This window comes from Bombina bombina, chromosome 1, assembly GCF_027579735.1.
Source record: "Bombina bombina isolate aBomBom1 chromosome 1, aBomBom1.pri, whole genome shotgun sequence".
Classification (NCBI taxonomy): Eukaryota; Metazoa; Chordata; class Amphibia; order Anura; family Bombinatoridae; genus Bombina; species Bombina bombina.
Genome location: NC_069499.1, coordinates 1526802494 through 1526946672, shown reverse-complemented (window position 1 = coordinate 1526946672; position 144179 = coordinate 1526802494).

Here is a 144179-nt window from a genome sequence, read left to right as displayed (position 1 = left end):
ATGAAAAATCTCTGTGACGCAACCCCATTGATGTATATGGGGAAAAAAGTTACGTTTAAATCTAACACCCTAACATAAACCCCAAGTCTAAACATCCCTAATCTGCCGCCCACGACATCACCGCCACCTAAATAAAGTTATTAACCCCTAATTTGCTGCTCCCGACATCGTTGCCACTAATAAAAGTAATTAACCCCTATTCCACTACTCCCCGACATCACCGCCACTATAATAAAGCTATTAACACCTAAACCTCCGGCCTCCCACATCTCCGCAACTAAATAAACCTATTAATCCCTAAACCTCCGGCCTCCCACATCTCCGCCACTAAATAAACCTATTAACCCCTAAACCTCCGGCCTTCCACATCTCCGCCACTAAATAAACCTATTAACCCCTAAATCTCCGGCCTCCCACATCTCCGTCACTAAATAAACCTATTAACCCCATAACCTCTGGCCTCCCACATCTCTGCCACTAAATAAACCTATTAACCCCTAAACTATCACCCCCCCACATCGCAAACACTAAATAAAACTATTACCCCTAAACCTAACACCCCACAAAATTTAAATTAAAATTACAATATAACTATATTTAAATATATAAAAACTACAAGAAAAATAAAAAAATCTAAAATTACAAAAAATAATAAACACTAAATTATGAAAAATAAAAAAAAAATAAGCTTACAAAAAATAATAAACAAAATTATAAAAAAATGGCAGTGGGAATCTGCAGGGGGCGGCATTGCACAAGCAGTTCACAATAACAGCTAGTGCAATGATAAATGCTGATTGGCTAAAATGCAAGTCTGTCAAAATAACTGAAATAAGGGGGCAGTCTGCAGAGGCTTAGATACAATGTATTTACAGAGGTAAAACTTGTATTATTATAACTGTGTTGGTTATGCAAAACTGGGGAATGGGTAATTAAGGAATTATCTATCTTTTAAAACAACAAAAATTCTGGTGTTGACTGTCACTTTAAGCTGTTATTAGAGTACATGAGACGTTTATTGCTCACTGGCTGAGAACAACAACTCTCATTGATCTGTATAGGAATTTGAGATCTATATTCATTGTAATTCTTCGTGCTCAAGGCTTAGGGCAGAGGATGACAATGTGCTCTACTCTACACTGTGGGCTAGATTACGAGTTAGCGATAATGCATGCAAGCAAAAAGGGGCTTTATGGCGATGCTTTGCTCGCGTGGAAGTAGTGAACATATTAAACGTTGAAAGTTAATAGGCTTGCTTGAGTGTAATTTAATTCAACAGTGCAATTTCAGAACTCTGGTTAACTGTTAAGCTTGACTAAAAAGTTGCACAAAACACATAAAAATTATATTTAATTACAGTTACACTCATAATAAAAATATGTACTAAAAATTATTAAAAAAAATTGCAATAAAAAGTTATAAGATATCATAAGTATAAGGTCTCAGATGTTAGAATCAAAAGGCATGCAAAAGGGCTTTAACATAGAGAAACATACATATACATGTCTAAATATGTATATGTGTATATACAGTATATATATATATATATATATATATATATATATTTATGTGTATATACAGTATATATATATATATATATATATATATATATATATATATATATATATATATATATATATATATATATATATACAAAGTCATAGATAGGATAGCACAATCTTACTAAGGTAATGCCACGGTGCTCTGCTAATATCATAACAATTCTCTCCAAAAAGCAGGCAGCTCACTGGTCTTTGCAATAAAACTTAGTATTTATTGTTTCAGTTTAAAAAACAAACGTTTCGGCACTGCATTGTGCCTTTGTCAATGTTATACAAAAAAGTACAAGGACAGAGTGCACCCAAGTACCCAGTGAACAAACATTTAAAACAAACCCCCTTAAATAGAGGGAGACAACTTAACCCCACTTAGCCTTTACCGCCATATCGTTCGCATGATCATCCAATTAGCTAGTCCCTACGTGATGACGCATAGCACGGCGTTGTTATGACAACGTCCAAAGCGTTACATCAGTGGATAGGCCAGATATTGGGAGATCACCAGGAGGCAGTCTGCGCATGTTCAGAACCATAAAGTATTCATGAAGCGCAGCGGTTGCTCTGGGCAACCAGTGTAAACCTGTCAACTTAGCGGGCAAGAACCGCTCTAGGTGTCTCATATTATGTGGCTACGGCGGGGACCAAAGAAATGTGTGATCTTGTCAGACTTACAAACCGCACAACACACATGATATTTAATATATCAAATAAAAGTACATATAAATAAGGAGACATATACTTAGGTCTGTTATGATGCTGAGATGCAAGTCTGAAAGATATGTCTAAGCAGCGATGTGAACTTATTCTATATCAAAGGATTATATGCAAAAAAATATATAAAAAAAAATATGTAAAAATATATGTAAAAAGGTATATGCAGAGCAAACGACATGGTAGTGTATGTATTAGATAGACCTTATCCCTGATGTTCATTGAACATAATGTGGTATGTATCACTAAACCGGTACCACTAATTGATCTAAATATACATCAAACCCATGGAGCATGGTAGCAACCATAACAGTGAAACTTCCATAGACCCAAGCTATGTGGACATAGGCATCGGTGTTAATAGAAAGGGCTGAAATCCAAAGTAGTATTGAGTCCCTTTGGGGTCATAGTGCCCAATTTATGAATCCACCTGCTCTCGCATTGGAGTAATTTTTTACCCCTGTCACCACCCCTTGGATTTGGTGGGACATGATCAATCAGCATTGATCTAATACTTGACACTGGGTGTTTGAAGTTTGCACAGTGGCGTGCCACCGGTTGGTCCGAGTCACCATCTTTCAGGGCTTCCCGTATGGCGTGGCGATGATTTGCCATCCTGTCGCGGAAGGAAGTTATTGTTTTTCCAATGTAAATAAGTGAACATGGACAAGACAACATGTAGATCACATAGGTACTAGTACAACTGAGGCGATGGTTTATTTTAAACCTTTGGTTTTTGTGGGGGTGTTGGAAAGTCTCCCCTTTGCACATGCTGTTACATGTTGTACAGCTCCCACAAGGGAAGCAACCTTTTTTAGATGTCTTGAGCCATGTTTCCTTTTTGTAGTAGTTTACAGGATCTGCTTTAACCAAGATGTCCCTCAGGTTCCTTGCTCTGCGATAGACCACCCTTGGAGCGTTCATCTTCTGAAAAGGTAACATGGGATCTGTCCCCACCACTGGCCAATGGCGACGTGCTGCATTGGATAAGCGTTCACAACCAGGTGTGTACGTGGTGATCAAGTTCAGTTGTTCAGACTGATCCCTTTTAGGAACCCTGATATCTTGTAAAGTGTCCGTGCATAACAACTTCTCCTGTATATCACAGATGTCTGTCATGGGATAACCCCTATTATTCAATTTCAAGCCCATTTCTTTTACTTGGGTAACTTGTGAATGTCTTTCACTGTTGTTTCTCAGTGCTCTAGTGAGCTGGGAGGTGAGAATACCCTTTTTCTGGTGTCCAGGGTGAAAGCTGCTGGCGTGCAACAAAGAGTTGCGATCCGTGGGCTTAGAGTACAATTTAGTACCAAATCGCCAGCCATCAGCATCATTCACCTTGAACAGATTGAGATCCAGAAAATGAACATTGTCTGTACTGAATTCCAGCTTAAAACGAATAGGGCTAGCCATGAGGTTCAAGTGTGACACCCACTCACGCAAAGACACTTCATCGCCTCTCCATATCAGGAGAACATCATCGATGTAGCGGGTATAAAAAGTCACCAATGGATGTTCAAAAGGCTTCATGAGCTCCTGTTCATACCATGACATATAAATATTTGCGTAAGTGGGTGCCACATTAGACCCCATGGCTGTGCCAGCTATCTGAAGGTAGTAGCAGTCCTCAAATTTGAAATAATTCTTCTCCAGGCAAATAGTCAATAATTCACACAGGAACTCAATAGGGGGACCACTGTAGTGAATGTTGTTAGTCACCATGGACCTGACCGCCTCCACCCCCCCGACATGGGGGATCACCGTGTAGAGGCTATCTACGTCCATGGTGACCAGGATGTCATCCTGTCTAAGATCAACAAAATCAGTGAGTCTCCTCAAAAGGCAAGGTGAATCTTGTAAATAAGCCTTTGTGTTTTTGACAATATCCTGTAGGAAAGAGTCAACAAATATGGCAATGTTGGTTAATACCGAACCCCGGGCAGACACAATGGGTCTGCCTGGGGGGTTCACTAGAGTTTTGTGAACTTTAGGCAGTAAATATAGTACAGGGACTATAGGATGTTCAGTGGTTAAGAACAGCAGTTCTTTTTCAGTGATGAAACCAGCCTCTAAGCTACATTGTAAAAAAGTATCAATTGCCTTTTTGTACATTTGTGTTGGATTCCCTCTCAATTTTACATAGGTTTCAGAGTCCGCCAATTGTCTTAAGGCTTCACTGCGATAGTCAGTGTAATCAAGAACAACAATAGATCTTCCCTTATCCGCAGGGTGCACAATGACAGTTCTATCATTGCTCAACTCAGTAAGTGCTTGTCTTTCAGCAGTGCTGAGATTAGGGTAGGAAGCAATCTGGGACTCATCATTGATATTATGAGTGAGTAACCTAGTGTAGTTCCTAATTGAGGGGTGAGTGTTTGGTGGTTCAAAAGATGACTTTTTCTTGTGTAAATCTGGTGTGTATGCCTGCTCTCTGAAGTGATCCCTTAGCTTAAGTTGTCGCTGAAACCTATGGATATCAACCAATCTCTCAAAAGGATCAGTGTGGGGAGTTGGGACAAAAGATAGGCCGTGATTCAATAGAGAAATCTCAGCCTCACTAAGTGGTCTACTGCTGAGACATATCTTTCAGACTTGCATCTCAGCATCATAACAGACCTAAGTATATGACTCCTCATTTATATGTACTTTTATTTGATATATTAAATATCATGTGTGTTGTGCGGTTTGTAAGTCTGACAAGATCACACATTTCTTTGGTCCCCGCCGTAGCCACATAATATGAGACACCTAGAGCGGTTCTTGCCCGCTAAGTTGACAGGTTTACACTGGTTGCCCAGAGCAACCGCTGCGCTTCATGAATACTTTATGGTTCTGAACATGCGCAGACTGCCTCCTGGTGATCTCCCAATATCTGGCCTATCCACTGATGTAACGCTTTGGACGTTGTCATAACAACGCCGTGCTATGCGTCATCACGCTAGGCACGGCTAGCGTGCCAGCGTGACGTAGGGACTAGCTAATTGGATAATCATGCGAACGATATGGCGGTAAAGGCTAAGTGGGGTTAAGTTGTCTCCCTCTATTTAAGGGGGTTTGTTTTAAATGTTTGTTCACTGATCCGGGGTACTTGGGTGCACTCTGTCCTTGTACTTTTTTGTATAACATTGACAAAGGCACAATGCAGTGCCGAAACGTTTGTTTTTTAAACTGAAACAATAAATACTAAGTTTTATTGCAAAGACCAGTGAGCTGCCTGCTTTTTGGAGAGAATATATATATATATATATATATATACTATGTGTACAGATGTATTTATATGTGTGAGTATATATGTATTTACAGATATATATGCTGTATACACATGTAGATATATATATATATATATATATATATATATATATATATATATATGTTATGGGTAAAGTAAGATATCCAGGTAATCCTAGGATTACCTGGGTAAAACGGACATTACTCAAGAGTCTGTGGGTAAAGGCCGATGTACTGTAATTCCCCCATCTACACTATTTTTTTTGCCTATGCCTAGGGGGTTGAAGGTGCTCCACCTATCCTCTGGCATTCACCCCAAGTGAACTATGGGCAATGAGGTCTCCCCCCTTGAACCCCCCAGATGGAGGCAAAAAAGATAGTGAAGATGGGGGAATTACAGTGCGTCATAAATATGTTTGATGCAGTACCTCGATTAGTCTGAGGGGATTTATGATTTTAATTGTGACACATTGTTGTCTGAAATTCCTGGGCATGCATCCTTTTGTTTATATATATATTTATATATACATACATATAAACACATAAATACATATGTACACACATATAGACATATATATGTGTGTATATACTAAATATATAAATATATATAACTAAACATAAAACTTTGCATTGTAATCCCAAATATGCTGTATTGATTCTTTATTTAATACGTAGTGGGATGTGTTTGCTAAATTGAGTAATCTCAAATAAATAGTTTATCAAATAAATTAAAGAGATGTAAAACCCCAATTTTTTCAATTATGATTCAGATAGAGCATTTGATTTTAAACAACTTTCTAATTTATTTTTTATCAATTTTTCTTCGTTCTAATTGTATCTTTGGTTGAAAACCAGGGATTTGGCCCATTACTGGAGCACCGTATTCATTGCAAGAATGTTATCGATTTGCAAGAGCACTAGGTGGCAGCACTATTTCCTGTCATGTAGTACTAATGTTATCCATTTGCAAGAGCACTAGGTGGCAGCACTATTTCCTGTCATGTAGTACTAATGTTATACATTTGCAAGAGCACTAGATGGCAGCACTATTTCCTGTCATGTAGTACTAATGTTATCCATTTGCAAGAGCACTAGGTGGCAGCACTATTTCCTGTCATGTAGTACTAATGTTATACATTTGCAAGAGCACTAGATGGCAGCACTATTTCCTGTCATGTTGTACTAATGTTATACATTTGCAAGAGCACTAGATGGCAGCACTATTTCCTGTCATGTAGTACTAATGTTATCCATTTGCAAGAGCACTAGGTGGCAGCACTATTTCCTGTCATGTAGTACTAATGTTATACATTTGCAAGAGCACTAAATGGCAGCACTATTTCCTGTCATGTAGTACTAATGTTATACATTTGCAAGAGCACTAGATGGCAGCACTATTTCCTGTCATGTAGTACTAATGTTATCCATTTGCAAGAGCACTAGGTGGCAGCACTATTTCCTGTCATGTAGTACTGATGTTATACATTTGCAAGAGCACTAGGTGGCAGCACTATTTCCTGTCATGTAGTACTAATGCTATACATTTGCAAGAGCACTAGATGGCAGCACTATTTCCTGTCATGTAGTACTAATGTTATACATTTGCAAGAGCACTAGATGGCAGCACTATTTCCTGTCATGTAGTACTAATGTTATACATTTGCAAGAGCACTAGATGGCAGCACTATTTCCTGTCATGTAGTACTAATGTTATCCATTTGCAAGAGCACTAGGTGGCAGCACTATTTCCTGTCATGTAGTACTAATGCTATACATTTGCAAGAGCACTAGATGGCAGCACTATTTCCTGTCATGTAGTACTAATGTTATACATTTGCAAGAGCACTAGATGGCAGCACTATTTCCTGTCATGTAGTACTAATGTTATACATTTGCAAGAGCACTAGGTGGCAGCACTATTTCCTGTCATGTAGTACTAATGTTATACATTTGGAAGAGCACTAGATGGCAGCACTATTTCCTGTCATGTAGTACTAATGTTATCCATTTGTAAGAGCACTAGGTGGCAGCACTATTTCCTGTCATGTAGTACTAATGTTATACATTTGCAAGAGCACTAGGTGGCAGCACTATTTCCTGTCATGTAGTACTAATGTTATACATTAGCAAGAGCACTAGATGGCAGCACTATTTCCTGTCATGTAGTACTAATGTTATACATTTGCAAGAGCACTAGAGGGCAGCACTATTTCCTGTCATGTAGTAATAATGTTATACATTAGCAAGAGCACTAGATGGAAGCACTATTTCCTGTCATGTAGTACTAATGTTATACATTAGCAAGAGCACTAGATGGCAGCACTATTTCCTGTCATGTAGTACTAATGTTATACATTTGCAAGAGCACTAGGTGGCAGCACTATTTCCTGTCATGTAGTACTAATGTTATACATTTGCAAGAGCACTAGATGGCAGCACTATTTATTGTCATGTAGTACTAATGTTATACATTTGCAAGAGCACTAGGTGGCAGCACTATTTCCTGTCATGTAGTACTAATGTTATCCATTTGCAAGAGCACTAGGTGGCAGCACTATTTCCTGTCATGTAGTACTAATGTTATACATTTGCAAGAGCACTAGATGGCAGCACTATTTCCTGTCATGTAGTACTAATGTTATACATTTGCAAGAGCACTAGGTGGCAGCACTATTTCCTGTCATGTAGTACTAATGTTATACATTTGCAAGAGCACTAGATGGCAGCACTATTTCCTGTCATGTAGTACTAATGTTATACATTTGCAAGAGCACTAGATGGCAGCACTATTTCCTGTCATGTAGTACTAATGTTATACATTTGCAAGAGCACTAGATGGCAGCACTATTTCCTGTCATGTAGTACTAATGTTATACATTTGCAAGAGCACTAGATGGCAGCACTATTTCCTGTCATGTAGTACTAATGTTATCCATTTGCAAGAGCACTAGGTGGCAGCACTATTTCCTGTCATGTAGTACTAATGTTATACATTTGCAAGAGCACTAGATGGCAGCACTATTTCCTGTCATGTAGTACTAATGTTATACATTTGCAAGAGCACTAGATGGCAGCACTATTTCCTGTCACGTAGTACTAATGTTATACATTTGCAAGAGCACTAGGTGGCAGAACTATTTCCTGTCACGTAGTACTAATGTTATACATTAGCAAGAGCACTAGGTGGCAGCACTATTTCCTGTCATGTAGTACTAATGTTATACATTTGCAAGAGCACTAGATGGCAGCATTATTTCCTGTCATGTAGTACTAATGTTATCCATTTGCAAGAGCACTAGGTGGCAGCACTATTTCCTGTCATGTAGTACTAATGTTATCCATTTGCAAGAGCACTAGGTGGCAGCACTATTTCCTGTCATGTAGTACTAATGTTATACATTTGCAAGAGCACTAGATGGCAGCACTATTTCCTGTCATGTAGTACTAATGTTATACATTTGCAAGAGCACTAGGTGGCAGCACTATTTCCTGTCATGTAGTACTAATGTTATACATTTGCAAGAGCACTAGGTGGCAGCACTATTTCCTGTCATGTAGTACTAATGTTATACATTTGCAAGAGCACTAGATGGCAGCACTATTTCCTGTCATGTAGTACTAATGTTATCCATTTGCAAGAGCACTAGGTGGCAGCACTATTTCCTGTCATGTAGTACTAATGTTATACATTTGCAAGAGCACTAGATGGCAGCACTATTTCCTGTCATGTAGTACTAATGTTATACATTTGCAAGAGCACTAGATGGCAGCACTATTTCCTGTCATGTAGTACTAATGTTATACATTTGCAAGAGCACTAGATGGCAGCACTATTTCCTGTCATGTAGTACTAATGTTATACATTTGCAAGAGCACTAGGTGGCAGCACTATTTCCTGTCATGTAGTACTAATGTTATACATTTGCAAGAGCACTAGATGGCAGCACTATTTCCTGTCATGTAGTACTAATGTTATACATTTGCAAGAGCACTAGATGGCAGCACTATTTCCTGTCATGTAGTACTAATGTTATACATTTGCAAGAGCACTAGGTGGCAGAACTATTTCCTGTCATGTAGTACTAATGTTATACATTAGCAAGAGCACTAGGTGGCAGCACTATTTCCTGTCATGTAGTACTAATGTTATACATTTGCAAGAGCACTAGATGGCAGCATTATTTCCTGTCATGTAGTACTAATGTTATCCATTTGCAAGAGCACTAGGTGGCAGCACTATTTCCTGTCATGTAGTACTAATGTTATACATTTGCAAGAGCACTAGGTGGCAGCACTATTTCCTGTCATGTAGTGCTCCAGATGCCTACCTAGGAATCTCTTCAACACAGAATATTATGGGAACAAAGCAAATTTGATAATAGAAGTAAATTAAAAAGGATTTTTAAAATGGTATACTGTGGGGCCTATTTATGAAATGTCTGTCCGACATGATCTGATCAGCGGATCATGTCCAACAGACATCGCTGAATGCAGAGAGCAATACGCTCTCCGCATTCACATTGCACCAGCAGCTCTTGTGAACTGCTGGTTCAACGCCGCCCCCTGCAGATTTGCGGCCAATTGGCTGCTAGCAGGGGATGTCAATCAACCCGATCGTATTCGATCGGGTTGATTTCACACGATCTCTGTCCGCCTCCTCAGTGCAGGCGTACAGGTTATGGAGCAGCGGTATTTAGACTGCTGCTTCATAACTGGTGTTTCTGGCGAGTCTGAAGACTCGCCAGAAACAAGGCTCTTCAAGCTCCAGTAAAAACTGTGTGGACACCAACTTCCAATAAAAATTGCTTTCTAATGAAATTAAATAACATAAGACACATTATAATGGGGGAAAATACATAACTTGTAAATTGAAGAATTTATAAATATTTGGACTTAATCACAGCAGTGAGTTGGGAGTTTAGCTTCATCATTACCAATCGAGCCTCATCTATCTCGTAACTATAACTTTTCTCCCCATAAATCTTCTTTAAATATACCAGCATCACAAAAACACCTTTGAAATATTATTAAACAAGCAAAATAAAAGGTAAAAAAGTCCACTTTACCATATGCACTCAAGAAAGAAAACAAAAATTAAAAATGTTAAAGAAAAATAAAAACAAGAAAACCTTGTCAGCTTTAAAATAGAGAGATGGGATGATGAGACGACAGACGGGCAAACAATTCTTTACACTTTAATACTTAAAAGACATGAAACCCAACATTGTTCTTTCACATTTCAGATTAAGCAACCTTCCAATTTACTTCTTTTATCACATTTGCTTGATTCTCTTCCTATTCTTTGTTAAAGGAGAAGCAACACTCTACTCTGAGTTTGCTGAACATATTGAGTAAGCAAATAAGAAGAGGCATATATTTGCAGACACCAGTCGGCAGCTAGATCCCAGTTGTGAACCGTTGTTGCTGAGCCTACCTAGGTATGCTCTCCACCAAAGGATACCAATTAAACAAAGAATGTTTGATTACAAAAGAAAATTAGAAAGTTGTTAAAAATTGTATGTTCTATCTTAATAATGAAAGATGCTTTTTGAGTTTAATGTTCTTTTAAATAAGGTTTAAGCAAAAAACCCTGGCCATGCCTGTAGAACTCCAAGGAACACCCAAGACCAGCCCTTTATAAGGTTTCTGAGATGGTTCTTCCCAGTGAAACTAAGTTACACTAATATAACATACATGCAAATATTACAGCATTTAGAAAACCTGTTGAGTGTGTTTTCCAATGGTGGTGGCTGTAATTATGGCTTTTCTGGAACGCTAGCGGTTCTCCAAGCACTAATACAGTAATCAAAAATATAGGGGGAGTGAGCATCAATTCATTTTGTACATGGTCTCACATTAAAGGGATATGAAAATCAAAATTTAAACTTTCATGGCTCAGACAAATAAAGTGATTATACATTTAATTCTGTTATCAAATTCATTTTCTTCCTTTTGTGTACTTTGTTGAAAAGCATAGCAAGGCAGGCTCAGGAGCAGCAATTAGCTACAGGGAGCTAGCTGGTGATTGGTAGACTATTTTCTTTTTCCACTTTTATTTCCTTTAAAGGGACAGTCTAGTCAAAATTAAACTTTCATGATTCAGATAGGGCATGTCATTTTAAACAACTTTCCAATTTACTTTTATCATCAAATGTGCTTTGTTCTCTTGGTATTCTTTGTTGAAAGCTAAACCTAGGTAGTCTCATATGCTGATTTATAAGACCTTGAAAGCCACATGTTGACAGTTTTTCACACCTAGACAGCACTTGTCCATGTGTGCCATATAGATAACATTGTGCTCACGCCCTTGGGGTCACTTATGAGAGGGCACTGATTGGCTAAAATGCAAGTCTGTCAAAAGAACTGAAATAAGGGGGCAGTCTACAGAAGCTTAGTTACAAGGTAATCAGAGAGATAAAAAGTATATTAATATAACTGTGTTGGTTATGCAAAACTGGGGAATGGGTAATAAAGGTATCTATTTTTCAGAACAATAACAATTCTGGAGGCCCATTGGCAGCCAAATGCATGTTTATTAATTTATACTTAATGATTTGCATTGTGTTGAAGGTGCTAAAGTATTTGAAAGTGTACTGCCCCTTAGGTACATTTATACCTTATTTATAAATATATCATAATAAATCTCGACATATAGTTTAAATATGTGTGAAAAAAATATCTTCTTTTAAATATAGCTATGTGGTGTCAAGAGATTTATCATACATCTATAGAGACTGATTAACTTTTACTAAGAATAAAGCTGAAGTCCCTTTTTTATCATCAGGAATTGTCCCTTCAAAATGAAACAAGTTGCAGTAAAAATAGATATAACTCAAGAAAGCACAAGAAAAATATCATTGCTTTTTGCAATTCTCTTCTGCTCTCAAAGGGCTGCATGTGGGCTACACATAAATTATTTATGTCGAGAAGGCTGTGTAGGTGTTTGACTTTTTACAATAACTGATACACAAACAATACTGGAAATCTAAAATTGCTATGTATCTTATATCTGCTGAAGTTGAAATTCATCTAAAAAAAGGATATAGCCATATGTATGAATGTTGATAAGGAAAAATAAACATTTATTTAAATAAAGCATAGATACCAGAAACTGAAAGCTGGGTGGGGGGGGGGGGGGGTATAGTGAATTTTATCCTTCAGTATATAGATAAAAATGTGTTTTTTATGTATACATGAAATATACATCTCAATGGCAACCTCCTCAAAATAATGCATGAAAGAATAAAAAGCAAACACATGCACTGCTTACCCAGGACCTCTTTATTTAGTAATTCAGGTTCAAAAGGTTATGACCCAAAGATAGATTTATTCTACAGTTTCTATAATATAAGCATTTAAAGGGATAGTAGCGCTTGCTGATTGGTTGCTATATTTAGAAACCATACAAATGAAAATTAATAAAATTACACTTTATTTAACATATATGCAAAAAAGACATCACCATAGATAAGGTGCTGCAGCCAATTGGACGGAATGGGTATAGTTACTTCCAACCTCCTTAAACAAAAATTGGCTGTCTAGCATCTATCTATACTTAAAAAAGATGCTATAGTAGGCTTATTAGAAAAATGGGAAATTCACTTCCAAATTCTATAAATCATCAGCCATACAATATAACATCAGAAGTTAAAAATGGGCTTGTGGGCCTGGTATAGCGTGGGGCAGCTAATTGGATAATAGGTTAGGAAAAAGGCTAATAGCAGGATTAGGAGAAATCATACCTCAACAACTCGCACCAGTATTCACACTGTCTGCAAAATAAGCTATGCGCTCAAAGGTGGCGTCCTGCCTGCGTACTGCTCTGATCAAACAGAATCAGACGATTTCTGGCTATTTTCCCTAAATTCAAGATATATAGACAGTGGATTGTGGCTAAGTGATCTCTAGGTATCAGTATTGAAATGTATATCCCTGTCTGTGTAAGATACTGTGCTGACATTCAATGCAATCGGTAATTAAGTGTTACTATGTTGCTATGCAACGAGTGACTATGTTGCAAATTGTAAGTGGAAAATGTGCAAAACAAGAGTAAGCTCTCTGATCTAGCCCCTTAATAAGGACTCAAGAAATACCAAATGGTCTTAGCATAAATAGTATCTTAAGCGGATATCAGTATAATAAGACCGCTCGTGTAAACTGTATGATTGTTTGACAAACACGCTGTTGCCAGGCTCCGCCCACAGACGCGTTTCCGTCACTGTAACGTGATTTCGTCAGGGCATAGGGCCAGCCCAGCGTTAGACTACGCTCTTTATGCCTGATAGTCGTCATAGTAACGTTTTAGTTATTCCATGAATGTTTTGCGGAAGTGTAACTACCGCTTTGGCCTCAGTAGATGTTAGTTTTGGATGTCAGCGATTTCCACTAGAATTATTCACAGAGTATTGCCATAAATAATAAAGTATTATATTCAGAATGGCTACGGAGTATTAAGTTGCACTTTATACTATGATGTTACCTGCCTATGTATAGGGAAAATCATTTGATAACTCTCCAGATCATATTAAATACTAATCACTGCAGCATTAAGTGATATTAACTGTACATATACAATGATAATCACCAGAGCGAGGCAACTTATTTCTTAAAAAAGTGACTAATGGCACTAAATATTGTACCATATAGGTAAATGCCAAAATGTCAATAGGCAAATATATTATATATTAGCATGTAATGTGCACATTCTATTTATTCATGATCTAGGTATAGAGAATAATCATTTGCTCCTTATTTGCTTGGATTTTTTAAGCCGGTATTCCACCCAGGAGAAACGGTGTATAGCAATATAGCTCTCCCTATATTAGTGATTATTTTCAAAAGCATTATATGTATTTTATATTATAGGATGGTCACTAATCCAGCATGTGAAACACATCCCACCAGAGTTCTACTGTATCTATAAAATTGGTTAGATAGTTAAGACATGGGGGGGGGGCTATTTTTCCTTAGTGACCGGCCTGCTATTTTGCTTGTGCTTAGCAGTATAACTATATGATTAGTGAGTGTGAATTACCTTGATAATTCTACTTATGAATAAATGTTAGATGATCGTATATGTCTAAAAAGGACACATTATATGCTATTGCCTCATATGGCGCAATACTGAGCCATATACTTCAATATGAGGTTATCCAAATATCTGAAATTGGGAACCCTGTATACGCATTTATTGTGTTTATACTTAAGGGATAGTGAACATCATTTGTGAAAATTCATACACAAGTATATCCAAAAGCAATGGAGATGGAAGATATTATAGCTCTCCTTGCTTTGTGGTTCGTCTAATGTATACTAGATTTTCCTGGATAATGTGTGTCTTCACTAAAGGACAGTTATGTTTTTATTATCTACACATAGCGTCCCCACACTATTCTTATAAATCTATAGAGTCTCTTATATAGTACCAAATAGGAGGATATGTCTCAAGGTCAGCGATATCGGGGGCGGTAGATTAGAGGTTAATAACTTTATTTATGTGTCAGCGATGTTGGGGGCGGTGGATTAAGGGTGTTTAGACTTGAGGTTTATGTTAGGGTGTTTTTCCCCATAGACATGAATGGGAAGATTTTTCATTCTGCACTTCAGGTGTTAGTTTTTTTTCTAACACTCTTTACCCATTGATGCCTATAGGGGAAAGCGTGCACGAGCACATCAAAGCAGATCTTGGATTTTGTGCGGTATGGAGCTTAATGCCACCATATCGCACGCACAAGGAGGCTTTTCAGTAACGTGTTATGGCAGCACTATGGAGAGTGAAATAACGCAACTTTTTGGTATTAGTTTTGCACCCTGTTTAGTGCGAAACTCGTAAACTACCTGTATGACAATAAAAAAGCCCCCCCAAAATAAAAAAAACTAATCTAATGCTAAACTACCAATAGCCCTTAAAAGAGCTTTTTGTATGGCATTGCCCTAAGTTAAACAGCTCTTTTGCATTTAAAAAAAATTCTAAGTACCCCCCTAACAGTAAAACCCACCACCCACTAAACCCCCCAAAATAAATAAACCTAACACTAAAATAATGTGGGCATTTGTATGGTCATTCAGGGCATTTAGCTCTTTTACTGCCCTTTAAAGGGCATTCAGCTCTTTTACAATTGCCCATTAAAACCCCAATCTAAAAAAAAAAATTAAATTTAAAATTTAAAAAATCCTAACTCTAACCCCGAAATAGGTACTCACCGTTCCTGAAGTCCGGCGGAGAAGGTCCTGTTCCAGGCAGTGAAGTCTTCTTCCAAGCGTCTGACATCTTCTTGCAAGCGGGGAGCACTTCCTTCTTCATCGAGGGCCAAGCTGGCATGGAGCGGAAATGAGAGGGGAGCAGGATCGGCGACCGCAGAGCCATGGACGTGGAGGATCATCTTCGTACGATCGCTGCCGTACACTAAATAGTGAATTCAAGGTACACGTTTAAATATGGTGCCCCTTGTATTCCTATTGTCTGATTTGATTCTTCAAATTAAAATCAACCAATAGGATGAGAGCTACTGAAATCCTATTGGTTGTTGAAAGCAATGCCCTACAAAAGGCCCATTTAAGGGCTATTGGCATCTTAGTATTAGATTAGGGGGTGTTTTTATTTTATGGGGGGTATTTTCATAGGGATTAGGTTTAATCTTTTTATTTTTGATTTATTATTTTATTTAATGTTAGACTTTTTTTAATTTTTGTAATCTTAGATTAATTTAATTTTTTATTTTTAAGTAATGTTAGCTTTTTTATTTTAATTGTAACTTAGTATTTTTTAATTTAGGTAATTAGGGTTAATTTAGGGGATGTTAGGTTAGGGGGCTTGGTAATTTAATTAGTCATTTGTGTTGTGGGGGTTTGGTGGATTAGGGGTTAATATATTTATTAGGATTATTGCGTTGTGTGGGTTAATGGTAGATTATGGGTCAATAGTTTTATTCGGGTTATTGCGATGTGGGTTAATGGCGAAATAGGGGTTAATACATTTATTAGGTTTATTGCAATGTGGGTTAATGGCGGATTTGGGGTTTAATATAATTTATAAGATATTGTGGTGGGGGTCGGCGGTTGACAGGTAGATAGATATTGCGCATGCGTTAGGTGTTAGTTAATATTTTCAGGCAGTTTCAGCGTAAGATTTGCTGTGCCTGCCTATGTGTGGCGAGTTGAAAATGAAGTCAAATATCTAAATTTTCACCAGGTAAATCCATGCGCTAAATATGTGATACCGATTTGCGACGCAGTTCTATGTTTGCTTATGGGAGTAAAAATTGTAGGCGACAGGTGAAATATACACGCCACATTTATATACGACGCCGTATATGTGATTACCATGTTCATATGGCCTATACTGCGATCCATTCCGCATTCATAGACCTGTAGTTATGAATTTTGCAAAACAAAAAAGCTTCACAAAATCCATTTTAAATATGTTACAAAGTACACTAACACCCATAAACTACACTATTAACCCTTAAACCATTCCCCAGCATCACAACTAATAAAGAAAGCTGTTAACCCCTAAACTCCCGCCCCCCACATCGCGACTACTAAAACAACTATTAACCCCTAAACCGCCATCCCCCCACATCGCTACTACTAAAATAAACCTATTAACCCCTAAACTGCCATCCCCCCACATCACTACTACTAAAATAAACATATTAACCCCTAAACTGCCATCCCCCCACTTTGTGACTACCTAAATTAAACTATTAACCCCTAAACCACCATCCCCACATTACGACTACCTAAATTAAACTTTTAACCCCTAAACCCCTACCCCCCACATAGCGACTACCTAAATTAAACTATTAACCCCTAAACCGCCATCACCCACATTGCAGCTAACTAAATTAAACTATTACGCCCTAAACCGTGAACCCCCCACATCGCTACTACTAAAATAAACCTATTAACCCCTAACTTGCCATCCACCCACAACACTACTACAAAAATAAACATATTAACCCTACCCTCCACATCACTACTACTAAAATAAATCTATTAACCTCTAAACCACCCCCCACATTGTGACTACCTAAATTAAACTATTAACCCCTAAACCTAACACCTCCTAAATTAAAGTTACAATATACTAACTACCTTAAAATAAATAAAAACTTACCTCTAAAAAAAAATAAAACTTAAGCTTAAACTATAAAATAAACTAACATTACAAAAAAGAAAATTGCTACAATTACAAAAAATAAAAACCTAACATTACAGAAAATACCAAATGAAATTATCCAAATAAAAAAAAAAGTTATTCCTAATCTAATACCCCCTTAAAACAAAAAAGCCACCCAAAAAATAAAAAATAAACTAATCTAACAATAAACTACCAATAGCCCTTCAAAGGGTCTTTTGTAGGGCATTGCCCTAAAGAAATCAGCTCTTAAAAAAAAAAAATACAAAGTCCCCTCAAAAATGACAACCTCCCACCAACCCAACCACCCAAAATAAAAAGCACCTAACTAAAACAAAAAACAAATCTAACCATTGCCCATTTGTATGGGCATTGCCCTTAAAAGGGCAAACAGCTCTTTTACTGCCCATAAAAAAGCCCTAATCTAAAAAAAAAAATATACCACAAAAACCAAACCCTAACACTAACCCCAAAATAGATACTCACCATTACTGAAGTTCGGACCTGTGTGAAAGGTCTTCATCCAGGCAGATCCATCTTCTTCCATTGTGGGACCATCTTCTTTCTTCTTGCCAGAGGTGCGGAGCGGTCTTCTGAGGGGCGGATCCAGAGTGGTGGTCCTCGTCAGTTGGTGGTGTTTATTAGTGACATGGAAGGTCCTCTTCATGCCATTATCCGTCGCACACAGAAGACTGAATGCAAGGTTCTCCTTCTATATTGGGGTACCCTTGCATTCCTATTGGCTGTAAAATTCACATCAGCCAATAGGATGAAAGCTGATTTGTAATTGTAGCAATTTTTTGGTAATGTTAGTTTTTTTTTATTTAAATGAAATGTTATTTTTTTTTGTTTTTTTTTAGTTTAAGCTTAGGTTTTATTTTTTTCACAGGTAAGTTTTTATATATTTTAAGGTGTTTAGTATACTGTAACTTTAATTAAAACTTAGGGGGTGTTAGGTTTAGGGGTTAATAGTTTAATTTAGGTAGTCGCAATGTGGAGGGATGGCGGTTTAGGGGTTAATAGGTTTATTTTAGTAGTAGCGATGTGGGGGGATGGTGGTTTAGGGGTTAATCAGTTTATTTTAGTAGTCGCAGTGTGGGGGGAAGGCTATTTTGGGGTTAATAGGTTTATTTAGTGCTGGTGACGTGAGGGGACGGCAGTTTAGGGGTTATTAGACACTGGCCTAGATTTAGAGTTGGGCGGTAGCCGTGAAAACCAGCGTTAGAGGCTCCTAACGCTGGTTTTTAACGCCCTCAGGTATTTGGAGTCAGTGATTAAAGGGTCTAACGCTCACTTTCCAGCCGCGACTTTTCCATACCGCAGATCCCCTTACGTCAATTGCGTATCCTATCTTTTCAATGGGATCTTTCTAACTCCGGTATTTAGAGTCGTGGCTGGAGTGAGAGTTAGAACTCTAACGACAAAACTCCAGCCGCAGAAAAAAGTCAGTAGTTAAGAGCTTTCTGGGCTAACGCCGGTTCATAAAGCTCTTAACTACTGTGCTCTAAAGTACACTAACACCCATAAACTACCTATGTACCGCTAAACCGAGGTCCCCCCACATCGCCGCCACTCGATTAAATTTTTTTAACCCCTAATCTGCCGACCACCACCTACGTTATACTTATGTACCCCTAATCTGCTGCTCCTAACCCCGCCGTCCCCTATATTATATTTATTAACCCCTAACCTGCCCCCCACAACGTCCCCGCCAGCTACCTACAATAATTAACCCCTAATCTGCTGACCGCAAAGCGCCGCCAGCTAAATTATCCCTATGTAACCCCTAATCTGCTGCCCCTAACACCGCCGACCCCTATATTATATTTATTAACCCCTAATCTGCCCCCCCAACGTCGCCGCCACCTACCTACACTTATTAACCCCTAATCTGCCGAGCGGACCACACCGCTACTATAATAAAGTTATTAACCCCTAATCCGCCTCCCTCCCGCCTCACTAACCCTATAATAAATAGTATTAACCCCTAATCTGCCCTCCCTAACATCGCCGACACCTAACTTCAAACATTAACCCCTAATCTACCGACCGGAGCTCACCGCTATTCTAATAAATTTTTTTATCCCCTAAAGCTAAGTCTAACCCTAACACTAACACCCCCCTAAGTTAAATATAATTTAAATCTAAAGAAAAAAATTAACTCTTATTATATAAATTATTCCTATTTAAAGCTAAATACTTACCTGTAAAATAAACCCTAATATAGCTACAATATAAATTATAATTACATTGTAGCTATTTTAGGATTAATATTTATTTTACAGGCAACTTTGTAATTATTTTAACCAGGTACAATAGCTATTAAATAGTTAAGAACTATTTAATAGTTACCTAGTTAAAATAATAACAAAATTACCTGTAAAATAAATCCTAACCTAAGTTACAATTAAACCTAACACTACACTATCAATAAATAAATTAAATACAATTCCTACAAATAAATAAAATTAAATAAACTAACTAAAGTAAAAAATAAAAAAGAACTAAGTTACAAAAAATAAAAAAAATATTTACAAACATTAGAAAAATATTACAACAATTTTAAACTAATTACACCTACTCTAAGCCCCCTAATAAAATAACAAAGCCCCCCAAAATAAAAAAATGCCCTACCCTATTCTAAATTACAAAACTTCAAAGCTCTTTTACCTTACCAGCCCTTAAAACGGCCCTTTGCGGGGCATGCCCCGAAAAATTCAGCTCTTTTGCCTGTAAAAAAAAACATACAATACCCCCCCCCAACATTACAACCCACCACCCACATACCCCTAATCTAACCCAAACCCCCCTTAAATAAACCTAACACTAAGCCCCTGAAGATCTTCCTACCTTGTCTTCACCTCGCCGGGTTCACCGATCGATCCAGAAGAGCTCCTCCGATGTCTTGATCCAAGCCCAAGCGGGGGGCTGAAGATGTCCATGATCCGACTGAAGTCTTCATCCAAGCGGGAGCTGAAGAGGTCCATGATCCGGCTGAAGTCTTCATCCAAGCGGGAGCTGAAGAGGTCCATGAACCGGCTGAAGTCTTCTATCAAGCGGCATCTTCAATCTTCTTTCTTCCGGATCCATGTTCATCCCGCCGACGTGGAACATCCATCTTCACCGACGACTTCCCGACGAATGACGGTTCCTTTAAGGGACGTCATCCAAGATGGCATCCCTCGAATTCCGATTGGCTGATAGGATTCTATCAGCCAATCGGAATTAAGGTAGGAATATTCTGATTGGCTGATGGAATCAGCCAATCAGAATCAAGTTCAATCCGATTGGCTGATCCAATCAGCCAATCAGATTGAGCTCGCATTCTATTGGCTGATCGGAACAGCCAATAGAATGCGAGCTCAATCTGATTGGCTGATTGGATCAGCCAATCGGATTGAATTTGATTCTGATTGGCTGATTCCATCAGCCAATCAGAATATTCCTACCTTAATTCCGATTGGCTGATAGAATCCTATCAGCCAATCGGAATTTGAGGGATGCCATCTTGGATGACGTCCCTTAAAGGAACCGTCATTCGTCGGGAAGTCGTTGGTGAAGATGGATGTTCCGCGTCGGCGGGATGAACATGGATCCGGAAGAAAGAAGATTGAAGATGCCGCTTGATAGAAGACTTCAGCCGGTTCATGGACCTCTTCAGCTCCCGCTTGGATGAAGACTTCAGCCGGATCATGGACCTCGTCAGCTCCCGCTTGGATGAAGACTTCAGTCGGATCATGGACATCTTCAGCCCCCCGCTTGGGTTTGGATCAAGACATCGGAGGAGCTCTTCTGGATCGATCGGTGAACCCGGCGAGGTGAAGACAAGGTAGGAAGATCTTCAGGGGCTTAGTGTTAGGTTTATTTAAGGGGGGTTTGGGTTAGATTAGGGGTATGTGGGTGGTGGGTTGTAATGTTGGGGGGGTATTGTATGTTTTTTTTACAGGCAAAAGAGCTGAATTTTTGGGGGCATGTCCCACAAAGGGCCCTTTTAAGGGCTGGTAAGGTAAAAGAGCTTTGAACTTTTGTAATTTAGAATAGGGTAGGGCATTTTTTTCATTTTGGGGGGCTTTGTTATTTTATTAGGGGGCTTAGAGTAGGTGTAATTAGTTTAAAATTGTTGTAATATTTTTCTAATGTTTGTAAATATTTTTTTATTTTTTGTAACTTAGTTCTTTTTTATTTTTTGTACTTTAGTTAGTTTATTTAATTTTATTTATTTGTAGGAATTGTATTTAATTTATTTATTGATAGTGTAGTGTTAGGTTTAATTGTAGATAATTGTAGGTATTTTATTTAATTAATTTATTGATAGTGTAGTGTTAGGTCTAATTGTAACTTAGGTTAGGATTTATTTTACAGGTAATTTTGTTATTATTTTAACTAGGTAACTATTAAATAGTTCTTAACTATTTAATAGCTATTGTACCTGGTTAAAATAATTACAAAGTTGCCTGTAAAATAAATATTAATCCTAAAATAGCTATAATGTAATTATAATTTATATTGTAGCTATATTAGGGTTTATTTTACAGGTAAGTATTTAGCTTTAAATAGGAATAAGTTATTTAATAAGAGTTAATTTATTTCGTTAGAATAAAATTATATTTAATTTAGGGGGGTGTTAGGGTTAGGGTTAGAATTAGCTTTAGGGGTTAAAAAATGTATTAGAGTAGTGGTGAGCTCCGATCGGCAGATTAGGGGTTAATACTTGAAGTTAGGTGTCGGCAATGTTAGGGAGGGCAGATTAGGGGTTAATACTATTTCTTATAGGGTTATTGAGGCGGATTAGAGGTTAATACATTTATTATAGTAGCTCTCAGGTCCGTTCGGCAGATTAGGGGTTAATAAGTGTAGTTAGGTGGAGGCGACGTTGGGGGCGGCAGATTAGAGGTTAATAAATATAATATAGGGGTCGGCGGTGTTAGGGGCAGCAGATTAGGGGTACATAGGGATAATGTAAGTAGCGGCGGTTTACGGAGCGGCAGATTAGGGGTTAAAAAAAATATGCAGGTGTCAGCGATAGCGGGGTCAGCAGATTAGGGGTCAATAAGTGTAAGGTTAGGGGTGTTTAGACTCGGGGTACATTTTAGGGTGTTAGGTGCTGACGTAGGAAGTGTTTCCCCATAAGAAACAATGGGGTTGCGTTAGGAGCTGAACGTGGCTTTTTTGCAGGTGTTAGGTTTTTATTCAGCTCAAACAGCCCCATTGCTTCCTATGGGGGAATCGTGCACGAGTACGTTTTTGAGGCTGGCCGCGTCCGTAAGCACCGCTGGTATCTAGAGTTGCAGTGGCGTTAAATTATGCTCTACGTTCTCTTTTTGGAGCCTAACGCACTGAAAACCCTGCCATTCTGTAAACTCTAAATACCAGCGGTATTTAAATGGTGCGGGGGAAAAAAAGCATGAGTAGCTAACGCACCCCCTTGGCCACAAAACTCTAAATCTAGGCGTAGGGGTTTAAGTTAGGGTGTTATGTTTTTGTAAAACTTTCTTTTTTCCATAGACTTCAATGGGGACTGACAAAATGCAGTAGCGATTTCGCAATCGCAGGTGTTTTTTCCAACATTTTTTCCCTATTGATCTCTATGGGGGAAAACGTGCACAAACACGCCAAGTCAGAACTTGGATTTTGTGCGGTATATGGCTTACCGCACAACAAAAGAAAGTTTTAGGGTGACTTGTAATACCGGCAGTATGGAAATAGCGATACGGACCCTTTCCACGCGGTGTGTACTCTACGGCTATTCTGTAGAAATGCCATTTTACAATCCTGTCCTTTTTATTTTAAGACTGCATTTTATAATGACAGAAAAAGTCAGAACCATCACTTTATTAAGAAAAGTTCAACATTTTATTAGTACATAATTAAAATCCAAGACATCACCGTTTTCAGCTCAACTTCAGCTGCTCATCCAACGTGTTTCCTGCCTATTAAGCGCTTTGTCAGGAATACACAACTGTGTCCCTATGATTCTTAAATAGTCTACACAATTAACTCTTAATAGACATTATATTAACTCTTTAAATTTTAATGGTTTATAATCATACATTAATGACACCATAAGACTTACATTCTGTTGCTAAACATAATATTAAAAGTATCAACAAAATATAAAAACATGAAGTACTTATGTCCTTATACCAATAATAAGTAGTAAAGAATTTAGTCATATTTTTATATATATATATATATATATATATATATATATATATATATATATATATATATATATATATAGATAGATGGATAGATGTGATAAATCAAACATTTAATGAGATCTGCATGAATATCAGAAAACAAAAAACTATGAACGCTACCTCTAGAAATGACATTTGACAATCCTATTCTTTTTATTTTATACTTGCATCTTTGTGATTGTAAGTTACCGTCATTTTACCTTCTTAGGGCTACTTTACAAGTTGTGTGCTAGTGTACACTACGGAAATAGCGAGTGTATTACAAGTTGCATTTTACATAAACACAACATAAATACATTTAAAAATACAACTATGCTCATATAAACACTATCTGATAAAAATATTCAAATAAATCTTAAAAACAAAGTTATAAGGGTTCAAAGGCATATAGTATTTGACAAGGTGTTTGACTGCAAAGTTCTATAATGTGTGTGTATATATATATATATATATATATATATATATATATATACAGTATATATAGATACTGTATATATATATATATATATATATATATATATATATACATAGTATCTCACAAAAGTGAGTGCACCCCTCACATTTTTGTAAATACTTTAGTATATCTTTTCATGTGACAACACTGAAGAAATTACACTTTGCTACAATGTAAAGTAGTGAGTGTACAGCCTGTATAACAGTGTAAATTTGTTGTCCCCTCAAAATAACTCAACACACAGCCATTAATGTCTAAACCGTTGGCAACAAAATTGAGTACACCTCGAAGTGGAAATGTCCAAATTGGGCCCAAAATGTCAATATTTTGTGTGGCCACCATTATTGTCCAGCACTGCCTTAACCCTCTTGGGCATGGAGTTCACCAGAGCTTCACAGGTTGCCACTGGAATCCTCTTCCACTCCTCCATGACAACATCATGGAGCTGGTGGATGTTAGAGACCTTGCACTCCCCCACCTTCCGTTTGAGAATGCCCCACAGATGCTCAATAGGGTTTAGGTCTGAAGACAAGCTTGGCTAGTCCATCACCTTTACCCTCAGCCTCTTTAGCAAGGCGGTGTTCGTCTTGGAGGTGTGTTTGGGGTTGTTATCATGTTAGAATACTGCCCTGCGGCCCAGTCTCCGAATGGAGGGGATCATGCTCTGCTTCAGTATGTCACAGTACATGTTGGCATTCATGGTTCCATCAATGAACTGTAGTTTCCCTGCTGGCAGCACTCATGCAGGCCCAGATCATGACACTCCCACCACCATGCTTGACTGTAAGCTAGACACACTTGTCTTTGTACTCCTCACCTGGTTGCCACCACACACACTTGACACCATCTGAATCAAATAAGTTTATCTTGGTCTCATCGGACTACGGGACATGGTTCCAGTAATCCATGTCCTTAGTCTGCTTGTCTTCAGCAAACTGTTTGCAGGCTTTTTTGTGCATCATCTTTAGAAGAGGGTTCCTTCTGGGACGACAGCCATGCAGACCAATTTGATGCAGTGTGCGGCATATGGTATGAACACTGACAGGCTGACCCCCACCCCTTCAACCTCTGCAGCAATGCTGGCAGCACTCATATGTCTATTTCCCAAAGACAACCTCTGGACATGACGCTGATCATGTGCACTCAACTTCTTTCATTGACCATGGCGAGGCCTATTCTGAATGGAACCTGTCCTGTGAAACCACTGTATGGTCTTACCCACTGTGCTGCAGCTCAGTTTCAGGGTCTTGGCCATCTTCTTATAGCCTAGGCCATCTTTATGTAGAGCAACAATTGTTTTTTTCAGATCCTCAGAGAGTTATTTGCCATGAGGTGCCATGTTGAACTTCAAGTGACCATATGAGAGAGTGTGAGAGCGATAACACCAAATTTAACACACCTGCTCCCCATTCACACCTGAGACATTGTAACGCTAATGAGTCACATGACACAATTGGGCCAAATTTTGACATTTCCACTTAGGGGTGTACACACTTTTATTGCCAACTGTTTAGACAGCAATGGCTGTGTGTTGAGTTATTTTGAGGGGACAGCAAATTTATAGTTATACAGCCTGTACACTCACTACTTGACATTGTAGCAAAGTGTCATTTCTTCAGTGTTGTCACATGAAAAGATATAATAAAATATTTACAAAAATGTGAGGGGTGTACTCACTTTCATGAGATACTGTATATATATATATATATATATATATATATATATATATATATATATATATGTATATATATATATATATATATATATATATATATATATATATATATATATATATATATACAGGTAGCCCTCAGTTTACGCCGGGGTTAGGTTCCAGAAGGAATGGTTGTAAATCGAAACCGTTGTAAATTGAAACCCAGTTTATAATGTAAGTCAATGGGAAGTGAGGGAGTTAGGTTCCAGGCCCCTCTCAAAATTGTCATAAGTAACACCTAATACATTATTTTTAAAGCTTTGACATGACGACTTTAAGTGCTAAACATCATTATAAACTTAATAAAATAATCACACAACACAGAATATATCATTAAACTAAGTTAAATTAACAAAAACATTTGCTAAACAACATTATAAGCCTAATGACATAATCACACAACACAGACTTCACTTGCCTTTTTCTGCAAACAGTTCTTTCTATGCATTCCAATCTGGACTGATTTATAGACAGGAAGATCTTGTTCCTTTGAAATCTGCTTGATAGCTCAGGTCTGGTTAAACTGATTAATTTCAGCTTGCTTGGCTTTGCTACAACACAAGCGGACAGCTCCACCTACTGGCTATTTTAATAAATGTACTGCTTCTCAATGCTTTTCAATAGCAGTCACATGACTGGAAAAAAAGGTTGTTATTCTGAAACGGTGTAAATTGAACCGTTGTAAAACGAGGGCCACCTGTATATATATATATATATATATATATATATATATATATATATATGGCAACAGAAAGAGATGTTCACAGTCAGTCAGAGAAATGAATCAACTGAAAGACTTACCAGCGCTACCTCAAAATAAAAGTAAACCACAAACTACCCTATAATATTCTCACAGAAATATCTCTGACAGGTAGTTTAATATTTATATTTAGCTGCCAGTCCAGATAATAGAACACAAATAAGTCCCTCAGGCTTATTTTCAAGGATAGATACAAAAAATGGCCTGGATGGCGCTTATATACAAATATAATTAAAATTGGGCAAATAGAATAGATATTAATAAGAATGATGAAAAAATAAACTTTAAATTATAGTTGCATAGCCTAGATATGTATACATATATTAGAACAATACACAATTCATATGTATTACAACAGAAAAAAGTCCATGTGAAATATAAGATGATGTGAACAGGTGTGGGATCTTCTCCTATATATCCCCCACTCAGATGTGCACTTACTTAAGAAACCCTCAATCATATGAGGTAAGGATGATTGTGTCAGCGAAAGAGAGTGGCACCTCCTGGAGTATGGAAACTGGATCACCGGAGCTGTGTCTCCCCCTGATGTTAGTTGTAGTAGATTCTGTGTTAGCACCTAGTTGTCTGTCTTGCTTTACAGCTTGTGTGCAGGTTTGGATAAAACTCCCAGTCCTGGGTCGCTGGCATGTGACAGGAAGATGAAGATGATGTTGATGTAGCAGGAAGGTCAGATTGGACAGCAGCTACAGTTGCACCCGGTGTAAATATAAGCTCCCTCTAAAGCTTCTGGAGACTGTAAGGCTGCAGCAAATATGGCCTCCGGTCTCTAATTTTTGCAAAAATGTCTGCCAACTTCAAATCTGGACAGCAAAATAAGTTGCAGCTGACAGGACTGACAACTCTGGTGTGAGGAAATACCAATCACTGGGAGGCTGGTGGCATCTCCGGGAGAAGATAATCACTCCCTAGCTGAACTCCTGTCTTCCTCTCTTTCCTTCCTGCCAATTCCTAGGAAGGACAGAGGGCAGATTCACATATTGGATTGCTTTATATATATATATATATATGTGTGTGTGTGTGTGTGTGTGTGTATATAATAAAAATTACATTGTTCTGTAAGTAAAGAACATTAGATTATGAGCTATTCATAGCTCCTGTCGGGTTAATGTGCAAGCTATAGGTGTGATATTTGGTTAGCATGCATCAGGTTTCACTTATGTGCAAACTTTTTACATTTAACTTACAATAAGAGCGTGACCCAACGAGCGTAAAAAACTTAGTTTACCCTTGAATGAAAACGCTAAATTGTCTGGAGTCTACTCCAGAATTTTTTTTTGTTTTTAGAAAGATAGATAATCCCTTTATTACCCATTCTACAGTTTTGCATAACCAATAAGATTATATTAATACACTTTTTACCTACGTGATTACTTTGTATTTAAGCCTCCACAGACTACCCTCTTATTTCAGTTCTTTTGAAAGACTTGCATTTTAGCCAATCAGTGTTGACTCATCAATAACTCCACGGGACTTAGCACAGTGTTATCTATATTGTACACATATACAGCGGGGCAAAAAAGTATTTAGTCACCCACCAATTGTGCAAGTTCTCCCACTTAAGAAGATGAGAGAGGCCTGTAATTTTTATCATAGGTATACCTCAACTATGAGAGACAAAATGTGGAAACAAATCCAGACAATCACATTTTCTGATTTTGGAAGAATTTATTTGCAAATTATGGTGGAAAATAAGTATTTGGTCAATATCAAAAGTTAATCTCAATACTTTGTTATATATCCTTTGTTGGCAATGACAGAGGTCAAACGTTTTCTGTTTTGGGGCTGTTGCTGGGCAACACGGACTTTCAACTCCCTCCAAAGTTTTTCTATAGGGTTGAGATCTGGAGACTGGCTAGGCCAATCCAGGACCTTGAAATGCTTCTTACGAAGCCACTCCTTCGTTGCCCGGGCAGTGTGTTTGGGATCATTGTCATGCTGAAAGACCCAGCCACGTTTCATCTTCAATGCTCTTGCTGATGGAAGGAGGTTTGCACTCAAAATCTCATGATACATGGCCCTATTCATTCTTTCATGTACACGGATCAGTCGTTCTGTTCCCTTTGCAGAGAAACAGCCCCAAAGCATGATGTTGCCACCCCCATGCTTCACAGTAGGTATGGTGTTATTTAGTTGCAACTCTCCTCCAAACACGACAAGTTGTGTTTCTACCAAACAGTTCTACTTTGGTTTCATCTGACCATATGACATTCTCCCAATCTGCTTCTGGATCATCCAAATGCTCTCTAGTATACTTCAGATGGGCCCGGACATGTACTGGCTTAAGTAGGGGGACACGTCTGGCACTGCAGTATCTGAGTCCCTGACGGTGTAGTGTGTTACTGATGGTAGCCTTTGTTACATTGGTCCAGGTCTCTGCAGGTCATTCACTAGGTCCCCACATGTGGTTCTGGGATGTTTGCTCACCATGCTTGTGATCATTTTGACCCCATGGGGTAAGATCTTGCGTGGAGCCCCAGATCGAGAGAGATTATCAGTGGTCTTGTATGTTTTCCATTTTCTAATTATTGCTCCCACAGTTGATTTATTCACACCAAGCTGCTTGCCTATTGCAGATTCAGTCTTCCCAGCCTGGTGCAGATTTACAATTTTGTTTCTAGTATCCTTCGACACCTCTTTGGTCTTCACCATAGTGGAGTTTGGAGTGTGACTGTTTGAGGTTATGGACAGGTGTCTTTTATACTGATAACAAGTTCAAACAGGTGCCATTAATACAGGTAATGAGTGGAGGACAGAGGAGACTCTTAAAGAAAAAGATACAGATCTGTGAGAGCCAGAAATCTTGCATGTTTGTAGGTGACCAAATACTTATTTTCCACCATAATATGCAAATAAATTCTTTCCAAATCAGACAATATGATTGTCTAGATTTGTTTCCACATTTTGTCTCTCATAGTTGAGGTATACCAATGATGAAAATTACAGGCCTCTCTCATCTACTTAAGTTGGAGAACTTGCACAATTGGTGGCTGACTAAATACTTTTTTGCCCCACTGTACTAGCACTATTTAGCTGTCAAAATGCACTGAGATAAGAGGGCTTAGAAATTAGCATATGAACTTAATTAGGCTTAGCTTTCAACAAAGAACACCAAGCAAACAAAGCAAATTTGATGATAAAAGTAAATTGGAAAGTTGTCTAAAATTTCATGCCCTATCTGAATCATTAAAGTTTAATTTTGACTAGACTGTCCCTTTAATTAGGATTTAGCAATTGTGTCTTCTGGATTGGGATTAAACCATTTGCCATTAAGTTATATTTACTAATTTACTAGCAACCAAGAGCTTGGTTCTAACAGTAACAAAAGTCCTAAAAGTTTGGGGGGCGGAGCCTACAGCTGTTGCGGAAGGTCATGTTTTAGAGGAGCTCCTGATTCTCACTAGGTTTTGCAGAGTATTTTATTTGTCAAAATTGTTCTTTAACAACAGAGTTTTGCCCTACATGCTCTTGGGAGACCCTGGGAGAGTTTGTGATCATATCTCGCAAAGATGATTCTTCCTATGCTCTTCAGCTAAGCAACGTGGAGACGGACCTCTGTTTATCTACGCTGCTGGGGCGGCTGCATATTCCCCCCCAGGATTTGAGGGATCCTGGGTTATAAGTAGTGAAAAGTGCTACTATATCTATACTATAGCTATCTTGCTACAACCCGCATATGCCTTCATAAAAACTTACACTTGTTTAAGCTACTGTTGACAACACTCAAAATGGCGTCTGCTCACGGTGATCTGATGTCTACAACACTTTGGATCCTGGAAGACCGCTTAATGAAATTAGAATGGTACCTGCTCCAAGCGCTAGAGACTGACAGTGCTACTACCCAACCTGAAAACTATACGAAACAGCCAGGGGATAAACATAATCAGCTATTAGAGTTTTCACAGACAAAATGCACCCTAACCTCTATGGCAGCCTTACCAGATCTCCCTGATACTAGTGAGGTCACTAACTCACAGCGGAAGGCTAGGATGGCTGATCTAAATGTTCTACAACAGTTCGGTCCATCTGATTGTGCTGAAGGAGCGATGTTTCTTGCCCTAGCAAAAAATGTAGCAGTTGTGAAAGATAACGCTCCTGATAGTGAATACGCTTAAGGATGAAGCTATGATGGGGATTCGGTCCATAATCTTACCTTCAGTGTCCGGTCCTGTCAAAATGAATCCGGTGCTATGTGGGGCTCATGCTGGGCGGAGTATGAGGCCGCATCAGGCCATATCTGTTACATGCCCAGGAACTTTGAAAATGAGCGACTCCATACCTTTGCTGGGGGCCTCCAATCTCAAGTCTTATGTCAGACCAGAGGCAGCTCCTCGGAGAAGAGGGATCGGGTGAACCACAAAGAAATAATATCTAGCTGCCCACGTACCCCAGGTATAATCCATTTCAAAGCTGATTGGAGTATGAAAATGGAGGTCTACTATCTGGACAATGACAATCTAACGACCTGAAGCTTATGGTCCAGTTCATATGCAACATATATGCATTTATTACGTTTCGCTTTTACTTGTTTTTCTCTGTGTTTTCTCTTGTTGTTGTTTTGTGTTTCTCACGTATGTTACCATTGAACACTGCTTATATATAGAACTTGTATGGGTCAATCACATATAAGTCTCTTGATGGGTGACTTATGCAGATGGAGGTCTGCCATTTGTTTAATCCTGTTTGTACCACATAATGCTTCTGTTACATCGCAAACTTTATACTATGCTTAATATATAAGGTAGCGGATTGTAGCCTTGCTAGCTCGCTAGATTCCCTAGAGGACACATATTTGAATCTCCTAAGCAAATATAGTATTCAGGTCCTTCAGTTAATGTAATAATTGTTCTTATTAACTCCTAACAGGTCTAAGTGGGATAGAAAACATGTCTAAGTACTGTGTGGACATTTTTACATCTCCTACAACATAATATGCGAGGCCTAGTGTAGTTAATATGCCCCTAATTAAAGATGAATATAATCGAATGGCACTAATTTAAATCAGGAAAATCTCTCCCTTTTAGTATACCTAAAGTTACAAGAGTCCAAAAGTGACCTTATTAATTTCATTTATAACAGGCAAAATGTCCTATTAGATGAATTAAAAGTTTATAGTCCACGTGAAGCTATTTTGTTCTACACAGGGATTACTTACTCATTGGCCATGATGACAGTAGACAGAGGTTAATTATATTTTACATGCTAACCATCCTACTATTCAAATGTATTTGTTTTGGAGGTCCAAGTTTGACCTCATCTGTCGGGAGGAGGATGAAAAATATGAGGATAATCATTTGAAATTAAAGTGACACTCCTTGACATCCAATCCTCAGGCACCACTTTATTTATATATCCATGCACAAGGTGGTAATGGAAACACTAGTTAACGCTAAGCGAAGTTTATAAATCCAATTTAGTTATTGCAAATACAGCTCTTACAGTTATATATGTACTTTGTTCTTACAGTTCATGTTTTTAAATCTACAAAATGAGGATGTTATTCAAGTCCCAAAAGTGGTCTCTTTTGTTTAGGTAAGACTTCCTCCCATAGGTTGTTTATATTGTGATGGGGTCCAAACGTGGCCTCATGTGACAATTAGGAGGTCTAATGATCATTAGGCATTTGTTATACCTACTGTATCTGGGAATATCTCTTTTAGGAATTTTCAATGTGTAAATACACCATGTAATGTAATATCTGCCTTTACAATGTATGTATGCCTTACTTTAATCCTCAAATAAAAATATTTAAAAAAAAAAAAAGTCCTAAAAGTTACTGACACTGTAAAATCTTTATATAATTGCTTAACCATATTCTTATAGTTCTGTACAGTATGGTTTGGAAGGTTTGCAGGATTTTTTTTATTGAACAAGACATTCTTAGATTGGAATTGAACTCTTTGGATTATATGGGCAAATTCATGATGTGAAATGTTATATTAACACATCTCTGTGTCTATTTTTACATTGAGTAATGTGTAGAGTACCTTGGAAAACCTCATATATGATTTAGTTTCAAATCTAATCTCTGCTTACCCAAATGGATGATCAGGCAGATGCTAATAAAGAAGTCCATGAAGCTGTGCCAGCCGGGTTGTGCAGAAAACAGCAAACTAAATGATATTGATTTCCTTCTAGGGAGAGAACTTTAATGCACCAACCGAACACATAAAGCAGAACGATGATTTAGGTACATGAAAGGCACATTTAATAACAGATCTGGGCCGCCCATGGGACAATATATATGAATATGTTTTAATGATTTACAATGAATTAAATCCGGAAAAAAAATGGTATTGAAAAATTGAACTAATAACATTTAATGTATAAATAATTAATAACATATCATGTTTTACTGTAAAGAAGATCTTGGAAATAAGCCAACCATAGGCAGGAGATTAAAAAAGAGAGACATTAACATTTATTAACTATTGAGAGCTAAAGCCCTTTTAATTATTTTTTTCTGTGGGTATGAAGAAAATGTCCATTTTAGTAGGAATGACACACCTAATTAACCCACAGACAGTCATTCAATCCTCCTCCCTACAAGACAGCAGGTAGCCTAACTTGTATTGTTCATGTTCAGTAATTAACCAATAGCAGCAGAAGCTGTTCTACTATCCAAATAATTTTAGCTCCACCGTCATCACCTGCTCTATGCTTTTTCCCTACAAATATATTATTTCCGTAATACCTATAGTCCTCCTGCCACCACCAGCAGCAATAGCAACCAGTTAACAGCTCCAGCATCACCAGTAGTCAGTAAAAGACCTAGAAATAACCAAATCTCATGAAGGACATGCGCCAAACTGAAGAAAACAGAGAATAATATTTCCTACACGTATTTAACGCTATACATAACTGAACTACATGTAAAGCTCATCTGTCAGGATAATCAAAGAATGGAAGGGGACAAATGGGGCAGCTGGGCATGTAAAGAAGCATCAAATCCTGCTGCAGAAGATGGATACTAGTAAAGACGCATAGTCCAGAACCAGAAGCTTAACTGCTCTTCTTGGGATATTATCTTCCTCCCAAACAGGAAGAATTGTGTGTGCATTACTTTTGATTCTTTATTTTCTTAACATACAAATTCTCTATTTGGGCCAATGTGTGTCAATTGATTGTATTTTGAATTTAATCCACGATGACAATTATACTAATATTTGTATTTTGAATGTTTTTGTTTACTATCACAACCCGAGAAAGAAATTACTCATGCAGGTCACATGTATTGTTACTGATGGTGGGGGGAAGGATTGGAATTGTAGTTATTAAAATTAAAGTATTTTAAAATAAATAAATAATCAGTCATAATGAGACAGGGATGGCAAGGTCATGGATCTTATCTGAGGACTGAAGTTGGCATAAAATATACTACTGGCAATTAGCTCTATATATGAGGTCCAATAAAGGGTTCATTTCGAATGAGCAACAATTGGGTTTTCTTGAGGTTATAAAACGAAATAACTGCTATTGTAGCCATTAAGCTTATTGACAGTTTACGATGGCACGTTTTCCATCATTAACAAAAAAAGAATTACGCGTCCCATAGAAAAAAAAGAAGTCACTGTTATCACACTGTTGGAAGCTGTTAATAATGTCAGGCTCAACTCTTTTCTTGTACATAAGTTTTCAAACAATACAAGTGTTTCACTTTATAAATGTATTGTTATTTTTTTTTATATTTATTGCTGGCCCAGGTATAGGACTAGTTGGAGTTATGTTCCTATTTAAATATCAATATATATTAACATATACAAATATAATAAAGCACATATCTCCATAATTCCAGCTGGGCCTAGGGCACCACTAAATATTACATATCGCAAATTTGCCAGTTTGCCGGTGCCCAATGCTGGTTGTTGCTACAGCGAACTTGCGGTAGCAATTATCGTTCCAAAAATTAACCAGTTAGTTTTCATTCTTGTTTTTTTTCTTCTTTTTTTTTTTTAAATGTAGCATTTAAAAAAAAATGCACTTAGACGTTTTGGGGAGTTAAAGTTGGCGGCTGTGGGTTTAAAAACCCCCCAAAAAAACGGCACTGAAAAATGCCTTTAGATAGCGGTCTATGCGAACTGTGTGTTCCCTGTAAACATATATGTATATGCTTATATACATATATATTTAGATGTTAATATGTGTGTATCCACATATTAACACATAAATATATATGTATATAATTATATACCTGTACATATATATTTACATTTGCTGCTCATCGCTGCACCAGTTCTTATGCGGGATGAGAACGAGGCTCTTATTGGAGCCAATGGAAGTACTCTATTGTGAGCGCAATGCTTACATGGACTGTTATTATAAAGTGGACGCAAATATAGCTTTAGTGAAAGCAATATTTTGTGCTCCACTTAGTGGCCCATAAAGGGGAACAAGCATGTTGAGAACTAATGAAGGCATATGATTGCAGGACAATGGGTATTATCTAAAGCCTGATCAAGACCTACCCACCTACCATTTTCACCAATTCAATGTATAGTTTCCTCCTTTTTATAGAAGACAGCTGCACACTTCTTATCTATAAAATGAATACAGCTGATCATTTTCACAAGTAGAGCCAAATCAAATACAATATGATGTCTTGAAAAACATTCCTCAAGCCATATCCATAAAAAAATGAAACAGCGTATTCGTAATACAAATGTGTTCATTGTGAGAGCCATAGTACAAACGTTATTCCAACATTCATTTATATTGTGGATCCTCAGCCATCAATTGTCCACTACAGAAATGCTAGCCCTAAATGTATCAATGTTCAATTAGGCCAATGTTATATAGATGTAACTCCTTCAAATAAGCATGTTTGTAACAATGAAACAATCATCAGTTAGGTGAGTATCATGTTAGTGGACTCATTCATAGAATCACATTCACTGCAGTGATACCATCATCACAAAAGCTTACTTGTGTAATCCCTGAGCATTCTCGACTTCGGACCCGGAGCTCACTGATCCATCTGGATAGCACCTCTTATGTAACACAATCCTACTGTGGACTGTAGATGTACTGGGATCCTATGTGACGACCCTGCATAGCAGGGCATTTAGCTGTATATCCTCTGTGCAATGCTCGTGGGATATTCCTCTATCAAACCAAACTTGGCCAGTAGTCTTCTTATCCAGGTATTAAAATATCTCAGAGCAGAGAGAGTTTGTAAAATGAGGTAAGCAGTACTCACAATAGGCAGGGTAGTCCTTGGCGGCAACAGGCAGACAATCCAGCAGCATAGCAGTTCAGGGGTAAACAATAGAAGGACCAGGAACAGGCAGGAGTCAGCAACAAAAGGAAATCCAGCAGTATAACAGCTCAAGGGTAAACCAATTAAAGGACCAGACAGGCAGAGTTCAGTAACAGTATAGCAACGCAACAGTTCAGAGGTTAAGCAGACAGAGGGGTCAGACAAGCAGAGTTCAGCAACACTATAGCAATCCAGCAGTTCAGGCATTAAGAAGGCAGAGTGGTCAGACAAGCAGAGTTCAGCAACAGTATAGCAATCCAGCAAATCAGGTGTTAAGCAGGCAGAGTGGTCAGACAAGCAGAGTTGAGCAACAGTATACCAGTCCAGCATAAAATAGCATAAAGCAATACAACAACCAGGAGCACACTAAGCAATACCTATACTTGGGCAGTGAAGATAGTAGTGACAGACTTACATAGGCTCAGGATTCGCGCCACAGGAGATCCGGACCAGCTTCAGAAGGGGAGATAACTGCCGCATCCCTGGCAACAGCCAGAGCAACAACCGCCGCATCCCTGGCAACAGCCAGAGCAGCGCGGCGTGACACTCTGCTTGTAAAAACAAGCAACTTGCGTTTTACCCATATAGTTTACCTCTTCTTCTTCTGACTCAATATGATTACATCATATGCATATATAGCGAGTATTTTCAGTCTGCCTACTTATCCCTGAGTGAAATATTAGCTATTCTTAAAGAGGCATCTACAGTTGCAAGAAAAAGTATGTGAACCCTTTGGAATGATATGGATTTCTGCACAAATTGGTCATAAAATGTGATCTGATCATCATCTAAGTCACAACAATAGACAATCACAGTCTGCTTAAACTAATAACACACAAAGAATGAAATGTTGCCATGTTTTTATTGAACACACCATGTAAACATTCACAGTGCAGGTGGAAAAAGTATGTGAACCCCTAGACTAATGACATCTCCAAGAGCTAATTGGAGTGAGATGTCAGCCAACTGGAGTCCAATCAATGAGATGAGATTGGAAGTGTTGGTTACAGCTGCCCTGCCCTATAAAAAACACACACCAGTTCTGGGTTTGCTTTTCACAAGAAGCATTGCCTTATGTAAATGATGCATCACACAAAAGAGCTCTCAGAAGACCTACGATTAAGAACTGTTGACTTGCATAAAGCTGGAAAGGGTTATAAAAGTATCTCCAAAAGCCTTGCTGTTCATCAGTCCACGGTAAGACAAATTGTCTATAAATGGAGAAAGTTCAGCACTGCTGCTACTCTCCCTAGAAGTGACCGTCCTGTAAAGATGACTGAAAGAGCACAGCGTAGACTGCTCAATGAGGTGAAGAAGAATACTAGAGTGTCAACTAAAGACTTACAAAAGTCACTGGCAAATGCTAACATCCCTGTTAGCGAATCTACAATACGTAAAACACTAAACAAGAATGGATTTCATGGGAGGATACCACAGATGAAGCCACTGCTGTCCAAACAAAACATTGCTGCACGTTTACAGTTTGCACAAGAGCACCTGGATGTTACACAGCAGTACTGGCAAAATATTCTGTGGACAGATAAAACCAAAGTTGAGATGTTTGGAAGAAGCACACAACACTATGTGTGGCGAAAAAGAGGCACAGCACACCAACATCAAAACCTCATCCCAACTGTGAAGTATGGTGGTGGGGGCATCATGGTTTGGGGCTGCTTTGCTGCGTCAGGGCCTGAACGGATTTCTATCATCGAAGGAAAAATGAATTCCCAAGTTTATCAAGACATTTTGCAGGAGAACTTAAAGCCATCTGTCTACCAGCTGTAGCTCAACAGAAGATGGGTGTTGCAACAGGACAATGACCCAAAGCATAGAAGTAAATCAACAACATAATGGCTTAAACAGAAGAAAATACGCCTTCTGAAGTGGCCCAGTCAGAGTCCTGACCTCAACCCAATTGAGATGCTGTGGCATGACCTCAAGAAAGCGATTCACACCAGACATCCCAAGAATATTGCTGAACTGAAACAGTTCTGTAAAGAGGAATGGTCAAGAATTACTCCTGACCGTTGTGCACGTCTGATCTGCAACTACAGGAAACATTTGGTTGAAGTTATTGCTGCCAAAGGAGGTTCAACCAGTTATTAAATCCAAGGGTTCACAAACTTTTTCCACCCGCACTGTGAATGTTTACATGGTGTGTTCAATAAAAACATGGCAACATTTCATTCTTTGTGTGTTATTAGTTTAAGCAGACTGTGATTGTCTATTGTTGTGACTTAGATGATGATCAGATCACATTTTATGACCAATTTGTGCAGAAATCCATATCATTCCAAAGGGTTCACATACTTTTTCTTGTAACTGTATACTACATTAAAGGCATATATACATACACAATGGTAATGACATATTTACATAATCTCACATGCCCTGAATCTCTTTTCATGATAGAGGCAATTTAACACAAAAAGGAGTAAATATATAATAAAATCTATATAGCTACTCTCCTAAATGGAGCATAATTTATCTCTTTATTGAGGACATTGTTTTAATTAATTTAAATTGAAAATCCCTTTGCATTCAGATTGCATTAATTTTTTATCCAGATCGCTTCCTCTACCCTGAAAATTATTAAGTTCCAAACCTCTGAATGTTAAACTTTCTTCATCCTTATTATGATATTTCAAAAAGTGACTTGCTATAATTCTGGTTTTCACACATTTGTTTTTATATTCCTTTTATTCTCCTTAATTCTATCACATACAAGTGGATATAAAAAGTCTACACAAAAAGGAAAAAAAATGGGATAGTGCTATGAATAGCTGAGAGGTGAAAAATAAGGGTCCAAATGTGATAATATAATAAATATTATAAATACTATATATAAAAAAAAAATGTGTAAGCGCCACAAAAGACAGCAATAGAAAATATGTTTAAAAAGACCAACAATAAAAAATATGTTTAAAAAGAACCAAATAAATAATATTCTACAATATCTCTCAAGATGGTGAAATGATCAGTACCATAAACCATCCGATAATGCCAGTGAAGCCCAAAGAATGGAATGGATATATTGGATCAAATGATAAAATTTATTAAATGACAATCAGTTTACGAATATTCTAACAATTAATACTAGATAAATTTAAAAGTGTGATGCCGGCATCAATAAAATACGTATTCTAAACTACAAGGATAAAAACAATGATAAATTATTAATAAACAGTGTATAATCAATACTAGATAGAAGGCAATGGAGTTAATAAAATTAGGTAGGGTGTACAGACAAAAGTAACCAGTAAATGTATCAAATGGGATGTTAACACGTTGTTGGAAACCTGTATCCTTTATGGCTTTCGCAACAGTGTAGTATAGCAGTAAGATGATCCGTATACAGGCTCAAGTTTTATTCTCTGGTTCCTGATGGTAAAACAACGAGTGTGGAACTCGAATCACTGATGTGAAAAACTGATACTCTCTCCGTAAACCTGTTCCTGCACTGTGGTCCGTCCAGCACAATGAGTATTCAGCGTCTTAGGCAAATGGTTAGAACAATGTTCCTCGCTGTGGTGAAATCAGATCCGGGTTAGAGTTCAAAATAGTTCCATTCAGATATACCTCTATTCTTGAGGCTTTATTTTAACCCGGTATTCAGACAAATGATCAACAAGGTGGGTCCGTATAAGTAGGTCCTGGGACACGGATTACACATACAGAGACAGCTCAAAATAAAGTTTCAGAACTGCTCAATGTACCTGTCCTATCTATTAGCGATACCACACCGGAGGTTGAATTGATAAGTATGCACGCTCTGTAAGCAAATTCTACGCATTTCAGCTGCCAGGGGCCTTTATCAAGATGCTTACTGAATATGTGTTTCATTTTAAATAGCCCATGTTCTATTTTCATTGGATGAAATCCAGCCTATGAGATTTATACATTTGTGGATACGATATGAGGTTCAGAACCTACTACAAAAGTAAAATTAAATATACATATATACTATTAAACCCTAATAACATTTTCCAATCGTAAGATGTTCTTATTCATATTGGGAGATATACATTACATTAAATATATTTCAAACTTAGAAGAATATTTAATTTGTTTGATATAATATATCTCATTCTTAATGGCTTCACTAAAATTAGAGACTGTTCCATGGAATTTGATGATTTAAGAACCAAACATCCATTCCCTAGAGATATATATATATATATCCAAAGATGCTGCTCCGTTTTTTAGGGGTTGTTTTAGATTTTTAGAGACAATATATCATAATAATCAATGCAGTCTAAGCTATTTCAAGGGGTAATTTTGAACTATTCAGAAACGGTATATTGTAATATATTGTAATACATGCAGTATAAGCTATTTTAATATACATGCAGTATAAGCTATTTTTTGAGAGAGTGTAGCATCTTTTAATCACACCCCTGTACCTAGTTTGAATCTAACCTCTAATTTCTAGATCCACTCCTTCTAATTATATTTTTTTATATTATTATTACCACTAGGGATTTTTGAGAACACTTTTTCTTGATCACTATTTTTCTTTTGTTTTTTTATTAATCTTAAGATTTTTTCACTCAAAGATTTTTTTCACTCCAAGTTTTTTCACTAAGAAGTTTTATAGTTATCGGCAACTATACACATTATTTATCCTATTTAATTAAACCATACTTACATTTTCACCAAAACTTTTTTCTAAACAATTTTTGACACAAAAATAGTTTTTAGACATTTTTTATAACTAGCTATTCTGTACATCAAGAAGTGTATTTAGAGGACATGGAGGATATCCATATAGATTTAGAAAATATACGTTCTAAAGAAATTAAACATACTTTAGAAATCAAATATATACAGAACTACCTAGATTTAAAAATGGGGCCAAGAGGCCTCAGATTGAAAAAAGATTGTACATTTATCTTACCGGACCTTTTACAAACAGAATGGTTTGAAGTACTAGAAACAGCATCTTTAAATCTTATGAAAATTATAGTTAAATCAAGAAATCTGCAACTTACTGATGTAAAAAAAAAGATATAGAAACAGTAAGAAATAAAATGAATACAATAGAACCCAGTGAGGAACATAAAAATACACAAATTGAAATAATAAAAAGAATCTCAGAACTCAAAAGTAATATTATTTTACAAAAGAACTATAAATTTAGATAAGCGATAAAGCAGACTATAAGATAAATGACAATGATAATATATCCAAAAATGTTGATCCAAATCGAGTAGATCCAGAAAATAATACTGACGAAATCATAAGTGATAATTCCACCATAGATAATTCTAGAAAAGAACTAGCATATATATTCAGTAAGAAAAAGACCAATAATAAAGCTAAGGTGGACCAACATAATCATGTACAGGATAAACATAATGACAATTATCAATATCAGAATAGAACTAATGACATAAATAGACAGTCTAAGATGAGAAGAGGATACTATCACAGTAATAATAATAATCAGTGGAGTGAAGACACTACTAATATGGCTATTAAAACACCAATCAGAAACACAAACAATTGCTGTCACACACGAGATAAACAACATGCATCCCCAATGAGAGAATATAATGGATACACTAATAATAGAAATGAGAGAGGATATAATAATGCACATAACCGAAGACATCATCAAAATTGGTATCAAAATAGACATTAAAACAGAAAACATAATCATGAACATTATGATAAAGAACCATTTAGTTATCAACAAAACAATTATGGAAACAGGCATAATGATAGATACTTTGACAACAGATATAATGATAGACAATTTGATAACACATATAGAGACTATCCTAAACATTCACATAACACATATAGAGAATATCCAAAATATTCACATAATGATCATCATAACTGGAGAATACCTCTACAAAATAAATTTACACCATTACAACAAACACAGAGCCCTCAGAGAACATACCAATATAGAAAACAATTCAATTCCAACATGCCAGAAGAAACCATGCATAACACACATTTTTTAGAGGATACCCCCGCAAAAGCCACAAAGAAATATACAGGGAAAATGAAGACTAGAGGTAGAAGAGGGAGAGGAACCTCTAAACAAATCACAAAAGAGATAAAAAGTGAAAATACAGCTGGAATGTTTAACTTAAGTAAAGTCGTTCTAAGTAAAGAACAAGAAAAAGTGTTAGGGAAAGGCTTAACCTTTGCACCGTCCTGTAGACTTAATAAGTTTGAGACTTTAATAAATATCAACCAGTACATTAGAAAATTAACGCTAAAAAGAATTTTTTTTAAAAATCCCATACAAAACAGAACCATATATAACAGTTACATTCACACTAACTTAAAAGCCAAATCCACTTTTTTCCCCACACAGGAGAAGAGTGAACATATACAATACACAAAACATAAAAAAAGACTTAGAACTCTTGGATCAAAGTAAACCTATAAAAAAGAAATTGAGTAGAAAAGAGACTGAAACACTGAAAGAATTACAGAATAATACTGAAATAGTAGTGAAACCAGCGGAAAAGGGTGGGGGGATTGTCATAATGGACAAAAACTATTATATTGAAGAAGCTAATAGAATATTGCAAGATAAAACGACTTACATTAAACTTAAACAGAATCCCTTAAATCAACAGGAACTAAAATTGGGAAATTAACTTATGGAAGCAAAAGAGGAAGGTATTATGAATGAATCAGAATTCAATTTTTTATATACATCACATCCAAAAACTTTTTACTTCCTGCCAAAAATTCATAAAGACTTACAAAAACCTCCCAGCCGCCCCATCATTTCTGGGATAGGATCTCTTACCTCAGGCCTATCCCAGTATGTAGATTTCTTCTTGCAGAAATACATTATCACACTACCAGCATATTTACGAGATTCCACACATTTTTTGAACAAAATTAAAGATTTAGACTGGCATGATAATTATATTTTGGCAACATGCGACGTGAATTCTTTGTGTACTAACATTTCACATCAGATAGGAAAGGAGGCAATAAAATAATTTCTAGACAAAGACAGAGATTTACCTAATGCGCAAAATACATTTATTCTGGAATATATTAGTTTTATATTGCAGATCAACAGTTTTTTATTTAACATTCAATGAGGTATTCTTACAGACAAAGCGAACTGCAATGGGAACAAGGTTCGCCCCCAGTTATGCTAACTTATTCATTGGCCACTTTGAAGACATCTATATCTATAATGGACTCTGGGAGGCGAACCTTGTGCTCTATTGCAGGTTCATAGATGATATCTTTATTGTATGGCGTGGAGACGTCAAACTATTGGACACATTTATGATAGACTTAAACACTAATGGATTAGGCATATAGGGATACATTTTATTTTAACCCACAACTATTTTAGCAATAATGGGACTTTTTTTAAACAAATATGTCGTACAGCGATGGGGACCAGGTTCGCGCCTAGCTATGCTAATTTGTATATGGGCTACTGGGAACTAGTATTTTGGGAATCATGCCCAGCTAGCGCGGACATGGTCCTCTATAACAGGTACATAGACGATATCATTTTGATATGGAAGGGGTCTAGAGAAGACTTAGAACATACCTTAAAAGTCATGAATGACAACACCCACAATCTTAAATTTACATATGAGATGAGCAATAAAACGATCAATTTCTTAGATTTAAAAATTGACATCATTGAAGGCAAACTGGAGACGTCCACTTTTTTTAAAAAAGTGGACTGCAATAATTATATACACAGAGAAAGTTGCCACCTCAACAGATGGAAGACAAATATACCAAAAGGTCAATTCCTCAGATTGAAGAAAAACTGCTCCAATACCAATAAGTGGGAAGAACAAGCTGTCACTCTTAAAGAAATTTTTTTAGAAAGGGGTTATGAAGAAGAGTCTCTAATCGAAACTATGGAAGAAGTCAGGAATAAAGACCGGAAAGATCTCCTAGTATATAAACCCAAAAAAAAAATCCACCATTCTGAAAATAACCTACTCACTATTCCGTTTATAACCGAGTATAGTGAGAACAGACACATTGGGCGCCATGTACTAAGGCGTCAATTTTTTCGCACAGACCGTATCGAAATAACACACCGGCATTCGCACCATGCGGATGGCACTTCGTTACATGAATGTACTAAAAACCAAGCCGTAAAATTTCGCGTCTATTGTGTGTCGAAAACAATCAGATTATTGATAACTTTGAAGCTTCGTTCGGCGCGAAAGAGCAAAAAGGATCCAGGGAAGTTGGAACGGACACTGATTATTTTCATGTTATGGTCACACACCATCTGAACATTGAGGGAATGGTACTGTTTTCTGTTCCTGAAAACTTCCTCACGTTCTCGGGATGGTTTGACTGCAACATGTGTGCAATCGATGGCTCCAAGTACATTGGGCATTCCGGCCATTCTATAAAAATTAGACTTCACAGATTGCCACTCTTCTGGAGTCGCTGGAAGGCACACGTACCTTGGAAAGACGACCATCAAAGCATCAATAACTTTGGTTAGGTGCCTCGAAAAAGCAGACTGGCTGATGCCAATTATAACGCTAGACACAGCTTGGAATGAACCGGTGGCAAAAAAGTGTAAGGCTGCCAACAGTTTTAATAGTCCGGGTATGGCTTGTGAACGCGCTGTCATTGGTTCAAGGTATTCTGCTATTTCATTGTAAAGTTGCATAATAGATTCTCTGTCCAAACGGAATCTCTGGATAATCTCTCAATCAGAAATGCTTTCCAAACCCATACGTGGAAGGAAAACTCTAGGGACTCTAATTCTTCTACCTCTCCTTCTTTGCAAGTTGTCAACCAGTGCCTGTATAGCCCTTCTTCCTCATAATTGAATTAATCGGAAAAGAAACATGTGTAAATGTGTCTCCATCTTCATTCACTGATCCAAAAACCAATAATGCTACAATAGTAGTCTAGTCCTTTCACTTAAGTACTTCTACCTGGCGTCAGGTTGATACCCCCTATAGTTTTCTATTGTATTCGCTACCTAAATGGTCGCGAAGCAAATCACGCAAAGTTACAGTGAAAGTTGGAGCGGGTGGATTAGTTGTAACAATCATAATTTCCGATTACAGCGAATTTACGTGCGATCGAACATGTAGTAAGTGGAAAAAGGCTTCGGAATGATGAGTTGAGTAAAATTACGATCGCTGATGAAAATAGTGTTTTTTCGAGCAGATCGCAGATTGGTACATACGAGAAGCAGATTGTGAGCGAATTTTGATGCGGAAATACAGACGGACGGTCACTTCGAAGCTTAGTACATTGCGCCCTTTGTGGAGAAAATCATAGAGAAGCACTGGTCACTTTTAAAGAATGATAAAATCATACGGGACAAATTGACAACTCGACCTGTCTTCATATATAGGAAGACAGACAACCTTAAGAGTAGACTATCCCCAAGTATACCTAAGGGAATATCGAATAAAATAAGGGATGTATTTGGTAAAGAAATTAAAGGATTCTTCCCATGTCTGCGTTGTAAAGCCTGTAAAAGAGGTGTTAAAACTAAAGAATTCACCTCCTTTAACTCAAAAGTTAAATATAAGATCAACGATCTTATAAGATGCAGTGATAGAAGAGTTGTCTATATGATATGGTGCAGCTGCGGACTTCAATATATAGGACAAATGTCCAGAAATCTTAAAGATCGCATTAGGGAACATCTATTAAAGATAGAACACGAAAGCACTGAGACAGCCCTCTATAGACACTTCACTACTTACCATCGAGCCAGTCACAAAGATTTTAACTACATAGGCATACAACTAGTGACACCTAACTGGAGGGGCGGTGACTATGAGAGACGCCTATTGACACTTAGCTAGTTAGCATGTATCTTCATACTAGCTTCCTTAGCCAAGCGTTACTACCCTTATTATACCCTGACAAATAGGCACTTTTTACATATATAGGACTCAGTATCTGTATCCCATTCCTAAGTCCCATCTTTTAGCCCAATTTTAGTCGGATTTTAGATGAAGATTAGACGGATCCTTTTGTGTCTTTTAGATATTATAATGTAAGTTTTAAGATATCTTTTTTGTATCATGAATACCAATACTGTGTGTACACTTATTTTATCCCCTTTTTTTTTATACATCTTTCTCTGGTCTTACTCGTGTATTTTATAATTTTATGATTATAGCATATATTATTATCTATATCTTTTATTATATTCTAAAGTAGCATACAATGTTTTAAGATTGCCATTAATTGCATTATGTATTATGTTTTAAGAGTGTCATCCATTGTATTATGACTGTATATTTATATATACATCTTATATATTGCTCATCTTAAATATTGCTCATCATAATCATAAATATTACTCATCATATTATTTACCCAAATATGACCACCTTGCATGGAACTTGTACAATTAATGTGTACTTGTTGAATATGTTTATGTGGGATTTCCGATATTATACACACCACAAATGCCCCCATTATGAATATCGCTATTTGCCAAACCACTATAGAAATACCGCAACCGGAAGTACAAATAACCGGAAGTAAACAAACATGACGTCACTTCCGGTCTGACGCTCACGAGTTTAGAAACGGAGCGATCGGCAATATATATCACTAAGGATTAAGCGTGATAGAACTTTTCTTTCCCAAACAATGGAACAATATTGACCAATAAGAAAAATATTGATAAATTAAGTATGTATAAATATAATTTCAAAAACGGAAGCATAACAGTAAGAGAACTTCCGTTTTTTTGGCGCTAAAATTGACTTTCGGCGCCAAAACTATGATAATTCATTGGCTGTTGACATATACAAATAGAGCCACCAATACTCACCTTTAGTTAGTCTTGAGAAAGGCCTTTTATAGAGGCCGAAACGCGTTGACAAATTTGGTGAGCATTATTCCATTATTTTTCACATGTTAAAACGTTATTGCACTATGTTATTTTTTTGAATTACAGGGATAACCGAAGTTTACATTGAAAAAACAAAGCAGAGTCATCTAGCACATAAAAGTTTATTACCATCACCCATATGGAGACATTCATAAGGAGGATCATTCACTAATAACCACTATTACTATTACTATTCTTTATTCACAGAGTTTCACCTGGATTTTATTTATTAACTAAGACTTTCAATTGGATTTCACACACATTTTTTACTTTTACTTTTTTTGCATTTTTTCAGACTTTTTTTTACACATTTCCCACACATTTTTTTTTACCAATTTTAGGGGATCCCCCGTCCATATTACACTTTTTTATATATACACTTGGATTATAACACTTTTTTCATTGGATTTTATATACACCATTTTATTAGACTTTTTTACTGGATTTTTTACAACTGACTGTTCTCACTGGATTTTTCACTGGATTTTTGCAGCTGACATTTATTATTTATAAACCTAGGAATTATACCACTATTCCTTTGGACTTTTTTCAGAACTTTTTCTTTCTCCTTAAAGAGATCATTTAATGTGACTCTTATTCTGTTTATCCCCATAATTGGTGATACAAATTTGTTGATTATTGTATTTTTAAACTGTATTGATTATTATATTTTAACTGTATTTGATTTTAGTATATGTTACATGGATCCATGTTTTTATTATATGTTTAAATAAATGTTTTGACAATCATTTATTTTTCTGTTAGAATCTTCCTTTGCCTCTAGTTGGCGCTCTTGGATTATTTTATTATTATTTTTCTGTAGTTTTATCAGGGTAAGCTAGATACCCTTTTATCCAGGAGCTGTGAGGAAGCAGGTTGAGCGCTGTCAGATTTTTTCTGTAAACAATTCTCTTTTTTCTAGCCTCTTTCAGCAGCTAACCTAGAATTGCACAGGTTGTGATTTTTTTTTCTTTCTTATTAACGTTGTGTTATTTGTAACTTTAGTCTTATTAGTTCCTTTTTTGAGCACTAATCACTTTTTAATAAGTATGGACATTACAAGGTCCATTAGACAAGATATCCAATTAGATATCCATCATTCCAACACCAATGCTGGAAACAGTACTATGGACAACTTAGATCTTGCCACTATTTTCAAATCTTTAGAGAAGCTACTCATACAAGAAGTCAAATTTAAAGCAGAAATATCATTTTTAAAGAAATGTCTTGAACTTAACATCATCCCGAAAGGATTAGTGATTAGAAAAGACTGTGCATTTCAAACAAAGGACCCAGTATTTCTAACCCAATGGTCAGAAGCTCTGGTAGAGACCTCTAGGAAATTGATGCAGACAATAATAGACTATAGAGAATCCATTTTAAGTAAGGTAGATATTGAAATTAAGAGTACTAAGGATAATCTTATTGGCCCTGATGGTTGTATAATAGAATGCAAGGACTTTTTAGATAGAAAAGAAAACTTGACTAAGAAGGTAACCAAGATAAGAGAAGACATAACCAACAAAAAGTCCAAGAAACTGAACAGGTAATTAGAACTGATTAAGCTTAGCAAAAATCAGGTAAATGAACAACTAGTAAATGACAACAACACTCACAATAATGACACTGCACAAAAAGAAAATGATAATGAGGGTGAATGGGTAGAAGTGACTAATAAGAAGAGGGGGTATAGACCCAGGATACCATCTAGAAAAGAGGACATTAGATACGATGAGAACAGAAATCAACAAGCACATAATTATAGGTCCTGGAATCCAGTATACACACCTAAAAATGATAGATGGAACTACGAACCTCCCTACCCAGAGGACAATAGGACCCCTAGAACACCGTTTCGTCAATATAGACACAATAGGGGTTGGGGGGGTGATAATAGACCCCATTGGTCCCATTCTCCAGACTTTAATCATCAATATAATCAGAGACAAGATGCAATTCATAATGGTGAGTTTTTCAAGGGGGATAACAATCGAGGCTATATCCACTCCCCATATAGATATGACAACAAGAAACGAGAACACCCATATCCAAATTACTACCCAAGGCAATATAGTAGAACAAATGGCAACAATAGAGAAAATACAGATGTGTTTTGGGGACAAAGAGGATACTGAAGATACCCCTATTTTAATCGAAGACACCAACAGTCATTTAACAGAGGTGGAAACTGGTACAATCACCGCCACAACAATAATTATGAACCCTCCAGATCTAACTACCCAGGACCACGATCAGATACAAATATACGTGGGACAAATCAACAATCCAAACAAGAAGAAAGACAACCCAATAAACATATACCAGATATAGGTATGAATGAAGAATATCAAGCATCAACATCAGGGCATTCTTTTTTAGGGATACCTCAGAAAACTCCCAAAGAATTAGAAAGAGGATCCATGAAGAGAAAGAACCCAAACTCAGAGGACTTCCAAACTCCAATAGACAAAGGAAGACCCACAGAGGCAAGAGAGGAGGACGAGGAATAAGAAAGAAGAAATTATCCCCCTCTCCACTAAATGTCAAGGCAACTACTACAGGTATCTTTAACCTAAGCTCAAAGGAACTCACTGAAAAGGAATCATCTGTGTTAAACTATGGACTGTCGTTCGCCCCATCAAAGGGTTTGAACAAATTCAACACCTTCATAAACGCAAAAGAACTAGTCAGGAAACTGACTTTAAAAAGACATTTTATGAGAACTCCATTGGAAATACAATCTATTCAACATGAAAATGTTATTTCTGATACCCAAACCATCAATAAAAATACTTACCTTCATACGGATCTAAGACCAAGATCAAATTTTTACCCATTAGCAAGTAATGCTATAGACACATTCAATACCATGATCTGCAATGAGATCAGGGACATCAATTATAAGAAATTGAATAGACATAAACATAACCTGTCTAGAGAACAAATGAATACTATAAAGACCCTCGAGAAGAACCACAACGTGGTTATTAAACCAGCGGATAAAGGTGGGGGCATCGTGGTCCTGAATAAAACAGACTATAATCACGAGTGTAACTGGATTTTATCAGACCAACAGACATATGAAGTATCAAAGAAAAATCCAGTTGAAATCTTCAAAAGAGAATTAGAAGAATTAGAAGAAATGTTGGGGGAAGCTAAAAACATTGGGATCCTTAATGAGAAAGAGTATAAATATATCAATATTAAATATCCCATAACCCCATTCCTATATTACCTCCCCAAAGTTCACAAATCCCTCGAAAACCCCCCCGGTCGACCAATAATATCAGGGATAGGGGGCCTGTCTAGTAATCTGTCCGAATATAAAGACAGACAATTACAGAAATACGTTACACAATTACCGTCGTATTTGAGGGTTTCTACCCAGATTCTCAATAAATTAGAGAATGTTCAATGGGGAGAGAATTATATACTCGTTACATGTGATGTCATGTCCCTCTATACCAGCATTCCACATGAAGGCGGTATAGAAGCAGTGGACTTCTTTTTAAAGAAAGACCCCAATTTACCTGAACTACAAAGAGAATTTATCCTTAGAGGGATACGTTTTATTTTAACCCACAACTATTTTAGCAATAATGGGACTTTTTTTAAACAAATATGTGGTACAGCGATGGGGACCAGGTTCGCGCCTAGCTATGCTAATTTGTATATGGGCTACTGGGAACTAGTATTTTGGGAATCATGCCCAGGTAGCGCGGACCTGGTCCTCTATAACAGGTACATAGACAATATCATTTTGATATGGAAGGGGTCTAGAGAAGACTTAGAACATACCTTAAAAGTCATGAATTACAACACCCACAATCTTAAATTTACATATGAGATAAGCAATAAAACGATCAATTTCTTAGATTTAAAAATTGACATCATTGAAGGCAAACTGGAGACGTCCACTTTTTTTAAAAAAAAGTGGACTGCAATAATTATATACACAGAGAAAGTTGTCACCTCAACAGATGGAAGACAAATATACCAAAAGGTCAATTTCTCAGATTGAAGAAAAACTGCTCCAATTCCAATAAGTGGGAAGAACAAGCTGTCACTCTTAAAGAAAATTTTTTAGAAAGGGGTTATGAAGAAGAGTCTCTAATCGAAACTATGGAAGAAGTCAGGAATAAAGACCGGAAAGATCTCCTAGTATATAAACCCAAAAAAACAATCCACCATTCTGAAAATAATCTACTTACTATTCCGTTTATAACCGAGTATAGTGAGAACAGACACACTGTGGAGAAAATCATAGAGAAGCACTGGTCACTTTTAAAGAATGATAAAATCATAGGGGACAAATTGACAACTCGACCTGTCTTCATATATAGGAAGACAGACAACCTTAAGAGTAGACTATCCCCAAGTATACCTAAGGGAATATCGAATAAAATAAGGGATGTATTTGGTAAAGAAATTAAAGGATTCTTCCCATGTCTGCGTTGTAAAGCCTGTAAAAGAGGTGTTAAAACTAAAGAATTCACCTCCTTTAACTCAAAAGTTAAATATAAGATCAACGATCTTATAAGATGCAGTGATAGAGGAGTTGTCTATATGATATGGTGCAGCTGCGGACTTCAATATATAGGACAAATGTCCAGAAATCTTAAAGATCGCATTAGGGAACATCTATTAAAGATAGAACACGAAAGCACTGAGACAGCCATCTATAGACACTTCACTACTTACCATAGAGCCAGTCACAAAGATTTTAACTACATAGGCATACAACTAGTGACACCTAACTGGAGGGGCGGTGACTATGAGAGACGCCTATTGACTGTAGAATCCAAATGGATTTTAAACATTGACTGTATTTACCATAGGGGTTTGAATAACAGAGAGGACCTCTCACATTTACTAAGTACTAAGTAATATCGTATGACACTTAGCTAGTTAGCATGTATCTTCATACTAGCTTCCTTAGCCAAGCGTTACTACCCTTATTATACCCTGACAAATAGGCACTTTTTATATTTATAGGACTCAGTATCTGTATCCCATTCCTAAGTCCCATCTTTTAGCCCAATTTTAGTCGGATTTTAGATGAAGATTAGACGGATCCTTCTGTGTCTTTTAGATATTATAATGTAAGTTTTAAGATATCTTTTTTGTATCATGAATACCAATACTATGTGTACACTTATTTCATCCTCCTTTTTTTTTTTTTATACATCTTTCTCTGGTCTTACTCGTGTATTTTATAATTTTATGATTATAGCATATATTATTATCTATATCTTTTATTATATTCTAAAGTAGCATAAAATGTTTTAAGATTGCCATTAATTGCATTATGTATTATGTTTTAAGAGTTTTAAGAGTGTCATCCATTGTATTATGACTGTATATTTATATATACATCTTATATATTGCTCATCTTAAATATTGCTCATCATAATCATAAATATTACTCATCATATTATTTACCCAAATATGACCACCTTGCATGGAACTTGTACAATTAATGTGTACTTGTTGAATATGTTTATGTGGGATTTCCGGTATTATACACAGCACAAATGCCCCCATTATGAATATCGCTATTTGCCAAACCGCTATAGAAATACCGCAACCGGAAGTACAAATAACCGGAAGTAAACAAACATGACGTCACTTCCGGTCCGACGCTCACGAGTTTAGAAACGGAGCGATCGGCAATATATATCACTAAGGAACTTTTCTTTCCCAAACAATGGAACAATATTGACCAATAAGGAAAATACTGATAAATTAAGTATGTATAAATATCATTTCAAAAACGGAAGCATAACAGTAAGAGAACTTCCGTTTTTTTGGCGCTAAAATTGACTTTCGGCGCCAAAACTATGATAATTCATTGGCTGTTGACATATACAAATGGAGCCACCAATACTCACCTTTAGTTAGTCTTGAGAAAGGCCTTTTATAGAGGCTGAAACGCGTTGACAAATTTGGTGAGCATTATTCCATTATTTTTCACATGTTAAAACGTTATTGCACTATGTTATTTTTTTGAATTACAGGGATAACCGAAGTTTACATTGAAAAAACAAAGCAGAGTCATCTAGCACATAAAAGTTTATTACCATCACCCATATGGAGACATTCATAAAGAGGATCATTCACTAATAACCACTATTACTATTACTATTCTTTATTCACCGAGTTTCACCTGGATTTTATTTATTAACTAAGACTTTCAATTGGATTTCACACACATTTTTTACTTTTACTTTTTTTGCATTTTTTCAGACTTTTTTTGCACATTTCCCACACATTTTTTTTACCAATTTTAGGGGATCCCCCGTCCATATTACACTTTTTTATATATACACTTGGATTATAACACTTTTTTCATTGGATTTTATATACACCATTTTATTAGACTTTTTTACTGGATTTTTTACAACTGACTGTTCTCACTGGATTTTTCACTGGATTTTTGCACCTGACATTTATTATTTATAAACCTAGGAATTATACCACTATTCCTTTGGACTTTTTTCAGAACTTTTTCTTTCTCCTTAAAGAGATCATTTAATGTGACTCTTATTCTGTTTATCCCCGTAATTGGTGATACAAATTTGTTTATTATTGTATTTTTAAACTGTATTGATTATTATATTTTAACTGTATTTGATTTTAGTATATGTTACATGGATCCATGTTTTTATTATATGTTTAAATAAATGTTTTGACAATCATTTATTTTTCTGTTAGAATCTTCCTTTGCCTCTAGTTGGCGCTCTTGGATTATTTTATTATTATTTTTCTGGATTAGGCATATCCTTTACTCATGAATACAGCTGTGAGAAATTAAATTTTCTAGATATTGAAATAGAAATAATTGAAAACCGAATACACACTAAAACTCACTTCAAAGGAAGAGATGCTAACAATTATATACACTCAGCAAGTTGCCATTTGGATCAATGGAAACGTAATATTCCAAAAAGTCAATACATGAGAATAAAAAAGAACTGTTCTTCCATGGAGAGCTATCATTCACAATGGCAAATATTGACAGCAAGATTTTTAGAAAAAGGTTATGATAATAACCAAATAGTAAAAGTACAACAAGAGGTTGCTAAAATAGAAAGAAACACACTATTATCAACAAAAAAGAAACAAAATGTTAACAACATCTCTAATTGTAATGAATTATTTGTGCTCTTTATTACTGAGTTAAGCTCACAACACTATGAAGTGAAAAAAATCCTGAGAAAACACTGGCATTTGATTAAACAAGACCATGTACTTGGAAACAAAGTAAAAAATCAGCCTGATATTATCTTCAAAAAGGCCAAAAATTTAAAGAGTATACTATCCCCTAGTAAATATAAAGAAAAAAGCATAACTCAACCTATAGAGACATCAAGGGAGAAAAATTAAATGGCTTTTACCCATGTAATACAAGTCATGCAAATACAGCCATAAAATAAAAGAAATAACATCACATAATACTGGTTTTAGATCTAAAATCAATCAACTAATCAGATGTTCTGATAGAAATATAATTTATTGTATTAAATGTTCATGTGATTTTCTCTAATTTGGACAGACAAGCAGAATTTTAAGGGATAGAATCCGCGAACATATCCTTAAAATAGAGCATGGATCTTCAGAAACTAAGCTATATGCCCATTTTAAAGAGATACACGCAGGTAGTCTAAAGGGCTTCAAATATTGGGGTATCAAACAAATAAATCTAGGAACTAGGGGAGGAAATATTAATATTGTGATATTAAAGAAAGAAGCAGAATTTATATTTAACTTTAAGACCCTCCACCCATATGGCCTAAATTCAGAAATGGATTTAAGCATGGTGTTCTAATACAAACGTGAAAAGAATATATATGTATATGCTCCAATTCAAACTAAAGCCTTACGGCTAGATTTAGAGTTTGGCGTTAGCCGTCAAAACCAGCTCCTAACGCTGGTTTCGGGCTACCGCTGGTATTTAGAGTCAGTCAGGAAAGGGTCTAACGCTCAATTTCCAGCCGCAACTTTTCCATACCACAGATCCCCCTACGCCATTTGCGTATCCTATCTTTTCAATTGGATCTTTCTAACACCGGTATTTAGAGTCGTGGCTGAAGTGAGCGTTAGAAATCTAACGACAAAACTCCAGCCGCAGAGAAAAGCCAGGAATTAAGAGCTTTCTGGGCTAACGCCGGTTCATAAAGCTCTTAACTACTGTGCTCTAAAGTACACTAACACCCATAAACTACCTATGTACCCCTAAACCGAGGTTCCCCCACATCGCCGCCACTTTATTAATTTTTTTTAACCCCTAATCTGCCGACCGCACACCGCCGCCACCTACATTATCCCTATGTACCCCTAATCTGCTGCCCCTAACACCGCCGACCACTATATTATATTTATTAACCCCTAATCTGCCGCCCCCAATGTCGCTGCTACCTTACCTACAATTATTAACCCCTAATCTGCCGACCGGACCTCACCGCTACTATAACAAAGTTATTAACCCCTAATCCGCCTCACTAACCCTATAATAAATAGTATTAACCCCTAATCTGCCCTCCCTAACATCACCGACACCTAACTTCAAGTATTAACCCCTAATCTGCCGACCGGACCTCACCACTACTCTATTAAATTTATTAACCCCTAAAGCTAAGTCTAAACCTAACACTAACACCTCCCTAAATTAAATATAATTTTTATCTTACGAAATAAATTAACTCTTATTAAATAAATTAATCATAATTAAAGCTAAATACTTACCTGTATAATAAACCCTAATATAGCTACAATATAAATTATAATTATATTGTAGCTATTTTAGGATTAATATTTATTTTACAGGCAACTTTGTATTTATTTTAACCAGGTACAATAGCTATTAAATAGTTAATAACTATTTAATAGCTACCTAGTTAAAATAATTACAAAATTACCTGTAAAATAAATCCTAACCTAAGTTACAAATACACCTACACTATCAATAAATTAAATAAACTACAAATATCTAAACTAAAATACAATTAAATAAACTAAACTAAATTACTGAAAAAAACAAACACTAAATTACAAAAAATAAAAAAAAGATTACAAGATTTTTAAGCTAATTACACCTATTCTAAGCCCCCTAATAAAAATAATAAAGCCCCCCCAAAATAAAAAAAAATCCCTAAGTTACAATTAAACCTAACACTACACTATCAATAGATAATCCCTAAGTTACAATTAAACCTAACACTACACTATCAATAAATTAATTACATAAAATACCTACAATTATCTACAATTAAACCTAACACTACACTATCAATAAATTAATTAAATACAATACCTACAAATAAATACAATTAAATAAACTAAAGTACAAAAAATAAAAAAAGAACTAAGTTACAAAAAATAAATTTTTTTTTTTACAAACGTTAGAATAAGATTACAACAATTTTAAGCTAATTACACCTACTCTAAGCCCCCTAATAAAATAACAAAGCCCCCCAAAATAAAAAAGCCCTACCCTATTCTAAAATACAAATAGAAAAGCTCTTTTACCTTACCAGCACTTAAAAGGACCTTTTGAGGGGCATGCCCCAAAGAATTCAGCTCTTTTGCCTGTAAAAAAACCATACAATACCTCCCCCCAACATTACAACCCACCACCCACATACCCCTAATCTAACCCAAACCCCCCTTAAATAAACCTAACACTAAGCCCCTGAAGATCATCCTACCTTATCTTCACCATGCCGGGTATCACCGATAGGTCCTGGCTCCAAAGTCTTCATTCAAGCCCAAGCGAGGGCTGAAGAGGTTCATGATCCGGCTGAAGTCTTCATCCAAGCGGGAGCTGAAGAGGTCCATGATCCGGCTGAAGTCTTCATCCAAGCGGGAGCTGAAGAGGTCCATGAACAGGCTGAAGTCTTCATCCAAGCGGGAGCTGAAGAGGTCCATGATCCGGCTGAAGTCTTCTATCAAGCGGCATCTTCAATCTTCTTTCTTCTGGATCCATCTTCATCCCGCCGACGTGGAACATCCTTCTTTACCAACGACTTCCCGACGAATGACGGTTCCTTTAAGGGACATCATCCAAGATGGCGTCCCTCGAATTCCGATTGGCTGATAGGATTCTATCAGCCAATCGGAATTAAGGTAGGAAAATTCTGATTGGCTGATTAAATTGCACGTTTTTGAAGCTGGCCGCATCCGTAAGCACCGCTGGTATTGAGAGTTGCAGTGGCGGTAAATTATGCTGTACGCTCTGTTTTTGGAGCCTAACGCAGCCATTCTGTGAACTCTCAATACCAGCGGTATTTAAAAGGTGCGGGGGAAAAAAAGCCAGCGTTAGCTGCACAGGTCATTACCGACAAAACTCTAAATCTAGCCGTTAGTATTTAATTTAAAAACAAATAATCTATTTCCAAGAAATACTAATACCTTTTATAAATTTATGAATATCAATAGAGTAGCAATTAACTTAATGGTTTATCATCCACTTTTTACATAAACATTCCCTTTTATCAATTAATATTTATTACGAAATTTACCAAATCAAATTTTCATATTTTGATTCGTTAATACAATGTTAATAAATAATAGTCTAATAATATACAGTTACACTTCTATACACATATTAACCTTTTCACATCCACACAAATATACATATTTTTATATTTTTCTATATTTTTACATATCATATGAATTTTAAACATTAATCTTCATTTTATATTTATTTTTTATTTTATTTTTAATTTTTAAATGTTTTTTTAAAATGATTTTTATAATATTTAATCCATATCCAGTGCATATCCAATTATTATCCCACCGTTCCCCATATTAAAATAGCTTATACTGCATGTATTACAATATACCGTTTCTAAATAGTTCAAAATTACCCCTTGAAATAGCTTAGACTGCATTGATTATTATGATATATTGTCTCTAAAAAATCTAAAACAACCCCTAAAAAACGGAGCAGCATCTTTGGATATATATCTCTCTCTCTAGGGAACGGATGTTTGGTTCTTAAATCATCAAATTCCATGGAACATTCTCTAATTTTAGTGAAGCCATTAAGAATGAGATATATCGTATCAAACAAATTAAATATTCTTCTAAGTTTGAAATATATTTAATGTAATGTACATCTCCCAATATGAATAAGAACATCTTACGATTGGAAAATGTTATTAGGGTTTAATAGTATATATGTATATTTAATTTTACTTTTGTAGTAGGTTCTGAACCTCATATCGTATCCACAAATGTATAAATCTCATAGGCTGGATTTCATCCAATGAAAATAGAACATGGGCTATTTAAAATTAAACACATATTCAGTAAGCATCTTGATAAAGGCCCCTGGCGGCTGAAACGCATAGAATTTGCTTACTAACCTTGGATACTTATCAGTTCAACCCCCGGTGTGGTATCGTTAGTAGATAGGACAGGTACATTGAGCAGTTCTGAAACTTTATTTTGAGCTGTCTCTGTATGTGTAATCCCTGTCCCAGGACCTACTTATACGGATCCACCTTGTTGATCATTTGTCTGAATACTGGGTTAAAATAAAGCCTCAAGAATAGAGGAATATCTGAATGGAACTATTTTGAACTCCAACCTGGATCTGATTTAACCACAGTGAGGAACGTTGTTCTAACTGTTTGCCTAAGAGGCTGAATAATCATTGTGCTGGACGGACCACAGTGCAGGAACAGGTTTACGGAGAAAGTATCAGTTTTTCACATCAGTGATTCGAGTTCCACACTCGTTTTTTTACCATCAGGAACCAGAGAATAAAACTTGAACCTGTATACGGATCATCTTACTGCTATACTACACTGTTGCGAAAGCCATAAAGGATACAGGTTTCCAACATATGTTTTAACATCCCATTTGAAACATTTACTGGTTACTTTTGTCTGTACACCATACCTAATTGTATTAACTCCATTGCCTTCTATCTAGTATTGATTATACACTGTTTATTAATAATTTATCATTGTTTTTATCTTTGTAGTTTAGAATACGTATTTTATCGATGCCGGCATCACACTTTTAAATTTATCTAGTATTAATTTTTAGAATATTCGTAAATTGATTGTCATTTAATAAATTTTATCACTTGATCCAATATATCTATTCCATTCTTTGGGCTTCACTGGCAATATTGGATGGTTTATGGTACTGATCATTTCACCATCTTGAGAGATATTGTAGAATATTATTTATTTGGTTCTTTTTAAACATATTTTTTATTGTTGGTCTTTTTAAACATATTTTCTATTGCTGTCTTTTGTGGTGCTTACACATTTGTTTATTATTTATAGTATTTATAATATTTATTATATTATCACATTTGGGCACTTATTTTTCACCTCTCAGCTATTCATAGCGCTATCCCATTTTTTTCCCTTTTTGCATAGTTTATGGGTGGACCTTTGAGGTTGGTTCACTTTTTTGGGATTAGCTTTTGAGAGATAGAGTGTAGCATCTTTTAATCACACCCTTGTACCTAATAAAAAGTCTACACACCCCTGTTAAAATGTCAGGTTTCTGTGATGTAAAAAAAATGAGACAAAGATAAATAATTTCAGAACTTTTTCCACCTTTAATGTGACCTATAAACTGTACAACTCAATTGAAAAACAAACTGAAATATTTTTGGTAAAGGGAAATAAAAATAAAAAGCTAAAATAATATGGTTGCATAAGTGTGAACACCCTTAAACTAATACTTTATTGAAGCACCTTTTGATTTCATTACAGCACTCAATCTTTTTGGGTATGAGTTTTCAGCATGGCACATCTTGACTTGGCAAGATTTACCCACTCTAAATATGTTAGAATGTGAGGGCATCTCCTGTGCACAGCCCTCTTCAGATCACCCCACAGATTTTGAATTGGATTCAGATCTGGGCTCTGGCTGGGCCATCCCAAAACTTTAATCTTCTTCTGGTGAAGCCATTCCTTTGTTGATTTGGATGTATGCTTTGGGTCATTGTCATGCTGAAAGATAAAGTTCCTCTTCATGTTCAGCTGTCTAGCAGAAGCCTGAAGGTTTTGTGCCAATATTGTCTGGTATTTGGAACTGTTCATTATTCCCTCTACCTTGACTAAGGCCCCAGTTCCAGCTGAAGAAAAACAGCCCCAAAGCATGATGCTGCCACCACCATGCTTCACTGTGGGTAAGGTATTCTTTCGGTGATATGCAGTGTAGTTTTTGCGGCAAACATGTCTTTTGGAATTATGGCCAAAAAGTTCAACTTTGGATTTATCAGACCAGAACACCTTTTGCAATATGCTTTTGGGAAACTTCAGAGGTGTTTTTGAAAAATTTAGCCAGACTTGGATGTTTTTTTTTTGTAAGAAAAGGCTTCCATCTTGCCACTCTACCCCATAGCCCAGACATATGAAGAATATGGGAGATTGTTGTCACATGTACCAAACAGCCAGTACTTGCCAGATATTCCTGCAGCTCCTTTAATGTTGCTGTAGGCCTCTTGGCAGCCTCCCAGACCAGTTTTCTTCTTGTATTTTCATCAATTTTGGAGGGACATCCAGTTCTTGGTAATGTCACTGTTGCACCATATTTTCTCCACTTGATGATGACTGTCTTCACTGTGTTCCATGGTTTATCTAATGCCTTGGAAATTATTTTGTACCCTTCTCCTGAATGATACCTATTAACAATGAGATCCCTCTGATGCTTTAGATGCTCTCTGCGGACCATGGCTTTTGCTGTATGATGTGACTAACAAATGTCAGGATAGACCTACTAGAACAGCTGAACTTTATTTGGAGTTAATCAGAGGCACTTTAAATGGTGACAGGTATGTACTGACTCCTATTTAACATGATTATGAATGTGATTTCTTAATTATGAACACAGCTATATCCCCAGTTATAAAAGGGGGTTCACACTTACGCAACCATATTATTTTATTTTTTTATTTTTATTTCCCTTTACCTAAAAGATTTCAGTATGTTTTTCAATTGAGTTGTACAGTTTATAGGTCACCTTAAAGGTGGAAAAAGTTCTGAATTGATTTATCTTTGTCTCATTTTTTTACATCGCAGAAACCTGACATTTTAACAGGGGTGTGTAGACTTTTATATCCATTGTAGTTCTCTATACATATTTCCCACATAATACATGGGACAACTGTTTTACAAAGTGATTCTTAACTAATATATCACGTAAACACATATATATATATATATATATATATATATATATATATATATATATATATATATATATATAACTCAAAACTCAAAACTTAACTGTTACAAAGTACACTAACACCCATAAACTACCTATTAACCCCTAATTCGCCACCCTCCTGCATCACAAACACTATAATAAAGATATTAATCCCTAATCCGCCACTCTCCAACATTGCCAACACTATCATAAAGCTATTAAGCCCCAATCCACCGCTCCCGACATCACCAACACTATAATAAAGCTATTAACCCCTAATCCACCACTCCCCGACATCACCGACACTATAATAACCCTATTAGACCCTAAACCTCTGGCCTCTCACATCGCTGCTACTAAATAAACCTATTAACCTCTAAACCGTCAGCCCCCCACATCGTAAAACACTAAATTGAACTATTAAACCCTAAACCTAACACCCCCCTAACTTTAAATTAAAAGTACAATATAATTCTCCTAAAATAAATAAAAACTTACCTGTGAAATAAAAATAAACCTAACATTAAACTATACATTAACCTAACATTACTATTCTAATAAAATAAAAAAACACTACCAATAAAAACATCTAAATTACAAATTAAAAAAACCTAACACTACGAAAAAAAATAAAAAATCTAAAAATACAAAAAGTACTAAACACTAAATTGCAAAAATAATAAGCAAAATTGTCAAAAATAAAAACTATTACACCTAATTTAATAGACCTATCAAAATAAAAAAAGCCCTCCAAAATAAACCCCCTAGCCTTCAATAGACTACCAATAGCCCTTAAAAGGGCCTTTTGTAGAGCATTGCCCTAAGTTAAACAGCTCTTTTACCCCCAACAGTAAAACCCACCACCCAACCAACCCCCCAAAATAAAAAAAACTAAGTCTAAAAAAACCCTTAGCTACCCATTGCCCCTAAAAGGGGAATTTGTATGGGCTTAGCCCTTATAAGGGCATTCAGCTCTTTTTAACTGCCCTTAAAAGGGCATTCAGCTCTTTTCCAAAAGCCCAAAGTCCTAATATAAAAAAAAAATCACCCCCCCCAAAAAAAGGAAAAAAATCTAGCACTAACCCCAGAATATCTACTCACGGTTCCTGAAGTCTGGACATCCATCTCCAACCAGGCAGCACAAAGTCTTAATCTAGGCAGCTAAATCTTTGTCCATCCCAGGGGCGTCTTCTATCTTCATCCCAGTGGCGTGGAGCTCAGCCATCCTGGAAGCCGATCCCATCCTGCGTGGAGCGTCCTCTTCATACGGTCATGGCCATACACTGAAGTTGAATGCAAGGTAGCCATTCCAAATTGCGTACCTTGCATTCCTATTGGCTGATTTGGTTCTTCAAATTCAAATTAGCCAATAGGATGAGAGCTTCTGAAATCCTATTGGCTGTTCAAAACAGTCAATAGGATGAGAGCTACTGAAATCCTATTTAGGATTGAGGATGTTTAGACTTGGGGTTTATGTTAGGGTGTTAGATTTAAAAGGAATGTATTGCTCCATAGACATCAATGGGTTTGCGTTACGGAGATTTTTCAATCCGCACTTCAGGTGTTAGAAAAAAAACTAACACTCTCTCCCCATTGATGTCTATGGGGGAAAGCTTGCACGAGCACGTCAAAGCAGCCCTTGGCTTTGTGTGGTATGGAGCCTCATGCCATCATATCGCACACACAATGAGGCTTTTCAGTAACTCGGAATTGCAGTGCTATGGACAGTGAAATAACTTTTTGGGCGCTAGTTTTGCACCCTGTTTAGCGCAAAACTCGTAATCCAGGTGTAGGTTTCTTATACTCGGTACCTCTTTGATGTAAATAAAAACTGCACACTTCCATACCCTGTTCATGGAGGAGTGAAGAATATATTGGGGTAGATTTATCATATGTCGAGCGGACATGATTCGTTATAGCGAATCATGTCCGCTTGACATCGGCTAAATATGGACAGTATATGCTGTCCGCATTTAACATTGTACAAACATTTCTGGTGAAATGCTTGTGCAGTGCTGCCCCCTGCTCACTGGAGACCAATCAGCCACTAGCAGGGGCTGTCAATTATCCTGATTGTATCGGATGAGGAGGATTTCAATCCTCCACCTAAAAGGTGGCAGACAGGTTAGAGAGCAGTGTTCTTATGACCGCTGCTTCTTATCTTCCGTTTCAGGCGAGTCTGAAACTATGGGCCTCTGAAGCAGAATCCGTTGCTTAAAAAATGGAGCCCAATGACTCAGGGTCAGATTATGAATTGCACACTAATAGTTACGCACAAGCAAAAAAGTGGTTTATTGCTTCTGTTTACGCAAATCGGGTGAAGAGCTCGTATTACAAGTTGAAAGTAAATGCAATTGCTTGAGTGCAATTGTTAACGCTCGTCGGGATAGCACATCCTCAGAGCTTTGGTTAACTTTTTCGCAAATCAAAAAAGTATCACAAAACACATAAAAAGTACATGACAAAGTATAATTACACTCATAATAGCACTATCTAATAAACATTATTTGAAAAAATATTGTACAAAAAAATTATAATGAAAAAAATGGCAGGCAAAAGGCTTTAACATTGAGATACATATATATACCTGTATATATACTGTATATATGTGTGTGTGTATGTGTACATACTGTATGTATTTTTGTATTTTATCTGTATTTATGTATTTACAGACACGTATACACATATTAACACAAAAATACATATGTACACATGTATAGACATATATAAAAGTGCATTAGAGCCATTTGCTGTCAAATAAATGAAAACATGTAAAATCATTAATGCAATATTCATATTTAATAAAGGTTTTAACTATGCATTTACTGGTAATATTTCACATTCCAATGTTGTGCACATAGCAGAATATGTTCTATTTATTTATAAATAGATATTTCTATATGTCTGTATAAATCTAAATATATATATATATATATATATATATATATATATATATAAAGCCAAGATGAGCACTCTTACTTCAAAACTTCTGCAACCAGGGTGCTAGTGGATAATAGATATATGTGGCAGAAAACTTGCACTCACTGGACTTTTTCAAAGTATCAAAATTTAATGTGACGTTTCGGAGATAGAGTATCCCCTTCCTCAGATCTGAGGAAGGGGATACTCTATCTCCGAAACGTCACATTAAATTTTGATACTTTGAAAAAGTCCAGTGAGTGCAAGTTTTCTGCCACATATATATATATATATATATATATATATATACTGTATATGTATGTATAGATATGTATTTTAGCAAAATACCATTAGATATATGTAGTAGTATGTATTTATGAATAAATAGAACATATTTTGCTATGTGAAGAACATTGGAATGTGAAATATTACGGGTTAGTCGGGTTAGTGCGTGCGAAAACTTTTTACTTTCAACTTGTAAAACGAGCACTACCTGAAGCCAGCAAAAAGCTTACTTCCAGCGGAGTTAGCGCTCGAGCGGAGAGAGAGAGACAGAGAGATAGAGAGAGAAAGACAGACAGAGAGAGAGACAGAGAGAAAGAGAGAGAGACAGAGAGAGAGTAAGGCAGAGAGAGAGATAGAGAGATAGAGAGAGAGAGAGAGAGAGACAGAGACAGAGAGAGACAGAGAGACAGAGAGAGACAGAGAGAGAGAGAGAGAGAGAGACAGAAACACAGAGAGAGAGAGAGACTCTTGCAAACACACATCTAGATTAAAAGCAAAATGTAAGAGTTAGTTATCGCATTTGGTTGAATGGTTATAGGCCCAGGACCAGGTCAAGGTTTCTTTGTCCCTGGGTTCCTACCTATAGCCACACATACCTCCAAACTAATACACTGACATATGAACAAGGGTGAAACAGGCCCTTTGTAATTTTTCTAGACACATATAAAACACAGAAAAAGACTGCACCCTTAAACTGGACTGGGTACACATTCTATGAACCTACAAAACTCACAACACTCACAGACTCCCTTTTGCTTTTAATCTATCTCTGTGTTTGTAAGAGAGTGTCAGACTTTCTATAAGTGATTAATTTAAACACACACCTTTAAGCTCTTTCTTGTCAAATGCATTGTAATATACAATACCCACTTAATCCAATGCTAAAACCATTTAAAAAAAAAACACAGAAATAACTTAAATTACATTGTATATCTAAATATCTTTATATCCATATAGATAAATAGCTAAAAAGATGGGGGGTTTTTAAATATATATATATATAAATAATAATAAAAATATAATTTTAAGGTAAACCACTGGAAACTAAACAGGATTATATCTAAACAATTACTATATAGGGCTAAAATACCAGAGGCGTGTTGTTTCGCACGAGTGATATCAATTTTATCACAGCAGTTTGTGCGTGTCGGAAGGAGCGCATATTACAAGTTGAAAGTAAATGTGAATGCATGAGCGGAATCACAATTTACACTTGTACGGTTACTGCGTCTTCAGAGTTCCGGTTAACTAATAAGTGAGAGAAAAAAAATGGAAAAAATACTTCAAAATTACACCTGAAAATATAATAACACTGTCTGATAAAAATTATTTATAAAAAAAGTTATAAGTGCTCAAATATATGATGGGCTAGATTTAACAAGCAGCGGATGCTCCTTGCCGGAAACTGAAGTTAAGAAGCAGCGGTCAAAAGGCGGCTGCTCCTTAACTTGTCCGCCACCTTTTAGGTTATCTGATACAATCGGGATGATTGGCACCCTGTTTGGCCGTGAATGTGCAGGGGGCGACATTGCACAAGCATTTACAGTGAATCATGTCCACCTGGCATTTAATAAATCTACCCTGATGTCTCATGTGTAGAAAAAAAGGAATAGAAAAACAAGGACTACAATGGGCTTTAACATAAAGATACATATATACACATGTCTAAATATGTATATGTATGTATGTGTATATATATATACAGTGAGTGCAGAATTATTAGGCAAATGAGTATTTTGACCACATCATCCTCTTTATGCATGTTGTCTTACTCCAAGCTGTATAGGCTCGAAAGCCTACTACCAATTAAGCATATTAGGTGATGTGCATCTCTGTAATGAGAAGGGGTGTGGTCTAATGACATCAACACCCTATATCAGGTGTGCATAATTATTAGGTAACTTCCTTTCCTTTGGCAAAATGGGTCAAAAGAAGGACTTGACAGACTCAGAAAAGTAAAAAATAGTGAGATATCTTGCAGAGGGATGCAGCACTCTTAAAATTGCAAAGCTTCTGAAGCGTGATCATCGAACAATCAATCGTTTCATTCAAAATAGTCAACAGGGTCGCAAGAAGCGTGTAGAAAAACCAAGGCGCAAAATAACTGCCCATGAACTGAGAAAAGTCAAGCGTGCAGCTGCCAAGATGCCACTTGCCACCAGTTTGGCCATATTTCAGAGCTGCAACATCACTGGAGTGCCCAAAAGCACAAGGTGTGCAATACTCAGAGACATGGCCAAGGTAAGAAAGGCTGAAAGACGACCACCACTGAACAAGACACACAAGCTGAAACGTCAAGACTGGGTCAAGAAATATCTCAAGACTGATTTTTCTAAGGTTTTATGGACTGATGAAATGAGAGTGAGTCTTAATGGGCCAGATGGATGGGCCCGTGGCTGGATTGGTAAAGGGCAGAGAGCTCCAGTCCGACTCAGACGCCAGCAAGGTGGAGGTGGAGTATTGGTTTGGGCTGGTATCATCAAAGATGAGCTTGTGGGGCCTTTTCGGGTTGAAGATGGAGTCAAGCTCAACTCCCAGTCCTACTGCCAGTTTCTGGAAGACACCTTCTTCAAGCAGTGGTACAGGAAGAAGTCTGCATCCTTCAAGAAAAACATGATTTTCATGCAGGACAATGCTCCATCACACGCGTCCAAGTACTCCACAGCGTGGCTGGCAAGAAAGGGTATAAAAGAAGAAAATCTAATGACATGGCCTCCTTCTTCACCTGATCTGAACCCCATTGAGAACCTGTAGTCCATCATCAAAAGTGAGATTTACAAGGAGGGAAAACAGTACACCTCTCTGAACAGTGTCTGGGAGGCTGTGGTTGCTGCTGCACGCAATGTTGATGGTGAACAGATCAAAACACTGACAGAATCCATGGATGGCAGGCTTTTGAGTGTCCTTGCAAAGAAAGGTGGCTATATTGGTCACTGATTTGTTTTTGTTTTGTTTTTGAATGTCAGAAATGTATATTTGTGAATGTTGAGATGTTATATTGGTTTCACTGGTAAAAATAAATAATTGAAATGGGTATATATTTGTTTTTTGTTAAGTTGCCTAATAATTATGCACAGTAATAGTCACCTGCACACACAGATATCCCCCTAAAATAGCTATAACTAAAAACAAACTAAAAACTACTTCCAAAACTATTCAGCTTTGATATTAATGAGTTTTTTGGGTTCATTGAGAACATGGTTGTTGTTCAATAATAAAATTAATCCTCAAAAATACAACTTGCCTAATAATTCTGCACTCCCTGTATATAAATATATATATATATATATATATATATATATATATAAATTTCCAAGGTAATTTTGCACTCCCAGGGCGCGATCCGATATAGATCGCAGTTTGCGGTGCAAGCGAGGGAACCCACGTCGCCCGCAGTTTCAGCTCGCGACTCAAGCTATCCAATATGCGGCGCCGTCACTTGCTAAAGTGGCGCAAGTCTCACAAACCAGCGATGTCCAGAAATCTGCGTAAGTACAGATTTTTGGAGTCGCCAGTGACTTGCGCCACGTTAGAAACTGCCGGCGCCTATAAAACCTGACTAAAGTCTAAATCACCCGCACTGTCTAACACGCCTCCCTAACATAGCCCGACACGTCTAACCCTCTATCCGCTATCCCCCCTCACTAGCCTAACAATAAAAAAAGTTATTAACCCCTAACCCGCTGCTCCCGTACCCCCCTGCCAGTTATATTAAATCTATAACCCCCTAAAGTGAACTTGAATCTGATTGGCTGATTCAATCAGCCAATCAGATTTTTCTAACTTAATTCCGATTGGCCGATAGAATCATATCAGCCAATCGGAATTCGGCGGACGCCATCTTGGATGACGTCATTTAAAGGTACCTCATTCGTCGTTCAGTCGTCGGCCGGGATGGATGTTCCGCGGTGGCGGAGCGAAGAAAGAAGATTGAAGATGCCGCTTCATGGAAGATGCTGCCGAAAGGAAGAAGACTTTGCTGCCGCTTGGAGGAAGATGTCGCCGGGAGGAAGAATTTTTCTTTGCCACTTGGAGGAAGACATCGCCGGAGGAAGAATTCTTCTTTGCCGCTTGGAGCAAGACATGGCCCGGATCGGATGAGGTGTTCGGCCCGGTGTGGTGAAGACAAGGTAGGGAGATCTTCAGGGGGGTAGTGTTAGGATTTTTTAAGGGGGGTTTGGGTGGGTTTAGAATAGGGGTATGTGGGTGGTGGGTTGTAATGGGGGGTATTGTATATGTTTTTAAATGCAAAAGAGCTGAATTCTTTGGGGCATGCCCCACAAAAGGCCCTTTTAAGGGCTGGTAAGGTAAAGAGCTTTGAACTTTTTTTAATTTAGAATAGGGCAGGGAATTTTTTTTATTTTGGGGGGCTTTATTATTTTATTAGGGGGCTTAGAATAGGTGTAATTAGCTTAAAAATCTTGTAATCTTTTTTTTATTTTTTGTAATTTAGTGTTTTTTTTTTGTAATTTAGTTTAGTTAATTTAATTGTATTTTTAGATAGATATTTGAAGTTTATTTAATTTATTGATAGTGTAGGTGTATTTGTAACTTAGGTTAGGATTTATTTTACAGGTAATTGGGTAATTATTTTAACTAGGTAGATATTAAATAGTTAATAACTATTTAATAGCTATTATACCTAGTTAAAATAATTAACAATTTACCTGTAAAATAAATATTAACCCTAACATAGCTACAATGTAATTATTAATTATATTGTAGCTATCTTAGGGTTTATTTTATAGGTAAGTATTTAGATTTAAATAGGAATATTTTAGTTTAGAATATGAATTAGATTAGGGGTGTTAGGGTTAGATAGAGTTAACATAGTTAATATAAATACTATAGTAACTATATTAACTATATTAACCCTAATATAATTAGGGTTAATATAGTTAATATATATAATGTAATAACTATGTTAACTATAATATACTTGGGGTTAATATAGATAATATAGCTGGCAGCGGGGTAGGTAGTTTAAATTAGGGGTTAATAATTTTAATAGAGATGGCGGCAGTGTTAGGGGCTTACATTAGGGGTTAATAATATTAATATAGCTGGCGGCGGTATAGGGGGATTAAATTAGGGGTTAATAATTTTTATATAGGTGGCGGCGGTGTAAGGGGTCAGATTAGGGGATAGATAAGGTAGATGGCGGCGGTTTTAGGGGCTCACAGTAGGGGGTTAGTTTATGTAGATGGCGGTGGGGTCCGGGAGTGGCGGTTTAGGGGTTAATAACTTTATTAGGGATTTCGGGGGGGATCGCGGTTGACAGGTAGATAGACATTGCGCATGCGATAGGTGTTAGGTTTTATTTAGCAGATTGCGGGTGACAGGTAGATAGACATTGCGCATGCGTTAGGTGTTAGGTTTATTTTCTAGCTAGTTTAGGGAGTTACGGGGCTCCAATAGTCAGCGTAAGGCTTCTTACGGCTGCTTTTTGTGGCGAGGTGAAAATGGAGTAAGATTTCTCCATTTTCACCACGTAAGTCCTTACGCTGCATATTGGATACCAAACTGCGCTGGTTTGGTATACCTGCCTATGGCCCAAAAAACTACGGGCGACGGCAGAAATATACGCGCGTAACTTCTAGGTTACGCCGTATATAGGATACCAAACCAGCGCAAATATTGGCGTCGCCGGCTTTTGCGGGCGACAATTTTTATCGGATCGACCCCCCAGTATTCAACTCAGTTATGCATCATCCAGGGTGCAAAGTCAGACATAATGCAGTTTTCCAGGAAGAGACTGCACTCACTGGGTTTGTATAAAAAAATAACTTTTATTTGTCATGCTATATTCCCTTTATTAAGCTTTTGACAAATAAAAGTTATTTTTTATACAAGCCCAGTGAGTGCAGTATCTTCCTGGAAAACTATATATATATAGTAACAAGGAAGAGCACTCAAGTGAACCCTGAGTTTTGCAAGCGCTGGTGCGCAATTCTCAACAAGTGCTCGCTCAACTTAATACTACTTGTTACAGAAGAAGTGAGAGCACTGTTGGATAAAGTGAAACTGGAAATACACGAATGTGAGATAAAGAAGATACAAGTCCTAAGGGAGGACACCTCAGAAACTTGGTTGGAGAAGCTGGCTATGCAGGATAAGGAATATAAGGATAATCTTATCCAATTTAAGAATTGTAGACCGTATGTGAGGACCATAAGGATAAAAGTGTGTATCGCTGGCTGACAGGGGGCAATAACCGGGGAACCTTTACACAGAGGAGGAGGCATCAACGCTATTACACGAAACAATCACTTCAAACTGTAGATAGCAGTTCAGGTTCTGATAGTGATATGCCTGAGAGTGGCAGTGGCCCTGTCAATGCATCTGGAAGCACACAGCAGTTTTTTCAAGGGGTCACTACAAGAGCTGGCCAAAGAAAACAAGGGGGAGGCCCCACCTATGGCAGAGAGGGGGTGGCTGGAGAGAGGAAGCCACCGCTACCCCCCAGGTAACACAGACTCCAAGTTCGGGGATGGATTTGTTCATGAACATCAGCCACCGGCCTCTCACCTCTGTTGAACAAAGTCTTCTCAACAAGGGGCCTACCTGTAGAAGTGATGAATTTGATACCTACATAGACTGCCAGAAATTCCAAAGGTCCTTGAGACTGAAATAATTTCTTAAAGATACAGATACTCAGGTTCCAGCCCATCCCTTCAAATGTACAAGTACCTTCGATCCACATAGCTTGAATCAAAGTATAAAGACTTTTATTAGAATGGTGTCTCAGGACGTTAAGGGAATGGAACATGTGAAATACCGTAATAATCTCTCAGAAGATGAAAAAGAAGCCATTACATCCTTGTCCTCTGATCCGGACATTGTCATTAGGACAGCGGACAAGGGGGGTGCGGTGGTGGTCCTGGATTACTCCTATTACCGGGATGAAATACTCCAGCAGTTGAGGGACGAAACTACCTACAGTATGTGCCACTTAAGAGTGATCCAACAGGGGAATTCTAGAATATTATTGACAAAGCTACAGGGTTACAATTCTGGTTGGATAGATGAGAATACTTTTAAGTATTTGAAGTTAGATTTTCCTTCCTGCCCTATATTGTATATGCTGCCGAAAATTCATAAGAACATGGAAAGAACCCCGGGAAGACCAATTGTCTCAGCACGAAATTCGATTACTTCAAGACTAGCTGTTTTTGTGGACCACTTCTGTTTTTGCGGACCATTTCTTGCAACCTCTAGTAAGAAACATGCAATCGTATGTACGTGATTCTTCACAGCTGATTGATGAAGTGGTGAAACTCCATGTCAAAGACACATGGATCCTTGCGACTGCCGATGTCACTAGTATATATACATCCTATGACTAAGTGCCGCACAGCACAAAACGCGTAAGGACACTTACCCCCTACCTTCTACATTGTTATGTGTCTGTGTATTGACCATGATCGTGCTGGATTAAAGATCCGCTTTTTTTGCAGATACAAAGTGTGCTGCCTCTTTCTTCTTTTTTATATACCATCATATCACATGAGAGTGATTGAGGCTTTAAATAGATATCCGTACATCGCCGACCCCAATGATTTCCTTATCCAGATGCTTGATTTAAGCCTGAGGCCTCTAGTTATCAAGGTATGTCGGACCTGATCCAACAGTGCAGATCAGGTCCGACAGACCTCGCTGAATACGGCGAGCAATATGCTCGCCGTATTCAGCATTGCACCAACAGGCCGCCAGCAGGGGGGTGTCAATCAACCCGATCGTACTTGATGATATCTGTCCACCTGCTCAAAGCAGGTGGACAGGGTTATGGAGCAGCAGTCTTTGTGACCGCTGCTTCATAACTGCTGTTTCTGGCGAGCCTGCAGGCTCACCAGAAACACGGGGCATCAAGCTCCATTCGGAGCTTGATACATATGCCCCTAAGACTTAATTATTTCCGTTTCGAACATGACTTTTACCAACAAGTATCGGGGATGGCCCTGGCTCCTTCCCTGGCTAGTTAATTTATGGAGAAGTATGAGGTGACAGTGATGGGTGTATTCGACAAACCTGAGGTATGGTTTTATCGTCGCTACATTGACACCCTCTTCATTGTATGGAGTGGCACTGTGGAAGAACTGAGGAGTTGGTTTGACAACTTGAATGCCCTTGACAACCCGGTGAAATTCAAAATGAGTCACGATGAAAGAGCAGTTGAATTTTTGGATTTGAAGATTTTTAAAAAAGAACAAAATCTATTGGGAACTTCCCTCTACTGTAAGCCCATGGATATAAATTCCATGTTACATGCGACGAGTAACCATCCGACATCAATACTAAAAGCAATCCCTAAAGCTCAGATGATCCGGTTAGCCAGAAATAACAGTGAACCATCAATGAGACAGTCTCAACTCTCTGACATGGCTTGTAAATTTATACAGCAAAGTTATAATCCAAGGCTCATTGACCAAACTAAAAAAATGGTTGAAGACTCTAAACTTACAGCTGCTGATCAAGTTAGGGACAATACATCATGCCTGACCTTCACCACTATATATAGTCCTGCCACCAGTAATTTGGGTAGTCTCAACAAGCATTGGAACATCATCAAAAGTGATCCCTCTCTCCCATTTAATCAATGGCAACATCCAAGAGTGGGGTATAAAAGGAACAAAATCTAAAGGACACTTTAATGATCACGGATCCTTCCCATTGCTACAAGAAAGCCAATCAGCCAATAGGATTGAGCTTGCATTCTATTGGCTATTCCAATCAGCCAATAGGATTTTCCCCCCTTAATTCCTATTGGCTGATAGAATTCTATCGGCTAATCGGAATGTAAGGGACGCCATCTTGGATGATGTCATTTAAAGGGAAACTTAATTCTTCAAGAGACGTCGTAAGAAGAGAATGCTCTTGAAGATGGAACCGCTCCACACTGGATGGATACAGATGGATGAAGACTTCTGCCCGCTTGGATGAAGACTTCAACCCACTTGGATGAAGACTTCGAACCACTTGGATGAAGACTTCTGCTGGCTTTGCGGAGGACTTCTGCCGCTTAGATGAGGATGGATGTCCGGTCTTTGAAAACTGTAAGTGGATCGTCGGTGGTTAGTGTTTGGTTTTTTTAAGGGTTTATTGGTTGGGTTTTGATATTAGGTTAGAGACTTTGGGCAGTAAATGCCCATATCAATACCCTTTTCAGGGCAATGGGGAGCTTAGGTTTTTTATTAGATAGGGTTTGGTTGTGTGGGTGGTGGGTTTTACTGTTGGGGGGGTGTTTGTATTTTTTTTACAGGTAAAAGAGCTGATTTCTTTGGGGCAATGCCCCGCAAAAAGGCCCTTCTAAGGGCCATTGGTAGTTTATTGTAGGCTAGGTTTTTTATTTTTGGGGGGCTTTTTTATTTTGAAAGGGCTATTTAATTAGGTGTAATTCTTTTTTATTTTTGATACTGTGTTTTTTTTTATTTTTTGTAACTTAGTGTTTTATTTTTTGTAACTTAATGTTTTTATTTTTTGTAACTTAGTTGTTATTTTTTTGTAATTTAGTAATTTTAATAGATTTAAAATACTTGAGTAGGGTTAGGTTTTTAAATATGTAATATAGTTAATTTAATTGTTAGTTTAATTAAATTTTAGTATAATAGTTAGGGTAGGTTAATTAATAGTTAAATATAGTTTTATGTAATTCTAAAGGTAAGTTTTAATTTATTATAAGTCAATATTTAATGTAAAGTTAGTGGGTTGTTAGGTTAAGGGGTTAATAGCTAAATTTAGTTTATGGCGATGTGGGGGGCTGGCGGTTTAAGGGTTAATAGGTTTAATTAGTGGTAGTGATATGGGAGGCCAGGGGTTTAGGGGTTAATATTTGTATTACAGGTGTGGCAGGGTCCGGGAGCGGCTGGATAGGGGTTAATACATTTATTTCGTTGCGGAGGGGTCTATTAGGGCTATTAGATTATGTGTAATTCTTTTTTATTTTTGATACTGTGGTTTTTTTATTTTTTGTAACTTAGTGTTTTTTATTTTTGTAACTAAATGTTTTTTATTTTTTGTAACTTAGTTGTTATGCTTTGTAACATAGCAATTTTTAATAGTAGATTTAAAAATTTGAGTAGGGTTAGGTTTTTAAATATGTAATATAGTTAATTTAATTTGTAGTTTAATGTAATTTTAGTATAATAGTTAGGGTAATTTAATTAATATAGTGAGGAAGAAGAGGAGGATCCTACCGCTCTAGCACCAATGCTTGCTCCGTCCGGCAAACCTTGAAGTCTGTGCTCAATGAGGCTGTCTTAGCTGCCCCTGGAGTGCCGTAGCCGGTAAGTGTAGAATCACGCCACCAGATTGTAACTTAGAAGAAAGAATGGCAGGTACTGCAGTCCAAGGTTAGTTGCAAGTAAAATCCCAATTTTATTGAAGTAAACAACACGGTAAATACCAATCCAAAGGTAGGGACAAGAAGTTGGTTTTACAGGCTATAGTGAGGCAGTGACGTGCAGTGATGTCAGAGGCTGGTGAGGCAGTGGCTAGGATACACCTTCATTCTTTAGATATCCTTTGTTGAAGAAATAACAATGCACATGGGTGAGCCAATCACATGAGGTATCTATGTGCAGCCACCAATCAGCAGCTATTGAGCATATTTAGATATGATTTTCAACAAAGGATATGAAAAGAATGAAGAGAATTAGATATTAGATGTAAATTGGAAAGTTATTTAAAATTGCATGCTCTTTCTAAATCATGAAAGGAAACATATGGGTTTCATGTCCCTTTAAATGGTTTCTTGGAAAACTGGTCAACTTAGTAAACATTTGATTTTAGTCTAAAGGATTGTAACAGAAACACTTGCCAGATAACAAAATGCTAGCTCTGATTATGAGATGTAGAAATCCATGTCCATTAACCCTTTGGCTGCTAAGTCATTTCCCACCTGGGTGCTAATATTTTATTTATTTATTTTTTTTTTTTTTTTAAAAATTTAAAACTTTTTTATTTCTTTTTACAGACCCCCAAGACTTACACTGTTGGACAGGTTAGGCGATTACCTTTCCAACAATGGGTCTTGGGGGTCTGTAGCTGCTTAGATGCCTGAGATACAGGCTTCTAAGCAGCATGCCCCCTCCTCCTATACTTAACATTGTTAAGTATAAATAAAGTTGCGCGGTGACGTCATCACGTAATTGTGCGTGACGTCACCGCCTATCACGTGTAACCCCGTCAATGCCTGTCACTCTACAGGCACAATCGCTGGGGTAGGATCAGTAAGGAGCCCCCAGATCTCCCTCGAGGTGGGAGAGTGCTCATGGCGGCTCTGAGCTGTCATTAGCACCAGAGTGAGAAACTCTGTGATGGCTCAGTGCCATCATTAGCACTCAAAGGGTTAAAATATGTTTAAAACATACTTTTTACTTTAATGCTGCAAATTATGCTTATAGATTCTTTCATTATTCAGTAAATATAAAAATGTCTTGATCCAGTAGCGGCTGGTGAAATTTAAAGATGGTGGGGCGCTTGACCCCACCCCTTTAAATAAAGCCACACTATCAGATGGCACTACCAATTCATTAATTACATAAATAAAAGGTAGACAGAAACACAGAAAAGCACTTGGGGGGAGAGGGAGAGAGAGATGGGGGGAGAGACACACACAGAGGGTTAGAGAGAAAGAGAGAGAGACACAATCACACACAGAGGGTGTGAGATAGAGAGAGAGAGAGAGAGAGACAATCGCACACAGAGAGTTAGAGAGAAAGAGAGAGAGACAGACAGAGAGAGACAGACAGACAATCAAACACAGAGGGTTAGAGAGACACATAAGGGATGAGAGAGTCAGAGGGGGAGGAAGAGAGACAGAGAGAGAAAGAGACCATGGGGGAGAACAACACATAAGAAGAGAGATGGATAGATAGATAGATGATAGATAGATAGATAGATAGATAGATAGATAGATAGATAGATAGATAGAGACACACACACACACAAGGATGGGGGGGACACCATTGCATTTTTAAGTAACAAAACAGCAGAGCTACAGAGAGTTCAGAAAGTAAGACTATAAATTAGTACAGAGGCAAGCTGCTAAGTTAGTGGGTGTAAAGTTTGAGGAAACAAAATACAAAAACGATTCTTTAACTGTTGTAAAACAGTAAAAAAAAACAAAAAAACACTAAAGCACATTCATTAAATTAAAATTTTCACTAACAGAATCCCTTTCAGTGAAATCTAAGGTTGCAGAACTTACTAAGATGTGGCTAAAACACTGCTCATTGACTGCATCTCTCTTCCTGCTCTGCCTCTGTCTGTATTAAGGAAGTGACAGTGGAACATTCCACTGCAGTTAGAGGGGAAGAACAGAACTCTCTTTTTCACTTTAGCAAAAGCTGGCAGCTTCACAGCACAGCAACAAAATAAATGAAAGTAGTTTTTTTCTGTTTTGTTTTGTTTTATATGATTTAACATCCAGCCCCAACCCCTAAGTTCCACTTACTAATGCCTCTCACTGGATTGGGTCAGCCCAAATAGGACTGCCTCAAATAAAGCACTTATGGGCCATGCAATGATCTTAACCACTTTCATCCAGTAGGTGGCAAAGCATGTTGTGTAATGGTGGGCAGACCTGATTGTGCCTCTCCATTGCATAACATATAGCTGTGAAAAAAATGCTGGGGGAAAAAAATTGCAATTTTTATTTTTTTTATTTTTTAAAGCCAATAAAAATATATATATATATTTTTGCCCATACGAGAGGTGAAGCACTGCCTCACCTGCCTCTAGTGACTGCACATCACTGTAGTGTGGACACAGGCAACACTCCGACGCATTTCGCGACTCCTCCTACAGGCGCTTACTCATAGACCTAGTACAAGTCTAAACTATGTGCTATATATATATATACACACATCCAGCAAGTTAAAAAGGAAATTAACAATACAGTTCCCATACAAAGACAGGAATAGGAATAAAACCAATGTATGCAAATGCTATAGCAAGCAAACTATTTGTACAAGCAGAATTATAACCAGTTTGAATGAATAATTGGACTCACTAATGACTAACAGGGGAAAAAATATCTGAATAAACTTACTTTGTTTCATTTAAATCTGAAAACACAATAACAGAAAAATAGAAAATGAAGAAAAAAAATTAGGTAATAATAAACATTTCTTAAATTTCTCAATGTATAACATGATAAGATATGTCAACTAACACACATTAAATCTTTAAATCTCAAACATGATGAAATAAATTGTAAGACGTTAATGTTTAATAGGAATGGGATTGCAGTGACAATGGGACATTGGACTTAACTACCACTGCAAGGCAGATAAATGTCTGTTGTGGCAAGTATGTGTTAGCAGAAAAAGGGTAAAAAAACATATTATTAGAATAAGGAGGACAACGCAATACATTAACCCTTATTATGGATCATCAATAAAAAAGTCAATGTCACATTCCCTATTTATGCCAGAAGGACTTCTGGTTTGGAGTTGGAGTATCCAATAGATCTCCTTTCTCTGCAATATAGTATATTTGTTCCCACCCCTAGGGGGTAGAGAGGCAACATCAATGATACTAATGGATAGATTAGCTATATTTGTAAAGTGTTCACTATTAAAGTGATTAGCTATGGCAAATTCCTTAACATAATTTTTAGTATCCCTGAGATGTTCACCAAATCTCTTCCTGACCTCTCTTGAGGTTTGGCCAACATACTGTTGCTGACATAAATTACATGTGAGCAGGTATACAGGAAAAGTAGTGCCACAATTAGCATAGAAGTTGATGGTGTACCTCCGTTGGGTAATACTACTCTGAAATTGATTGCCCAATGAAACGGAAGTGCACATGCCACAGTTTCTGCTAAGGCATTTGAAATTCCCATATTTATTGAGGCAACATGAACCCATGGGGCGTGCTCTAGTGATGTTGCTGGGAGAAAGACTACGTGCCAGTGTTTTTGGTTTTTTAGCCACAAATTTGCAATTCTTAATTATAGGAGCTAAAATAGTGTCTCCTTTTAAAACATGCAAATGTTTCTTTAAGATTTTGGCTATCTTATTATACTGACTATTATATTCAGTAGTGAAAACAACTGCTTCATGAAAAGATTTGTCTTTGGGCTTACGTTGGTTGGTGTCATAAGTTTTTATCTAATTTCTGCACTTTTCAAGGGCCTGCGCATTATAACCCCTAGCAATTAGTCTATTTTTAAGATCTAGCGATTGTGTTTCATAAATTTCTAATGACTGGGTGTTCCTTTTTAGCCTTATAAATTGGCCTCTCAGAACAGCTTTAATGAGTTGACAAGGGTGCTGTGAGGTGGCATGCAGTATCGTATTGCCTGCAGTTGGCTTACGATAGGTTTTGGTGATTACCTTATTTCCACTACTTTGCAGGGTAAGGTCAAGATAGTTGACCTCAACTGAAATAAAAATACCTGTGAATCTGAGATTCATAAAATTGTTATCCAAAAAGCCAATAAACATTTTAAATAAATGCTTATCCACAGGTCTTTTCAAGATAATCATCTATGTACCTTACAAATAATAGTATGTCCTCTAACCAAGGGTTGAGAACACTGTAGACATACGTTAGCTCCCACCAGGAAACATACAAATTTGCGAACGCGGGGGCAAGTTTTGCCCCCATGGCCGTCCTGCAAATCTGTCTGTAAAACATGCCTTCAAACATGAAATAATTGTGTGATAACACAAACCTCAAAATGTCACCAATGTATTTTTTAGTCTCAAATTCTATGTTTAGTTCTCTGTCCAGGAAAAATTCCACTGCCTCTATACCAAGGTGTTGTGGTATAGAAGTGTACAAAGAACTAATATCCACTACCAACCAAGTGTATTGTGGTTCCCAGACTATAGAGTGTAACGTTTGCATAAGATGGGAACTATGCCTCAAGTAGGATAACTGTTTAACCGCTAAAGGTTGTAAAATGCAATCTAACCATGTCTCCAAAGGCTCAAACAAGGACCCCACTCCAGAGACAATAGGTCTCTCTGGAGGATTGGTGAGGCCCTTGTGAACCTTGGGGACATGGTAGAAAATCAGAAAAAGGGGATTCCTGGGAACCAAATTCTCAATGTCAGTCTCTTTGAAGACACCTAGGTGTACGCCTTCATTAATCAATTTAACAAGGTCATTCTTATAATAAGCAGTAGGGTTACCTGTGAGTTTCTGGTACACCCTGGTGTCTGATAATTGAGAAACTGCCTCACTGAAATAAGCCTCTTTGTTTAAAACCACAATGCTGCCCCCCTTGTCTGAATTCCTAATGACAATCTGATCATTTTCCATAAGAGACTTAATGGCCGATCTCTCCTTACGACTCAGATTTTGAGGGGCAGCACTGTTGTTTGGCATATTATTCAACAAGAAAATGTCCTCTTGGACCAATCTCTGATATGCATTTAAGTGTGGTCCCCTAAATTGTACGGGATAAAAATCAGACCTTAGTCTTGCAGGTTTCAGAAGGTCAGTGGGTGCTGTTTCATTTCTCTCACCACTATAGAGCTCAGCTAGCTGAACTACTGAACAGGCTTCACTGAACGGTAGATGTATATCCTCTGTAATAAGAGGAGTGGAATGATCCACAGACTCTTCAAATACAATTTCTGCTGTGTCTCTAGTGAGAGAGAAATTGCGCTTGAGGGCCAACTTTCTAATAAATTTATTGAGGTCAAGTAGAGTGTTGAAACAAAAAAAGTTGGATGTAGGAGCAAAGCCTAGACCGTTAGCTAGCACTTTTTTTTTCATCAGTACTAAGATTGTATTGAGACAAATTAATAATGCTCAAACCAACTGTGTTTTTATTGTTTAAACAGTCCCCTTGAAGATTTGTCCCTTCTTCTTCTTCTTCTTTGTTTTTCCTGCTACTTTGTTTCCTCCATCTTTTTCTCCTTCCCTTTCTTATAGGCCCATCTGTCTCATTTTGGGTCTCACCACTGGGGTTACATTCTCCGATCTGTCCCTCGGTGCACCCTGTAAAAAAGCAGAAGATGGAGGGGAAAGAGAAGAAGAGACAGAAGAAGGAGAAGTATAACATGTAGAACCATAGGAGGTTCCCATGAATGATGAATCTGTTTCAGAATTGTCCCCTTCAGAGCCACTGAAAACCACTTTCTTTTGATTTTTCTTTTTCTTTAATATGGACTTGGGGGTCTGTGCCATACAATCTTCCTGATTTTCATTTGATATACATTCATCTTTGTGTGATTTTTGCTGTTTTTTATATTTGTTCCTGTTGGTTCCCTGTAATTTTCTCAAGGCTGCCCAATTATAGACCTTGTCAGATTCATAGTCTTCTTTATCTCTGAGGAACTTTTCCCCCTTTCTCTTAGCTTGTTCTTTGTCTTGTTTGGCTATATTGTCACTGAGTTGTTTCTGGAATGTCCCAAATTTGGTAGAGGAGGTATATTGATTTAAAGCCTCCTTCAGGTTTGTGATGGTATTGCTTAATACAATACGTTTGTTATTTTTTACACGTATAAGTATTTTAATTAATTTAAAGGAGCACTCTGAAAGTGCTGCATTCCATTCCTCAGTGTCCTCGGTGTTATCAAATTGGAAAGAAGGATATTTTTTAATACAAAGTCCTCTAGGGATTCTATGTGAATCTATATATTTATTGAAGGCTACTATGTCCCACATTAACCTTAAGTCATTAGACATTGCACTTTCCAATAGTCTAAATTGTTGTTTCATATCTGGGTTGTCAATTTGCACATCTTCCAGTGAGAAAATTTGGTCAAAGAAGTTTTGTCTGTTACTCATTTGAAAAAAACACTTCAGGGTTAATATATTCAGTGTCAGTGTTAGAGTCCGTTTTGTCAGAACTGTCTGTTATAGTGTCTGCTAAGCCAGTATCCACACCTGCCATGACTGTGTGAGTGAAAGGAGCTTGAAACCGTAAATATAATTCAAGGTGTCCTCACTAAACTTGTAATACAGTTGCAGTGACGGTTTATATCACAAGAGGAGCAAAAAGAATCAAATAACTTAAGGCTGCATATATGGAAATATATTCCGTTCCCAAAATGCTTTCAATAGTGGTGAGATTCAAACAGGGGAAAAAGACCTCCGGCGCGGAACATCCTTCTTGACCAACGACTAGACGACGAATGAAGGTTCCTTTAAGTGACATCATCCAAGATGGCGTCCCTCAAATTCCGATTGGCTAATAGGATTCTATCAGCCAATCATAATTAAGGTAGGAAAAATCTGATTGGCTAATCCAATCAGCCAATCAGATTCAAGTTCAATCGGATTGGCTGATCCAATCAGCCAATTAGATTGAGCTTGCATTCTATTGCCTGTTCCAATCAGCCAATAGAATGCAAGCTCAATCTGATTGGCTGATTGGATCAGCCAATCCGATTGAAATTGAATCTGATTGGCAGATTAAATCATCCAATCAGATTTTTCCTACCTTAATTTCGATTGGCTGATAGAATCCTATCAGCCAATCGGAATTTGAGGGATGCCATCTTGGATGACGTCACTTAAAGGAACTTTCATTCATCGTGTAGTCGTCGGTCAAGAAGGATGTTCCGCGCTGGAGGTCTTGAAGATGGAGCCGCTCCTCATCGGATGGATGAAGATAGAAGATGCCGCTTGGATGAAGATGTCTGCTGGTCCGGATGTCCTCTTATGCCCGGATAGGATGAAGACTTCAGCCGCTCCGGATGCCCTATTTTGGTCCATTGGTGCCCGGTTGGGTGAAGACGACTCAAGGTAGGGAGATCTTCAGAGGGTAGTGTTAGGTTTATTTAAGGGGGGTTTGGGTTAGAGTAGGGGTATGTGGGTGGTGGGTTGTAATGTTGGGGGGTGGTATTGTGTTTTTTTAACATGCAAAAGAGCTGATTTCTTTGGGGCATGCCCCGCAAAAGGCCCTTTTAAGGGCTGATAAGGTAATAGAGCTGTTAACATTTGTAATTTAGAATAGGGTAGGGCATTTTTTTATTTTGGGGGCTTTGTTATTTTATTAGGGGGCTTAGATTAGGTGTAATTAGATTAAAAATTTTGTAATATTTTTTTATTTTTTGTAACTTAGTTTTTTTATTTTTTGTAACTTAGTTTATCTAATCGTAGGTATTTGTAGTTAATTAATTTAATTTATTTATTGATAGTTTAGTTTTATTTTACAGGTAATTTTGTATTTCTTTTAGCTAGGTAGTTATTAAATAGTTAATAACTATTTAATAACTATTTTACCTAGTTAAAATAAATACAAAGTTACCTGTAAAATAAATATAAATCCTAAAATAGCTACAATGTAATTATTAATTACATTGTAGCTATCTTCGGGTTTATTTTACAGGTAAGTATTTATTTTTAAATAGGAATAATTTAATTAATGATAGTGTAGTGTTAGGTGTAATTGTAACTTAGGTTATTTTTATTTTACAGGTAAATTTGTCTTTATTTTAACTAGGTAGCTATTAAATAGTTATTAACTATTTAATAGCTATTGTACCTAGTTAAAATAAATTTACATTTGCCTGTAAAATAAAAAATAAACCCTAAAATAGCTACAATATAAGTAATATTGTAGCTATCTTAGGGTTTATTTTATAGGTAAGTATTTAGTTTTAGATAGGTGGTGGCGGGGTCCAGGAGCAGCGGTTTAGGGGTTAAACAATTTATTTAGTTGCGGCGGGATACGGGATTGGCAGGATAGGGGTTAATACATTTATTATAGGTGGCGGCGGTATAGGGGGGGCAGGATAGGGGTTAATAGGTATCATGTATGTGGCGGCGGGGTCCAGGAGCGGCAGTTTAGGGGTTAATCGGTTTATTAGAGTGGCGGTGGGCTCCGGGAGCGGCGGTTTATGGGTTAATCAGTTTATTATAGTTGCGGTGGAGTCCGGGAGCGATGGTTTAGGGGGTAATACATTTATTTAGTTGCGGCGGTGTACAGGGTACATGTTAGGGTGTTAGGTGCAAATATTTCCCATAGGAATCAATGGGATGTCGGACAGCAGCGAACATGAGCTTTCGCTATGGTCAGACTCCCATTGATTCCTATGGGATCCGCCGCCTCCAGGGCGGCGGCTTGAAAACCACGTACGCTGGGCCGGAAAAGTGCTGAGCGTACCTGGTAGTCATTTGATAACTCCCAAAAGTAGTCAGATTGTGCTGAACTTGCGTTTGGAACATCTGGAGTGATGTAAGAATCGAGCTGTGTCGGACTGAGTCCGGCGGATTGAAGCTTACGTCACTATATTCTACTTTTGCCAGGCAGCAGGGCTTGATAACTTAGGCGAATCAGCCTCGCCACAAATATGATGCGGTGTTCCAGCTTATTTGAGGTCGACGGCTTGATAACTAGAGGCCGAGCTATAGAGCAGCTTTCATAAGAACAAGATTTTCCTGTCTATAAATCAGTCCAGATTGGAACATAGAAAGAACTGTTTGCAGAAAAATGCAAGTAAAGTCTGTGTTGTGTGATTTTTTCATAAGGTTTATAATGCAGTTTAGCAAATGTTTTTGTTCATTTAACTTAGTTTACTTATATATTATGTGTTGTGTGATCATTTTATAATGTTTATAATGCTGTTTAGCATTTAAAGTCTTCATTTCAAAGCTTTAAAAATAATGTATTAATTGTTACTTATGACAATTTTGAGAGGGGCATGGAATCTAACTCCCTCACTTCCCATTGACTTACATTATAAACTGGGTTTTAATTTACAACGATTTCGATTTACAACCATTCCTTCTGGAACCTAACCCCGACGTAAACTGAGGGCTACCTGTATATATATATATATATATATATATATATATATATATATATATATATATGCAAAACAAGGAAAGTGGAACAGTACTCCCAGACCGGACTGGGGACACATCACATGACCCTAAAACACTGCTCAGCTATGGTGCTATAGCACTCTCAAAAAGCTGCACTATTTCTAGAGTCACATGCAGTCTTGGCCCAGACCAGCCTGGGAGCAAGTCCCTAGGGAAAATTACTAAACAGACATTACAATACACACAAGAATAAAGTCTAGCACTCACTCACAAGCTCTCAGATAAGTTTAAAAGAAACTGGAAGAGTCAGTTACCGCATTTTGCCAAATTTGACAAGCCCAGGTACCATGTCAAGGTCTGTTCCAAAACCTTCGACCCTAATACAGCCACACAAATGCAAGCTCACACACAGGTGCAAGCTCATATTCAAACACACTGGGAAATAGTGCAGATTTTTGAGAGTGCTATAGCACCATAGCTGAGCAGTGTTTCAGGGTCATGTGATGTGTCACCGGTCTGGAAATACTGTTCCACTTTCCTTGTTTTGCTTATGCTTAAGGGTGATTACAAAAGTCTGACTAGTTCCCAGTTTGTTTGAATATGATCTTGCAGCTGTGTGTGAGCCTGCATTTGTGTGGCTGTATTAGGGTCCCAGGTTTTGGAAGAGACCTTGACGTGATACCTGGGCTTCTCCCATTTGGCCAAATGCAGTAACTGACTCTTCCAGTTTCTTTTAAACTTAGCTGAGAGCTTGTGAGCGAGTGCTAGACTTTATTTTTGTGTGCATTGTAATATATATATATATATATATATATATATATATATAGTGAAGTAGAATATATCACTAACTAGTATTGATATAAGCTTTGATGCATGGAGCGCAAACACATAGATCGTTTAAAACAATACCAATGAGTATCCTATAGTTAAATTCAATAATTCTGAAAATACCACTATAGCGATCTAAAATCAAACACTTAAAAACTAAAATGTTAAAAAGCAACAGAAAAGTGCAATGGTTCAGCTTTAAAATGATCAGAAACAATGATTCATATCATTCAAATGAAAAGCTCAATGGTCAATATTAAACCGCACCAGCTGCTGTGTGTTGTATAACCAAATAGGCAGAGTATTCTTTCCCTAGATACTCCTAAGAAGATAGATGTTCAAAAAAGAGAGATAGTTATAAACTCAGCACTTAGTACAGGAGTTAACAGACCCATAAAACATATATAACTATAACAGGCTAAACAAACTCAATAAAATCACAATATTGAGTATATATACATACATAAGTGATAATAAAATGAGTAATTTTTAAAGTTCAAACAATGTGACTGGTAAATGGATACGAAGCTCCCCTTGAGGAAGTCTACTCACAATTTTCAACCTCAATCCTTATGAGGTAAGTGTCGCGTGTAAGACTGACCTATTCCTCTGGTTTTCTCGTTAGACTCCTTTCGTTATCCTCAGATGTGTCTTCCTCCATTTTCTCAAATATCTGATGTCTCAGCTGGATATAAGGGGGATAAATTACATGAAATCCAGTGATAGTGCAACACTGTTTATTGATGCAATATGACAAGTTAAAATTATAAAATGCACACTCACATTTATTACCCCCAATGATATGAGGTAACGTAAAAGCATCTAAGTCGGTGCTATTATCTTGTAATAGTGTAATCGCACCTGCACCTAATGCCGGCTGCTTCCATGAGAGTTTCAACAAAAAAAGTTAGATTCAGCAATATACTGCTTGTTTTGAAAAACTTACGCGTTTCAATGGCCTTTGCAAATTTGCCTTCTTCATCAGAGGTAACATTGCCTTTCATTTGTATCAGCACTCTTTTAAAGCTTTTTGGTGACACGCACACTTTTTTACAGACTAACTGTGATTGGTACCTTGTAATTTGTCAGTCTTAATTCGTTCCAAGAAGCTCTATACAAAGCGGTTTGATACATCATATCCCAACTCCCACACCTGTGTTATTTAATATTCATTCAAACGTATTCAACTTTACATCAAGTCTATTATAGTTAGATTTTGTTAGTTCTACATTGCCAATATCCTTTTTTGTTGAACTCCACTATATAATTTCTCTCTTGTTATTAAATAAACTCATATTTGTACATGGTCATTTATATTAAAAACTGTATTAATTTCCCCATCTGTATTTGCTCCGGTTGCACTTTGAAACCTATGCATATATGTATATTCTCGCCAGCATTATCTCTTGCTTTACCTTTTCCTATGCAGTTCCGTTCTGCAGCGTATTGGCTAATGGAATGTTTGTTAAATTGTTTATTAAGGAGGGACCTATTTGTTAATCTTTTTCCCTGTCGCTCTTGACTGGTTGCATAATATTGCTCAGTTAACTCTACACAAATAGATCCCTTTCTTGACTCTATAAGTACCTCCTTGAGCAATTCATCTTATTCTAATGCATGCCAATGTTTTTTTAATTACTGCTTTGATTTATCTTGCTCCATCATTATATGTAGTCATAAAATTCACTCTTCCTTGTCTATTTTTCATCCTACAGGACTTCACCTCTAGGAGGTCCTTTCTATTTAGTGATTTTGCTTTTTCATAGGCTTCATTTATATTTGTCTCTTGATACCCTTTTGCTAGATTATTTCTTCTCAAAGTTTTCCATCTTACTACAATTCCTACGTATGTGTTGGAATTGACCAAACTGTATATTTTTAATCCAATTTGGACTTTTAGCATGTAAATAGCCATTCCTATCAGTATCCTTCTTATATAATTGTGTTATTTTCTGATCCTTCTCATTTGATAGTATTAGATCTTGGAATTCCATTTCCTTTGTATTGCACTTATGGGTAAAAGATAGGTTCAGATTGTTCTTATTGACATACTTCAGGAATTCATTGAGGGGCTCCTTACCCCCCTTCAAGATCATTAAAATATTGTCAATAAATTGACCCATAATCCAATGTGGGATTGAAAGGATTTATTATTCCGGATTCTATTTTCTTCCCAGTGACCCATATACAGATTGACATAGCTAGGGGAAAATCTTGTGCCCAAAGCTGTGGCACTAATCTGTAGGAAGTATTGTTCTTTAAACATAAAGAAGTTATGTTACAGAATAAACCTTATAGAGGAAAGTAAAAAGTGTTTTGTATTTGGGGTTAACGTAGTTCTATACTTCAGCCAAAAATCTACTGCCGAAATTCCCTTTTCATGTTGGATACTTGTATAGAGACTACTTACATCCAAGTTAACCCATTAAAACCCCTCCTCCCATTTAATTTCGGAGAGTTTTGTAATAATATCTGAGGTGTCTCTAACATATGATTTCAATGTGGGTTACAATTGGTTGTAAATAAGTGTCTACAAATTCTGAGAGTTTTGTCATAAGAGAATTCATACCCGACACTATTGGTCTCCCAGGAAGAGTTTCCAAACTCTTATGAATCTTGGGAAGGTGGTAGAAAATTGCAGTTACAGGATCTATTACACTTAAAAATTTAAATTTGTTTTCATTAAGTGTACCTGAGTGTCTAGCATCATCCAGGAGGCTATTATACATATTATTAAAATCTGATGATGTGTTCTTTCTTAATTTATTATAGACCACTTCAACCAGTAATCTGTAAGCCTCTGTTAGGTATTCTTTCTAACCCTGAACCACCATCCTATCACCCTTATCTGCCTCCCTTATAAATAGTTCACTGTTATTTTTTAGGGAATCTAACAATACTTTTTCCTTTTTTGTAAGGTTGTCACGTTTAATCTTATATGATTGAGCCACTTTGTTCCAATCTTGCTGTACAAGATTGTTAAAAACCAGTATACATTTTCTTTAGAGTGAACCAGATAGAAGATAGAACTTAGTTTGAATTTAGTGTGTGGATCTTATGTTGACAGTTTTTGTTTCTTCTGAATTGTCTTTTTCTATACTTGGTGTCAGAAGAGTTTCTAAAACTTGTAATGTCTCTAAGTCATCTGTAGTGAACTCACTCCCTTCTTCACCTACCCCCACTGGAGACCCTTAATTTCTTTTGAAATGCCTATGTAGGGTTAATTTACGTATGTATTTGTTTCAATCTACAAACAATGTAAAAGCATTAGGACCCCTAGTGGGTGCAAAGCAGAGACCTCTTTTTAGAATATTCTCTTTCTGTAAAGTAAGCATTCTTTTGGATAAATTAAATATTTTCATTAGTTCTCCATCCTGACCATCCCTGTTGGTCTTCTCTTTTTTGTTTTCTCTTTCCTCCTTTGTATTTGTTGGGTAAAAGTTTTGTCTGTTCAAATTATTTCTATACATATGTTGCACATTTTTATTATTATGCCCTATCTGTCTATTTGAAAACCCATTTGATAATTTTTTTGGTGTTTTACATTAAAATTATTACCTACTGTTTTTTAGGGTTTGTATGAGTCCCTTTGATGATCTCGATTGTTACTAATAATATATCTCTGGGAATTACTGTAATGTTGGGATGGTACTTGTCTCAAATTTCTTTGTTTGGAATATAGTACCCCAACGTTTTTAGTGGTTGCATAATCTGCTGAATCTATATTTGAGCAGTTAGAGCTTTGGGGACCTACACCTGGAGTATCTGGTATCTCCTGCAAACATCCTAACCATCTTCTAAACTTGAAGATATTTCTTGGTGTTCAATACTGTTATTTTTATTATTCTCATGTAAATCTTTTAAAAAGTTATTCAAAGTATTGGTTTCCACATGTTTTTCAAACCTCTCTACCTTTTTTTGTTTTCATTATCCAGCTCAGGATAGTATACACCCCCTTAAAGTTATTCAATTTCTCTCTTACATCTTTAATTTTACTTTTTCCTGCCTATATCTAATCAATATGTCAATAAATGTGAATGACCAAGTTTCAAGGGCTGCTTCCCACTTCTAAATTGTTTATTATGGAATTTTTCACTATTTTTGAACCTTTTGGAATTATTTTGAATTTAACGTATCTCTCTAAATTGGTGCTGTCATGCCAGTTAACTAGTTGTTTTCTACTAAGTTTTCCTAGTTTCTCTAACAATTTTTTAGGGTCAGTAATATTTAAATTCTCCAAAAGTGTTCCTCTTCACTTATGGAGAGTCTCTTTATTTTACTGCATGGATCGACATAAGCCCCATATTCTAGATCTGTCATAATGAGCAAACCACTGTGATGCTGCTTACCTCAAATGGAAAAGTAATAAGATATATAGGGACGTAGACTATATCACTAACTAGTAGTGATATAAGCTTTGATGCATGAAGCGCAAACACAGAGATTGTTTAAAACAAAACCAATGAGTATCCTATAGTCAAATTCAATCATTCGGAAAATACTGCTATAGCGATCTAAAATCATACACTTAGAAACTAAAAGGTTAAAAAAATGCAGAAATGTGAAACGGTTCAGTGGAAATGATAACACTGTAGAGAGATAGGAAAATAAGTATAGGTTGAACAAACTAGGAAAAATTTTGAAAAAAACCCAACCCAAATAAAACCAACCTAAAAAAACATTTAAGAAAAAAAAACAACTTTAAAAAAAACAAACAACTTATATATCATTTTAAATACCCAGTAAATACACTTAGGGTAATACTTATATAGTAAAAAAAGGGATCTATTTGTGTAGGGTTAACTGAGCAATATTATGTAACCAGTTAAGAACGACAGGGACAAAGATTAACAAATAGGTTCCTTCTTAATAAACATTTCATTAGACAATACGCTGCAGAACGGAACTGCACAGGAAAAGGTAAATGCTGACGAGAATATACATAAGTGCAACTGGAGCAAATACAGATGGAGATATTAATACAGTTTTTAATATAAATGACCATATACAAATATGAGTTTATTTAATAAAAAGAGAGAAATTACACAGGTTTGGGAGTTGGGATATTTTGTATTAAACCGCTTTTGTATAGAGCTCCTTGTGACGAATTAAGACTGACACGTTACAAGGTACCAATCAGAGTGAGTCTGTAAGTAAGGAGGCGGGCCGCTGCCAAGCTTTAAAAAGCATGCTGATACAAACGAACAGTAATGTTTGCTAATTTGCAAAGACCTTCAAAAACGTAAGGTTTTTAAAACAAGCAGAATATTGCCAAATCCAACTTTTTGTTGACGGAAGCATCCGGCATTAGGTACAGGTGAGATTACACTATTACAAGATAATAGCACTGACTTAAAGGCTTTTACGTTACCTCATATCATTGGGGGTAATAAATGTGAGTGTGCATTTTATACTTTTAACTTGTCATATTGCATCATCACTGGATTTCATGTACTTTCTCCAGAGGAATAAGTCAGTCTTACACACAGCACTTATCTCATAAGGATTTAGGTTGAAAATTATTATGAGTAGACTTCCTCAAGGTGAGCTTCGTATACATTTATCAGTCACATTGTTTGAATTTTAAAAAGGACTAATTTTATTATCACTTATAAACTATATGTATATATACACAATATTGTCGTTTATTGAGTTTGATCAGCCTGTTATAGTTATATGTGGTTTAGTGGTCAGTTAACTATGTGAAGAACATTGAAATGTGAAATATTCATATTTTAATGTCGGGCTAGCAAACTTGAGAAAATGAAATCAGGTTTGCACGTAAGTAGGATGTTAGTTTTTTTTTCTACTTTTCTTGTTCCATTGACTTCTATGGGTAAATATGTTAACATATTTGCAATATTCTAAATTCTGCATTTTGTGCGCGTCAGCATAACGGTCGTGCAAAATCTTTCAGCTTGTCATATGTAATAATTGCAAGGAAGTAGATAGGTCTGGTGCAGAGAAGTAGATATGGATGTCATTGGCATAAAAATGATATTGTAAACTGTGGGACTTAATTAGGGAGCCTAATGATGATATGTAGATTGAGAAGAGAAGGGAACCAAGGACAGAGCCTTGCGGTACCCCAACTGAAAGTAGTGATGGGGCAGAGGAGGCCCCAGAGAAAGCTACACTAAAAGTACGGTTTGACAGGTAGGAAGAGAACCACGAGAGGTCTGTGTCACAAATACCGAAGGATTGGAGGGTTTGGAGAAAAAGAGGGTGGTCGACAGTATCAAAGGCTGCTGACAGATCAAGGAGGATAAGAAGCGAGATTTTGATTTTGCTGTAAGTAGGTCATTGGTAACCTTAATGATTGCTGTCTCTGTGGAATTATTGATGAGTGGACTCTGCGCAAATATAGGTACCTCTAGCTCCCTTCAATAGGTTCCCTAGTAAACCTCAAGGTTAACAGTAATATAAGGTTGTGAAGCGAGCGCCAAAAATACTAAAATATATATTTGTGAAACATGGATCCATGAATTTCACTGTACCAGATTATAATGTATTAGATTGTATTGTATTAAACTGTTTACTCTATTGCAAATCAATAGTTTAGGATTTCCCTTAGCTATTACCAACTTACCTTAGCCTTTTTGGCGCTCGCTTCACAACCTTATATTACTGTCTCTGTGAAGTGATGGGCACGAAATCCAGATTGCAGTGGGTCAGGAAGGGAGTTTAATGTAAGGAAATCGGATATGCGTGCATATATTAGCTTTTTGAGAAGCTTTGAAGCAAGTGAGAGAAGGGAAATAGGACGGTAGTTGGATGGGGAGGTTGGATCAAGGGAAGGTTTTTTGAGGATAGGTGTGACCAGTGCATGTTTCAGAGATGAGGGAAATATATCAGTGCTGAGGGAAAGGTTGAAAATGTTTGGGAGCATAGGGATAAGGGTAGAAGAGAGGGAGGGGAGTAGCTGTGAGGGGTTAGGGTCAAGGGGACAGGTAGAAAGGTTAGAGCACAGTATAAGTGCAGAAACTTATAACAGGGGAGAAAGAGCTAAGTTTATGGCGATGTGGATTGTGGTTGATTGCGAGAGTTTGAGGGGATGAGAGAATGGAAGTATGTTGAGAGCTGATTTAGCTTCTGATGGAGTCAATTTTGTTATTGAAGTGGCTGGCAAAGTCTTAAGCTGACAGAGAAGTTGTATTAGGAGATGATGGTTGGCAGAGAAGTGTATTGAAAGTAGAGAACAGACATTTAGGGTTTGAAGAAAGAGTAGAGAAAAGAGTAGATAAGTAATGTTGCTCATAGAGATTAAGGGCAGAATAGTAAGAATTCAAGATGAATTTGTAATGAAGAAAATCAGCTGAACTCCAAGATTTTCTCCAGTGCCGCTCAGCAGTACAGGAACATCAGAGTAGGTACTGTGTCAGAGGAGTATGCCAGGTCTGAGGATGAGTGTGTGATTTCGGAGCTATGGTAAGAGGTGCCACATTGTCAAGGACAGATATAAGGGTGGAATTATAGTGGCAGATAGATTGGTCAGGGCAGGAAAAGGAGAAGGATGAAAGGAGAGGTTCGAGGGAATTAGCAAGCTGTTGCTGATCTAATGACATAATGCTTCTGTGAAGTTTGGTGTGAGGAGTAGAAGGAGGGAGAGTTGTAGGGAGGGATGATATGTTCCCCTTTTCCTCTTTCTGACCACCATATGTTGAGGAGATGGTGGTCAGAAAGAGGAAAAGGGGAGTTTGTAAAGTTTGAAATAGCGCATCAATAGCTAAAGATCAGGTCAAGGAGTGACCGTCTTTGTGAGGGGGCGAATCAGTCCATTGTGAGAAACCAAAAGAGGAAGTGAGTTCCAGAAGTTGTTTTGCAGAGGAGGCAGTGGGATTGTCAAGAGGGATGTTGAAATCGCCAAGAATGAGGGCAGGGGTGTCTGAGGAAAGGAAATAAGGAAGCCAGGCAGCCAAGTGATCTAGAAATTGAGTTGAGAAACCAGGGGGTTGGTATATGACTGCAACACATATAGAGAGGGAAAAGAATCATGTGGGTTTCGAATGAGCAAAAAGTGAGGGAAGAGATGGGTTGTATTTGTTGATAGGTGCGACGAGATGAAAGTAAAATACCTACACCACCTTCTTGTATATTACCAGTCCTAGGAGTGTGGCTCAAGTGGAGAGCAGCAGTGGATGTTGTGTCTAGAGAGAGGCAAGTTTCTTTGAGAGCCAGAAGGTTGAGGGAGCGGTAGATAAAGAGATCATGTATAGAAGTGAGCTTGTTTGAAACAGAACGAGAGTTCCAGAGTGCACAAGTGAAAGGGGTAGTGGCTTCAGATGCAAGAGGAATGTGAGTAAGATTGCCAGAGTTTTGATATCTGAGTCTATGGAATGGTACATATGGATGTGCACGTCTAGGAAGTTGTTGGGGACCAGGATTAGGGGAGATGTCACCAGCAGTTAGTAAAAGCAAGAGGGAGAGTTACATGAGATACAGATTTGCAGTATTGAGTTTTTGAGACAAGGTTTAGGGGGGAGAGGGAGTGTTTAGGAATAGGTAAAGTTCATGAGAACAAAAGTAAGGTGAGTTTAAGAGAGGTGGGCTAATGAACAGTGCAGGTGGAGAGGGAGAAGGAGTAATTGAATAATGTAGTTTGTTATAGAGACAAGAGATAGCAAAAATGATTAAGAATATATTGAGCATTTTTACAAAAGTGGGAACCAATTAAACAAATAAGACACGGTATTACAGCAGCAATTGCCCAAGGATACAATGAGATACATAAAACATAATATTAAAAAAGTACTTGCCTTGTGTCTTGCCCTTTGCCCAGTCCTTGTTGAATTCTTGTATAATTATTTTCTTAATGCCTCACTTATAAAATGTTCACTTTAAAAATGTGAACATATGGTGTTGTAACAATGCACACTGCCCAGGCAATGCAGAGCCCAAGTGTATGTTAAATATATAGGCTGTGTCCACTAAATTACTTGATTGCTAAATCAAAGACAAATTAAAGGCCAATTGGAAAATTATATTCTGGTCTGGTCAGGGTGAGATAAGTTAAGGAAACAGACAGTAAAATTTGGAGGAGGTTGAAATTATGGCATAAGACAGCTATAAATGTAAGAATAATAGCAAGTATTGATAAGGATTGAACATCACATGGCAATTAACAAAACATTAGAAGTAAGACATTGTGATACACCTTTAAGGTATATCCCCTCCCATCTCTCATCTCTCCCTATTTAAGAGAGTCATTTCCCATGAATCCTTGCCTGTAAATTGAAGTTACTTGACTTTGATAATTTTGAGTCACTTTCTTTCCTGAACCAGGTCATATATTTGCTCTTAATGGGTATTATCATTATATCCTATTTATTTACTTAAATTTCTCTTAGAATTTAGCCTATGTTTGCTACCTGATTACCTTCAAGGGAATACATTGTTACCTCTGCTACGGATCACTACAACAACCTGCAACCAACTCCGTATCTACTTTCCTCAGAGTTCTGGTAACCAGTCACACTCACACCGGACACCTCTCAAACCGCTCCTGTCTAAATCAAATTACTTCCACAGAAGTTAAGGTAATATCTGCTCTAATCTATTATTATTGCAATCTGCAGATTGAGGAGACATACAGACTTAAGGTACTTTATGCAGTATTTCTTTGCACTGACTTGCATCTACTTTGATTCTCTGTGAAATCCGTTTTTGCAAACTGCCTTGTTTTTTATGCCTTACATCTGCTTATACTCATCAGCCTAAAGGAATGTTTATGCAGAAACAACTTACATATATTATAATACCTATCTGAATGGATGTAGCTTGTATATATTTTAGTTTGAGAGTGTGTGAGTGTGTGAAGAAACTCCTTAACACTAAACTGGAATATCTGCTAATTATCTGCCTGTGATCAGGAGCTGCACATTACTTGAAATCTGATACCTGTGAACAAACTTATTCCTATACTGACCTATTTGAATCTTACTTACCTCCCTTTTAAAGAAACTCTAAACCATATATCCTGTGTAATACTCTGTTTGGGAATATCTATTTATCTCAATGAGTAATTCACTCATATACACTATCAAATGACTCATTGTATATTTCCCAAGTAACACATCCATTGTTCCTTGGCAAGTACTAATTAGGAGCAACAAAACATTTAAAGGAGACTTAAAGGGACAGTATACACTCATTTTCATATAACTGCATGTAATAGACACTACTATAAAGAATAAGATGCACAGATACTGATATAAAAATCCAGTATAAAATGGTTTAAAAACTTACTTAGAAGCTGTCAGTTTAGCTCTGTTGAAAAGGTAGTTGGAAAGCCCACTGCAAGTGGGAAATAAGACACTCCCCCCCCCCCCTTCTTTTGCATAGGAAAATACCCTTTACACAAACAGGAGCAAGCAGGAGAAGGTAGCTGATGGTATTCACATAAAACTTTGGGGCTTGGTTAGGAGTCTGAAAATCAGAGCAATGTTATTTAAAAATAAGCAAAATTATACATTTTTTAAAAAAACAAACTTTATGGGCTTTATAAATAGATCATCTACAAAACATTTTTGCAAAGAAAAAATGAGTGTATAATGGCCCTTTAAGGTTTTGCACTGTGACTTTAAACAGGTGCATTACCTAATTTACAGGCCACATATACAAATTTTTTGTCTGAGTAAAATTAATTCATTAACTCATAATGAATCCTGAAGAGATTTAAAATGAATTCAGTAACATACACCAGAAACTGGATTATTTAGCACATGGTCTCACTGAAGTGCAGGCTGAAAATATTGCTTTGAAAGGTATTATTAAAGACTGTATTTCCTCTAAAGAAACTGAATGTCAGAACTCATCTGTCCACCTTAACTGTCTGACATCTGAGAATTCTGTAATTCCACCTTAACTATGAAGCCGCACCTTTTTACCTTACTTAAACCATTTCCTGAGGGCAGACAGGTGCTTAGTTAATGAGTTTAGTAGCTGAGCTAACACTGTATATTGTGCTCTTTGGATTACCCTTTTGTTACAACAGGATTTAATTCTGAATATCGTTTTGAACTTTTATATTGCTTGTGCAAATCTTTCTTCACTCCTGAAACTACCTGCTTCACCGGATCACTAATTACTATCAGCGCAGCTCCTCAGTTCTAACCGTTCACACGCTGCCTGAGGATTTCTCTTCTGTCCTAATCTGACAGATCAGCTGTTACAACGGATAGCTAAAGACCACTCTCCGGTAAGAGTGAAACAGTGACTGAATGGTTCCTTGTTATTTAAACTCCTACCTGAAATAATTAACCCCTTGGGTTCCTGTTTTCTCTAACAGCTGATTCTGTAAGAGACTGCTCCAGGTTTTAACCTGTGTCACTCTGTTCTTTTCAAGATATAATAATTCACTCCAAGCCATACGCTTCTCATCTACATATGATAAGCAGGTGCTGAGTGAAACATTCCATCTAGATCCGCAGTTGAAGATCCATATACAATTAACTTGCTATACTTCCTGTCAGTTACTAACAGATTAACTAAGCCTAAATAATGGATCCAGCGGATCTACCTCAAGTTGTTTATGGCTTATCTCAGAGGGTAGACCAACTCGGTCAGGCTCTAAGTAATCTTCAAGTTGAAAATGAAACGTTAAGGAAGGTCATCAAGGACTCCCTATCTGCTAAAGTGGTACCACCTGATACATGCCCAGAACCACAGATATCCCCTCCTGATTTATTTTCAGGGGACAGACGTATGTATAGACAGTTCAGGAATGCCTGTCTACTTATGTTCACTTTAAAGCCAAAGACCTACCAGAATGATAAAATAAAGGTGCTCACCGTAATATCTTACCTCAGAGGGGAGCCAAGAATTTGGGCCGATTCATTTTATGAAAACAACAACCCTATCATCAACTCCTTAAATGATTTTTTGATTGCCATGGATGAGTTATATCTGGACACCAACTCACAGTTAACTGCAGAAACAAAGATGAGGGCTTTGAAACAGGGCAACAGATCAGTTGAATTATATATAACTGATTTTAAGCAGTTTGCTACAGATTCCCAATGGAATCACATAGCCCTAAAAAATCAGTTTAGGTTAGGTCTCTCTGATCAAGTAAAAGATGAGTTAGCTCGAGTGGAACTTCCTGACAGCCTGGAAGGGTTGATGAGACTGTCCATTCAAATAGACCGGAGACTACGGGAGAGAAAGAGCGAACGCCACTCCTCAGAACCTACGTATAAAAGAACCTCTGCACCTAACCAATCCCTCAGCAGTGCTGCTGCCCCTCAAGAACCGATGGAGATAGGCATGTTAAGGGGTCCTTTATCTTTGGAGGAGAAGCAAAGAAGGAAGGCCCAGGCTCTGTGTCTGTATTGTGCTAATCCAGCACACACTGTTAAAGACTGCCCTGTTCTGCAGAGAAATAAAAAGAGTAAGTACATTATGACCAATACTATGCCTCATATTCAATATAACCCAGTTTACTGTACCATCTCTCTCTCTTTGCAGTGGGACCGTAAGCGTTCGACTACAGAGGCTATAATTGACACTGGGGCTTATGGGGCTTATATTGATTTGGAGTATGTGAATGTTAATAAAATCCCACTTGAAAAAAAGTCTGTTCCTGTGTCTATCAGAGTAGTTGATGGGTCTTACATATCAAGCGGTCCTATCACCCATCACACAATCCCTCTATTAGTCATTACTCAGGACAATCATCATGAGTATTTACGATTTGATGTACTTCCTTCCCCACTCTTTCCCGTAGTTTTAGGTATGCAGTGGATAAGACTACATGAGCCTAACATAGAGTGGAAAACATTAAAACTCACATTAGATTCCACACATTGCCGTAAGTTGTGTTATAATGACATACATACTCTACATTGTGCAGAAGAAACTACAGTTATCCCTAGGATTTATGCTGAATACGCGGAAGTCTTCAGCAAAAGAGAGGCTGAGAGCTTACCTCCGCATCGGAGTTACGATTGTCCCATTGATTTAATACCGGGATCTAGTGTCCCATATGGACATCTATACCCATTGAGCCAGCCCGAATTAAGTCATTTAAAGTCCTATCTTGATGATAATTTAAAGAAGGGGTTTATCAGACCTTCTGTCTCCCCTGCCGGAGCCGGCATGTTCTTTGTGACGAACAAGGATCAGACTTTAAGGCCAATTATTGACTATAGGGAGCTTAATAAAATTACTGTGAAGAATCGTTACCCTCTCCCCCTAATCCCCGAACTTATAGAGCGTTTACATCAAGCTAAGATCTACACAAAGCTCGATCTCAGGGGGGCTTACAACCTCATACGCATAAGAGAGGGAGATGAGTGGTTGACAGCATTTAGAACGAGATATGGGTTATATGAGTATTTGGTAATGCCTTTTGGTCTGTGTAACGCTCCGGCAACGTTCCAGCATTTTGTCAATGATGTTTTCAGGGATCTTCTTGACATATGTGTGATAGTTTATCTCGATGACATTTTAATATACTCCCAAAACTTGGAGGATCACATTAAACACGTCACATGGGTATTATCAAGATTACAAATACATCGATTGTATGCCAAGGCAGAAAAATGCCTTTTCCATACAGAAAAGATCTCATTTTTGGGATATGATATATCCCCAGAGGGAATACAGATGCAGGATAACAAGGTGGAAGCGGTAAAAGATTGGCCAACACCTTCTAACCGTAAGGAGCTTCAACGCTTCCTCGGGTTTAGTAACTATTATAGGAAATTTATCAAAGGTTATTCTGCTATCGCTAAACCCCTAACTGCCCTTACGGGCTGCACAACACCCTTTTTGTGGAATCCATCAGCGGCTCAAGCCTTTCTCACATTGAAAACTGCGTTCACCTCTGCTCCGATACTCCGACATCCAAATCCGGAGTTGCAATACTTTTTAGAAGTGGATTCTTCAGATTACGCTTTAGGTTCAGTTTTATCCCAGAGAGAAGACTTGAATCATCCGCTTCATCCAGTAGCATTTTATTCTAAAGTTATGTCTCCTCCGGAGATCAACTACCCAATAGGAGAGAAAGAGTTGTTATCCATTAAAAGATCATTTGAGCATTGGAGACATCTTTTAGAAGGAACACGATTACCCATAATAGTATATACAGATCATAAAAATCTGGAATTTCTCCAAAGGAACAAGACACTCTCTGCCAGACAGGTTCGCTGGAGTCTATATTTCAGCAGATTCCATTTTCAGATCATATACAGACCCGCTTCAAGGAATGGTAAGGCTGACGCCTTATCCCGGAAGGACCCAAAGCCACTAAATGACCACAATCCAAAGGAAATCATACCACATGATAGATACATTGGTATCACCTCAACTTTCGCCTCTAAACTCAAAGAGGCTTTGGTCCAAGACTTGGATACTCCATCACAACTCCATACCGCTTCAGATGGTATAGGATACATCAAAGACAAGATTTATGTACCCCAGACTCTAAGACAGGAGTTAATCAAGGAACACCACGACTCTCCTCTTTCTGGCCATCCAGGAATTTCCAGGACGAAGGATTTGATAGCAAGGAACTATTGGTGGCCTAAGATGAACATGAGTATCAAGGAATACATACAAGATTGTACAATTTGTACCACATCGAAATCAGAAAGAAGACCCCCATACGGGTTATTAATGCCTATACAAGTTCCTGATAAACCATGGACCCACCTGGGCATGGATTTTATTGTCGATTTGCCTCTCTCACTTGGAATGAACACGATATTGGTAGTTGTTGATTTGATGACAAAAATGGCCCATTTCATCCCATATCGGAAACTTCCAACCTCCGCAGAAACAGCCCAGTTATTTATAGATAATGTTCTGAAACTTCATGGCATACCAACCATTCTGACCACCGACAGGGGGACTCAGTTTACCTCCAGGTTTTGGAGGAATCTATGTCAGAAACTACAAATAAACCATAGGTACACCACAGCTTATCACCCACAGACGAACGGCCAAACAGAGCGTCTGAATCAATGGCTAGAACAGTACATTAGATCCTATTGTGCATTCCACCAAGAAGACTGGATGAATTATTTATCAACCGCTGAGTTTGCATACAACAACACACTCAACTCTTCATCTCGAATGACTCCCTTCTACGCCAACTATGGGTTCCATCCAAAAATGTCCTTTCTCACAACCACCAGTTCTCCAAGTCCCAAAATTGATGATATAGCTGATAGGATGACACAAAATTTGCAATTACTCCAAAAACATTTGAAATCTGCTCAAAACGCCCAGAAAAAATATTATGATCTGAGAAGAAGACCACCACCTCAATACGTAGTCGGTGACTGGGTATGGCTTTCGACCAAAAATTTGAGATTGCAAATCCCAAGCAAAAAATTAGCCAGTCTGTTCATAGGCCCGTTTCAGATTATACGAATCATCAATCAAAATGCAGTAGCACTTCAATTACCTCCCTCTCTGGCCATCCACTCCACTTTCCATGTTTCTCTGATCAAACCAGCTTCCTCCTCTGGCACACAGATTTTACCACCCAAGCCACCGATTCTGGATGCAGAAGAATACGAAGTGAAAGAATTACTTGATTCTCGGATTACTAAAGGTGAACTCCAGTACCTTGTCCGATGGAAGGGTTATCCACCAGATGAGGATACCTGGGAACCATCATCTCACGTGAATGCTCCAAGACTTGTTGCTCAGTTCCACAGGAGGAACCCTGATCGCCCCAGGCTGCAAGCCTTGGGAAGGCTTGCCTGAAGGGGGGGTCATGTCAGAACTCATCTGTCCACCTTAACTGTCTGACATCTGAGAATTCTGTAATTCCACCTTAACTATGAAGCCGCACCTTTTTACCTTACTTAAACCATTTCCTGAGGGCAGACAGGTGCTTAGTTAATGAGTTTAGTAGCTGAGCTAACACTGTATATTGTGCTCTTTGGATTACCCTTTTGTTACAACAGGATTTAATTCTGAATATCGTTTTGAACTTTTATATTGCTTGTGCAAATCTTTCTTCACTCCTGAAACTACCTGCTTCACCGGATCACTAATTACTATCAGCGCAGCTCCTCAGTTCTAACCGTTCACACGCTGCCTGAGGATTTCTCTTCTGTCCTAATCTGACAGATCAGCTGTTACAACGGATAGCTAAAGACCACTCTCCGGTAAGAGTGAAACAGTGACTGAATGGTTCCTTGTTATTTAAACTCCTACCTGAAATAATTAACCCCTTGGGTTCCTGTTTTCTCTAACAGCTGATTCTGTAAGAGACTGCTCCAGGTTTTAACCTGTGTCACTCTGTTCTTTTCAAGATATAATAATTCACTCCAAGCCATACGCTTCTCATCTACATATGATAAGCAGGTGCTGAGTGAAACATTCCATCTAGATCCGCAGTTGAAGATCCATATACAATTAACTTGCTATACTTCCTGTCAGTTACTAACACTGAAATACCAGAGCCTCATATTCAACATCCACAACCTTTTTCTGGTAAAAGAAGTGATTTCAGGGATTTCAAAAATGCCTGCAATTTACTTTTCTCTTTAAAACCACGGACATACCATTTAGACAAGATAAAGGTATGTACTGTAATATCATATCTCCAGGGAGAACCACGGTCATGGGCTAACAAATTCTACAAAACTAACAATCCCATATTAGATTCCTTACAGGATTTCTTCACGGCCATGACAAATTTATATGAGGACTCAAACACTCAGTTAAATGCTGAGACCAAATTGCGCATGTTAAAGCAAGGTAAATGTACGGTAGAAGAGTACATAACAGACTTCCAGATGTGGGCAGGTGATTCTCAGTGGAATGAGATGTCTCAAAAATCAGTACCGCCTGGGTTTATCAGAGACCCTTAAAGATGAACTCTCACGTGTAGAAATTCCTGAAACTTTGTCATCCCTTATAAATTTGAGTACTAAGTTGGACAGAAGACTACGGGAAAGGAGAGCTGAAAGAGCATCAACTGAGACAGCCCAAAGGCGACCATACACCTCTGGCACTGATAGAACATCTCCCATTCTAATGGAGATTGGTACCATTAAAGGACCCCTCACTCAGGAGGAGAAAACCAGAAGACGTCTTGGAAATCTCTGTTTGTACTGTGCTCATAAGGAACATTCAGTTTCTTCCTGCCCCTTGTTAGCCAAACAAAAAAAGGGTAAGCCACTTATTTCTAACCATATAAATAGTATAATAAAACCCAATTTTTTTTTACATCCCTCTTTCTTTACAGTGGGAGCAGAAAAGTATCCAAGCTAAAGGATTAATTGACTCAGGGGCATCTGGGAATTACATAGACACCACTTTTGTTAAGAACAATAAAATTCTAACTGTGTGTAAGCATAACCCTGTGTATGTTAAGTTAATTGACGGGACTTTTATACAGAAAGGACCCATAACACATCATACTGTACCTCTATTGATAACAACCAACACTGGGCACACAGAATGTCTCACATTTGATGTAATACCTATATCCATACATAATATAATACTGGGTTTCACGTGGTTGATCAGACAAAACCCCTCTATAGATTGGGAGTCACATGAAGTAACTCTTAAATCGCCCTATTGTTCTAAAACATGTTATCCACACTGCACCATAGTATAAACTTCACTAGGTGTACCTGGACCTTATCAGGATCTGGCTGAAGTATTCGACATAAATGGAGGCTGAAAGCCTACCTCCACACAGGACTTTTGATTGTCCCATAGATCTCATCCCAGGTTCACAAATTCCACATGGGAAGATTTACCCTTTGTCACAGACTGAACTGATATACCTTTGGTCTTATTTGGATGAAAACTTGAGAAAATGTTTTATTTCTCATTCCGCCTCTCCTGCAGCTGCAGGTATGTTTCTAGTAAAAAAACAAGGACAGAACTCTACGTCCGATAATAGATTATAGAGCTTTAAATGCCATAACCATCAAAAACAGATACCCATTACCACTCATTCCAGAGCTGCTAGAAAGGCTTAAGTGTGCCACAATATATACTAAACTCGACCTAAAGGGAGCCTACAATCTTATTCAGATTAAACAAGGGGACGAGTGGAAGACTGCTTTTAGAACAAGATACGGTCTGTACCAATACAATGTTATGCCATTCGGTTTAACAAATGCCCCCGCAACCTTTCAATTCTTTATAAATTAAATATTTCACAACCTCATAGATGTCTGCATCATCATATACCTGGATGACATCCTAATATACTCTGCATATCAAGCACAACACGAAAAGCACGTTCGTTGGGTGCTCACCAGACTAAAGGAGCATAAATTATATGCTAAACAAGAAAAATATTCTTTCCACATCAAACAAATTAAGTTTTTGGGTTACATAATAACCCCAAACAAGATTCAAATGGATCCAGAGAAAATAACAGCTATATTGGAATGGCCTACACCCACCACTGTAAGGGCCTTACAAAGATTAATCGGATTCACAAACTTTTATAGAAAGTTTATCCGAAATTTTTCTTCCATTGTAAAGCCATTAACACAGCTTACAAGTAACAAACATAAGTATCGATGAACAGGTGAAGCTCAAAAAGCTTTTTCCATTTTAAAATATAATTTTACAAAAGCACCAATACTGTCTATGCCAGATAATAACCTTAAATTTGTTTTTCAAGTGGATGCTTCTAACACTGGTATCGGTGCTGTGTTATCACAATGTGATGGGATCACATCCGATTTACATCCTGTAGAATACTATTCAAGAGCATTAACAACAGCTGAAGCCAATTACAGTGTAGGAGATAAAGAATTATTAGCCATAAAGTGCGCTCTCGAACACTGGAGACATCACCTGGAAGGCTCTAAAGAAGCCTTTATGATATACACTGATCACAAAAACCTTGAATATATCAGGAAAAATAAAACATTAACTGCACGTCAGGTATGTTGGTCCCTATTTATGGATCAGTTTAATTTTCTTATAACCTATAGACTTGGACACCATAATACTAAAGCTGATGCTTTGTCACGTCAACACGAACTCACTCCTGAACAAGAAGCAAATTAATTCATTATTCCTCCTGAAAAGGTTCTAGGAAATCTCACAACACTTGAAGAAGAAATATTAACTGCATTACGTAATGAGACTGAACATCCTAATACCTGTACCGAAGATCCTCTAACAGGTTTGTCATATCATGATAACAAGCTATACATCCCAAAAACAGTGCGAAAAGCTGTTCTTGCACATACGCATGATAACGTTATGGCAGGTCATTTAGGCATACAAAAAACTATAGAGCTAACTTGGAGAAATATCTGGTGGCCCCAAATGGAACGAACTATATATGAATACGTATCTACATGTGACACATGTGCAAGGAATAAATTAGAACATAAAAACCCCATAGGGTTGTTAATGCCTCTGCCAATTCCTGATAGGCCATGATCCACAATATCCATGGACTTTATAGTAGATCTACCTAATTCACAACACTTTAACACCATACTTGTTGTCGTTGATCACTTAACAAGGTTAGCTCACTTTGAACCACTTAAAGGACTTCCGACGGCCATGACCACAGCTAAAGTATTCATAAGCACTATAGTTAGGTTACATGGTCTACCCACTAGTATCATCACTGACAGAGGTACCCAATTTACCTCATCCTTCTGGAGATCCTTATGCAAATTACTACAAATAGATCCTAGATATTCTACAGCCTTCTATCCTCAAACAAATGGCTTAACTGAAAGGTTGAATTATACATTGGAGCAGTATTTACGGTATTATATAACTTACCTTCAGTATGATTGGGAAACATACCTCCCTATGGCGGATTTTTCATACAATAACTCCATATCTTCATCAATAAAGATGACACCATTCTTTGCCACATATGGATACCATCCGAACACCATAACTGTAACCAAGTCTTCAGTGAACAATCCTAGCGCTATAGAGTACATTACCAACTTACAAAAAAGAATGGAGATACTTAAAACACATCTAATGGAAGCTAAAACTAATCAAAAACAATAGTATGATCAAAGACATAGACAAGGCCCCGACTATAAAGTGGGTGATCAAGTATTGCTATCCACCAAACACCTCAAATTACATCTACCGAGTAAAAAATTAGCGAACCAGTTTATAGGTCCCTTTACTATCAACAAAGTTATAAACCCTAATTCAGTTGTATTGAGCCTACCTAAAGATTACAAGATACATCTAGCCTTTCATATATGGCTACTACTCAAACCTTATAGGTCAGATACTCAAAGGCTTAATCAAACTACACCGTCTCCAATTCTAGTTGAGGACCAAGAGGAGTTTGAAGTGCAGACAGTTTTAGACTCCCGAATAAAAAGGAGTAAACTGGAATATCTAGTTAAATGGAAGGGGTATGGACCAGAGGAAAATTCATGGCTTCCTTATACTGATCTTCATGCACCTCGTCTGATTAGGATCTTCCATATTCGACACCCTGACAAACCATCTTTGCTATCCCCTGGGGTGATCCCTTGATGAGGGGGAAATGTGATACACCTTTAAGGTATATCCCCTCCCATCTCTCATATCTCCCTATTTAAGAGAGTCATTTCCCATGAATCCTTGCCTGTAAATTGAAGTTACTTGACTTTGATAATTTTGAGTCACTTTCTTTCCTGAACCAGGTCATATCTTTGCTCTTAATAGGAATTATCATTATATCCTATTTATTTACTTAAGTTTCTCTTAGAGTTTAGCTTATGTTTGCAACCTGATTACCTTCAAGGGAATACATTGTTACCTCTGCTACGGATCACTACAACAACCTGCAACCAATCTACTTTCCTCAGAGTTCTGGTAACCAGTCACACTCACACCGGACACCTCTCAAACCGCTCCGGTCTAACTAACATTACTTCCACAGAAGTTAAGGTAATATCTGCTCAAATCTTTATTATCGCAATCTGCAGATTGAGGAGACATACAGACTTAAGGTACTTTATGCAGTATTTCTTTGCACTGACTTGCATCTACTTTGATTCTCTGTGAAATCCGTTTTTGCAAACTGCCTTGTTTTTTATGCCTTACATCTGCTTATACTCATCAGCCTAAAGGAATGTTTATGCAGAAACAACTTACATATATTATAATACCTATCTGAATGGATGTAGCTTGTATATATTTTAGTTTGAGAGTGTGTGAGTGTGTGAAGAAACTCCTTAACACTAAACTGGAATATCTGCTAATTATCTGCCTGTGATCAGGAGCTGCACATTACTTGAAATCTGATACCTGTGAACAAACTTATTCCTATACTGACCTATTTGAATCTTACTTACCTCCCTTTTAAAGCAACTTTAAACCATATATCCTGTGTAATACTCTGTTTGGGAATATATATTTATCTCAACGAGTAATTCACTCATATACACTATCAAATGACTCATTGTATATTTCCCAAGTAACACATTCATTGTTCCTTGGCAAGTACTAATTAGGAGCAACAAAACATTTAAAGGAGACTTAAGGTTTTGCACTGTGACTTTAAACAAGTGCATTACAAACAACAACTTATTTAAAGGAGTCTCAAGGTTTTGCTCTGTGACTTTAAACAGGTGCATTACAGACATTGGGATAAAATTTACAACAAATGTAGGACTAAATTAATAACCTAAAATCATTTGCTCAATATACATATACACATACCAAAAGAGAGTTACAGGAGAGGAAAAAACACATAAGTGCAGTGAATAGTTTGCAGATTGACAGGGACTCTATTCACGTAGCAAAAGAGAGTTACAGGAGAGGAAAAAAACACCAGAATGCAGTGAATAGTTTGCAGATTGATAGGGACTCTATTCACGTACCAAAACATAGTTACAGAAGAGGAAAAAACACCAGAGTGCAGTGAATAGTTTGCAGATTTACAGGGACTCTATTCATGTACCAAAAGAGAGTTACAGGAGAGGAAAAAACACCAGAGCACAGTGAATAGTTTGCAGATTGACTGGGACTCTATTCATGTACTAAAAGAGAGTTACAGGAGAGGAAAAAACACCAGAGTGCAGTGAATAGTTTGCAGATTGACACAGACTCTATTCACGTACCAAAAGAGAGTTACAGGAGAGGAAAAACACCAGAGTGCAGTGAATAGTTTGCAGATTGACACAGACTCTATTCACGTACCAAAAGAGAGTTACAGGAGAGGAAAAAACACCAGAGTGCAGTGAATAGTTTGCAGATTGACACAGACTCTATTCACGTACCAAAAGAGAGTTACAGGAGAGGAAAAAACACCAGAGTGCAGTGAATAGTTTGCAGATTGACACAGACTCTAATTACATACCAAAAGAGTTACAGGAGATGAAAAAACACCAGAGTGCAGTGAATAGTTTGCAGATTGACAAGGACTCTATTGACATACTAAAGGAGAGTTACAGGGGATGAAAAAACACCAGAGTGCACTGAATAGTTTGCAGATTGACAGACACTCTATTCACGTACCAAAATAGAGTTAAAGGAGAGGAAAAAACACCGGAGTGCAGTTAATAGTTTGCAGATTGACAGGGACTCTATTCACGTACCTGAAAGCAGAAGAGAGAGAATAGGGTTAGCTTGATGTAGTGTGCATTTTTTCAGAAGATGTCAATAGGCAACATGTTGTCTTACAAATCAGCACTGTGGTGAGTACTGAGTATAATTCTTGTATAATTATATAATAATTGTTGTAACAATGCACACTGCCCAGGCAATGCACAGCCCTGTGCAATGCACAGCCCAAGCTAATGTTAAATATAATGTTGATACTTAATAATGTGTTGCACTATACATATTTTACATCCCAACATTCCTCTCATAGGGGGAAATGTTCTTAGTATTTTTGCATATATAGTCTTAAATATATCTGCATATACACACACACACACACATATATATATATATATATATATATATATATATATATATAAAACTAAAACATCAGATAGATTTAGAAATATATATTAAAAATAAAAATGAAATTTCTTCTATGTAAAGAGCATTGGAATTTGAAATATTTATAATTCATATCAGGTTGAGCGCACATGGTCAAACGCAGTTGGCTTAGAGTTTTATCGATAAGTGTTAATTTTTTTCTGAATGCGCTCCATTGAAGTCTATGGGGAGAAGTTAACATGGTCACATATCTGAAGTCCAGAAGCAATTTAATTTCAACTTGTAATACCCATGCACGTATAAAGTTTACTTCCAGCTGTGTTTTTGTGCTTGATCAAAAGCAATAGAGCACCACTTGCAATCTAGCCCTTTGTGTTTAATGCCCCTTTAAACGATGAACAAAAACTCTTGAATTCCTCTTTAAAAGTCCAAAAGTCTCTCTCTATTTTAGACCTGACACCAATAATTCTGCAAAAACATACAATTCAGATATTAACCTTCACACAAAATGTGCACTGCATAGTATTCTAGCTTTAGAGTAGTTATAATCTTCTGGCAGACATAATGCCTAAGCATTAAGACCACATTTAGTTTTAGGATCCTGTATAATTTAAAAAATATTGATTAATGTGTTATTTGAACTCTTTGGTGCAGTAAATAGCAACATGTAATTGTTTAACAATTGTCATTGCAAATATTTAACAAGTACAAGCAAACATATTACACTATTATTAGTACATAATGTCAGAAATGTTTGTGTCCATGTAATTTTAACACATCTAATGGCTTCCTCTTCTAAAAAGGGTGTATACTACAAAGACCTTGTCAATGTGCGCTTTACAGTTAAATACTATAATCTCTGAATTAAGCCCGTGGAGCAAAAAAAAAAAAAAAAAAAGTCTAGTGTTCTCAGTTCCTATTCAGAAATGTGTACTTGTCAAATTTTCCATTAAATGTCAGAATAGTGTCAAAGGAGTCAGATTAAAGTCTCCCCACACACTAGCTTGGTAATGACCAGAGGGGAAACAGAAATAATTGCTATAATATTCAGAGGTTTCTGAATTATTTTAGCAAGTATTTCAAGAAAAAAAAAAGCATATTGCTTGGTCAGCAAGACCTGTAATTTTATTTTTAATGAAATGACATGGTGTGCAACTGAACAATACCTCAAAAATCTGGAATCGTTTTTCATTTAAGGTAGTATGCCCATTCTCTAGCTAAACAGTGTATTTGAAAGTATGGAAATTGCTCATTCAAAAACCTTTTCACATTTTTTTTTAACGAATTTGAAATAAACTAAATGCTTTAAAATTTTGTATTGTACTGTTACTTGCAATTTAACATGCTGAACTAGAAGTATGGCAACAAATTGTAAAGTGTATAGTTATAGGAGGGAATGTATGAGAAAAACTAATTCAATGTTTCATAATTATAAACACATGGCGTATACAAAAAGGAAACAGCTGTATATTTCTACATCAACTTTGCAATTAAATGAACAGCTTTATTTTTTTTTCCAGTTATGTAATGTTTGCAGTTATAATTCAGGTAGTGCAGTTCAGAAAAAAAAAAAAAAACTTATATTGTGCTATAAAAATAGTGCAAAATATATATTTCTATATACACACATTACATGTGCGTCGCTAAAAAATGTTTTCGTTTCGATTAGTTAAATAAATAATTTAGTTTCGGCAAATTAGTTTAGTTAAGTTTTAAAAAAAATTGTTTCGGCAAATTAGTTGAGTTAAGTTAATAATTTTTTCAGGTCCGTTCGTTTTTTTCGGATCCATTCTTTATTCATATGCATTATTCTATTCTGACGTTTAGAATAGAATAATGCATATGGATAAAGAATGGATCTGAAAAAAGGATTTAATTTAACATAACTAATATGCCGCCGATTGCCAAAACAAAATTATCTAAAACCGCCGCCGCCACCCAAATTGCTGACACTAAATAAAGCTATTAACCCCTAAACTGCAGTCCCCCCACATCACCAACACTAACTAAATCACTATTAAAGCTATTAACCCCTAAACCGCCGTTTCCCGACATCGCCAACACTAACTAAACTTAATAACCCCTAACCTTCACCCCCCCCCACATCGCCAACATTACCTAAACCTATAAACCCTTTAACCGCACCCCCCCACATCGCAGACACTAACAAAATCCCTAATAAAGCTATTGACCCCTAAACCACACCAACCTATTAACCCCTAAACCGCACCCCCACACACATCTATAACACTAACTAAACCTATTAACCCCTAAACCACCATTTCCAAACATCGCTGACACTAACTAAACCTATTAACCCCTAAACCGAAGTTCCCAAACATCACCAACACTAACAAAACCTATTGACCCCTAAACCGCTGTTCCCAAACATTGCCAACACTAACTAAAACTTTTAACCCCTAAACCGCTGGCCCCCACATCGCAACAACCTAAATTAAGCTATATTAACCCTTAAACCTAGCACCCCCTAACTTTAACATAATTAAAATAGACCTAAATTAAAGTTACAATTATTAACTAACTACCTATTTAAAAATAAATATAAACTTACCTGTGAACTAAAAATAAAACCTAAGCTAGCTACAATATAACTATTTACTAACTACCTAGTTAAAATAAATACAAACTTATCTGTGAAATAAAAATAAAATCGGAGCTTACACTAATAAAACCTTACATTACTAAAAATAAAAAAACTAACATTACTAAAAATAAAAAACCCAAGATTAATAAAAAAATAAAACTACAATTACAAAAAATATATAACACTAAAACTACAAAAAATAAAAAAAACTAGCATTACAAAAAATAACAAACAAAATCATCCAAAACATAAAAAATATTCCAATTCTAATAACTCGTTTTAGCCAGACGGCTCCATCTTCATCCGGGACCGGCATCTTCTTTATCCCTGTGGAGGCGGAGCAGTTGATGCACAGAGCCGGAGGTCCAGACGGAGGTCCATCGGTTCAACGTGGAGGTCCTCTTCATGCGATCGTCCGCCGCACACTGAGGGTTCAATGCAAGGTACCCCTTTTATATTTGGGGTACCATTACATTACATGATTTAAGCAGCTCTAATTCCTATTGGCTGATTTAAAATTTTCAGCCAATAGGAATTAGAGCTGCTTAAATCCTATTGGCTGATTTGAACAGCCAAAATGATTTAAGCAGCTCTAATTCCTATCGGCTGATTTAAATTTAACATAATTAAAATAGGTTTTTTTATTTTTATTTAGCTTAGCTTTTATTTTTTTTTCATAGGTAAGTTTGTATTTATTTTAACTAGATAGTTAGTAAATAGTTATATTGTAGCTAGCTAAGGTTTTATTTTTATTTCACAGGTAAGTTTGTATTTATTTTAACTAGGTAGCTAGTAAATAGTTATATTGTAGCTAGCTAAGGTTTTATTTTTATTTCACAGGTAAGTTTGAATTTATTTTTAAATAGGTAGCTAGTTAACAATTTTAACTTTAATTTAGCTCTATTTTAATTATGTTAAAGTTAGGGGGTGTTAGTTTTATGGGTTAACATAGTTTAATTTAGGTTGTTGCAATGTGTGGGCCGGTGGTTTAGGGGTTAATAGGTTTAGTTAGTGTTGGCGATGTGGGTGTACGGCGGTTTATGGGTTAATAGGTTTAGTTAGTGTCGCCGATGTTTGGGAACTGTGGTTTAGTGGTTAATAGGTTTAGTTTGTGTCGGCGATGTTTGGGAACTGTGGTTTAGTGGTTAATAGGTTTAGTTTGTGTCGGCGATGTTTGGGAACTGTGGTTTAGTGGTTAATAGGTTTAGTTTGTGTCGGCGATGTTTGGGAATTGGGGTTTAGGGGTTAATAGGTTTAGTTTGTGTTGGCGATGTTTGGGAACTGAGGTTTAGGGGTTAATATCTTTATTTAGTATTTAATTAGTGTCGGCGATGTCAGGGAACTGCGGTTTAGGGGTTAATAGGTTTAGTTTGTGCCATCGATGTTTGGGAACGGCTATTTAGGGGTTAATAGGTTTAGTTTGTGTTGGCGATGTCGGGGAACCTCGGTTTAGGGGTTAATAACTTTATTTAGTGATTTAGTTTGTATCGGCGATGTCGGGGAACTGTGGTTTAGATAGAACAATGAAAATTTCTGAATATGAATAATGGATCCGAAAATTCGGAAACTGGTTTATTCATTTTTGGAATTTTGGGGGATTTTCTGATTCGTAAATTCAGGTGCATTCGAATCTCCAAATCGGCCAAAATTCAAAATGCTCATGTCTAACACACACACTTAAGCATGCACATATACACATGCTCACCTACACACATACATACACACAAACATACAGGCACATGCATACACACACACATATGCTCACACACACATACACACATGCATACACACACACATACACATACATACGCATACACACATGCATGCATACACGTACACAAATACATGTATACACACCTTCACATATACACACATACACACAGGCAGGCACACACACGTGCATGCATATACAAACATACACATACTCACACACGCATTTACACACATGCATACACTCACATATTTAGTGCTAGATTACAAGTGCAAACGTTTTGTGCAAGGGATCATCGTGTTTCTGCAAGCATTTTAAGTGTGCTGATATAACAAGTTGAGTGAAATCGCGATCACGCTAGCTGAATCATCATTTATGCTTCAATTCTTACTGCGATCTCGGAGCTGTGGTTAAATGTTTTCTGATGCAAAAAAGTGTCACAAAGCACATAAAAAAGTAAAGTTACACTAATAATAACACTGTCTAGTAAAAATTATTTCCAAAAAATATTGTACACAAAAGTTATATGTGCTCAAAGATATCAAAGATCTAGGGTGTTAGAAAAAAAAAGCCACAAGAGTGCTTTAAAGTACAGATACACATATATATATATGTGTATATATATATATATATATATATATATATATATATATATATATATATATATACACACAGTATATGTGTATATATATATATATATATATATATATATATATATATATATATGTGTGTGTGTGTGTATATCTTTATATGTGTACATTTGTATTTATGTATTTATAGGTATATATATGTATTTACAGACATATATATACACATATAAACACATATATAGACATGTATTTAAGTGCATTGGAGCCTTTTACAGTTAAGTAGATGAACATTTGTAAAAATATATTTATGCAATATTAATTTTTAATAAAGTGTTTTACTGTGTATGTACTGTAAATATTTCACATTCCAATGTTCTACACATAGAAGAATATGTTCTAAGTATTTATAAATAGATATTCCTATATACATATCTGGATATACAATACTGTGCAAAAGTCTTAGACCACCATTAGATTTGTTCTTTTAGCAATGGTATACTGACTATATATATATATATATATATATATATATATATATATATATATATATATATATATATATTTCTCAGTCTCTTTATTAGAATACAACCAGAAAATACAGGATATTTGTATGCAGTAATAAAAAACAGAAACAAATCAGAAAAAACAGCTTCTATAGGCTAAAGTGGGAAGTATTTTGTGTGATCTTCCCTTATACTTGTGCAATAGCAGGAACATGGCTCTCGTAATCCTAAATGGAATGGAACCCTAATTAATGCCATTGATAATACCTGCATTTGTCCTATTATTTCGTGTCAAAATGACTACTGTGAGAAAGGTCTATTAAACCAGGTTTGTGCAAGACATGCTTTAGCATTACATACACATGTGTTATAAATTTAATTAATTGGAAGCTTGCTAATAAGAACAGCTTTCATTCACATTATTCAATTCAAAATGCCAAAGATCACAGAATTCGACAGACATAAAATCATACTTTTGCATCTCAAAGGGAAATCAGCAAACAAACTGGATACTCAAGATGTGATATTCAAGCTGTTATAAAGAAATCTGAAGAATCTGGAGAGGTCAAGGACAAAAAAGGTCTGGAAGGCCAAGAAAACTTTCAAAATCTGATGAAATGTTTCTCAGAGTTTCTTCTATGAGAAACCAGAAGAACTCCAGCAAGGACCTGGCTCAGCATCTGGCAGCTTCATCAGGATCCCAAGTTAACCCTTCTACAGTCTGAAGAAGCTTGATTAGCAATGTTTTTTGTGAAAGGGTAACAGCCAAGAAACCACTTTTTTGGAAGGAGAACAGGGTGAAAATGCTAACATATGCTAAGACTCACAAAGATTGGAATGAAGGTCAGTGGAAAGAGTTTTTTGGAGTGACAAATTCAAGTTTAAAAAATTTGGGTCCAATCGTTGACAATATGTGAGAAGAAGAGTTTGAGACAGATGGAAGAATGAGTGCTTGTGACCTTCAGTGAAACATGGTGGAGGGTCTGTCCTGTTTTACGGCTGCATTTCTGCCAGTGGTGTAGGCGATATTGTCTAAATTGATGGGATCATGAATGCTGAAAAGTACAGACAGGTTTTAAATCAGCAAGCCATTCTTTCTGGAAAGCACCTAATGCAGTGAAATCATATTTGGAGAGAAAAACAGCTGATAAAACACTGGCAGTCATGGACTGGCATCTACAGAGTACAGACCTGAATATTATAGAATTAGTATGGGATCACCTGAGTTCAAGATATGCTTAAAGATATGCGTCTTGCCAAGGGAGGTCAAGAGTTCAAGATTTCAATTTTACTTTTTGTCTGAGGACGGACCAGTTTGGCCCGAAAACGTTCACAATAAATAGTGACAAATTTAATTTTTTTTACCTATTGGAGTGCACTTCTCTTATTGATTTTATACACAGTATATATATATATATATATATATATATATATATTCATTTTAAATATAATATTTTTATCTTTAAGTTTTTTTCTGTATTAAAAATAATAATTTTAACTTTTAGCCAATAAAAAACATCCACAGAATACAAAAGGACCATTGACAAAATTATTACAAAATTTATACTTCAAATCTTTAAATGGTTTGATACAGTCTTTTTCGAATAATGGTTATGTACATTTTCCAGGAATTCTAAAGATGTTGCCAATTGAGCATTCCAAACTCCACAGTCCTCAATCAGGTCTGTTCAAGCACATATAAAGGGGATTAAGGGGCCGAATTATCAAGCTCTGAATGAAATATGATGCTCCTGTTTCTGTGCGAGCCTTCAGGCTCACCGGAAACAGTAGTTATGAAGCAGCGGTCTGATTAGAACAGAGCACTCTGGAGCGAATATGCCCTCGGCCGAACTCGGAACATAAATACATATATATATATATATATATATATATATATATATATATATATATAATGCAAGCTGTTAATCTATCTATAGATCTATCAATAGAAAGTGTATATGTATATTTGTTAGACATTATTAATGCCGACTTGTCATAACATAGTTTGTTATCCAATAGAGAAGTGCCAACCACTCACACAGGATTAAAGTAGCCACTAGTCTCTTGAGTATCCTTTTGGAATAGTACGATAAACTCTCAGTAATGTACATGCAAGTGGGCACTAAAAGTGGGTATCTAACGTAACACAATATATGGATGTTAAGCTTATAAAGTGTAACTATGCTCGTCCAAATATGCCAGAGCAGATCAATGGTTTAGTCACTTATATTAACACCAGCTATATCTATAGACATAAATATGTGTTAGAAACTAACGCCTAGATTTAGAGTTCTGCGGCCAAAGGGGTGTGTTAGCTACGCGTGCTTTTTTTCTCCCGCACCTTTTAAATACCGCTGGTATTTAGAGTTCACAGAATGGCTGGGTTTTCAGTGCGTTAGGCTCCAAAAAGGGAGCGTAGAGCATAATTTAACGCCACTGCAACTCTCGATACCAGCGGTGCTTACGGACGCAGCCGTGCTCGTGCACGATTGCCCCATAGAAAACAATGGGGCTGTTTGAGCTGAAAAAAAACCTAACACCTGCAAAAAAGCCGCGTTCAGCTCCTAACGCAGCCCCATTGTTTTCTATGGGAAAACACTTCCTACGTCTGCACCTAACACTCTAACATGAACCCCGAGTCTAAACACCCCTAACCTTACACTTATTAACCCCTAATCTGCCGCTCCCACTATCGCTGACACCTGCATATTTTTTAACCCCTAATCTGCCGCTCCGTAAACCGCCGCTACTTACATTATCCCTATGTACCCCTAATCTGCTGCCCCTAACACCGCCGACCCCTATATTATATTTATTAACCCCTAATCTGCCCCCCTCAACGTCGCCTCCACCTGCCTACACTTATTAACCCCTAATCTGCCGAGCGGACCGCACCGCTACTATAATAAAGTTATTAACCCCTAATCCGCCTCACTCCCGCCTCACTCCCGCCTCAATAACCCTATAATAAATAGTATTAACCCCTAATCTGCCCTCCCTAACATTGCCGACACCTAACGTCAATTATTAACCCCTAATCTGCCGACCGAATCTCGCCGCTACTGTAATAAATGGATTAACTCCTAAAGCTAAGTCTAACACTAACACCCCCCTAAGTTAAATATAATTTAAATCTAATGAAATAAATTAACTCTTATTAAATAAATTATTCCTATTTAAAGCTAAATACTTACCTGTAAAATAAACCCTAATATAACTACAATATAAATAATAATTATATTATAGCTATTTTAGGATTTATATTTATTTTACAGGTAACTTTGTATTTATTTTAACCAGGTACAATAGCTATTAAAGAGTTATTAACTATTTAATAGCTAAAATAGTTAAAATAATTACAAAATTACCTGTAAAATAAATCCTAACCTAAGTTACAATTAAACCTAACACTACACAATCAATAAATTAATTAAATAAAATACCTACAATTATCTACAATTAAACCTAACACTACACTATCAATAAATTAATTAAATACAATATCTACAAATAAATACAATGAAATAAACTAACTAAAGTACAAAAAATAAAAAAGAACTAAGTTACAAAAAATAAAAAAATATTTACAAACGTTAGAAAAATATTACAACAATTTTAAACTAATTACACCTACTCTAAGCCCCCTAATAAAATAACAAAGCCCCCCAAAATAAAAAAATGCCCTACCCTATTCTAAATTACAAAAAGTTCAAAGCTCTTTTACCTTACCAGCCCTGAACAGGGCCCTTTGCGGGGCATGCCCCAAATAATTCAGCTCTTTTGCCTGTAAAAAAAACACATACAATACCCCCCCCCAACATTACAACCCACCACCCACATACCCCTAATCTAACCCAAATCCCCCTTAAATAAACCTAACACTAAGCCCCTGAAGATCTTCCTACCTTATCTTCACCATACCAGGTTCACCGATCCGTCCTCGGAAGTCTTGATCCAAGCCTCGGAAGTGTTGATCCAAGCCCAAGCGGGGGGCTGAAGAGTGATGTCCATCCTCGGGCTGAGGTCTGGATCCAAACAGCAGCTGAAGAACTCCATCATCGGGCTGAAGTCGGAAGTCCATCATCGGGATGAAGTCTTCTATCAAGCCGCATCTTCAATCTTCTTTCTTCTGGAGTGGAGCCATCTTCTTTCCAACCAACGCGGATCCAACCTCTTCAACCGACGCCTACTCGCCGAATGACGGTTCCTTTAAATGACGTCATCCAAGATGGCGTCCCTCGAATTCCGATTGGCTGATAGGATTCTATCAGCCAATTGGAATTAAGGTAGGAAAATTCTGATTGGCTGATTGATTTATTTTACAGGTAATTTTGTAATTATTTTAACTATTTTAGCTATTAAATAGTTAATAACTATTTAATAGCTATTGTACCTGGTTAAAATAAATACAAAGTTACCTGTAAAATAAATATAAATCCTAAAATAGCTATAATATAATTATAATTTATATTGTAGCTATATTAGGGTTTATTTTACAGGTAAGTATTTAGCTTTAAATAGGAATAATTTATTTAATAAGAGTTAATTTATTTCGTTAGATTTAAATTATATTTAACTTAGTGGGGTGTTAGTGTTAGACTTAGCTTTAGGGGTTAATCCATTTATTACAGTAGCGGCGAGATTCGGTCGACAGATTAGGGGTTAATAATTGAAGTTAGGTGTCGGCGATGTTAGGGAGGGCAGATTAGGGGTTAATACTATTTATTATAGGGTTAAGGAGGCGGGAGTGAGGCAGATTAGGGGTTAATAACTTTATTATAGTAGCAGTGTTGTCCGCTCAGCAGATTAGGGGTTAATAAGTGTAGGCGACGTTGAGGGGGGCAGATTAGGGGTTAATAAATATAATACAGGGGTCGGCGGTGTTAGGGGCAGCAGATTAGGGGTACATAAGGATAACGTAGGTGGCGGCACTTTGCGGTCGGCAGATTAGGGGTTAATTATTGTAGGTAGCTGGCTGCAATGTTGTGGGGGGCAGGTTAGGGGTTAATAAATATAATATAGGGGTCGGCGGTGTTAGGGGCAGCAGATTAGGGGTACATAGGTATAACGTAGGTGGCGGTCGGCAGATTAGGGGTTAAAAAAAAATAATCGAGTGGCGGCGATGTGGGTAGACCTCGGTTTAGGGGTACATAGGTAGTTTATGGGTGTTAGTGTACTTTAGAGCACAGTAGTTAAGAGCTTTATAAACCGGCGTTAGCCCAGAAAGCTCTTAACTACTGACTTTTTTCTGCGGCTGGAGTTTTGTCGTTAGATTTCTAACGCTCACTTCAGACACGACTCTAAATAGCGGCGTTAGAAAGATCCCATTGAAAAGATAGGATACGCAAATGACGTAAGGGGATCTGCGGTATGGAAAAGTCGCGGCTGGAAAGTGAGCGTTAGACCCTTTAATGACTGACTCTAAATACCGGCGGTAGCCCAAAACCAGCGTTAGGAGCCTCTAATGCTGGTTTTGACGGCTACCGCCCAACTCTAAATCTATGCCTAAGTATGTAGACCTTGTCAGATGCAGCTGTTGTCCTCCCATAGATAAAGTGTTATAACAGGACAGCAATAACCACTAGACACACAAACATCCAGTGGGATCTGTTTGATATACTCTAATAAGGCACATGTTAATTGACAATAAAGCGCTTATTTAGAGTAATACACTATGAGGATTTGAAGCATAAGTTAAGTTAAGCACACAGTAGAATGATGACTATTTCAGTCCATTTCAGCTAGGGATGCTTCATAGTATATTGCCTTAACATAGGGAATTTGTATATGACAGCCTCATCTGTATATCTAACATGAGTGGTTACTAACTAACGGGCTATCTATGATGACACATGCGGCAGCGGTAAACGCTTTTTAGATATTATTGTGAACAGATGTATTCAATTAGTGACGTCTTTTGCATATTACTGTTTTCTGATGTTTGACACACTTGTAAGCAATGAGCGAGTGATTGGCTATTAGCAACCGGCTACACGATTAACGAATCTGTCATATGCTTGGTAATACATTATGTTCAACTTAAGAAATGTTGCGCTCGCAATTGCTCGTGTTCCAGCTAATGTTTAAGTCCGGTTTCTTTATGGGTATTTATCGAATAGAAGTTCTGATGCCAATTCGTTAGTAATTTATCAATCTAGTATTTGCTTGAAGGGTTAATATTGTATTGTGCTTTTGCTTTTACTTTTTTTATTTGACCCAGGTGTGTTGTCGTAATGGGCCGTTGGCGCATGCGCAGAAGCGCTAAAGGGACGCTGATTCGGCACACCTGAGTTGAATCTGATGCACGGTGTGGGGTATATATAGGAGGGTAAGTTTGATGGTTTCTTTATATGTTTTTTATGTCTGAGGAAGGGGCTAAAGACCCGAAACGTCACATTAAAGAAACTGTGAATATTAATACCGGAGAGTGCCTGATTTCTTTGGATATATATATATATATATATATATATATATATATATATATATATATACTCTATGTATGTATATATACTGTAATAGGGAGGATCAGACTAATATACTACAGGAAAGTTCTACTCTGTGAAAAGCATTACTGGTCTAAAAAGAAGCTGCACCCAGGTGGTAAATCACCATAGACTTAATGACTTCAGTTGGTATTTGAGGTAAAGCACAATGTGAACATGAACTTGCGTTCATATTGAATGGAAACTTTATACTCACCCCCGGAATATGCATCACTGCTGGGCTGAGAAGCCACACCAACAGTTCTTTATGCCATGCCCCCTGAAGGACCTAGAGCCCCAGCTACTTCTGCTAGAGATGCAAGTGCAGCAGTCCCTGCCAGTGCTGTGACGTAGGACTGCACCAAGTGAAGGAGCTGGGCCATAGCCTCCGGTGGCAACAGAAGGCCCCCAGAAGTAGGCGCTGACAACTCCCATGCACCAGATACTCTAGGCCCCAAATCCTGAGCTCTAGTAACCCCCATTTCAGCCTGCTTCGCAAGAAACTCATCTCATCATCACTCTCTGAAACACAAAGAAAAGGAGCGGCCATGGCTATATCATCCACGTGGATGAACTTGTATGGTGTCTGAACTTGTATGCCCATGTTCATTGGCTTACAGATGTGTTCAGATAGCTCCCAGGAGTGCATTACTGCTTCTTTAATAAAAGATACCAAAAGAATGAAGCAAAATTGATTACAGCAGTAAATTGGAAAGTTGTTTAAAAATGTATTAACTATCTGAATCATGAAAAAAGAAAAATTGAGTTTCATGTTCCTTTAACATAGAGATACATACATATACTGTACATGTCAAAATATATATATGTATGTGTGTGTATATGTATATATATATATATATATATATATATATATATATATATAGAAGCTGCACCCACGTGGTAAATCGTCATAGAGCAGGCTAACAATGAGCTAGTTGTTCATTCCTGTGAGTGTGCTTCTCTCTCTCTGTGTGTGTATATATATATATATATATATATATATATATATATATGTGTGTGTGTGTGTGTGTGTGCGTGTACATATGTATTCATGTATTTCTATGTGTATATATGTTTACAGATATATAAACACATATAAATACACATGTATGTATATATATATATATATATATATATTTGTGTGTGTGTACATATGTATTTATTTATTTATATCTGTATATACTGCATTTATTTACAGATATATAAACACATAAATACACATGTATACATAAGTGCATTGGAGCCCTTTGCAGTTAAGTAGATGAAAATATGTAAAAGCATGTTTATGCAATATTTATATTTATAAAGGTTTTAACTATGTATTTACTGTAAATATTTCCACATTCCAATGTTCTGCACATAGCAGAATATGTTCTAAGTACATCATTACAAACAAATGATCTTATTACCCAAACAATATAACTCCCCCCTCTCATTCCTGCTCCTTTTATTTGGCACCAAACAGCATGAATGAATCAACAATTAATTTTCGTCAAGCAATCATTCGTTTTTTGTCCATTTTTTCCAGTAATGTATTTTGTATTTGTCTAAAGTCTGAAAGGATAACTCAAATCTCAACCAACTCAAACTACTTCCTTTAAATGACGTCATCCAAGATGGCGTCCCTTAGATTCCAATTCATTAGGGAAGAAGACGTTGAACGAAGATGGAGCCGCTCCGCGCCGGATGGATGAAGATAGAAGATGCCGTCTGGGTGAAGATTTCTGCGGGCTTGGATGAAGACTTCGGCTGATTGGATGAAGACTTCTGCCGGCTTCTTGGAGGATGGATGTCGGATCTTCAAAACTGTAAGTGAATCTTCAGGGGTTAGTCTTAGTGATTTTTTAAGGGTGTATTGGGTGGGATTTATTTTTAGATTAGGGGTTTGGGCTGCAATAGAGCTAAATGCCCTTTTAAGGGCAATGCCCATCCAAATGCCCTTTTCAGGGCAATGGGGAGCTTAGGTTTTTTTAGTTAGGTTTTTATTTGGGGGGGGTGGGTGGGTTGTGTTTATTTTGTGTAACTTAGTGTTTATTTTTTTGTAACTTAGTGTTTGTTATTTTTTGTAACTTAGTTGTTAGTTTTTTGTAACTTAGTAATTTTTTAGTGTAGATTTAAATTATTTGAGTAGGGTTAGGTTTTTAAATATATAATATAGTTAATTTAATTTGTAGTTTAATGTAATTTTAGTATAACAGTTAGGGTAGATTAATTATTAATTTAATATAGTTTAATGTAATTTTAGTATAATAGTTAGGGTAGATTAATTATTTGTTTAATATAGTTTAATTTAAATCTAAAGGTAAGTTTAAATTTATTATAAGATAGGGATGAGTTAATATTTCATATAAAGTTAGCGGGTTGTTAGGTTTAGGGGTTAATAGGTTAATTTAGTTTAGTTTATGGCAATGTGGGGGTCTGGGGGTTTAGGGGTTAATATGTTTAGTAAGTGCTAGTGATGTGGGAGGTCAGGGGTTTAGGGGTTAATACATTTATTTAGTTGTGGTGGGCTCTGGGAGCGGTAGGATAGGGGTTAATAACTTTATGTAGGTAGCAGCGGTGTAGGGGCGGCAGATTAAGGGTTAATAAGTATAATGTAGGTGGCGGCGGATTAGGGGTGTTTAGACTCTGGGCTTATGTTAGGATGTTAGGTGTAAACGTAACTTTTATTCTCCCATAGGAATCAATAGGATATCGGGCAGCAGCGAACATAAGCTTTCAATGCTTTCAGACTCCCATTGATTCCTATGGCATCGGCGGCGGATTGAAAACCAGGTACGCTGGGCCGGAATAGTGGCGAGCGTACCTGTTAGAAATTTGATAACTAGCAAAAGTAGTCAGATAGTGCCAAATTTGCATTTGGAACATCTGTAGTGACGTAAGCATCGATCTGTGTCGGACTGAGACCAGCGGATCGTATGTTACATCACAGATTTCTACTTTTGCCGGTCTGTAACTTTGATAACTAAGGCAAATCAGGCTCTCCACAATTACGCTGTGGCATTCCAGCGTATTTGCGGTTGACGGCTTGATAAATAGACCTCATAGTGTCTTAATATATATCTAGTACAAATACTCAAAGGTACATAGTTGTAAAAATTTTTACATAAAAACTAGGATTCTCAGAAATTGAATGCTCTCCAAGTTCAATAACGTCTTTGATATAAATCTGAGACTAAGGTGGTAACAGAATTTGATAATGTCTTATGCATAGACCTGTAATGGTTAGTATTTACTGCGAAATCCTTAACTTATTTCCTGTAGCAGAATTGTTTGTGTATCTAATTCCTAGAGAAATGTTACGTTCAATTCACCATTAACTACAAGTCTCAGATCAAGTTTAAAAATTGGACATCCAAATGTTAAAAATTCCTCATAAAGTTCAAAAATTGGGCATCCAAATGCAGGAAGGCTGCTTAAGCCTTAAATCCTATTGACCGGTGAGTGTAATGTTTGTAAATGTAGGCAGTCTTATCTTACCCGGCTTTTGATCTGGTCAAACTTCTAGTTTTTGACATGACTAAGGACTAGAGGTCCAAAACGTTGTCTTTTTTTCTTTGAAGCCTCAATAAAGATGGAAGCTTTTGCATAAGTGGTGAGTGCTGCTGTTTCTTCTGGACTGTGCTATATTATTGGGGATTTGTGTGGTACCCCTACAGCTTGCACCACCCACTACCTCAGTGCTGTGCCGCATGGACTTTGTTCAAACTTCTAATAACCACATTACCTTACAGACTCAGACTCTATTCCGCTACAGGAAATAAGTTAAGGACTTTGCAGTAAATACTAACGATTAAAAAATCTAAGTTTACTAAAAATAATAAACACTAAAATCACGAAAAATAAAAAACTCTAAGATTACAAGAAAAAATAAATTAAATTATCAAAAATAAAAACAATTACACCTAATCTAATAGCCCTATAAAAATAAAAAAAGCCCCCCCCAAAATAAAAACAACCCCTAGCCTACAATAAACTACCAATAGCCCTTAAAAGGACCTTTTGCAGGGCATTGCCCTAAAGAAATACAAAAACCAACCCCCCAAAATAAAAAAACTAACTCTAAAAAAAACTAAGCCACCCATTGCCCCTCAAACCCACAAAATAAAAATAAAGGAAAACCTAATCTACCCATTGCCCTGAAAAGGGCATTTGTATGGGCATTGCCCTTAAAAGGGCATTCAGCTCTTTTGCAGTGCCCTTAAAAGGGCATTTAGCTCTTTTTCAAATTGCCCATCACTAATCTAAAAAAAAAACCCACCCACTAAAAAAAACATACTCACGGTTTCTGAAGTCCGCACATCCAGGCGATGAGAAGTCTTCATCCAGGCGGTGAGGTCTTCATCCAGGCAGCGAGTTCTTTATCCATCCCAGGGGCATCTTCTATCTTCATCCCTGTGGCGCAGAGCAGAGCCATCCTGGAAGCTGATCCCATCCAGCGCGGAGTGTCCTCTTTATACAGTCGCTGCCATACATTGAAGTTGAATGCAAGGTAGCCATTTCAAAATGGTGTCCCTTGCATTCTCCAAATTCAAATCAGCCAATAGGATGAGAACTACTGAAATGCTATTGGCTATTCAAAACAGCCAATAGGATGAGAGCAACTGAAACTCGTAATCTAGGTGATTTTACTTTATTAAAGGGAATGTAAAGTCCAAACTAAACCTTAATGATTTTTATAGGGCATGCCATTTTAAACAACTATCCAATTTACTTTTATTATCAAATTTGCTTTTTTTCTCTCTTTGTATTTTTGTTAAAGGCTAAACCTAGGTAGGGTCATAGTCTGATTTCTAAGACTCGGCACTCCCCCTCGTATCTCACCACTGATTGGCTAAAATGCAAGTCTATCAGAAGAACTGAGATAAGGAGGCAGTCATCAGAGGCTTAGATACAAGGTAATCACAGAGGCAAAAAGAATATTAATATAACAGTGTTGGTTATAAAAAACTGAAGAATGGTAAATAAAGGGATTATGTATCTTTTTTAAACAAAAACAATTCTAGAGTAGACTGTCCTTTTAAATAACATATACAAAATAGTACCAAAAAAAATCTCTGTGGTATCCAATTTTTTTCACTACAAAGTACAGTTACACTATTAATAACAACATCTAATAAACGTTATTCACAAATAATATTGCACACAAAAGTAATGAGATCTCAGAAGTTAGGGGGAAAAAAATCACCAAAAGACTTTAACATAGAGATATATAAAGATACATTGCTAAGTGCATTGTAGCCCTTTGCAGTTATGATGAAAACATGTTAAAGCATATTTATGCAATATTTATATTTTCATGTCGGGTAAGCGCATTTTACAGTATTCGATCATGTATGCACATATTACAAACAAACATACAAACAAACATATTAACGAAACATTGGAATATGAAATGCTCCTATTTTCATGTTGGTTTAGAGCTAATGAGAATGCCTGGGGTGTTTTTTTCCCACTTTTGTTGCGCTAGTTGGGTTACTGCTAGCGCAAAATACGTTTTTTTTTCAACTTGTAATACCAGCACAACCCGTCTAGTGCAAAAATGGACTTAACGCTAAATACTGTTCTACTTGTAATCTAGCCCTTAGTACTCTTGTCTAAATTTCCTTGAACATAATATAAAAGAATATATTATACTAGCAAAACACTTTCATGTTTGTTTATACTTAGCAATAATTTAATTACATTAATTTTATTTGGATACATTGCTTTTAACCCCTTAAGAACCAGCAATGTATCCTGTACATTGTTGGCCTTTCATTGGGGGTTTCCTTACTAATAGCGCTATTTCCGGTGACCAAAATGGATGGTTCTCATATCTAAATAATAATAGATACATAGATATTCTGTAAATATGACTTTTAAAACATACAGATAGCCCTGTTTCTATTTTTTATTCCTCTCTAACTTGTTTCAAGTATTATTTTTTTGCATTGGTTAGAACACATTATTCTATATACAATTGTTTTTTTTTAATACATTTTTTCTATAAAGCCTTAAAGGTGTTTTTGTGATATCTTATCCTTTACAGAGGAACACGTTGGATCAGCCAAGAAGAGAACAGTTACGAGACAGATGCAACTCCATCAATTATAATGGAGAGTGATTGATAACTTCCGACTGTGATAAAGGATGGGAATGAATGTTTTATTAACTTATTAACTGGTTTTATTTAAACAAGGCTGTTGTCTGGAAAGCTTAAATCTTTTGTTTCATTATTGAAAGTATAAAATAATTATGATATACATTTATTATTGCAGAAAAAATGCAACTGGAATTTGTTCTTGTTCCATTTTCTACCAGGAAGGCTTGGGTTAATACTGTTATCTAATTTTGTGTTTACGTACTTTACACTAAATACATTTCATACACTGCAGGTATCAGGATGAGAGTTTCTGCACATGTGCAAACAGGTCAACACTAGAAAGCAGTAAAAACATAATTTATGTAAGAACTTACCTGATAAATTAATTTCTTTCATATTGGCAATAGACCATGAGCTAGTGACATATGGGATATACAATTCTACCAGGAGGGGCAAAGTTTCCCAAACCTCAAAATGCCTATAAATACACCCCTCACCACACCCACAATTCAGTTTAACAAATAGCCAAATAGTGGGGTGATAGAAAAAGGAGTAAAAAAAGCATACAAAAAAGAAGAACTGGAAATATAATTGTGCTTTTATACAAAAAATCATAACCATCAGAAAAAGGGTGAGACTCATGGACACTTGCCAATTTGAAAGAAATGAATTTATCAGGTAAGTTCTTACATAAATTATGTTTTCTTTCATGTAATTGGCAAGAGTCCATGAGCTAGTGATGTATGGGACAGAAATACCCAAGATGTGGAAGTCCGCAGAAGGGAGGGATACAATAAAAACAGCCATTTTCTGCTGAAAAAATTAAATCCACAAAAAATAAGTTTTTCTCATAAATTGAAAGAAAAAACTTAAAACATTAGCAGAAGAATCAAACTGAAACAGCTGCCTGAAGAACTTTTCTACCAAAGACACATCAAAATGGTAAAATGTAGTAAATGTATGCAAAGAAGACCAAGTTGCTGCTTTGCAAATCTGATCAACTGAAGCTTCATTCTTAAAAGCCCAAGAAGTGGAGACTGATCTAGTAGAATGAGCTGTGATCCTCTGAGGCGGGGTCTGTCCTGCCTCCAAATAAGCTTTATGAATCAAAAGCTTCAACCAAGATGCCAGAGAAATGGCAGGAGCTTTCTGCCCTTTCCTAGAAATAGAGAAGACAACACATAGGGGCCTATCTATCAAGCTTCGTATGGAGCTTGATGCCCTGCAGGCTCGCCAGAAACAGCAGTTATGAAGCAGCAGTCACAAAGACCACTGCTCCATAACCTGTCCACCTGCTCTGAGCAGGCGGACAGGTATTGCCACAATACAACCCGATCTAGTACGATCGGGTCGATTGACACCCCCCTGCAGGCGGCCTATTGGCCGCGAGTCTGCAGGGGGTGGCGTTGCACCAGCAGCTCTTGTGAGCTGCTGGTGCAATGCTGAATACAGCGAGCGTATTGCACGCCGTATTAAGCGAGGTCTGGCGGACCTGATCTGCAGTGTCGGATCAGGTCCTCCAGACCTTCATAACTAGAGGCCATAGACTAGAAGTCTTCCTGAAATCTTTAGTAGCTTCAACATAATATTTCAAAGCTCTTACAACATCCAAAGAATACAAAGATCTTTCAAGAGCATTCTTGGGATTAGGACACAAGGAAGGAACAACAATTTCCCTACTAATGCTATTAGAATTCACAACCTTAGGAAAAAATTCAAAGTCCGCAAAACAGCCTTATCCCAATGAAAAATCAGAAAAGGAGACTCACATGAGAGAGCAGACAATTCAGAAAATCTTCTAGCAGAAGAGATAGCAAAAAGAAACAACACTTTCCAAGAAAGTAGTTTAATATCCAAAGAATGCATAGGCTCAAAAGGAGGAGCCTGCAAAGTATTCAAAACCAAATTGACTCCAAGGAGGAGAGATTGATTTAATAACAGGCTTGATATGAACCAAAGCCTGAACAAAACAGTGAATATCAGGAAGCTTAGCAATATTTCTATGAAATAAAACAGAAAAAGCAGAGAGTTGTCCCTTCAAAGTACTTGCAGACAAACCTTTATCCAAACAATCCTAAAGTAACTTTAAATTCTAAAAGAATGCCAGGAGAATTTATGAGAAGAACACCATGAAATATAGGTCTTCCAACCTCGATAATAAATCTTCCTTGAAACAGACTTAGGAGCCTGTAGCATAGTATTAATCACTGAGTCAGAGAAACCTCTATGACTAAGCACTAAGCGTTCAATTTCCATATCTTCAAATTTAACGATTTGAGATCCTGATGGAAAAACGGCCCTTGAGACAGAAGGCCTGGTCTTAGAGGAAGTGTCCAAGGCTGGCAACTGGACATCCGAACAAGATCCGCATACCAAAACCTGTGAGGCCATACTGGTGCTATCAGAAACACATAAGATTTTTCCATAATGATCTTGGAGATCACTCTTGGAAGAAGAACTAGAGGCAGAAGGATATAAGCAGGTTGGTAAAACCAAGGAACTGCTAAAGCATCCCCCATCTCTGCTGGAGGATCCCTGGACCTGGACAGGTAGCTGGGAAGTTTCTTGTTTTGATGAGAAGCCATCAGATCTATTTCTGGAAGACCCCACATCTGTACAATCTGACAAAATACATCTGGATGAAGAGACCACTCCCCCGGATGTAAGGTCTGACGGGTGAGATAATCCACTTCCCAATTGTCTACACCTGGGATATGCACCACAGAAATTAGACAAGAGCTGGATTCTGCCCAAGAAAGTATCTGAGATACTTCTTTCATAGCGAGGGAACTGCGAGTCCCACCCTGATGATTGACACATGCCACAGCTGTGATATTGTCCATCTGAAAACAAATGAATGGTTCTCTCTTTAACAGAGGCCAAACCTGAAGAGCCCTGAAAATAGCATGGAGTTCTAAAATATTGATTGGTTACCTCGCCTCTTGAGGTTTCCAAACCCCTTGTGCTGTCAGCGATCCCAAGACAGCTCCCCAACCTGAAAGCCTTGCATCTGTTGTGATCACAGTCCAGGTAGAACGAACAAAAGAGGCCCCCTGAATTAAACAATGATGGTCCAACCACCAAGTCAGAGATAGTTGAATGTTGGGATTGAAGTATATCAATTGTGATATCTGAGTATAATCCCTGCACCATTGATTCAGCATACAAAGCTGTAGAGGTCTCATGTGAAAATGAGCAAAGGGGATCGGGTCCGATGCTGCAGTCATGATACCTAAAACGTCCATGCACATAGCCACTGAAGGGAATGATTGAGACTGAAGGTTTCGACAAGCTGAAACCAATTTCATCCGTCTCTTGTCTGGTAAGGACAGAGTCATGGACACTGAATCCATCTGGAAACCTAAAAAGGTGACCCTTGTCTGAGGAATCAAGAAACTCTTTGGTAAATTGATCCTCCAACCATGTCTTTGAAGAAACAACACTAGTTGATTTGTGTGAGATTTGGCTAAATGCAAAGACTGAGCTAGTACCAAGATATCGTCCAAATAAGGAAACACCACAATAACCTGTTCTCTGATTACAGATAGAAGGGCACCGAGAACCTTCAAAAAGATCTTTGGAGCTGTTGCTAGACCAAAGGGAAGAGCGACAAATTGGTAATGCTTGTCTAGAAAAGAGAATCTCAGAAACCGATAGTGGTCTGAATGAATCGGAATGTGAAGATAAGCATCCTGTAAGTCTATCGTGGACATATAATGACCTTGCTTAACAAAAGGCAGAATAGTCCTTAGTTACCATCTTGAAAGTTGGGACTCTTAAAATACGATTCAAAAACTTAAGATCCAGAACTGTCCTGAATGAATTTTCTTTCTTTGGGACAATGAATAGATTTGAATAAAACCCTAGACCCTGTTCCTGAAACAGAACTGGTATTATTACCCCTGAAAGCTCTAGATTTGAAACACACTTCAGAAAAGCCTGAGCCTTCACTTTGAGAGAGAAAAAATCTTCTCTCAGGAGGTCTTACTCTGAAACCTATTCAATACCCTTGAGAGACAATACTCTAAATCCACAGATTTTGAACAGAATCTGCCCAAATGTCTTTGAATAATTTCAATCTGCTCCCCCACCAGCTGAACTGGATTGAGGGCTGCACCTTCATGCAGACTTGGGGGCTGGCTTTGGTTTCTTAAAAGGCTTGGATTTATTTCAATTTGAAGAAGGTTTCGAATTGGAACCAGAGTCTTTAGGGGAAGGACTGGGTTTCTGTTCCTTGTTCTGTTGAAAGAAGCAAAAATGATTAGAAGCTTTAGATTTACCCTTAGATCTTTTATCCTGAGGCAAAAAAATTCCCTTCCCCGCAGTGATAGTTGAAATAATCAAATCCAACTGAGAACCAAATAAATTGTTACCATGGAAAGAAAGAGATAGTAATCTAGACTATCAGCATTCCAAGATTTGAGCAGAAATGGCCCCATCAACTTTGGGGACTTTTTCCCAAAACTCTAATCTAGCTGCTGGCAAAGGTTACAACCTTTTAAACCTAGAAGAAGGAATGGAAGAAGAAGAAGTACCAGGCTTAATCCATTTATCAGCAATCACATCAGGAATAGCATCAGGAACTGGAAAAACCTCAGGAGTAACCACAGGGGGTTTATAAACAGAATTTAAATGTTTACTAGTTTTAATATCAAGAAGACTAGGCTCCTCAATATTCAAAGTAACCAGCACTTCTTTTAACAAGGAACAAATATACTCAATCTTGAAAAAATAAGTAGATTTGTCAGTGCCAATATTTGAGGTAGGATCTTCTGAATCAGAAAGATACTCATCAGAGGAGGATATTTCAGTATGTTGTCGGTCATTAGAAATTTCATCAATTTTATGAGAAGTTTTAAAAGACCTTTTACGTTTATTAGAAGTAGTAATAGCAGACAAAGCCTTCTGTATCGCTTCAGCAATATAATTTTTCATATTAACATATTGACAAAGCCGATAAGCGGTGAAACATGTTAGGGCATGGTGAGGAGTCTAGAGAGCTCCTGTGTTTTAGGGCATCCTGAAGTTACGAATAGCATGACTTGTTATTTTATTTAACGTCTCCAATTAGAATGTTACCAAGTAACTCCTTTTTGTTAGGCTTCGCTAATAAACTACTAAGCTGATGTGAGCTAACATTACGGGATAGCAGCCCAGCTGGGCAGACAGTGATTCACAACTTATGTGGCAACTAATTGTGATAAAATCCTATTGATCTATACCTAAACTTGAGCAGTCGAAGCTCACAAACTCTTGAACTATACACAGATTGTTCTAACTGACATTTACTCTGAACACAGTACTATCAAGCCTGTGATTACCCTGGGCTGATCTTGTACGCTGCCTTTCTCGGCAACTATATTTCCACCATATTTTAGCAACTATATATGTATAATTGCTTATGCTTCCACCTATGTTAAACACAGTAAGATTGGGCAAAATTTACTTGTTTAAAACGAGACAGTCATAACATGTATCACATATATTATGAAACCAACTTTGATATCATATTTTGACATGTTATTTCAGTCTTTTGGTTGTCTTTTTGAACAAGTTGCTCAACCTGATATAGTTATATGATCTCTATTTTAGAGTCAATTCAATTACTATTATCAGGTCACAATTTACTGTCCAACAATTTACTTCAATACTTTTATTATACAATGTTGCAAGCAGGAGCCCATTGGTATTATAATAAGACCATTAGAAGTGATATTCTGTGACTATTATTTACAATTAATAGTCTCTGAGTTTTCAATAGTGTGCTAAGACAGCCCTTGTGTATTCCATATCACTTGGATTTTATATATACTTAATGTCACATCCAGCGCCACCTGGGTACCGCTACCCACTTTGATAAATAGCTATACAATCAATTTCACTAGTGATTCCTAACATGTGAGTGGTTCCATTTATTTAGAATCACTCTTCTGTATATATAGTTCTATCTAGATTAATATTTGAGTTGATTATAGACCTTATTATCAACCAGTATTGCCTTTTTCACGGGGCACACTAACTACCAGTATTTCTGGACTACTAGTATTATTTGGTACAATTCTCCTTTTTACACTCTTTCTAGCTCTTCCAGCTAACATTGGGAGATACATTATCTGATGTCACTTACCAATATTACTTAGAAGTAGTAGTTCACATTTCACAATGCGGTCATTGTAGCAAATTATTCACTCTTGCTATAATTTGAATATTGTAATTCAGCATTGTCAATCACCAGTATCACTGGCTTCTTGTGTCCCATTAGACAGTGAGGTAATATATATCTCACTAGATAGGCTAAATATAACTGCTTTCATTGGTGCATTCTTTTACACAAGTATAATTTGTGTTCAATAGACTACACTACTATATACTGTCACGCTGTCCTTGCCTCAGGTCGTGTTTTTATTATAGTATTTTGTTTTTAGTTACATTTAATTAAAAGTTATATTTTAACAGTGTTTGATGCCTTCAATCCCTTAGGGAGCCTATCTACAATTATTAATGAACTGTCTATTACAATCAAATTATTATAGGAGGACTCTGGAGTGCTAATTGTGTATACTTTCAGAGAAAATTGTTTTTTTTTCTCTATGTTCCTCTACTAGGGATATCATGTACATTAGATGTTGAAGGAACAACAGAAACTGTACTAGTACTGATGGAAACATTTTCAGCGTGAAAAAGCTTATCATGGCAACTGTTACATACGAAACTATTACATACTACAGCTGGAGATTTAATCTCAACTAATTTACAACAGATACACTTAGCTTTGGTAGAACTGTGATCAGACAGCAGGGTTCCAACAGTTGCTTCTGAGACAGGATCAGATTGAGACATCTTGCAAAATGTAAAAAGAAAAAACAACATTAAAGCAAAATGATAAATTCCTTATATGGCAGTTTCAGGAATGGGAAAAAATGCAAACAGCATAGCCCTCTGAGCATAGAAGGCATATAGGAAGTGGGGTGAAAAATAAACTAATTTTTTGGCGCGAAATATGACGCACAATGCAAAAGGAAGTTGAAAAAACAGACGCAACTTTGCACAAGGAAACCTGGCATCAACTAAGACGCCCGGAAATGACGAACTTGCGTCATCAAAGATGTACCTTTGCGCCAAAAAATTCTCACGCCAAGAATGACGCAATAAATAACAGCATTTTGAGCCCTCGTGAGCATAATTTTGCCAGCAAAATTAAAAGAAAAAACAGTCAATTTGAAAAAAGGACTATACCCCAGGTAAGACAAATAACTTCCTAAACATGCTTCCCAAACTGAAACTGACAGTCTGCAAAAGGAAATATACATATACCTGACTCATGGCAAATATAAGTAAAATACATATATTTAAAACTTTATATTAATACATAAAGCACCAAACCATAGCTGAGAGTGTCTTAAATAAGAAAAACCTACTTACCAAAAGACACCCATCCACATATAGCAGATAGGCAAACCAGTACTGAAAAATTATCATCAGAGGTAATGGAATATGATAGTATATCGTCGATCTGAAAAGGGAGGTAGTTGATTAATCCCTACGACTGATAACAGAGAACCTTTGAAAAGATTTCCCGCAAGGAAAACCATAAAATCAATAGGCGATACTCCCTTCACATCCCTCTGACAAACACTGTACTCTGAGAGGAATTGGGCTTCAAATGCTTAGAAGCACTTATCATAGAAGAAATCATAGAAATCAAGCACACACTTTCTTCACCACCTCCATAGGAGGCAAAGTTTGTAAAACTGAATTGTGGGTGTGGTGAGAGTTGTATTTATAGGCATTTTGAGGTTTGGGAAACTTTGCCCCTCCTGGTAGGATGGTATGTCCCATATGTCACTAGCTCATGGACTCTTGCCAATTACATGAAAGAAAGCTAGATTTCAACCCATGAGTAGAGGAGACAAGGAATAACCTTAATACTATGCTAATAAAATATATTTATATGTAATGTTCCTTTAACTGCACATTTGCAAACAACAGTTCATGCTATATATGTGTATTAGTTTGTGAATGGTTATCAAGGATTCTTTTGTTCTGGAGACAGGGAAATAAGTGAAAATAAAAAAAATTTACAATATGTCCATTTGACAAATTAAAGTTGCATTATTACTTGCAAAATAATTTTTCAAAATGAAGGTATATTATCCAATAGCTCACAATTTATTCTAATCCATTGGCTAGCACCGTAGCAGCCTCTCTTAATTTGAATGTGAAATAACTAAAATGGGATAACTGGCAATAATTATAAAAAATAAAAAAAGATTTGAAGTTGTATTATTTTAGTAGTTTTTTGAGTATGGCATGTAGAAACCAACATTTACTCTAACCATATTATATAATATATACATTTAAAGGGACAGTAAACAATCTAGCATGTATATAAAACATCTTTAGTTATGCATAACAAAACAACTAAGCATTATATGTTCATTAATTTTGCTCCATTTTCATGTAATTTAGCTCAGAAAATTGAGCAATTCCAAATTCTCAGAACACAAAATGCACTTTGCTGATGTCTCAAGCCTAACTCTGCTACATCAGATAACTGCAAAACAAAGCATTTTATACTTTTATGACAGTGGCTATTCCTGTTGTGGACTAAAGCCCGGACTGATTCCTCTAAATAAGGCAAATGGTGGATAGAGTTTGGCTATTGAAAAATTGCAATAAAAAGAATCATAATTTGTTTTAAAAAGGTTTAGACTTGGTTGATATATTTTTCTATAGCAACACAACAGAAATATCTTGTTATTACAAAAAAAATTTTTACTGTCCCTTTAAAGGGATAGGAAACCCAGAAATGTTCTTTAGTTATCCAGACAGAGCATAAAGTTTAAAAAAGTTTCCAATTTACTTTTATTATCAAATGCTCTTCGTTCCCATGGTATTCTTTGTTAAAGAGATACCTAGATAGATGTCTGAAGCACTACATGGCAGGAAACAATGCCGCCATCTAATGTTCTTGCAAATGGATGATATCCTTGCAAAACTGCTGCCATAGTTCTCCAGACATGTGCACACTCCTGAGCTTAACTCCCTGCTTTTATATATCAAGAGAATTAAGACAATATAATAATAGAAGTAAATTAGAAAATTGTTTAAAATTGCATTCTCTATCTGAATAATGAATGGGGGAAAATAGGTTCCATGTCCTATGCATGGGTTAAACACAAACGGCTAGATTACGAGTTTTGCGTTTGGCTTAAAAAGCAGCGTTAGCTCGTACTAACGCTGCTTTTTAACACCCGCTGCTATTACGAGTCTTGAAGGTACAGACTCACCGCTCACTTTTTTGGCCAGACTTGGAAATACCGCAAATCCATTTACGTAAATTGCGTATCCTCTTTTTTCAATGGTGATAAAAAGTACACCAACACCCATAAAACTACCTATTAACCCCTAAACCGAGGCCCTCCTGCATTGCAAACACTAAAATAAAAAAATTAACCCCTAATCTGCCGAACCGGACATCGCCGCCACTATAATAAATATATTAACCCCTAAACCGCTACACTCCCGCCTCACAAACATTAGTTAAATATTATTAACCCATAATCTGCTGTCCCCAATGTCACACCACTGTACTAAAGTTATTAACCCCTAAATCTAAGTCTAACCCTAACCCCCCTAACTTAAATATAATTAAAAGAAATGTAAATAAAAATTACTATCATTCACTAAATTATTCCTATTTAAAACTACTTACCTATAAAATAAACCCTAAGCTAGCTACAATATAACTAATAGTTACATTGTAGCTATCTTAGGGTTTATTTTTATTTTACAGGCAAGTTTGTATTTATTTTAACTAGGTAGAATAGTTATTAAATAGTTATTAACTATTTAATAACTACCTAGCTAAAATAAATAGAAATTGACCTGTAAAATAAAACCTAACCTAAGTTACACTAACACCTAACACTATACTATAATTAAATTAGTTCCCTAAATTAACTAAATTAAATACAATTAAATAAATTACATACAATTAAATAAATTAAATTAGCTAAAGTACAATAAAAAAACACTAAGTTACAGAAAATACTAAACAAATTACAGAAATTTAAACTAATTACACCTAATCTAATAGTCCTATTAAAATAACCCCCCTCCCAGAATTAAAAAAACCCTAGCCTAAACTAAACTACCAATAGCCCTTAAAAGAGCCTTTTGCAGGGCATTGACCCAAAGTAATCAGCTCTTTTACCTGTAAAAAAAAAATATGAACAACTTCCCCAACAGTAAAACCCACCACCCACACAACCAACCCCCCCAAATAAAAATCTAAAACAAAACTAAGCTCCCCATTGCCCTGAAAAGGTCATTTGGATGGGCATTGCCCTTAAAAGGGCAGTTAGCTCTTTTGCCGCCCAAAGACCCTAACCTAAAAATAAAACCCACCCAATACACCCTTAAAAAACCTAACACTTACCCCCTGAAGATCGACTTACCGGGAGACGCCTTCATCCAAGCTGGGTGAAGTGGTCCTCCAGATGGGCAGAAGTCTTCATCCAAGCCGGGCAGAAGTGGTCCTCCAGACGAGCAGAAGTCTTCATGCAGACGGCATCTTCTATCTTCATCCATCCGGCGCGGAGCAGGTCCATCTTCAAGACATCCGATGCGGAGCATCCTCTTCATCCGATGGCTAACACTGAATGAAGGTTCCTTTAAATGACATCATCAAAGATGGCGTCCCTTCAATTATGATTGGATGATAGAATTCTATCAGGCAATCGGAATTGAAGGGACGCCATCTTGGATGACGTAATTTAAAGGAACCTTCATTCAGTGTTAGCTGTTGGATGAAGAGGATGCTCCGCATCGGATGTCTTGAAGATGGGCTCGCTCCGCGCCGGATGGATGAAGATAGAAGATGCCGTCTGGATGAAAACTTCTGCCCGTCTGGAGGACCACTTTGCCCGGCTTGGATGAAGACTTCTCCTGGCTTCGTTGAGGACTTTGGCCCAGTTGGATGAAGACTTCTCCCGGTAAGGTGATCTTCAATGGGTTAGTGTTAGTTTTTTTTTTTTTAAGGGGGTATTGGGTGGGTTTTAGAGTAGGGTTGGTTGTGTGGGTGGTGGGTTTTAATGTTGGGGGGGATTTGTAATTTTTTTTACAGGTAAATGAGCTGATTACTTTGGGGCAATGCCCAGCAAAAGGCCCTTTAAGGGCTATTTGTAATTTAGTGTAGGGTAGGGCTTTTTTTATTTTGGGGGGCTTTTTTATTTTGTTAGGGGGATTAGATTGGGTGTAATTAGTTTAAAAATCTTGTAATTTGTTTATTATTTTCTGTATTTAGTGGGTTTTTTTTGTACTTTAGCTAATTTAATTTAATTGTATTTAATTGTATTTAATTTAGGAAATTAATTTAATTATAGTGTAGTGTTAGGCGTAATTGTAACTTAGGTTAGGTTTTATTTTACAGGTACTCTTTTTTTTTTTAAATCAAAGTTTTTTATTGAGGTAATGCGGACAATTGCATATATTTTGCATTATCATATTTACAGAGTGCAAACAGGAAATGTTCAAAACCACCATGTCCAACATAAAACACATTAGTGCCAAACATAAGTACCTATTTGAAAAGACAACGGACAACATGTAAACGTCTCATGTAATACAGTACAACATATTGCCACTATTAACCATGTTGAACTTAAAATGCAACAATAATAAATTGATAACTCTTTTTAATATATAGAATAGCTCAAGATAGGTACCTCTGGAGGATGGTTTGCTTACTATTAGAATGATACTTTAAAATTGCTCTTGCAAGCAATAACAGACTCTTGTTTCTGAGAGGTACTACATTTGTATATCCTTATATAAGTAGTGGATTAATACCAATAAAAATTTCACCATATTGGGTGAAATATAAGAGAGTATAGTGATATATGCTAGTAATAAAATTGAGTTAGTGGGACAAAATAGAAAAAAAATATTTCAGCGCTGCACAGCGGGTTAACACCGCTAAATAATCCACCAACCTATGAAAATAATAAATGATATATCAGTGAAGCTGAACATCTAAAAATATATATTTTGGGTGGTTACTTAAGTAAAAACAGGGGCCAATCTATAAACATCAAGAATATTCCCTATCTCATATTCCCCGGTAAGGGGAAGGAGAGGTACTAATACATAGTCAGCTCAATGGGTGTCTATCATTGATACTAAGTGTAGGTATACTTCCCAGCATGCTACCAGAACTAACATAACAAGCCATTGGTCTTCGTTTGAGGGGGGCAATAAAAGAGGTTGGCAGTCTAATCCAATTTCAACATATTTCATTAATATAAGTAACTCTGACACATGAATAACTTCAAATCAAGTAGTTGCTAAAAACAAATGTTCTAGACCCTTTTATAAATTCAAACCTAGGGAAAAAAAGTTAACAATATTGTATGGGAAATCAAATGCTACTATTAGGCTTCTCCATTGCTGGATTTTCTGGAGCTACCCAATCCCCAACCGGGTGCAAGCTGGCTTCCTTATTTTGTGGTAGGCCCTCAGAATGATGTATAGGCAAAACATGTTCTGTCTGAAGTATTTCCCTTGGTAACACTGATCTTCCAAAAAAAAAAGAGGCCAAAGTCAATGTCTGCTAACGTAATCCCCCCCATTTCATCTGATGAGGACCTCTCCGGGGAGGCCAGAGGAGGCAATGAGTGAGGATAGGTAGGTATAAGCAAGTTCTTTTGCGACTCTGGAAATGGGGACCTCCCGGGGGGATTTAAAACTCCGGTCATCACCGGGTCCATGAATGACTCTGTGTAGTTCTTCAGGTGGCCGGCCGTATCCACCTGCAGCTGTAATTGTTGCTCCCGAACGGCTCCCCCACACCCGGTCGATTCTGCAGCAGATGCGATGACCGAATCTTTCAATCCCGGGGACCATCCAATGGCCTCTTGCCAAGTTGTGCACGGCTGTTGCTCCAGGGCCACCACATCCTGAGTGCAATGCTGCCCCCTGCAGATTCACGGCCAATTGGCCGCTAGTAGGGGGTGTCAATCAGCTGGATCATATAGAATCAGGTGGATTGCGGACCGCAGCATCAGAGGCAGTGGGCCAGTTATGGAGCAACAGACTTTAGACCTCTGCTTTATAAATGCTGTTTCCAGCGAGCTTAAAGGCTTGCGCAGAAGCAGGGGCATCAAGTTCCATTTGGAGCTTGGTAATTCGGCACCTTTGTGTCTGTATAAAGACTAGAACAAATGTAATAAAATGTTCACTGTTTGTTTTATTTAAAAAATATATTTATTTTTTAAGGTATGTGTTTTACTTTGCGATATTTCAGTAAACTATAAGCCAATGACAACATAAATAATAATCACACAGAATATATGTGCAGATAGGAGATCACACATCTGTTTTTAAACCTGCTGACTGGATTTGCACAGGGTTCTGTGTCAAGCCTATTTAGTGGAGATTTTATTGGCTGTCAAACACAGATACTTTAAATCAAAACATGTTGCAATAGCAATCTCAGCAAAAATAGAACAACATGTCAAATAAATCAAAAAATCATTTTAGAAATAAAGTTGCAAGGCAGTTTTGTGGGCTTTGAAAACAGCTTCAAAACAAGACAACCACAGTATAGTGTAAGTATCCAATATATGTCTGGGAATTTGTCCTATATATCAAAATAACAAAGTTATTCTTAGATATTAGAGGTAGTGTATGATTTCCCTGAGGCAGCAAATATAGTACATAAATATATTTCAATGTATTAATGTTAAAAACAAAATGAGAGAATGTTTATAAAATAGTATTGATGTGCTGAACAAAATAGTTATATCCTTTTGAAACATTATTGCATATTTTTATCAAATATCCAAGTATCAACATATCAACATTGCAAGACAAGGTATGTAAGTTCTGTAAAAAAAAAGGTGTTTAATCTATTTATTCAGAATACTGAACAGATATTTCATGAGTTATTTTCAAGTGTTTAAGGGTCTTATTATCAATAACTCACTGGCATGGAGAGAATTGACTCAACAACCTTTTTAAAAGCATTATATTGAAATATTCCTATAATGTTTATACACAATCTGTGTACCAACTCTAGGGGGTGCACTAGGTGGATAAAGGTGTGTGTATATCTCTATCCACAGCACAATTAATAAAGAAATAATATACCAATAACAAAAAAAAAAAAAACAATAAATAAAAAACATCAATAGTGTCTAAATACAGACTATAGCAGTGGACAAGAGTCCTAATGATTCTTAGCTGATTCTAGATGTTAGTCCTTATATGGATACTAGGAATACAAGTCGTTTATAGATGGTAGTCCTGATTGTTCATTCAGGTTGTAGGATAGTCACACAGGATAGTCACACAAGGGTTCACACCCGATGGGAGTCAGCTCTATGTCACAATATCCCGACAAGATGAATATTTTTCTGTGAAAAATAATCACATAACAAAGGCGCCTCCTAGTGTGATATAGAATATACAGGATGAGGTGAGTAAATGATAGAATAAACACTCACAAGTGGAGCAGCACCAGATTGTGCTAAATCAAGCAGACTGGGAGATTGCAGTGTCTCAGCTCACTGGCCCACCATGAGTATCAGAATCCCAGGTGTCTCAAATAAAATTGTAATTATCACAATTTAATATAAAACATAAAAACAGAGATCAAAATGTATTACTCTGGTATTAAAAACACACGACTAGATTTAAAGTTCTGCGGCCAAATGGGTGCGTTAGCTATGCATGCTTTTTTCCCCCGCACATTTTAAATACTGCTGGTATTTAGAGTTCACAGAAGGGCTGCGTTAGGCTCCAAAAAGGGAGCGTACAGGCATATTTACCGCCACTGCAACTCTAAATACCAGCGGTGTTTACGGACGCGGCCAGCTTCAAAAACGTGCTAGTGCACGATTCCCCCATAGGAAACAATGGGGCCGTTTGAGCTGAAAAAAAACACCTGCAAAAAAGCAGCGTTCAGCTCCTAACGCAGCCCCATTGTTTCGCCGCCACCTACCTACACTTATTAACCCCTAATCTGCCGACCGGACCTCACCGCTACTATAATAAAGCTATTAACCCCTAATCCGCCTCACTCCCGCCTCAAAAACCCTATAATAAATAGTATTAACCCCTAATCTGCCCTCCCTAACATCACCGACACCTAACTTCAAGTATTAACCCCTAATCTGCAGACCGGACCTCGCCACTACTCTAATAAATGTATTAACCCCTAAAGCTAAATCTAACCCTAACACTAACACCCCCTAAATTAAATATAATTTAAATCTAACGAAATAAAATAAATCTTATTAAATAAATTAATCCTATTTAAAGCTAAATACTTACCTGTAAAATAAACCCTAATATAGCTACAATATAAATAATAATTATATTGTAGCTATTTTAGGATTAATATTTATTTTACAGGCAACTTTGTATTTATTTTAACTAGGTACAATAGCTATTAAATAGTTAATAACTATTTAATAGCTACCTAGTTAAAATAATTACAAAATTACCTGTAAAATAAATCCTAACCTAAGTTACAATTAAACCTAACACTACACTATCAATAAATTAATTAAATAAACTACCTACAATTATCTACAATTAAATCAACTAAACTAAATTACAAAAAAAACAAACACTAAATTGCAAAAAATAAAAAAAGATTACAAGAATTTTAAACTAATTACACCTACTCTAAGCCCCCTAAAAAAATAACAAAGCCCCCCAAAATAAAAAAATGCCCTACCCTATTCTAAAATAAAATTTTAACAGCTCTTTTACCTTACCAGCCCTTAAAAGGGCCTTTTGCGGGGCATGCCCCAAAGAAAACAGCTCTTTTGCATTTAAATAAACATACAATACCCCCCCAACATTACAACCCACCACCCACATACCCCTAATCTAACCCAAACCCCCCTTAAAAAACCTAACACTAAGCCCCTGAAGATCTCCCTACCTTATCTTCACCACGGCGGGTATCACCGATCCGTCCCGAAGAGGGTCCGAAGTCTTCATCCTATCCGGCAAGAAGAGGGCATCCGGACCGGTAGACATCTTCATCCAGGCGGCCTCTTCTATCTTCTTCCATCCGGATCTTGGATGACGTCACTTAAAGGAACCTTCATTCGTCGGGAGTCACCGGAAGAAGAGGATGGATCCGCGTCGGCTGCTTCAAGATGGTCCCGCTCCACGCCGGATGGAAGAAGATAGAAGATGCCGCCTGAATGAAGATGTCTACCGGTCCGGATGCCCTCTTCTTGCTGGATAGGATGAAGACTTCGGACCCTGTTCTGGACCTCTTCTTGCCGGATAGGTTGAAGACTTCGGACCCTCTTCTGGACCTCCTCTTGCCGGATAGGATGAAGACTTCGGACCCTCTTCTGGACGGATCGGTGATACCCAGCGTGGTGAAGATAAGGTAGGGAGATCTTCAGGGGCTTAGTGTTAGGTTTTTTAAGGGGGGTTTGGGTTAGATTAGGGGTATGTGGGTGGTGGGTTGTAATGTTGGGGGAGGGGGTATTGTATGTTTATTTAAATGCAAACGAGCTGTTTTCTTTGGGGCATGCCCCGCAAAAGGCCCTTTTAAGGGCTGGTAAGGTAAAAGAGCTGTTAAAATTTTATTTTAGAATAGGGTAGGGCATTTTTTTATTTTGGGGGGCTTTGTTATTTTTTAAGGGGGCTTAGAGTAGGTGTAATTAGTTTAAAATTCTTGTAATATTTTTTTATTTTTTTGTAATTTAGTGTTTTTTTTTTTTTGTAATTTAGTTTAGTTGATTTAATTGTAGATTATTGTAGGTAGTTTATTTAATTAATTAATTTATTGATAGTGTAGTGTTAGGTTTAATTGTAACTTAGGTTAGGATTTATTTTACAGTTAATTTTGTAATTATTTTAACTAGGTAGCTATTAAATAGTTATTAACTATTTAATAGCTATTCTACCTAGTTAAAATAAATACAAAGTTGCCTGTAAAATAAATATAAATCCTAAAATAGCTACAATATAATTATTATTTGTATTGTAGCTATATTAGGGTTTATTTTACAAGTAAGTATTTAGCTTTAAATAGGATTAATTTATTTAATAAGATTTATTTTATTTTGTTAGATTTAAATTATATTTAACTTAGGGGGGTGTTTATTGTTAGGGTTAGACTTAGCTTTAGGGTCAATACATTTATTAGAGTAGCGGCGAGGTCCGGTCGGCAGATTAGGGGTTAATACTTGAAGTTAGGAGTCGGCGATGTTAGGGAGGGCAGATTAGGGGTTAATACTATTTATTATAGGGTTTTTGAGTCGGGAGTGAGGCGGATAAGGGGTTAATACGTTTATTATAGTAGCGGTGAGGTCCGGTCGGCAGATTGGGGTTAATAAGTGTAGGTAGGTAGCGGAGACGTTGGGGGGGGGCAGATTAGGGGGAAATAAATATAATATAGGGGTCGGCGGTGTTAGGAGCAGCAGATTAGGGGTACATAGGGATAACTTAGGTTGCAGCGGTGTACAGAGCGGCAGATTAGGGGTTAAAAATATAATGCAGGCATCAGCGATAGCGGGGGCGGCAGATTAGGGGTTAATAAGTGTAAGGTTAGGGGTGTTTAGACTCGGGGTACATGTTAGGGTGTTAGGTGCAGACTTAGGAAGTGTTTCCCCATAGGAAACAATGGGGCTGCGTTAGGAGCTGAACGCTGCTTTTTTGCAGGTGTTAGGTTTTTTTCCAGCTCAAACTGCCCCATTGTTTCCTATAGTGGAATCGTGCACGAGCACGTTTTTGAAGCTGGCCGCGTCCGTGAGCAACGCTGGTATTGAGAGTTGCAGTGGCGGTAAATTACGCTCTACGCTCTCTTTTTGGAGCCTAACACAGCTCTTCTGAGAACTCTAAATACCAGCGTGTTTAAAAGGTGTGGGGGGGGAAAAACACGCGTAGCTAACGCACCCCTTCTAATGCAAAAATCTAAATCTAGGCGTATGTTAATAATATTGTGAGATATTGATCCCAATTTTATTTTAACTATTTTAAGATTATTTAGCAAACAAACGTATATATAAATATGCTATAAATATGTGGACTTAAGTGGTTGGATGTGCACCAATACTTTTTGTTGTTATATAATTATTTTGGTCACTTTGGTAGCACTCCCACAATGTGTGTGCTAAGATATAAAAGGTTTTTTTTTTTTGTGGTGTGCTTAACCAAACCCCCTTGTTGTTGTATTTCTTATACATATATATTTCCTCAAAACATCACCAGAAACCTAGCGAGTGCGGTCTATATGAAAATTACATTGGAATGTGAAATATTTATATTTTATGTCTGGTTAGCACTTGAATAAACACAATCTTTTTTCTTTTTTTTTTTTTTTTTTTAATATTCGTGCTCCATTGAAGTCTATGGGGTAGATTTACCAAGCAGCGGATGCTGCTATCTTCCCCCGTACTTTCCGGCTCATCGGAAATGTACGTTAAGAAGCAGCAGTCTTAAGACAGCTGCTCCCTAACTCGTCCGCAACCTC